We start from the raw sequence: 144,179 nt of genomic DNA, 5'->3' as shown, positions 1-144,179 counted from the left end.
GTTCAAGCGTGTTATCAGACATCTTTAACGTCATTTCTTGGATGCCCAGTAAACATGAGTTTATTCAGATTTAGCAAAAAGGTTTAAAATGTTGGCTGACTGCAAAGTTTGGTCTAGAATTTTTTTTTTAATAAACACCAAAATCCCAAAATAAAGGCCCAGAGAATGAAGAACTTTTTGCCCTATCAAGAGATTGTCAGTGAAGTGTGGGACCCGTTTCACACTCAACCACTCATTTCACAGATAGAAAAGAGCCAGAAAGATAAAATCACTTTCAACAACTTTGAAAAATTACCAAAAAATAAGAAAGAAAGAGGGCCTCCCCTGGTGGCGCAGTGGTTGAGCACTGGGCTGCAAGGCTACCTGCAGCCTCTGCAGCGCCTGTTCATTCCCCACCACTGGTGAGGGTCCCACAAAAAAAATTTAAAAAAGGGCCTCCCCAGTGGCGCAGCGGTTGAGCGCTGGGTTGCGAAGCTGCCCGCGGCCTCTGCAGCGCTGGTTCGATCCCCGGCTGCTCCGGCCACCAGAGGAGGGTCCCACATGGCGCGCAGACCTCTCCTGCCGCCTGCTGCTCCCCTCAGCAGTGTACCTCGGTCCTTCTGCCTGCTCTGTTCCCCGCTCTGGCTCTGGTGAATTCTCTCACCCTCCCGCGCTTCTGACTGTACCCAGTGCTGAAAGAAAGAAAGGAGAAGAAAGGAAGAAAGGAAGAAGGAAGAAAGGAAGAAAGGAAGGAAGAAAGAAGGAAGAAAGGAAGAAGAGGAGAAAGGAAGAAGGAAGAAAGGAAGAAAGGAAGAAGAAAGGAAGAAAGGAAGAAAGGAAGAAAGGAGAAAGGAAGAAAGGAAGAAAGGAAGAAAGAAGAAAGGAAGAAAGAAAGGAAGAAAGGAGAAAGGAAGAAAGGAAGAAAGGAAGAAGAAAGAAAGAAAGAAGAAAGAAAGAAAGAAAGAAAGAAGAAAGAAAGAAAGAAAGAAAGAAAGAAATGTTACACTGGAGCACTGTGTTGGTTTCTCTTCAGAAAGGAATTTCTATCTCAACCCTGCTCAGCAGAAGTAAGTGAGAGTAGCAGGAAGGAGGTAGTGTTATTTCCTCTCTCAAGATTTTGCTGAGTTCCTTGTCTGGTTGGGCTTAATTTAAACCACTTGAAAGTCAATGAGTAGAAATAGAAATGATGCCATTAAGAGGAACTGTAGCTTTACTTTAGAGATGGAGTTTAAAGAGAAAAAGACATGCCTGTAGAATTTCAGACATTACAGAGGACATGTCCTTGCTCAGTGTTGTCTGTGCAGGAACACCAAGAAGCAGAGTTGAAAATGACTGGGGGCTCCCTGGTGGTGCAGGGATTAAAGTCTCAGCGCTATCAAGCTATCACCAGCCACTGCAGCATGAGTTCCATCCCCGGCCAGAGAGCTGACCCACATGGCCTATCAGACCTCTCCTGCCTCACCTGCTGCTCCCCTCAGCAGTGTGTTTCAGTAGATCCACCTGTTCTGCTCCCCACTCTGTTTCTGGTGAATCCCCTACCGCTGGCCCACACCTCTGTTCTTGTATGCATAAAAAAAAAAAAATAAATCTTTTTTTAAAAAGGCTATCTGTGCTTCATGTTCTGAGGCAAGTGTAACTTTTTATTTGAGTCTACAATATATTCATCACATTGCAAACCACAGTCAGTTTTAATGATAAAAAGGTATAGTTTTAACATTCTGCTAGGACAAGGGAAATGGCTAGTCCTGTCTCTTTGTTTATGTTAACAAAGGTTTATTTCAGAAATGCATGGGAACCATTCTAAATTAAACCTTTCTTTCAAATACCCAGTAGTTGGCTGATAATTGTATAGTCACTGCTGGCACAAGTCTAGACATACAGTTCTCGTCTAACACTAGTAATGTCTCACTGTTTGTATATCCCAGAGGATAGATGTGGGAGACAATTGTTCACAGAACATTTGTTCACTTCTATGAGTATAATACAACTGAAAATTAGGAAGGTGTAGCCAGGAACCCAGGACCCACAAGGCCTGGGCCCAGAAGAGGGCAGTTTGCTTCTGAAGTGAACTTATGCCTTGCTCTCAATTCCATAATCAGATCAAGGTAGTGACTAATTGCAACTGGTTCAGGCTGTTTTATTAAGCCAATAAGGAAGCATGTGGCCATTTGTGGTCTGCCCTTAGGCAAATCACTCATCCTGTAGGTTTTATTTTCCTCATTTCTCAAACAAGGAAGCTGGATTAGGGCATCAGCATTTCCTTCTATTTATTATATTTTACCATTTAACAATAGCTATAATATTACATTAATTATTTTTAAAAAAAAATGTTCTTTTCTTGACAATCACATTTCTTTTTTCTACCTGGAGTCAGGAAAGTTAATTGAGACCTAACTAGTGAATCTGGACTTTCTCTGGATGTTTCCATGTGTTCCCTGGGACTGTGGCGATCAGAGCAGGGTGTCAAGACTAACCCCTGGCTTTGCATGGCCAACCTTTACTCTGCTGTCAATTTGTTCCCTTCTTTGATCTGGAGGTTAGTTTGTGCATTGCTTATCTTACAGGGTTACTAAGAAGATAAAGCAAGAAAAATGAAAGTTCTTATCTTTGATTAAGCTTTTTTTTTTTTTTCCTGTTGCAAGAAGTGTCCCACTTCTTGACTTCATGACACTTCATGACTCCGATGTCTTCAGTAAAATCAGAGCTGTACATACTGCTAGGCATGTTTGAACTCCAGTATCCTAACCACACCTACAACAAGTAGTAGAGTCCCACTCTTGCAACTTTTCTGTTGCTAAATCTGTAATCACCCCTTTCAATGAAAACCAATAAAATGACATTGACAACCTAAATAAGGTGACAGTGGTGAAGAGGGGAGGACACAGAAGTAAGGGTGAAAAAAGGGTTATATTGGATGGTGGCGCATTTTTTGTTTTGCTTTGTTTTTTAGAAGATAAAGAAAAGAAAGAAAATGAGAAAGATTTCTCATTTAAAAAAAAACCTGAAGGAAAAAAAAAGACATTTTTAAAAAGCACTTTAAAACACTTCCTGCTGAAACTGCTTTTTTCCTTTGTCTTCCTGGGAATGCACCAATTACAAAAGCCCTTTTTTTTTTTTCTTCAAACTTCAGTTTCACTTTCAGGATTGCAGCCAATTTATCCCCACTTCCCTGACAAAAACGTTTGGATTTGGACGAATGAAAAAGAGACCAGTAAGCCATTGTCGGAGTAAGTGAAGATACATGTTTTAAATCCTTTTTGGAATAGAATCTCCCATGTTGAATGAAGCTAGAGTGCACACTGATTTTTAGCATTCGTTGGCCTTTCCTTCATTTGGAGTTTGAAATCCAGTCAGAATCAAAAACCGTGGAAGAAAAACTCAGGTTTGGGAGAAATGTAGCCTAAGTCGGTATGAGCAGCAGCAATAATTTTGAATAACAGGTAAAACATTTTATGCAGTAATTAGTGTTTTGTTTTTGTTTTGTTTTGTTTTGTTTTTCTTGTGTAGAGTGATATGCCTGGGAAAACACTTTAGGACAGCTAGCTATGGGAATAATTTTGCAACACAGTTTTTAAAAAGTCATATCTTCACCTTAAAGACACAAAGTTACATGAGCTTAAAAGAGGCTTATTTCTTTTTCTGAGTTTTGCTGACCAGAAAAGGGAAGAGGGTTGGCATTTTATGATTTTATAATAAGGTACTTGAAAATGAGAAGATACTTAGAGGGTTTCTGTTAGCACATAATTAGCTTTCTCAGGGCTAATAAGGGAAAATGGAGCTAAATAAGACATGGACAGATGTCCAGATGTATGGAAAATGATGGGCAATAGTAGGTTACTCAGCTAAGAACAGTGCCTGCCTTGGGTAGCACTAGTTTCAGAAAGTTGCCTCCCAACTTTACAACACAATTACATTTTGGGGTGTGTCTGTATATAGGTGTATCTGTATAAGTTTAGGGGGAAAATGAAATGTATAAATCAAATTATACATCCCAATTGTAAATAGTGGTTCAGTTGATCCTGTGTTCTCATTGTAATGCAGTGTTGCTTCTACCTTGAAGAAAGGTTATCCTACATACCCTAAAAAGGCTCTCCAAAATCACAAGGCTCTGCGAATTTATTTTTTATTTGTTTTCTTTTCTTCTAGGTCTGTTGCTTTGGTACTGTTAGGTCTCATTAATTGACTTTTTTTTTTTTTATAACTACTATTCCTCTCTCCACTTGTCACTTATCCTTCCTCTTCCCCCAGCCTCATAGCCCTTAAGTGTGTACTGATGTCTACTAGTTCTTGAAAATATTTTATCAAAAATGTCTGCTATGTAAATATCCAGTTTTTTTTTTTAATGTTCTGACTGCTTTACTACATGTAATTAATTCTCTTAGGCTCCTTCCATTTTGCTGAATGACTGCTTTTCATCTTTCCTTATGGCTGAACAGTATTCCATGTATGGATAGACCACAGCTTCTTGAGCCAGTTGTCTGTCAGTGGGGATTTAGGCTGCTTCCATGTCCTAGCTATAGTAAATAATGCTGGTATGAACATTGTAGGGCACACACATACATGCACACACACACATATTTGCATTACTTTCATGTTGTTGGGGTAGATGCCCAAGAGTTGGATTGCTGGGTTGTACAGTATTTCCATTTTTTAGCTTTTTTAAGGTAAATCCATATTGCTTTTCATAGTGGTTGCACCAACTTACACTTCTACCAACAGTGTAATAGGTTCCTCTTTCTCAGCATCCTCTATAGGCCTTGTTAGTGAACTTTTTAATATGTTCCATATTCAAGGGTTTGAGATGGTATCTCATTGTGGTTTTAACCTAAATCTCTTCTGTTGGAATCAATGACAAACTTTCTTTCATACACCTATTGGCCTTTTGGATATCCATTTTTGGTGAATTATCTGTTCACATATGCTGCCCATTTATTAATTACATTATTTGTTTTTTATTGTTGAATTGCATGAGCTTTTTATATACCTTAGATATTTATCCCTTATGAGTTATATATGATGTGAACATTTTCTCCCATTTAATAGGGTTCTATTTAATCATTTTGTATTTTTATCCCACTGTGCAAAAGCTTTTTAACTTGAAGTAATCTCAGTTGTTTATATTTGTTTTCATTTGTCTCTCCTTAGGGGTCAAGTCTCCATAAACATCCTTATTTTTGATGTGATGGACATATCACCAATAATTTCATCTATGTATTTTATTGTTGTATATCTAATACCTAAATCTTAAACCTATTTGAGTCTATTTTTGTATATAGAGTTAGAGACTGATCCATCATTCTTTTGTGTGTGACTTCCCAGTTTTCCCAGCACCATTTATTAAAGAAATTTTTCTTAATACCAAAATACAAACTGTGAAATAAACCAATATTATCTCAATAAAATAAATAAAGGGCCTCCCTGGTGGCGAGCAGTTGAGCGCTGGGTTGCCAAGCTGCCCGCAGCCTCTGCAGTGCCAGTTCAATCCCTGGCCTCTGGCGAAGGTCCCACATGGTGCGCAGACCTCTCCTGCCACACCCACTGCTCCCCTCAGCAGTGTACTTCGTCAGTCTGCCTATTCTGCTCCCTGCTCTGGCTCTGGTGAATTCTCTCGCCTTTCTGCGCCTCTGACTGTACCCAGTGCTTGTATAAATAAATAAATAAGTAAATCTTTTCTAAAAAATTTAAAAAAAATAATGCATACTTATGTATCATAAAAGTCAAGAATAAAATGATCATCTACAGTCACATCTTGGCTCTATACAAGAAATATACCAATGCATAGGAAATCATGTGTTCTTAACATTGTCCATTACTTTTTATGTTTTTTTTATAGGGCAGAATCATGAGACTGAGTTTGCCTTATCACATCTATTCCTTTTGGGGACTGTTGCCCTTTTGGCTACTCTATGTATCCTCTACCAACAAATGTGTTATAAGAGATGAGGTAGCTGACTGTAGTCATCTGAAGTTGACTCAAGTACCTGATGACCTCCCAGCAAATATAACAGTATTGAATCTTACCCATAATCAACTCAGAAGATTACCACCTGCCAATTTTACAAGATACAGGCAACTCACCATATTAGATGGAGGATTTAACTCTATCTCAAAACTAGACCCAGAACTGTGCCAACAACTCCACTTGTTGAAAGTTTTGAGCCTCCAGCACAATGAGCTATCTCATCTTTCTGATAAAACGTTTATTTTCTGCTTGAATTTACTTGAACTCCATCTAATGTCCAACCCAATCCAGAAAATTCAAAATAATCCCTTCGTAAACCTGAAGGTAAGATGGAAAGGTTTGTTTTCATATAAGAAATGAAAAATGTTATCTAATGTTGTTTTCAAGTCACTTAACCATCTTTTAGACTTCATATCTAAATATCAAAGTCATGACTAAGAAATCTGATCTACTCGCACACAAATATTGCCATTATGATTGAAATTGTTTTCAAAAGAGTAAACATAGTCTTAAATTACTTTATTATTGATTTTACAGATCTCTGCCTCACTTGCTGCCTCCTTTGGAAATAGAACTTAGACACAAAATATGGAGGTCATGATCACAGCAGAATAAGAATATTTCATGGGCAACATAGCAGATGAACTCTCAGTGCTTTTGATTTAGAACTTGTAATGAAAGTTAACAGACTAATGCATGATAAAGCAAAGTGTTCAATTAAAACTTACCTACTGACTTAAGAAGTCTCCTCTTAATGTCTTAACGTTGCTTCTCCAGTGGTTACTATCTTATTCTTTTCGGTACTTTGATTGAATTTTAAATCTGTAAAAAATGCATATTATTAGTGCCATTCTTAACCCCCACGTCATTTACAAATCTCTTTTTATTTTATGAATTTATAAAAAACTGAGTATTCCTTGACTTTAGATGCCAGGAATAATGTAAAAATTTAAATATGCTTAGATTTGAACATCTTGTTTGTGCTTTCTTAGATTATGATGTGGATGGAATATTTTTGGACCTTAAAACCTGGTGACAGTAATGACTGGCAAATGTTATTTTGCCCTAAGAGAAATCAGATCTTCCTTACCTTTTACCTGAGTTGGAAGTTTACATGTTCAAAAGCAGCATAGAGTGATAAATACCCCAAGACACTTACAAAACAAACAAAAAAATTCTCTATACTAGTCATGATACAAAATTTTACTCTTTCTAAATACAGAAGTCTTTTTCTGATTTCATGGACAGCAAACTTCTACCCATGCTTTTAAGGGAAACATTTCTTCTTCTTTTTTCTGTTGTTTAGTTTCAGAGTTGATGTATGACACTGCATGTTTGATTGGCCTTGCATTATAAATAAATGCCTTTAAAAAAACATTAATTTGACTAATGTAGAGCTCTAGTTGATTTTATTAAACAATTCATGAATTTCCTCCAGCAAGGAGAATGGCCTTGCAAGGGATTGCACAAGTATGGGGTGGTTTACTGAAGAAAAGAGGTTGGATGAGCTTATTAGCAAAAGAAAGAAAGAATATTTGAGACAAAATAACCTTCCCTTAGCAAGGAGATGTGTTGTGTAGTTAACCTCACCAGCTTTGACCTGGAAACTCCAGATTGTTTGGTTTAGAAGTCTACTCTCAGGAGAGGTTGAAACTGTAATTAGGTCAGGTATTAGTCTTGGTGGGGGTCTGACAAGAAGGACTCCATATTGGGCCTGTTGATTCCTTTTACTTATCATCAATAAACAAATATTTACATGAACGTTCCTTATATCACAAATAAACAAGCTAATTCATTTTATTTTGGTAAAGGAAATAGTTTCTTTCTTCAAGAAACTAAATCTTTGCAATATTGGTATTTTTAATCACAATGAAGATTATTACTGTTAGCTTTTTGTTGAATAGAAGTGGTGTTTTATGTGGAGATATTCCTAAAATTCATGGGCATTTAGAATAATTGTTTTTGATGACGGGACTCTAACTTATGTGTTGGTTTTTTTTTTCTCCTCAGAATTTAATCAAGTTAGATCTATCTCGTACTGGTTTATCATCTACTAAATTAGGAACTCAGCTCCAACTGGAAAATCTCCAAGTGCTTCTATTATCAAATAATAAAATTCACACACTAAGAGGTGAAGAATTTGATTTCCTTGGCAACTCCTCCATAAAAATATTAGACTTGTCATCAAATCCAATTAATGAGGTAAGAAGTAAGGTAAAGTGATTTGGTGTTCAGCATTTAAGTGTGGGCGGTCCCTGTATCACATCAATAAGAATTCAGAGACTTTTGCCATGTCATTCAGGAATTTTTCACACTTACTGCTTCCTGCAATCTCTGCTTTCACCACAAACCTCTTTGCTGCAAACCTTTCCCTTGCAAAACTAGTTGTGTGTAAGGCAATTTTGCCATAAGAGGGAAAAGAATTAACTGGCTGGCAGTTTGGATTCATTTCTCCTTTGAAGATTAAAAAAATAATTCCTTGCAAGCAGATATGTCTGTATTTTCTAGTATAGTAGTTTGCAATGTGGCAGTACACTCTGGTTTTTCACTTGCTGTTAAGTTTAATCACCAAAAAATACAAAATAAATGAATGACAGACTTGCAAGAGGGCTTATATGCAGCCCCACAGTTTCTTGTGCAGTATAGACATGAATCTACACACATTTTAAAATCCAGAGGCCATTGTTAGCATTTGGGTATGTTAATTTCAAGTTTTTGTCCAAGTAATAAGAAGAAAAAGTTATGGCAGCTGAAAGTAAATAGAATACTTAACTGTGTGCCAGGTACTATGGCAATTTCTTTTTTAATTTTTTGTATATTGTCCTGTAACCAACTTATTCTTATCATCACTTTACCCAAAAGTAAGTTCATTTAAACAGAAAATAAGGAGAAACTCCAAGATCTCACAGCAGATGACATAGCCAGCTTTCTGGCAATGTTAGACCAGGGCCTGCATGTTTATGAGCTGTGCTCTATTGTCTTGTGAAGCATGACAGTGTATCTTGCCATTTGAAATTAATAGCAAAAATAAAACAAAGTATACATAAAAATCAAAAAAAAAAAGTAACATCTCAGAACATCCTCCAAGTCACTAAGTATTATTCAAAAACTTATTTTAAAGGGGACTGCAAAAAATCTTATCACGTAAATTTATCATAATTTAATAATTTCTTATTTTGTATTTTAACTCACTTTACTCACAATATTGCACGTTTTCTTCCACCTTTCTGTCATATTTTTCATTAGCCCTAACATTTCACAAGGGACACTGTAGAAATCAGAGCCTCTTTGCTCTTCTGGCTACTGTCCTCTCTGGATTCCTTCTGCCCTTCCTTCTGTCTCTTGTTCTAAAGCTGAATCCCAGGGCAGTGCAGCTTCTGGTGAGCAAATGGGGACAGAGTAAAGGGAATGAGAAACTTTGTAATAAAATCAAGTCCGGAGCAAACAGTGACGAATGGCAGAGGATGGCTGGAATTCAGAGCTGCAGAAGAGAAAGTATTTATCACTGTTTTATAATAAAATCTGCTCATTCATTCCATGATGTTCACGGAGAACAGAACTCATCAAGACAGAAAGTGGATCTCTCCCAACGGTGACTTTACAAATAGCTTCTCAGTTATAATTAAGATCAATGTGATGAAGTAAAAGTAGCAGAAGACTTAGTCTGAGCTGGAAGGTCAGGGAAGGTGTCTGAAAGAAGGGACATCTAAATCAAAACAGAAGTTAGCCAGGTAAGGGCAGGTGAGGGGCTGGAGGAGAAGGTAGTTATCAGCAGCACAGAGAAGTTACTGTGCATGGGAGGAAAGCAGAGAAAAATCCAAATATGGTGGTGAAAGGGGGGGGGGGTCACCGAGGTTTTACAATTTTACTATGTTTTGGTTATTAACCTCTTTTTCCTCCCACCTTTAGTTCTCTCCAGGGTGTTTTCATGCAATTGGAAAATTATTTGGCCTCTCACTGAACAATGTCCAATTGGGCCCCACTCTCACTGCGAAACTCTGTTTGGAATTATCAAACACAAGCATACAGCATCTGTTTCTGAGCAATGTCCAGCTGAACAGAATAAGCAATGTGACTTTCTTTGGGCTAAAGCAGACAAATCTCACCAGGCTCGATCTTTCCCGCAACGGTTTAAATGTAATTGATAACAGTTCCTTTGCTTGGCTACCCCATCTAGAATATTTCTCCCTGGAGTATAATAATATAGGTCATTTATCTTCTTACTCCTTTTATGGGCTTTCCAATGTGAGATACCTGAATTTGAGACGATCTTTTACTAAACAAAGTAATGCCCTTGCTGCACTTCCCAAGATTGATGATTTTGCCTTTCAGTGGCTAAAAGGTTTGGAGTATCTTGACATGGACGATAACAACTTCCCAAACATAGGACGCAATATGTTCACAGGATTGATAAAGCTGAAATACTTACATTTATCCAACTCTTTTGCAAGTTTGCAGACTTTAACAAATGAAACATTCTTATCACTTACTCATTCTCCTTTACTATTACTCAACCTAACCAAAAACAGAATCTCCAAAATACAGAGTGGTGCTTTTTTTTGGTTGGGCCACTTAGAGTTACTTGACCTCGGCCTGAATGAAATTGGACAGGAACTCACAGGCCAGGAATGGAAAGGTCTAGAAAACATTGTTGAAATCTACCTTTCCTACAACAAATACCTACAACTGAGCAGCAAATCATTTGCGTTGGTTCCAAGCCTTCAACGACTGATGCTCCGAAGGGTAGATATTAAAAATCTGGTTAGCTCTCCTTCACCTTTTTACCTACTTCGTAACTTGACCATTCTGGATTTAAGCAACAACAACATGGCAAACATAGACGATGAACTATTGGAAGGTCTTGAGAAACTAGAAATTCTGGATTTGCAGCATAACAATTTAGCACGGCTCTGGAAACATGCAAACCCTGGTGGTCCCGTTCAGTTTTTAAAGGGCCTTTCTCACCTCCACATCCTCAACTTAGAGTCCAATGGTTTTGATGAGATCCCAACAGAGGTCTTCAAGGACTTAGTTGAATTAAAGACCCTCAATTTAGGACTGAATAATATAAACATACTTCCACCCTCCGTCTTTGATAATCAAAGGTCTCTAAAGTCATTGAACCTTCAGAAGAATCTCATAACATCAGTTGAGAAGAATGTTTTTGAGTCAGCATTCAAGAACCTGAGTAATTTAGATATGAGCTTTAATCCATTTGATTGTACATGTGAAAGTATTGCCTGGTTTGTTAATTGGATGAATGGTACCCACACCAATATCTCCGAGCTATCAAGTCAGTATCTCTGCAATACTCCACCTCAATATCATGGTTTCCCAGTGATGCATTTTGATACATCACCCTGCAAGGACAGTGCTCCCTTTGAACTCCTTTTCATGATATGTACCAGCACCCTGATGATTTTTATCATTATAGTTCTGCTTGTCCATTTTGAAGGCTGGAGGATATCTTTTTATTGGAATGTCTCAGTGCATCGAATTCTTGGTTTCCAAGAAATAGACAAACAACCAGAGCAGTTCAAATATGCAGCATATATAATTCACGCCCGTAAAGACAGGGATTGGGTCTGGGAAAACTTCTCCCCAATGGAAGAAAGAGATCAAACTCTCAGATTTTGTCTGGAAGAAAGGGACTTTGAGGCAGGCGTACTTGAACTTCAAGCAATTGTTAATAGCATCAAAAGGAGCAAAAAAATTATTTTTGTCATAACACAACATCTGTTAAAAGATCCACTATGCAAAAGGTAGGTAAATATTGTGAGATTTTAAGTGTGTATCAGTTTTCAGTTGAGCTTTTAATAATCACTAATATTACACCTCAAATAATTTTAAAAATAAAATTAAGAAAAGACATAACCACATAACCAGAATTTTGGTAAAGATCAAATTCTAAGGGGAATTTTAGATTTTAGAGCTTTTGGCTGTCAAAACCTGTATATTAATATCCACTTAATTTGACACCTTTTTTTTTTTTACTTAGATTCAAGGTGCACCATGCAGTTCAGCAGGCTATTGAACAAAATCTGGATTCTATTATATTGATCTTTCTTGAGGAGATTCCAGATTACAAACTGAACCATGCTCTATGTTTGAGAAGAGGAATGTTTAAATCTCACTGCATCTTGAACTGGCCAGTTCAGAAAGAACGGATAAATGCCTTTCATCACAAATTACAAGTAGCTCTTGGATCCAGAAATTCAGCACCTTAAATTTATATAAAGACTACATGAACAAAGGTGTAACTTTGTCAATTTTAAAAAGTTCAATGGTAAATTTAAGTTTTATTTGAAAATGATGGTAAATCTGTCTATTCATATTTATATGTGAGAGTTTGATGTCACAAATATCAATCTTCTATGGTTATAGATCTCATTTTGGCCTTTACCAATTGAGTTGCCTTGACCCAAAATAAACATGTAAGAATTATCTTTTGCTAATGAATATACAGTTAATTACTGAGTCTTATGAACATTTAAGAAAGTTTAAAAATATTTCTCATAAAAATATTATAGTTAGGTAGGGGTTTGTGATAATTATATTTGGTTTATTTTTTTGGATGCATTCATAACAGAATGAGAAGATAATTATTTTCATGGGTACAGTGCTATTTCAAGTATGGAAGAGTAAAATACATGCTTTAATTTTGCAGTGTGATAATAATATTTTTTAATTATATGGCTTTGTACTTTGTATTTTAATTGTGTGTGTGGGGGGGGATTGAAGGGCAAGGCTGGAGCCAAAGGCTATTACAAGTGGTGCCACCTGGCTGGGGCACAAGTAAGGATAAATAGCCCCAGGTGGAATATGCCTGGCAAGAAATAATCAGTAGGGGTGGGGAATCTGATAGGGAATATAAAGGACTGCAGAAGCAGCCCCCAGGGTCAGCCATTCCAGCCCCACCAGGCAAATCTTCCAGACTGCCATTGGCCTCTGAAGGACACGGAGAGGCCTACACTGCTGAAGATTGCTGTTGACCTCCAAAGGACGTGATAAAGCTTCTAGCAGCTGACCATGGAGAAGAAAAGTTGAGAAGTTTTGTGGGTAGCGAGGCAGCTAAAACTGTTCCCAGTTTTGCTGCTGTTACAGCCTGAAGGGGAAGGCAAGGGCCGGGAGCGGCGTGCCTCACTCACTGAGCTGTGTGAATGTGGCCCATTTGTCCAGTCATTCTGCAGTTTCTACAGTCGTTCTGCTGTTTCTACTGTTGTTTGATACTGTGCTATTGCCTCAGGCTTATCTTGGTGGCTCAGGTGAATGTTTACTGATGTCCTCAAGAGTTGGATCCCTGCCTATTGCCTCTGGCGACACGAGCTCCAAGCAATCAGGGACAGGAAGATGCCATCTTGGACACCATTTTGTTTAGGAGTTCTGAACACTGGACGCTATTAGGGGTGAAATAATTGGCCACTTGTGGCCTTATGGACTCTTAGTTTCCCTGTTTGTTAAATAAATCCCATTATTGTTGTTTCTTGAATGTGAATGGTCTTACAATTGCGCGTGCAGGTAAACTGTTTGGGCACAGTTTTAGTGCCCTTCTTTGCCCAGTAGCAGTTGTACCAATTCCAGCGTTGATTTTATTAAATGTTAAATACTATTTTAATATACATACTTAAGGGCAGGAAACACTTGCAGCTAATTTTGATCAATTAATAAAATAAATACTTTAATACTTTCCTGATATTAATAACTAATGTTTTGTATAAATTGGTCCTAATTTAGAAATTCTTGCTTTACAATAAAAAGTGTAATTTTTGGAAAATGACATGATCTTAAACCTTTACAGTTCTTGTATTCAAATATAAGAAGGGGGCCTCCCTGGTGGTGCAAGGGGTTAAGCACCGCACTATGAAGCAATCCGCAGCCTCTGCAGCACGAGTTCGATCCCTGGCCAGCCAGGGAGCAACCCACATGGCACAGCAGCCCTCTGCCTGCTGCTCCCCTCAATGGTGTATTTCATTCAGTCCTCCTGTTCTGTTACAGTGTATTTCATTCAATCCGCCTGTTTTCTGTTCTGTTCTCTACTTTGTCTCTGGTAAATCCTCTCATGCCCGCCTACCCTCCCCCTCACCCCCCTGCACCTCTGGCCTATACCCCAGCTCTTGTATGCATAAATAAATAAATCTTAAAAAAAAATTCTCAAATATAAGAAGGTATTGAAATTATAATGCTGAGAATTTCTGTGCTTGAAGCTTTAATTTTCTGCTGAACTTAGGAAACATTTGTGATGTCAGATTTTAGAATCTTTATATAGTATTCTCAGGCTTAAGTTCACACAATCCTGGAAAAATTAATGTCCTTTCTACTGCTGGTTCTGGAAGAGAGCCTCCAGTGTCCCAACAATGTGAATGTGCGGTGAGGCCGCTTTTGCTTTCATATTATACATCATTCTTACACATGAGACATTTGGTTTACAGAGTTTTCATCAAAATTTGTTTTCTAATTGTAATATAATCCCATTTTATTTTGGTATCATAAAATAAAATCACAACTACTTTTACTAGATGTACTTTGTATCCTATCTACCAATATTTATTAAAATATTTCTAAACCAATTATGAATTAATCAATATATCATTAATTTGCGAAAAGCAGAGCACACAGTGATTTTGCTTTCATTTTCTATTTGCATATGACTTAGTTGATGCAATGAAGACAATTTAAATTGAGTTCAAGTCTAATTTTTTAAAGCTGTTAAATATTTACATAAGATATGCAAGAGATGATCTGTTTAACTGAATTTAAGTAAAATGAATAAAGGGTGTAAGCGCTCATTTGTGTTTGACCTACACAGAAAGCAACATCCTGAGCTCCTGAAGCCAGTCCTTTATAATTGTTCTCAGGAGGGATCCTGCTCCCTTGGGCTGTAGACAAAGGGACTGCAGAGAAGGATGTTTGTCTGACCTATTTAATTTCCACAAGTGAATTGACTTGCTTGAATGTTCTCAAGGTGCCATCATGGAATTTGTTCACTCCAATTCTTTCCTGTTTTTCACTTTCAAATCAAATCCCAGCTGAATTAACAACATTGAGTTTTAAATAAATTTTAAATAAATCTTGGTATTTAGATTTTACTTAAAAATGAGTGATATTTTTAGAATCCTTTTAGATTATAATACAAAGTAGAGGCAACTAATTTAATAACAAAGAGGTATTTTTTTAATTCCATTTATTTAATAATGTTTACTTATTCAAATGACTACATTATGACTACATTAGACTACTTGCAAAAGGAATTCAATAGCGACAGTGAACATTTGAAGATGGAAAGATGCTACAAATCGAGAGTTGACAAAATATATCTTGTAAGCTACAGAGAGTTCTTTGTGGGATGATGAAATGTTCTGAGATTGACTTGTGACAAGGATTGCACAAGTATGCAAGTGGAGGGGAACAAAGATATGCCACCCCCAAATATGTCTTTTTGGCTAGAGGTTATTTCTTGGAAGGAGCTCTCAAGACCAGGTGAAGGTTGTTTTTGTTGTATTGTCTCTGTAAGGTCTCTCCTGGAAAGACCCAATCTCCTAGGTTTTTGTTTTTTTTTTTCCCAGGGGAGAAGGCAGAATGTAATCTGTATACCTTTATTTACTGTACCTTCCTTGATAAACTTCCTAATGAATCTTAGGAGTATGTCTGCAGTTGAACAAGTTGGGGTTATTATTTATTTCAATGAGGGATGACATACACCACATAGGACATGGGGTATCTCAGGTTAGAAGGTGCTTGAAAGAAACTGTTAGTTAGATTTGGGTTTTCCTAAGGCTGATTTGGGGGAGAGTCTAAGGAAGAGGAGGTTGTTTTAAGATACAGAAAAAGGACGCTTTCTGATTCAGTTTCTCAATAAATCTTATCTATAGGGAGAGGAGACTAGAACAAGAATAAAGATGTAATTGCTAAGAAATAGTGGTCACTTACCTAAGAGAGGAATGTTTATATTTTGGTATTTCCTCTCCGTATTGGTCCCTTGGCTTATACTGTTGGAAACTCAGGTGCCCAGGATCACTCAAGCTCCCAATTCATATCAACAAGAGACTGTCCTTTCCTAATCTCAAATTTCAAAACCTCAGGGAAGGCCTCTGGTTGACCTCACTGGGGCAGATATCCATTCTGGTGGTCATGGGGTGAGGTCCTGTGATTGGAAGCATCCACTCTCACCATGTGGATTCCACACTGCTTCCCAAAGAGGAGAGCTGATCAAGCCAAGCAGCTCTTAACTATCATATGAAATACGTGCCACTGGTATATAGATCAAGCTGAACTCAAGTAGGTACAAATAGAAACCTGTGTTAAGTCTCCTTCCCCGCAGAAAATGAAGATGCATAAAGATGTCCCAGCGGAAAGCCAGGTTTTAGGAAGAGTGAGATAGGATGAGTTAGTCAGGTCTTTACTCTGTTGCAAACACTCAATCTTTTCAGCAGTGTGAATGCCTGGAGAGCATCTAGAGGGTGTAATTCTAAGATCCACTGTTGCAGGTACAAGAATCTGCCCTAACCATGGCAGGAGACTTGACCATGTGACTTTGGAGGGGCTCTCAGGTCAGAGTCTTTGATCCACTCCACTAGTTAGACAACCTTCAGTGCAAAGGGGTTTCAAGAGTTATTCAGCTCAGGTTGTTTTGCTGTGAAGCAATCGTGACTGTGATAAACACTGGGTCAAGGGAGCGTATACTTCCTCAGAGAAACCTTGTTACCTAAGCAGTGGTAAGAAACAGAGGGTCCCTCAAGACTTACCTGATAACAGTTCCAACTTCCCGGCCTGGCAGCTGTGTGGCTCTGCAGCTTTCCTGTCTGTGGCATCCTCAGGCCTCAGAGGGGGTGAATTCCTAGCTGGGAAGAGAGTGAAGCAAACAACTCCCACCTTCTCCAGAGCCACACCCATAGTCAGTAAGGAGCACCTGGTAAATTCTCTACAAACAGCAGAGTCTGTGAAGGGGAGAGGCATTGGTAAAAAGGAAACCAGGCCCAAAATGTGTCCTCCTCCGCCACCCCCACAAGATGTAACGCCTATTCTGATTGCACTTTTTAAACATATCAATCTGGAGTTTCCCAGTCAGCATTTTCGAGGTCATCTGCATGGTAACACCCCTTCCCTGCTCCTGAGGGAAGGTTGCAGAGTTCACAGGCCCCCTAGTTGCTAGGCAGCTGTGGGGACAGCGCAGGAGGAGATCTCTGTATTATATAGCCCTTCTCCTATGAGGTCTGGTTCACTCCTGTGGGGTCAGTCAACAGGCCAGGCTGACAGGGGCCCTGTTCATTAGGAGATAGACAAATGGGTCTAAAACTTTAGCAAGCTGAACACTCACCTGGATAGCTTGCTAAAAATGCAACTCCTGATCATCACCATCAGAAACACTAAGTCATGAATTCTGGCTCAGAGATCTGCACTTTTGACATTCATTCCAAGTGACTCTGTCAAAGTACAATGTAGATGACACTTCAAGAAATGTTATCCTAGACATAGTCAATTGACCTTTGCATCGATAGTTTTCTGTTTTCTTATAATTACTATTCGCCAATGTGCATCCACTTACTTTGACAAACCCACTGATAAACTTTTTTCTAAAAAGATTTATTTATTTATTTGTTTGTTTATTTATACAAGCACTGGGTACAGTCAGAAGTGCAGGAGGGTGAGAGAATTCACCAGAGCCAGAGCGGGGAGCAGAGCAGGCAGAAGGACCAAAGTACACTGCTGAGGGGAGCAGCGGGCAGCAGGAGAGGTCCGCGCGCCATGTGGGACCCTCCTCCGGTGGCCGGGGAGCAGCCGGGGATCGAACTGGAGTTGAAGAGGCGGTGGGCAGCTTCGCAACCCAGCGCTCAACCGCTGCGCCACCGGGGAGGCCCTGATAAACTTTTTGAACATTATTCTTCCTATATATCTTGAGCATTAGATTATTTACTATTTTTTTTAAAGATTTATTTATTTATTTATTTATTTATTTGTTTATTTATTTATTTATTTATTTATTTATACAAGCACTGGGTACAGTCAGAAGTGCGGGAGGGTGGGAGAAATCACCAGAGCCAGAGCAGGGAACAGAATAGGCAGACTGACGAAGACACTGCTGAGGGGAGCAGCGGGCGCGGCAGGAGAGGTCTGAGTGCCATGTGGGACCCTCACTGGTGGCCAGGGATCCAAGCAGCGCTGCTGAGGCTGTGGGCAGCTTTGCAGCCCAGCGCTCAACCGCTGCGCCACCAGGGAGGCCCAGATTATTTACTATTCATCATAATTTAGTGAGGGAAGGCTACTGCAGATAGGAGAACTGAAGCCCACAGGAGCCAAGTGACTTGTCGTAAACCAAATAGCGAGAATGTGCAAAATTCACATCCATTTTGGTCTGGCTACAAAGTCACTGATCTTTCGGCTGTGACAGAGTCCTAGCGCTCTACTTGGAACGATACAGTGTTAGGCAAATTATGCTTACTAAACAAAGACTGAAAAGGCAGAGAGGTGAGTCTTGAAGAACATTTGCCAAATTCTCAGTCATAGTTGTTAATATTATTATTACTATCACTTAATGGCACATTTACTATGTATCAGACACTCTTTTAACACCTTTTTATACATCCTTTCAATCCTCACAAGCCCTTAAGGTACCATTATTACCTTCATCTACAATGAGGAAACTGAAGCAAGGGGGCGCTACTATTCCCCAATGTCGCCTCTGCCACTTAGCAGGGTCCTGATTTGAGCTCCAATCTAAAATTAAAAACTATGAAAATACTCCATGACATCGACTATGTGGAACATCATCTAGAAATAGGAAGAAGTGAGTTTAAGTAGGTTTATGTCTACCTCCGTAAGGATAGCATTTAAAATGGTGAAAACTTGATCAAGCCACGTATTAGGGCCAAAGAGCATATTGAGAGCTGTAGATTGGTAGCTGCCATTTTAATTTGGTAATACCAGATACTCAAACTACTCACCATATACCTAGGGGACTAGTTACTATAGCAGACATTGCCAGTTACCTTCCCAGCCAACACTCCATCTCTCCTTCTGTCTTTTTTTTTTTTTAAATAGAGGCATGTTTTATTTATTTATTTGTTTTATTTATACATGCACTGGGTACAGTCAGAAGCGCGGGAGGGTGAGAGAATTCACCAGAGCCAGAGCGGGGAGCAGAGCAGGCAGAAGGACCAAAGTACACTGCTGAGGGGAGCAGCGGGTGGCAGGAGAGGTCTGGTCTGAGCGCCATGTGGGACCCTCCCCTGGTGGCCGGGGAGCAGCCGGGGATCAAACCGGTGCTGCAGAGGCCGCGGGCAGCTTCGCAACCCAGCGCTCAACCGCAGCGCCACCAGGGAGGCCCTCTCCTGTCTTGATTCCTGATTTTGTTCATGTGGCAACGTGTTTGGGAGTAGTGGACCCTTTCTTAACCAGACTCTACACACCAAACTCTTATCGTGGTGCCTAGTAAATACCTGTTGAACCAACAAATGTCTTTCATTGTTCAGAAGTTTTCAATTTTTTTACAATAGAATTTGATAATACTTCTGTTTGTAAGTTCTGGGCTCAGGGTCAAGCTGAAGTAAGGCAATTAAAATTCTTCAACAGATTAATTACTCAGGTTATTTGTTTTAACTTTCAGGTTTCCAAAACATAATATTTCTTCATAGCAACATGGTCATAATAACTTCTTAATCCTCTCTCAATGATGTAGGTAAGCTTTCTTGTACACATCAGAAAAGCAATACCTCCACGTGCTAATTAAACAATAGAAAGAGAATTTTATTAAAACACTGCTCGAACATCTCTAATAAAGTTGATCTACTGTAAAATCAAAGTGTCCCAGTTAGAAACAATGTTTTACCAAGCTGCTTTCATTTCCTTACACTGTATGAACCTGACTGCAACAGCCATCGCCTGGGGCACTTGTGAAGGGAGTGGCCTGTTACTGGTAATTAACGGAGAAGCTGGTAGCCGCTGACATCTGTCTGAAAGACTGTTGATAGGTGAACAATGGGCATAAATGATCCAGCATCTTGCTCAGAATTATTTATCATGTTTGCCATTATATGTCCTTTCAAAGGACCTTTCAACAAAAGCATCGATTATATGCCTTCCTCGTAGGCTGGCTGATCTCAATGTTACTTGTACTTCCTTAAACAACACTAATATTTCCACCCCCACCCTTTTTAATGTCTCCTGCCATTTCCCTGTAGATTTGAGATAATTATAATTATCATTTTAATTTGTTACCAGTTTTTTAGAGCTATTATCTCCACTGAAGACTTTTACAGAAATAATGGAAAGATACTATGACCATCAAGTACTTACTAATTAATTTATATCCCAATAGAGAATTCATTTCCTAGGACTGTCATAACAAAGTGACCCGAATTGGGTGGTTTAAAGTAAACAAATTTATTCTTTTGTAGTTCTAGAAGCTAAAAGTCTGCTGTGAGCAGCTGGCAGGGCTATGCTTCCTCTGAAACCTGGAGGGAGACCTCCTTGCCTCATCCCAGCTCCTGGCAGTGCCTGTTGATTCTCCACATTGCTTGACCTGCAGCTGCATCACCTCATCTCTGCGTCACCCCATCTCTGCCGCTATGATCACATGGTGGCCTCCCTGTGGGTTCTGTGCTCTAATTTCTCTCTTCTTAAGAGTATAACAGGCAGATTGGACTAGGGCACACACTCATGTTTTTATCTCCACTTAATTACATCTATAAAGATTATATTTCTAAATAAGGTCTCATCCCCATGAACTGAGGGTAAGGACTTCAACACATCTTTTGGGGGGGACACAATTCAATTTGTAACAAATAGAATACATGCAAATGTACCGTAGACACAGAATACTTTTAAGGCTGGAATCTGGAAGAGTAGGTAGGTTTTCTGTAGTCTAATTAAAAATATCCTATACTTAAAGAAAAGTGCATTCCCAGAAGGAAAGTTGCAAAAGATGCATAAAAATATCTAGAGGGTCAAAGATAGGTAGGTGAATGAGGCATTGTGTATGTGTATTCCAAGAAGGAGCAGGATGATCAGATTTTATGACTAGTACCTCCTATCTATGAACCCTATACTCCCTTACTATGAATCTATGCTCCCCTAACAATCCTTCTATTTGATTTGGTCTTAAAAGGAATTCCTTTCTTAGGGAATGAGAGGACAACTCTGCAGCTGTGTAATTATTAGTTAACACACTTAAGTTGGGGGGATTTGTACATTAGAATTTTATGAGTTAGGGTACTGGGGCTCTAACCAAAGATGTTGGTAATCTGGGATCAGATTTCTAAGCCTGAAAAATCAGAAAACCTGAGGGGCAACAGCTCTCAAGGAATTGGGTGAATTGAATCAGGTATCACTCACCAATGACCCTCCATCATTGCTTCTCCCTTCAATTTATTTTACATGTGTACAGAATCAGATGATTAGCAGCTTAAATACTGAGAGCATGTACGCTAGATATGATCTTTGCTTGTATTGAGAGTGACCTAATCTACTGAAGATTTAATTGTTCTATAACTCAGAATCAAGGTCCTTATAAAATAAACAAAAAAATCTTTAGGAAACAGCTTTGAAATCCTGAATGAGTGCTGGTATGAAAATAGCCTAATGTTGTGATGGGTTTCACATGCCTCTGAAGCTACCTACTGAACTGCTATCAAAAAGGAAAAATATGAGTATGAGAAATGTCCATGGTGCAAATGCAGCCTGCTTCTGGGCTCCTTGCCTGATGATGGAGTTGACCTACCTCTGTCCCTAGTTTCCCCTGGGATTTTCAGAGATGTCTGTTAATCATTCCCTGTTTTTTTCCTTCAATTTGACTCTTCACTGTGTACTGGTATTTTGTCTTGACAATTGCATGCTCTTTCCACCCCCCAAATCCAAGTCTTCTATAATCTGACCTTTCCCCTCCTTGTCTCTTCTCTTTAAGTATAAAAATGTTCTTTCCCTGAGCAAATGATGACTGTGATGGTTGCCGCCAGCTGTACTTGTTTTCTGGGACACTCCCCTGACTGAGTGTGTGATGTGAGGCTGATTAATCCATGCTGGGGGAGGAGAGCACCTTCTTTTTTTCCATCTCAGTGTTAACACAATCACGAAGTAGTAACAACCTCAGTCCATGTTTGCTTAAGGTTGTTTTTATGTAGAAAAGGGGTAGTGGTGGTTTGTGAATATCATGAGTAGAAAATTGACAAGCTGACTACAAGAAGATGCAAAGCATGGCATGACCATGGAAATTTGCTGTGATTCAGAATCCAGTTTGATAATTTGTAAAACACTAATTATATAATCATAAATACCATTTAATTTATTCACTAACAGACTTATCATCCTCTTTTCCTGACCTAAATCAGAAAATATATCTCTTGAGATCAAAACAGAAAACTCAGCCTCCCTAGTGGTGCAAGGGGTTAAGCACTGCACTATGAAGCAATCCTCAGCCTCTGCAGCACAAGTTCGATACCCAGCCAGCCAGGGAGAAACCACATGGCGCAGCAGACCTCTCCTGTCTTGCCCGCTGCTCCCCTCAGCAGTGTATTTCAGTCAGTCTTCCTGTTCTGTTCCCCACTCTGTCTGTGGTGAATCCTCTCACCCTCCACATCTCTGGCCTGTACCCAGCTCTTGTACATACATAAATAAATCTTTAAAAGAAAAAAAACACCAAAAAACTCTCCCCTGAACATTAATACATAAACCCTGTCGACATTTTTTTAAAAGATTTTTTTATTTATACAAGAACTGGGGTACAGGCCAGAGGCGCGGGAGGGTGAGAGAATTCACCAGAGAGAGAGTGGGGAGCAGAACAGGCAGATTGTGAGATATACTGCTGAGGGGAGCAGCGGGGGAGACAGGAGAGGTCTGCTGTGCCATGTGGATAGCTTCTTGGCTGGGGATCGAACTTGTGCTGCAGAGGCTGCAGACAGCTTCATAGGTTGCGTCTTAACCCCTTGTGCCACCAGGAAGGCCCCCATCTTACATTTTAATCTTGCTCCCTCACTCCTGAAGATATTCACTTCATAAATTCAATTTTTCACATATATTTCTTCACATTAATCAAAGCAGTTTAAAAAAGTGGGTTATTTTCCCCCAGGGTTAGGTTCAAATTCCACCTTAAAAAAAAACAACTTATTTTTGTAGCTCACTTTGAGTTCGTATCCAATCCATCGATTATGGTTTGACTTCTCAAACATTTTAGTTCATAGTCTCTTGGTTCATTCCAATAGGGATTTAAACCCTTACATTGCTGGTAGATTTAACTAGTTTAGCTATTAGGGCCCAACTGTGTTTCCAAGTTCTTTGGTGAATTATTTCACTGTTGTTCCCCTCTGTCCAATGTAGTGATACCCTTGGGCCATGGCTCTGCGGTGGGAGGAGTAGGCACTGCTGTTTCGTGTCTACTCACCTAAATGCATGTTTTTATCAACCTTCCCTGTGTCATGGAACTGGCCATCACCCCCATCCTGGCACATTTGGCCTCGTAAGAGATGAATTGCAGATCTTTTGGAACCGGGGTTATTTTCCCCCAGGGTTAGGTTCAAATTCCTCGTCTTCAGTCCAGAGCTGGGCAAATCCAGTGAAGCTCTAAAGGGTGATGGAGAAATTGGAGACTGCTCCTTTAAGGCCTGGCTCAAGGAGGGGAGCCAGGGTATCTATTGAGGACACAGCCCCAAGTTGCATTCTGGGGCCCAATTAGCATTGAGCTAAGCAGGGTTTTTGTTTAGCTTAGCAACCGCCTGCGCAGCCCCGGGGGCCCATCGGGGTATCTCCAGCAGGCGGAGGCCCTGATCTCCACCCACAGCCCGCCGTGGCTCTGGCAGCTGCAGCCAAGTCGCTTTCCTGGGCTTCAGGACCCTTGGTCCTTGGGGGTCTCACACCATTAGGACAGAGAAAGAGCTGCTCTCTAGAAGGTGCCCTTCATCCCGCGGCTGCCCAGAGTCGCCTCTGCAATCTGCAGGTGGGCCAGGGCGGCCGGGAAGGTGGGTCCGTAGTGCCAGAGAGGTTCCTCCGGCTGCAGAGCGCACTGCGGGCCTCCGGGGAAGCCCAAGAGCCGCGCCCCGCGGGGCCCCCTCGTCCCGACTCCCGCGGGCGGCGGTGGATGGAGCCCCGCAGCCCGGCGCCCGGGGGTCTGGAAGTCCGAGCAGCAGCGGGTACCGCGTTTCCAAAGCCCGGACATGAAGGTCGCGGTGTTGGACCTTGGGTCTCTCTTTGCCAAAATCTTCAAGACCTCGACGGCGCCCCCCGTGGTCCCCTCGCCGGTCGCCTCCAGCCACTCGGGAGGAGCTGCCCCCCCAGGACCCGCGGGTTCCGGCTCCGGCCCCTCGCTCACGGCCGCCCCGACTTTGACCCTCTTTCCGGCCCTGGCATCGGACTCGCCGTCTGCCCCTCGGAGGGCGCACGCCCCGCTGCAGCCCGCGCCCGGCGCGCCCCACCCTCTGCTCACCGCCTCCTACCCCAGGGTGTCGGGCGCGAGCCGCGGGTCAGAAGCTGGAGGGACCCCTCTTTCGCTGCCTAATAGCCCGAGGTCGGCCAAATTCCAGCCCCTGCCCGTGCCCCTGCCCCCAGGCAGTGGGAGCTGTAGCGCCGCCGGCTCCCCAGCCCACCTAGCGTTGGTGGCGCGGGCGCCCCTGGGTCCCGGTGGGATCTGGGCGGCGCTGCCTTCCATTGGGGGCGCCGCAGGCTGCAGCACTTCAGCCGGGAGCCCGCGGGTTCCTCGCCAGCCTGGCCCCGCAGAGCGAGAGCCCAGCACATGGGTGCCCCCAGGGCCCGGCCCCAAGACCCTGTTCTTCACCCTGCCGGACATCGGTGAGGAGTGGGCCTCCGACAGCGACCCGGAGAGCGACTTGCGTGGCGGAGAAGTGTGAGTAGCGGCGGGGTTCGGGCTCTGTGGGACCCCTAGCCCTCAAGCTCAAGCGCCTTGCCAGGTGCTCTTTAGAAAATTTGTAATGTGCAGCTTCCATTCACTCCCCTGGCCCCCTCCCCCTCTTTCCATATTCCATGTTCCTTGGGTTTCTGTTCTTTTCACCCACATACTGTGACATGCATTTGCTCAACTTTTTTGCGGGGGGCGTGGGGGGATAATCCTTCGTTATTTACCAGAGGAGAGGGCAAGGAGGTGAAGCAGGGCTTGAAGGAAAGGTGGGCAGAAATGTGTTTCTCTCCTAGCTGAGCTCAGCGCACTTAAGTCCTCTGATAATCTGGTTTTCCCAGGTCTTTGAAAGGAGGAACCTTCAAGTCCCCCTCTCTGAAGCAGATGAAGGCAAATGTGCAGGCGAGCTGAGTAACTGGGAGTGTGGTTTTAAGAAACTGTGAGACACTGCACCTCCCTTCAAGGATCTGACTCAATTCTGATCCCTTGTGGGATAGATTTCCTTTGTGCAACATCATGTGAATTTACATATGTATAGCATCATCTGACACAAAAGGAATATGTAATGCTGTGGATACGTGATCGTATACCCTGGAGCTTCTGGGTTCTTACAATAGTCCTCAGGTACTCCAGGAACTAGACTGACTTCTCCGGAATGATTTCATCAGGAAGTGCAGGACAACCCTCGGGCACCCCATCTTTTCATCACCAAGAGCAGTGATGAAAATAATCCTTTTGTAAAATATTTATTTTAAAACTAAGGTGGATTTTTTTTTTAATTCAGCCTTCTGAATACTACAAAAGAATAATGAAATAATCAAAGGCAGACCATTAGGTCTCAGTCACCAATGGAGACTTCTGCATTGAAATCTAGTGAAGGAAGAAAAAAATCAGACCTACTAGCACAAAAGTCCCCTCTTCTCCCCCCCTCAAAAAATCTTGAATTGGGGCCTCCCCGGTGGCGCAGCGGTTGAGCGCTGGGTTGCGAAGCTGCCCGCGGCCTATGCGGCGCCGGTTCGATCCCCAGCTGCTCCCCGGCCACCTGAGGAGGGTCCCACATGGCGCGCAGACCTCTCCTGCCGCCCGCTGCCCTCCTCAACAGTGTATTTCGGTCCTTCTGCCTGCTCTGCTCCCTGCTCTGGCTCTGGTGAATTCTCTCACCCTCCCGCACTTCTGACTGTACCCAGTGCATGTATAAACAAAACAAACAAACAAATAAATAAATAAATAAAAAACATGCCTCTATTAAAAAAAAAAATTAAAAAAAAATCTTGAATTGGAAAACTTTTAGATTAAGACTAGTCTTCTAACCCATTCACAGTTTAAATAATAACATTTCCCACAAAATTATGGCATTCATCTCAGTGCTAAAATAAACAGTAAATAATATTAAGTTGTTTCTTTTCATTTAAAACATCATATCATGGAATATATTAACAGATTTGTTATGCAATTTTCCCCCCTGTGGAAAATCAATTGCATTTGGATAAGTGTTGAGAATATATAGGCCTAAGGAAAAGATCTTTGTCAGTGACTACCAGTCGTAAACATTTATGCAATTAATGGTTTATGAGCAAACAGATTTACAAGGTGACTATGAACTGCAGTTTTAGTGCTTTTTACAGTTTGACTAAAATATTCAAATATAGCTAGTGAAAGAGCTGGGCTGAGTTTCCATTCTTGAGCATGGTGTTCCATGTTGGTTATGGCCCAAAATATTTTCTTATGCTTTTTGAATAGCACTGTATTTGGCATTACTTAAAGTAGTGACTGTTCTGCACAAGTAAATATATTCATTTTACTGAAAGTGTAGATATTTAATTTTAGATAATTGCCATGAGAAATAATTGGACAGATATATTCGTTCAAGGACCTTTCTATAATATATGTCTACAAGCTCTGGGGGACATCAGACAGCTGCAAGGTGCACCATTTTTCTTTTTTATATACACAAATGCTTCTAGTCCTCATTTCTGGCATACCTCATTTCTGTTTTTTTTAAAACATGAGTTTCAAATGGACAAGAGGAAAGGAAGAAAGTATTAAGGTGATTCTTCCCCTTCCATACCACAGACTTTTTCTACTTTGAACTATTTTTTTTCCTTCTGGATTTCGGGGGCTAATGATTTATAACGCTGAATTAACAAAAGTCATTAAACAAAAAATTTTAATTATACAAGTACTACCCTGCCTGTCAGTTTGCAGATAGCTGCTGCTAATTATTAATCTGCTTGATTAATATTAAAACATTTAGTTTTCTAAAGCTGAGGGACATGGGAGGAGAAGGTGGCTAAAGCAGGAGTCAGAGGAAAACAAGGGTAGGTAGAAAGGATGTGAATCCATGTAAAACAAATGTAAACAAGTCTTGAGAAACAGTAATCTAATTTTAAAACTTGCACTCAGCTACAAAAGAAACTCCTATTTCACATCTTATATATTTTTGAAGGGATTATTACATCATATCTGAGCTGGTTCTATACTTGTTCTTTGTAAACTAAGAATAGTGAATTAATTTGAGTGGAAAAATATGCAAACTATCTTTTAGTTCAGAGCCTCCCCACACACACACAAAATATTGTACAGCAGAGTAAGTTTTGATCTCTGACCCACACATTAGAAAAATGCACAGCCCTTGGGAGAGGGTTTACTCTTTTCATTTCGCAAGACACTGGCTGCTGTATCTGACCCAAAGGCAGAGGGGGCTCTCTCTTCCTACCTCACTAACAAGCCCAGAGATGGGATACAGCATTCTTCACCTTCACCCTCACTTCCCTGTGCTGCTTGTTTATACCCTGCACCTCACCCACACTGCTTGCTTAGTCGTGACCATCCCTCTTCACCACCTGCTTCGCACTTCTCATTTTCACCACACACTTAATCACCCTGTAAAAGATCTTCATCTCCAAGAATTTCTATCAGTAGACAAGGCAGAGAAGAAGACAGCTTGGTGTCTACAGTAAGTCCTCACACTGTCTTTGACAGGTTCTTGGCAATTAAAACTCCAAGCAAAATAATTTATAACAAACCAATTTTACCATCGGCTGATTGATAGAAACATGAGTTTTATAACTCTTGCCCATTTTGACCTTGTATTCCTGTTTTTTTATATTCAGATTTTATACCATTTTTGGACTCCAAACCTTTTATCCAGTGACACTTAAGGCCAACAGAGGGCTTTTGTTATGTATCTATAAAATGAATGAGTATTTTCTTTCTTATACAAATTCACTTTCTTGGACCCCTAATCTCATAAAACTCTAGAGGCAATTTAAATGTCCTTTTTGAAGAATCATTGTTGTCTTGGGCTTTTTGTTTTGTTGTCTTGGAGTTCTCCAAAGTTAGTAATGTTTTCTGCTGGGACTTTGCATTTCCACAGGGATGAGAGGTAGCCTCCATAGATAGTTGGCATGTGACTACTACTTTCTATTACAGTCATAGGACTATTACTTTTCTTAAAAATAGTAATGAAATGGGCCTCCCCTGGTGGTGCAGGGGTTGAGCGCTGGGTTGTGAGGCTGCCCGCAGCCTCTGCTGCGCTAGTTCGATCCCTGGCCACTGGCGAGGGTCCCACAAAAAAAAAAAAAAAAAGTAACGAACTTAACTTCACTGCCCATGTCTAGCATTACCTTAAACTCAAAACATTTTTTCTTACTGTCATATGTAATAGATTTTTAAGCTTTTAATTATCTTCTTTCCTTTGTTGACATTTTAAACCTCAAAAATTGTATTTGAACTAATAATTATATGTTCTGTGTTTTTAAGAACAAATTTTGAAATTTTTGTAAGGTAATAATGTGTAGAACACTTGATATGCGCCAGGTTCATAAAATCTTATGATATGGGATTTGAAATCTTTATAGTTCTAAATTGCAATATCTAATAAATTACTGTAGTTTGCAGATAGGTTGAAAGTCAAATTGACTTTGAATCAAATCCCATTTTATATTTTTTCTGAGAAAACACTGAGAATAGAGTACCTATTACATATTTACCTTGAGTATCTTATTAATCTCTTTTAGCCTCACCTTCTCAATCATAAAATGAGAATTAATAAACTTATTCAAAGAGATACTGCAAGCATTTAAAAGTACATAAACCTGTCTCTGGCAGCTGGGGCATAACACTCAATAAGTAGCTATTACTATTAGTTCATAATCCTCATTACTCTAAATACATTTTTATTTATCACTCATCATCAACACCCTTTGTATAAAGTTATACAAAAAGTAAAGGTATATTGCTATGATCTATAGTAAAGATGAAACATTAGATTTCTAACATTATTTATCAACCTGTGTTATAAAATATTCATTCTATCTCAGGGCCATATGGAGTTAGACTCAGAGCAACAATTGGAAATGGATCTTGTCATCAAAAAGGCAGGAAAAACAAGAGGGGTGATTGAGGAGACATTCAGACAAATTGTTCTGCGCACATAGTCAAGAAAACATGTCTGTAATCGATGATGAGGAGGGGATGTTGGGGTTTGAGTTCAAAAAGAATGTATAAAATTGGGACTCATCAAGACTTGGGGTTTGGGAGGACTTTCCAGGTAACTAAAACTGGGAGCAAAGCGTGGAGATACAAAGCTACGTAAGAAGCTGAATTCGTTTGGAGCATCGTGTTTGTAAAAAGGCATTAAGGAAAATCTGGGGAGAATCTTGGATACCAGCTTCTGTTTGATACACCTGGAAAAACCATTAAATGTTTTTAAGCAGAGAAGTGGCATGAACAGGGCTGAGCTTTAGAAAGATTAAACAAATGCAGAGAGAGTAAAAACTTAGTGTTGGTAAGAATTCTCTGGCAATGAACCAGAGGTATAGAGGCTTAGGAGTGAAGATGATAAAAATAAAGACATGGGATGATCTATCTCACAGGACTTAGCAATGCATGGGTGAGGCTGAAGAGGTAGACATGAAGGTCATTTTATGTGGCTGTGAGAAGAATGTCATTAATACAGTTGGGGACACAGAAGTGAGTTTGTTAGATAGAGGAGCAATTCAGCTTGGGATAGACATTGAATTAAAGTCTTAGGAAAACATCTGAAGAAGACTGTCAGGCAGAGAGGACATTCATGAGTGGAATTTAGGAGAAGGGTAAGAACTGGAAATATCAACTTAGTAGCTTTCTACTTATGGTTGATGATAAATACAGCAATTACAAATCATGTAATATATTACATTACTTGCATTGCAAGATACACATATTATTTATTATTGTTGCTGGGTGTCTGTAAGATCTCTTAAAATTGCGTTGTCTGTCTCTGCTAGACCAGTGCATCTCAACTTAACCTCCATTAGTTACTGGGTAGAAGTTTCCAGCTAATTCCTATTACCCAAGCATCAGGAAAGAAGTACAGAAGGTGAAAATAAGCATTTTTAAAACTTTATAGCAACTGACAGAGTAACTCTGACTGATAATAAAACCTAGAACCTTTGGATTTGTATTTTGTGCATCTTTTTGTCCATTTTATTTTGTAGTCAGTTAATTTTAATATATCCAAAAACATATCCACAATGAATTGGCCATTTTTTATAATGGTATCAGATACTACACAATAGTTTGAGAAGCCCTGAGGCAGACATGTATGTGTTGCTCAAATATATATTATTCTACTAAGGTTCCTGGCATTTGAAATAACTGCTGGTATATCCATGCACATCCAGTACCAAGTATTGCACACATATTTTGTGGACATTATCATGAATCCCCAACACAAACATGAGATAATAATTATAGATCCATGAAAGAATTATGTTCAGAAACATAAGAAATTATCTAATTCTATATGACTAATATTTGGAAAACGTAAAATTCATATCTAGGAAGTCAACCTACATCACCCACAGATGGGTTACCAGGTGTTTTTAATGAATTGTTCAAGATAGTAATGAACATTAAAATCCACTTCTCAAGTTATTAGTGGTATTTTTCCTGGAACAACTGACTCTAAGAAATTATACTTTTTCTGATGAAACTAAAATTGAAAAAAAAATCATGTTAGTAAGTAATCTAAAGGTATCTTCCTCAGAAAAATATCACTATTAATACTTACCAGAAGATACGTTTTAAAGTTTAGTTTTGTCCATTTTGAAGTACAGGCAACTAATGACTTTATCATAAAGTCACAACTTTTTAAAAATAAAGCATTAGTTTTGCTAACTCTTTTCTAGTTTAGTATCTGTTATAAATAATTCTGTGTTGGTTTAGTAGCAAAGAAAATATTTTATTCATACTAGTAAGGCAGGGAATAAGCAAGCATTGTCTCACATGAAAAAAAATTGAGAAGAAGCAATTAGATATGGTGCTTTCTAGGTAAGGATATACCTGTGCATTAGCATCTTCTTAATTAGATGTTTCACTAAAGACTTTAGAAGAAGCCTTATAATTAAATATTGACAACTGTAATCCTTGCCAATCACTTATATTCATGTTTAGCTAATGAATCTATTCTTTCACATAATATTGGATCTTTCTTGTTGTTAATGTCTAACATAAATGATATAATTTTGATGATCTAAAAATCTAAGTGTCATTAAGGTGATAAATTCTAAACTAATCATTTACTTAAATTCCTTACAATGAAATTTCTTTTGACAGAGCACATCAAAATTATATTGAAAGGAATCATGGAACTCAATTTAAATATAAAAGCCACATTGATGACAATTCCTGAATTCCAGTGTAAGCCGGCATACATTGCAGCTGTCCTAACACACTGCCTCGCATATACACACCACCCAATTTGGGGTTAAAAATTAAAATGAACCTTGTCTGTCGTCCCATACCTGGCAGTTGTCTTTGTCTCCTTTACTTCTCTGACTCCACTGAAGTTCTACTTCTAACCCTTTTTTGTCTGACTGATGGTAGCATTTAACCTTGACTTGCTACATAAATATGTCTCTTACTTTAACTCTAAAAACTCCAGACTACCTGACTTAAGCACCCTTAAAATTCTCTTCCTGGATTCTCTGCTAACTGTGCTAATCAACCTACCTTGGCCCTAACCTGACCAACACATGACTTCTTGGCTAACACCAGGTCTACGCTGGTCCTGCTGTGATTTCCAGATCATTTTATAACAACTGTCTTCTGAAAAACACTTGTTTTCTTTGCACTAAATTCTCATTCATCACTATTATGTTTTTGTTTCAGGTGAGAACATTTCTGATAAAATATCTATAAACCAAAATGATGCCATAAAGTAACTTAAAAATATGATTGGTAAGGAAATAACAAGACATTCTGAACATAATCTATTCTACAAGATAACTGACCTACTCTCATTCAAATAGTCGGTTTCACTGGGACTCAGAGGAAGGGCCCAAGAACCATTTTCTTTCTAGATCAAAATAGACTGGAGAGATGTAAAGAGATTTTAAAATATGAAACCCTGATGAAAGCTAGATTAAAAATGTCATTCTAAGAACCATTTGAGACAACTGGAGTGAATATTGGAATGAGTGCTAAATAGTTTCAGGGAATTATTACTGATTTCCTTCGACATGGTCACAGCATTAGGGGGATATAAGAGAATGTCCTTTTAGAAAACACACATTGAGGTACAGTCATTTGCCTCAACAATGGGGAAACATTCTGAGAACATCTTATGTGACATCTGACTTTACCTTATGCAGACACTATGAAGTGTACTTATACAAATCTAGTGCACACTTTGGCTACAGATAGGATCACCTTTTGTACCCAGTCATTATGAGCACGTGTCAATATCTATGTGATGACATACAAAATAGAGATCAAACTTGAAAATTCCCAGAGCAGATAAAACTTTTTAAGCCAAGAAAGCAAGATTAAACCTTTATTTTATGAACTCAATTGAAATGTAAGTTACTGAATCACTAAAGTCATAGATGGTTGTTGGTAGGTGGTCAAGTAATTTAAATTAAGGTGTGTATATTTTTTTAGACACTGCTATTGCACACAATGTAATACACTATAGTGTAAGCATAATTACATGAACTGGGCAACAAAAAATATTGATATGACTTATTTTATTGCGATATTAGCTTTACTGTAGTTATCTTGAACCCAACTTGCAATATCTCTGAGATGTGTCTTAATTACTATAAAGGATATACAATTTATTACAGAGCTACAGTAAATAAGATAGTGTTACTGATGCAACAATAACCAGGTCAGGGAAGCCACAAACACATCTATATGGGTATTGTTTTTGATTGTTGTAAAATTGGCATTGCAAGTATTGGTGAAAAGGTGATCTTCTCAGTAATGGTGCAGAATCAATTGTATATCCTTAAGGAAATAAAAGAAACTTGATCACCGATGTCACATTACTCACACACAAAAACAATTTCAAGTGTGTGGTAGATCTAAATATTGACATAAGGAAAAAAAGCAAAGAAGCTTCTAGAGAAACATAGGAGCCAAAGATCTCAAAAATAGGACCAAAAATGCTAGCCAGAAAGAAAAAATAGCTATGTTTATTATGCTAAAATTAAGAACTTTGGTTAATTAGAAAGTCCATTTATGGGTTTTTAATTACCCCAAGACTGCTTTGTAAGGTCAGCTAATCCTGTATTGTAATTAATTACTACATAGGAGGCCCTTTGGAATTTGCTTTTGAGCTGAATTTAGCTTTTGTTCTTGCTTTGTTAGCTCTATGAAGGTTGGAAGACAAAAACTTAAGTTGTTTCAGTGAAAGACGGATTATTTCCATAACAAGGACCTAGTAATATTAACCATTTGACAAATTACCCTAGTACAATATCATTTTCCAGTTCATGCTGCTTTTTTAAATTTCCCTTCTTTAATATGTGGCAGATTTTTATAGACCTATTATCCATTAAACAATTAAGACATTAATGTTGAAGAGACTATACTTCAAATTCAGGAGTTATTAAATTTCATTGAATCTAAAATGCTATTTATTGTAAGCCATGATTATTTTACATATCACTAAAAAAAAGCTGCCAGTTAAAATATGATTTATACATACTTAAGTACTTTGTTTTGAATAATATACTAACTATAGTTTTCTATACTTTTTTGAAGACTGTTGGCCTCAAAGATTACTCAGAACTTTCTAGTTTTTTATACACTTCATACTAAAAGTCTAAGTATTTTTTCCTCCTGCTATCTCTTTTTAGATATAGCATTCCTCTAAATTTTAAAACTTTTACATTGTTTGCTAAGAGTGAGCTTTAGCATTTCTATGTCACTTTTAGAGAGCTTTCTGGTGGTATATGCTGCATAGATAGATTGAACCATGGTGCTAAATGAACTTTGTTACCAACAGCCTAAGTTAGAGTGTTGACTTGATGTGCAGTTAACTTTTTTGTGTCTCAGTTACTAATCTGAAGCATGTGTTTCCTCCTTTGAAGAACTACTGTGAGACTTAAATGCACCAACATATATCAAGTGCTTATAACAGGGCTTGGGATGTTTCAAGTAGTTAAGAAATATCACTAAATATTGGTATAGAACATTTTTTTAAAAGATTTATTTATTTATGCAAGCACTGGGTACAGTCAGAAGCGCGGGAGGGTGAGAGAATTCACCAGAGCCAGAGCGGGGAGCAGAGCAGGTAGAAGAACCGAAGCACATTGCTGAGGGGAGCAGCGGGCGGCAGGAGAGGTCTGCGCCCCATGTGGATGTGGTACCCTCCTCAGGTGGCCCGGGGAGCAGCCGGGCATCGAACTAGCGCCGCAGAGTCTGCGGGCAACTTCGCAACCCAGCGCTCAACTGCTGCGCCACCGGGGAGGCCCGGTATAGAACATATTTGATCTGTCTATAATAGATGTCCCTAGATCATCTTTATGAAAAAGAGCTTTAACAGACATCTGCAAATTAGATCTGAGATGAATTTTAAAAGGTAAAAGATCTGGATAAACATGTTTACTCAGCAGTTTACTTAATGTTGCTGACCTTTCATTTTCCTTCTTGTTCAAAAAAAAATCTCACTTTTCAAGGTTGTTGTGAGATTTGGAAGTAAGGTATGTAAGTTTCTGACCTTATTTGCCTGCCAAAGTGAAAGCACTCCATCCATGGAGGATGTTGGTAGCTTGACATTTTCCATTGACTTTGCATACTAGATATTGTTAATGCAATAATTATTTCTCATCTAAAAGGATCCTACATCTGTACTGGAGTAAAAATTCACTAAACCCCAAACCTTGGGGGAAAATACATGTATGGTATTAAAAACCTTTTAGGTATAGTTCTTAAATTAGTAAAAGACAGGAAAGATTGACATCTAGTGGCTTTCTGACAGCACTGCATGAAAATATTTCAATCCACTGCCCCTCTTGGAAGTAGAGTATAAACTGTGGCTATCCTTAGTCTCTCCATTGTTCATAGGGGATGTGAGAGGCTGCTGGCTTGTGCCTTTAGTTTACAGGTAGGTATTCAGGTTCAGAAAAAATGCTGCTACTGAGGAACCTCCTCACCCTCAGAGGACATGATTGATACCATGAAATTTAGGGGCCCTATTGCACAGATGGATGAGTGTAAATAACATGTGGGGGGGGGTGGGAATTATGGCAGAGTAAAGGTGCCTTCAATGTCTTTGACATCGTCCTATTGAGAGGTGGGCTCTATCTTCCAATGATTCTGCGACTGCTTTGAAAATGGAGTACAGTGGAAAGGACACTGTGTCCGTTCCAGACCAGCTTCTAATAGAGTTGACAGCTTCTGCCTCAGTTTCTTGGGACCCAAAGTTGCCACATATGAGTTCTGACTACCCTGCTGGAAAGACTGCTTGCAGAGGTCATGAGACAACTTGGGAGAGGAGCCCAGCTGCACCCAACTTTCCAGTGATTACCTATCCCAAAGTGCTAGATAATGTGGTCAAGTGCTAGAGCTTTCTAGGACACTGCAGACCAGGCCTGTCACTAGCTGAATATCACTGAATAAATCCTGTCAATATTTTCACTGGGAGCAGAAGAATCAGTCAGGTCTTGCCAGAATTCCTGAATTTGGTGGATTGAGCATAACAAAATGATTATTTTATTTCCCCAAATTTGAGGTGGTTCTTTACGTAGTAGTAAATACCTGGGACGCACATATCATACCACTAGTTCAATGACCTTGAACATGCTACTTAAGTTCTCTGCATTCAGTCATTTCATCAGTAAAACTGGATAATAGCACATTCCTAGCACGTGTGTTAAAAAACAGAATAATGTGTGTGTAAATCAACTAGCATATGTTTGGATCAGATGTTCTTTTTACTTTCTTTTGTTTCCCTATCGTATCTATACCTCCTTTTACATAAAAGTAGCACTAGCAGATATGCAGATATTTTTCAAATACCATCATATGGTATATTTGTAAAATAATTTAAAATCTCATTAATTTTAGGATATAGTCACCACTTTAAGTGGTAAGGATTCTAGTATCCTGAATTCAAGAAATGAGTTATTGTTTTGTTGTTCATAGCGGTGTCTTATCATCAGTTTAGGGTTGTCCATGAGAAGCTGAATGCAAACTAACCAGCTGAATTTTTCACTGATAAATGGAAAGGACATGGTTTTTCTGTACAAGTGCAACATTCTGAGCAGAAGAAATGAGCCAGCCTCTTCGTTCCTGTTCAGGCTTAGATGCCTGAGATCTCAAAAGAGAATGCTCACAGCAATTTGAAAATGCATTTTACTTCAGCTAACCGCTGTTTCTTTTAGTTTATGAAACTGTGGTTTGGTCATTTTGCTTCTTCACAACGGAGCGTCCCATGGCACTGGTATTAATATAATTGTATGGTTGCAAAATTGAAACTAGCACATATTAAGAAGTCAAAAATACAGGTATATCCTCTGGATTGTAGAAAATGTACTCGACTGAATGAAACAAAAGCATCTACTGGAAGATGGAGAGACAGGACTGAAAGGAGCTCAATCTCTGGTGCAAAATGAGACCTGGAGTACCTGTTAATTGGACCTGCATGCTGCCTAGCGCAGGTCTGAGACTGTAATCTTTTTTTTAACTTGGCTTCTTCTACAACTGCACCCCCTCCCCAGCCATTGCTCACCGGGAATACTCTGATGGGAGCTGAATTGTAACTCTGGGCCTTCCCCCTGTTGGTTAAAATTCTTTTAGAAGAATCGAGGGCAGCGGATCCCCGCACACTGAAGCCCCCGGGGGGCGGAGAGGCGGTGCCAGCGTGGAGTGGCCGGCAGCAAAGCTCAGGTCACTGGGTTAGGGACCCCGGCCTCCGCCAGCGGGGAGGGGAGCCACGTGCTTTTCCGTGGCTCTGGGCCCGCGCGTCAGCGGGCGGGAGTGGGGAGCGCACCCGGCCTTGGAGGCGGGGAGCCCGGGGCCCGCCGTCTGGCGCCGCCCGACGTGGCGAGGGGTGCAGCGGCCGAGGGAAGCAGAGGGATGGGCGTGAGCTGGGACGGGAGGCGTCGCCCCGCCGCGCCGGAATCTGGCCCTGGCGGGGCCCCAGGAGCCGAGGGGGGAAGCGGAGCCGGACGCCCGGTGGCGAGCAGCCGCGCCCCTGGGCCGTGCAGACCCGGCCCGGAGCGCCCCTGGACGCGCCGCTCGGGGCTCGCGCTTCCCGGGCGCGCCTGGGCTGCGGGGCAGGGCTAGCGGGGCGGGGGGCGCAGGGCTGGGCGGGCGGGGAGCCCCGGCGCGGGGGCGCGCGGCCACCCGCCGCCCGCGGTGGACCCGCGCCGGATGCCAGCGCCCGGCGGCGCCCAGGCCCGGGGCTCGGGGCCGGGCCTTGAGGAGGAGAGCCCAGGCCTGGGGCTGATTGTGATTGGGTGAGTCTTGTCCGGGAAGGGGCGGGGAGGGGGGTTTTGGGGGGTGAACCTTCTATTCTGTAATATTTTTGTGCCAAGGGCGTGATCTTGCCCTGCCTGCAGAGCCAAATGCGCCTGGTCGGCTTCCCTCCTGCATTCATGAATCTCACGTGCTGACATCATCAGGCTTTCCCAGGAGAAGTAAAGCTATTGCTAGAGATGAATGGCTTTGAGATGAATCCTCCATCAGTCCCCAAAACGGAGGCTATCCTAGGGACCCATCTGTGAGAAGTCAGGCAGCCTGTGTTATGGGAAATGCAACAGTGTAGGGAACAGTCTGCCCAGCCAACAAGCCTGCACTCCACCCGTTCAGAATGCAGCGCCCATGTCAGACCATCATTTCAAAGAAACACAAAATAGTGAAGGCTGTGAGCACTGATTAATACTTGAATCTCTATAGGATGAAGTGGCAGAAGTTTCTGGACTGTCAGGAGGCAAATTTTAAACATTAAAATTGGTGATGCAGTCATTTCTTTGACAATTGGAATGGGTCGTGCAGCTTGGGGCTCAGTCATAACTGTAACACAGCATGGAACTTGGGTAATATAGCTCAGTGGTTGCACTTCAGTCTATCCTAAAACCTGCATCCTGTCCCTAAATGATGAGCCTTATATGTAAATTTTAAGCAACATAGATAGGAATTAATGTTAAACTGTTAGACATTTTATCATATTCAAGTTTTAAGAGTATAGGCTATCACTTTCTTAAGACTGCACAGATTATATGGCTGTTGATAGTTAATATTTCATGTTTATGATGAAATAACAGTATGGTGCATGGCTAGAAGACAGAGAAAGACTCAAAATAAGACATAAAAAGAAAAGGCACATTTTTAGATTTGTTTCATAATGTCAGTAACTTGTGGTTCCTGGAGACATGCAGGTCAGGCGGCCTGGGCCCTGGGACCAGCTTTCTATCTTCTTGGTGACTTTGCGCCACGATTAAGGTAATGGCTTCAAATTTGACTTCAGAGTCCTGAATTCTGTGGTCCCAGGTATATGTTATTAATATTGAGCTCTGAAGTTTCCCAGAAATCTAGACTCTTTAAAGGAGTTGAGATAGGGAAGAGGAGAGGAGGAAAAGGTTGGAGAAATGGTGTGGAAGTCAAAGGTGCTATAAGGCCTTCCTTTCAGAGTAAGTCCCCAACACCTCCACATCTCCAGACCCCTGTGCTCAGCCTCCCTTTGAGGTGAGCAAGAATGCAAATCTTAGATAGGATTTCTTTAGCACTGATTATCTAGACACTTCACCTACTTTCTCGAATTTAAGTATCACAACAACTGTACAAAAATTTTGACAATATTGTCTCTGTTTTACAGATGTGGATATTGAGTCTAGGAGAATTAACTTGCTTAAAGCTCATAGCCTGTCAGTAGCAGAGCAAGATTCGGATCCGCGTTTATTACTATATGGATATTATGAAGGAATAATATAATATATAAACAGATATTTAGACTTTGCCCCCCTGAGATTTAAAATCAGTTCTTAATAACAAACAAATTAACTTATATTGCTTAATGTTCAAGGCAGATATATTTGATATAAGTTTTTAGCTGATTGCCTATTTTTGTGTCATATATTATTTATCTAAAAAGCTGTTGAGTCACATGTAAATGATAAATAATTGGTGGTTTTAATACAGCAGAAGAGGGCGAAAGATAAAGCAGATCATTGACATAAAAGCTTGTCCTATATTCTTTTCTATGGTACTTTTTTGGTAACACCTTTTCCCTCAGAATTACTTGGTTGTACTTACAACATGAGCAATAAGAGAAGGGAATTATATAATTCTATTTTTCTTACTTATACAAGATATATGTAAGAAAAGTTGAGGTTCTTGTTAACCTCTGTTTATAGTATTTAATTTTTTTAAAATCCCATGTTGTAAAGTACTATAGGCACATAGTTAAGCAGAATTTATTCTTTAATGGTGATGTATTTTTTTTAACTCATTTACATTCAGAAATACAACTATAAAAATTAGGTACAACATTAATTGTACCTAGGCAAAATTAACATATTTAAGTAATGCTAGAAATGTTGAAAGTTGACTTTTCTCTCCAAATCACCACTATATATCTTCAGTTAATGTAATGTGTGTTATTTATATTGAAAACATGATTTCTAAAAGAATAGAAGTTAACTTCTGTTTAACATTAGGAAGTTATTTTGACTAGAGGGAAGTAAATATTTTAAGAGGTTCACTGAAAGGACATTTTAATGATTAACGTTAACTGTGCTACACTAGTGAAGTTTAATCTTATTTAAAATTTAGAACTTCTCTTTAGTTTTCCATTACTTTTAATATTTTAAAGCTCTCTACAAATCATACATATCAAACACGAACACCAAACTAAAGTGAATCGCTTATGTGTTTCAGTCATTTCTTTTCTTTCTTTGTGTTTACTGATTCAAAGAAGTCAGTCTGGAATTAACCATCTCTTCTGGAAGTCTGGGTGACTTTTGCAAGTAAACAATGTCTGGTTAAAGGACAAATGGGACCTGAAATCCAGTCCATGTTTCACTTGCTGAGTCTTATGCTTTGTAGTCAGGTTCTGCCCACCTAGCATTTGGGGAACTTTTATCCGACTGAGTCACAAGAGTTGTCTATTTTTCCCAGTTTACATAAAAGGTATAGGTAGGTTAAGGTTATCATCTTCACAAAGAGATGGTGATGTCCTAGACCTCAGTTTCTTCAATATATGTGATGTGTGTATGCGTGATGTGTATGTATGTGTGTGTGTGTGTGTGTGTGCATTGAGGGAGACATGGCATGAGGAGTGAAGCAACTTTGTTCAAAAGGAAATTTTAAAAATTTTAATGAATATAATTATAATAATATATTAGAGATGTTATTCATGTTTTATTATATATTTCTTTCCAGAAAAGGACTGTCAGAGGGATCTGGAAAGCATAGCTCTACTGTGAAAAGCAAAGATCCTTTACCTACAGATTTTACAAGAAATGTGCAAAAAGCCATTGATAAATATACCTGGTAAGAATTAACTTGCTAATTGTTCTCATTGAAAAATTAAGACATGCCCATAACAAAGGGAGCAAGCAAAATTAGTGATTGGATATGAATTTCTAAAATTGTAAGAGGCAGTTTTGTTTTCAGCTGAATGAAATGTTAACACTGCAAAAATAATTTTAGCATCAGTTTGCTATGCAATTAAACATCTTTAAATTCTTATATGGTTAAATCAGACCTGAAGGAGGGAGGAGACTCAGAGCCCCTTCCCAGTAAGTGGTACTGATATCCCTTTCCTTTGTTCCTGCAGCACATCCGTGTCATCTCTTTCATCCAGTGGCAGCTCCACACCCACAGAAGCCCACAACTCTTGGTCTGGGACCCAGAGTTCAACCACTGGCTTATCTACAGAGAGGAGCTCAGTTTACTCTTGGAGAGATGATGTAGGTCTCAGAATATTTTTGGATAATTCTAGGATTATACACATTTTACACATTAGAATGGAGAATCAAAAAAAATCTTTTTACCCACATAAAAAGCATTACCAGTTGCACACATGCATATACAAGCATTTCTATGTTACACATAGCAATTTAAAAATATAGAAAATGTAGGAAAGTTCAAAATCACTCATGATCTCATAACCCAGAGTCTTAGCTGTTGATAATTTTGTTCTTTCCACCTTCTAACCCTCCATCTCAGTATGAAATATATGATTTTGCATGATAGTATGGCTGGAAATTCAGAACAGACTCTGACAATTAGGATTAAATGAAAGAAAAAATTAGGAAAAATAAAAATTGTAAACAATCATTGTAATTAGGAAATTTCCCTTTAGTATCCTAAGTTGAATATTTTAGTTTTACCTCCTAAGCACATGCCCAAAGACTCAGAGGTTTTCTCACTACAGCTCACTACAGTCACAATCCAAGAACTTAAGGTCAAGCAACAAAAATGAATACTCTGGCCTCACATCACTACATCTCCTGGGATAACTAAAGATTTTTCTTTATTGATTAAAAAAGGCAAATGGCTCTTTCTAAGAAATTTCCTTTTCAGTATATTAGCATAAGACAAAAAAATAGTTTATATATTATAGTTTCTTAGGTGGGTCAGTCCCAAATAATGAGAGACATTTGTCCACGTACATATATGAGCATATGTGTGTGGGCATAAATGTATAGGTATATGTATATGGATGTCTGTGTCAATATGTATTCATACATATGCCTATATCTCTATGTATAAAAATATTAAATAAATTTTATAACTCGTGGTAGAAATTATCACTATTTAACAGTTAAAGAAACCGAGACTGAGGTTGGAATGTAATTTCTCAGCAGAGTAAAAATTGGAGAATTGGTGTATCTGATTGCAAAGTCCACAATCTTTTTATCATGCCATACTTTTCTTGAACAGGCTACATTGATAATCAAGCCTATATATTTACAATGTTTAGACAATGTTTATACTAAAGTTTAGACTTAATGTTATCGCTAAATGTGTTTTTCTGTTTTAGGACTTTGATAACGCCAGTGCACAGAAAGTACAGCAATTATTCTGGGAAGTGGAGGAAATGCTATTTGAAGGGAAAGTAAGCCCTCAGACTCAGAATCTACAAGCTGAATGCAGTGAGTGGGCGAGAAGATCCCTCCACCTGAGGTAGGAAAGTTATTCATTATACTTCCCTAGAATGGGTGTTGGAACCACCCACTCCAGTTCATTTTGATGAAAACACTTGCCCATCAAAATATGTATCCTTATCACTTCAGACATGCTCCTTCAAAAATTTTATTATTCTACTTTCAAAATTTTAAAATGCTTTCCTTTTTTTAATGCAAATATTAGTAGCTTACTTTTTTCCTCTCTTTCAGAATCTTAGGAAAACAGCTGATCCTGCCGAGTGATGAAGGGTTCCAGCACTTCCAGGGCAGTGAGCCTCGGGCTGCAGCCCACAAATCCTTTCTTAATACCTGCGAGCGAAACAGCAACATCCGAGAGTAAGCTCCTTTAAGTTATTTTGGAAAAGTGTTTTTTTTTTTTTTTTTTTTTTTTAAGATTTATTTATTTATTTATACAAGCACTGGGTACAGTCAGAAGCATGGGAGGGTGAGAGAATTCACCAGAGCCAGAGCGGGGAGCAGAGCAGGTAGAAGGACCGAAGTACACTGCTGAGGGGAGCAGCGGGCGGCAGGAGAGGTCTGCGCGCCATGTGGGACCCTCCTCCAGTGGCCGGGGAGCAGCCGGGGATCGAACCGACGCTGCAGAGGCTGCGGGCAGCTTCGCAACCCAGCGCTCAACCGCTGCGCCACCGGGGAGGCCCTGGAAAAGTATTTTTAATTTCATTTTAGTTATACTATTTCTTGCCTATCTCAGTCTTGGTCCCACCAATTTGGAAGTTTAGATTTCAGTGAAGAGCTACTACAGAAAATTTTTTTCACATGATGCTTCTGATTTTAAATTGGTGATGATAATCATGGTGCATGTGTGCAAAATGTAAATATCAAGGGTGTTAACTTTAAATTGTTTCAAAGCCTCTGTGAAAGGTAGGCAGAATCAAAAGCTGCTTTCACTGTGATGGACCCTAAGCCCCAAGGAGTGGTAGAAGAATAGAACCTCTAGCCCACTGTCATTTGTTCATTAGCAGGTTTTGATAAATCCCTCTATGCCAGTCACACATTTTGGGGGTGGTGCATTGACATCCCTTCGTTCTGCAAAAGAGTATCCAAAATTTAGGGTTTGAGAAGCCCTGAAAACACTTTAGTGATGACTACATTAAAATGTTGCTTTTAAGGATATGAGTTTTGCCAGATGTAATTTTTAATGAATTTTTATTCCAGAGCTATAGTTTATGGGGCATTTAAAGAGCTACCATGCTTGCGCAAACATTATTTTCTTGACACTGTGCACACACCATATCACATCTGCTTCTCCCATAGGTTATGCATCTCCGGCTCCCACATGGTCCCAGCCCTGCCAAACTTGGGGTGCCCGGGGGCAGCTGACCTGATGACAGGTTCATCCCTAGAAGAAGAGGTCTATGATGTGGATGGAAATACTGAAGAGTACTTCGCTTTTGACAGAAAAGAAGAGTAAATGAAACTTCATTTGACATTAATAATATGATATTTATTTGACTTTTATTTTGATTTTGTGCTCATTTCATTTTGTGTGTGAGAACGTATTTTTCACCTCTCCAAAAGATGAACAATGTGCTCCCGAAAGTTCTTAGGTTCCTGGCAGGAAGTGTGTACACTAGAGCAGAACCTCCCTTCATATCTGACCACAGGGCATAGGTAAGACATGAGAATGGTGGTCAGATGCTGGTGAAAGTGGACAAGGCTGCTAGTGGCCGGGGGCCTAGTGGCGTCTGAGATGCTCTATTTGCCTGCATTGAAGGGCAAGGTAAAGTTTTAGTCTCTGTACTAAATACATATTTGATTCTCAAAAGCTACAAATATTGTATAATAAAAATGTGCCTCGTGTTTATAAATTGTTTAAAAATAGAGATGAGCTGCATTAAAAGACTGCTAGCTTTATGTGCATATGTACAAAGACATATCTGTGCATGATAACGGCATTCCTTTGACGCTGACCTCCAATGCTTTTTGTCCTTAGTGACAATGACTGTCTTGAACAAAAACCAGCTCAGCGCCATAGGAGGTGGCATAAGCATGGACTTCCTCCAGTTTCCCCTCACGACTGTATCAAAGATGCGATAGTGGCAGAAGTGTTTGACAACATCTGGACAAATATGGTAGAAATACTGGAAGAGCTGGTTAGAAAAAACTGGGACATGGCACTCACAGGTACCTGTTTGTAGCATTCGACCAACTGAAAAGAAAAAGCACCCTGTTCCACAGCTCTGTGTCCCCCACCCCTCCCCTCTAGCTCCTCCTACCCCCTACCCTCTCTAGTCTCTCCCTCCCCCCACTTCCAACCCTATCCCCACTGTAGCCAAACCTAGAACATGATAGAGGTGAGTAGGGAAGTGACTTTTTTGCCTCTATTAACAAATGATTTTTAAATCAATTTAAAAGGACATTATTGTCTCCTGATTATAAAAATGATACATATACACTTTGTGAAAACCACAGAAATATACAAAAAAGAAGCTTGAAGTCACTTTTTTATATTGTGGTAAAAACTTACTTAATATCTAACAATGGGATATTGACTTTATATTTATATTATTTGTGAAGTAAAATATAAATATACTTAATTTAGTAATCACTTGTCTTCATTTCTATTTATGAAATGTCTTTAAACTACTTAACAATGAGCAGAAGCAAATAAAATGTGTCAGTGGTGGAGATTAATGACTATTGTTATATAATCATTTTATGTAATAGTGCAATCATTCTTTTTCCAGTCTAAAAGATTAGTTGGGAGTTTGTACAATATCAAGAATTTTTCTGATCTAAATTTATAAGTGCTGTTCCTCTACCTATCAGTGAATACTAGGCATTTTATTATGTGAGAAAAAGCATCTTATCAACCAATTGCAACAAAGGGTCTTTGCTCTCTAGAGTGGACTCAGACTCCTGGTGATTCAAAAGCAAATATTTTCTTTGAACATTGACACTTAAGTTTGTATATTAGATAATATGATGTTTCTTAATAATATTGATTTTTTTTGTTGACACAGAAGGAAAGAAACAAAAATTAAAAGAAGCTGGGAATAAATCTCCCCATGTACTCAATTCCTGCACTAATGCTGATATATCAAGTGTTCCACCTTCCAGAAGTTCTGAAACTCGAAGCATCTCCCTGATTTCTCATCTTAATCCTCCTCAGGTACATGCTTGTACACTAGTCTCTCTCTTTCCTTCAATCTGTATTTCTGGCCTGTTTCTTAAGATTGCTATTCTACTAAATGCCATTGGCAAGATATTTTGGTCTGTTTGTTAAGATTAACTAATTATTTCATGGAGTTTAATAGATGCACCATATTCTTTAACAGAATTAGGGGCACTCTGAACTTGGGACTTTGTCTACTTAGAACTATAAGATTGTTTCCTAATTTCTGAAGAGGAAAAATGCTCTTGTCCAATATTTCTAGCCAATTTGAAGTTTGCAAATGTTCTCTTCTCCCTTTCCATTAGACTGATAAAAGAATCAATCAGTAAATATACAGTGGGTTTCTATAACATTTAATGTGCTTATAGTGTATTAATATATTGAATGTTTTGGGGAGTTATATGAACAAAGCAAAGACCTAGACATAGTAGAATGAAAGGTATAATAAATCAGAAAATATATTCTTCTTTGAGCCATGTGCAAAGATGAGAACTGTTAAGAGGATAAGATAGAATGATTTATCTCAATAGAGCTTGAGATTGGAAGTGAAATTTGAACAGAAACATGAAGAAATAAATGAGTAGAGAGAGCCTCATGGGTAGAAAGTCTACAAGGGTCACTTCAGGACAAGTTGGCATAGAATAATCAAAGTTGGGGCATGTTTTGGCATAGTGATTGGACTTAGGGTTAGAGGACAGGACCTTGGGACCAGCAGAGACACTGTGGCAAGACAAGGGCATTTAAAATCAAGAGACCTATGAGGAAAATTATTTTGGATGTTATTAAAATTTTCTAAACTGTAGTTTCTTTATCTATAGAGTGAGGATAATATGTTGTCCAAGGGATTGTCGTGAGGATAGAATCATATAAACCAATGACAGCAGGTTACACAGAACCCGGTATACACCAGGCATAAAGAAAATTTTTCTTAAATTGCACCTTTATTTGAAGGTCTAGCAGAAGCAAGGCTAAAGGACACACTTGTTCATTGGGGATCAGCAGTGCTAAGGAGATTGTTCTTTGTGTTCTGCCCAGCCCATTCTTGTGAAAAGGAAAAATGGTAAAACAGGATTCCTGGTGTTGATGTACATGCAGTTTAGTTGGAGGAAGTCAACTCATGCTGAACAAATTACAAATGCATGCACAGACATGCGCACAAAGGGTAGGGGAGCTGGGATCAGTAGGGTGGACTAGAATTTGAGCTTTGGATGAGGATGAAAGGTAGACTCATAATTTATTAGCTGTGTGATCTTAAAGTAGTCCTTTTGTCTAAGTTGTCACTTGTTTGCTGGATCATAAGCTAGGTCAGGTGAGAATCAAGGAAGATTCAGTATATATGTGGCTCAGCTTAGGCACTCAGTAATTGTCTGATTTTATTATCACAATCAGATGCTCAGAGGCATTATTATAATTATCTAATTATAATACAGTATATTATATTATCTGACATTATGTTTCATACTATGATTAGCTGTCCCATAGTCCAGAAATGCTGTGGGATTTAGAAAAAAAGGAACTCAAGCTTAAATGACAGGCAAAACTTAAGAGAAAAAGGAAAGGGAGAATATTCAAAAATATGAACCTAGCACAGGTGCAAATAAACAGAATATCATTGTGTGACTGAAAGAGCACGGGTCTGCATAGGCTGTGCAGGTCAGGAGCAGTGGGAGAGAGAGAAATATCCAAAGGAACATTTCATTCTTTAGTTAAAAGGCTTTTTAAAGCCATAATCATCAAAACTGCATGGTATTGGAACAAGAACAGACATACAGAACAATGGAATCAAATAGAAAATCCAGAAATAAACCCACAGATTTATGGTCAACTAATCTTTGACAAAGGAGCAAAGACTATGCATTGGAGCAAAGAAAGTTTGTTCAATAAATGGTGCTGGGAAAACTGGGTCGCTACATGCAAAAGAATGAAGCTTGACCACTACCTCACACCATACACAAAAATCAACTCAAAATGGATTAAAGAACTAGACATAAGACCTGAAACCATAAAATATATAGAAGGAAATATAGGCAAAACACTATGTGATTTGCATATCAAAGACATCTTTACAGACACATCACCCAAAGCAGTGATAGTGAAGGCAAAGATAAACAGCTGGGACTACATCAAATTAAAGAGCTTCTGCACAGCAAAAGAGACAATAACAAAAACAAAGAGAAACCCCACTGACTGGGAGAACATTTTTGCACCCCACACTAATGATAAAGGCCTGATCACAAAAATCTACAAAGAGCTGATGAGACTCAACAACAACAAAGAAAATAACCCAGTCAAAAAATGGGCAGAAGAGCTAAAAAGAAACTTCTCTGAAGAGGAAATACAAATGGCCAACAGGCATATGAAAAAATGTTCAACATCACTTGTAATCAGGGAAATGCAAATCAAAACTACCATGAGATACCATCTTACACCAGTGAGAATGGCACATAATAAAAAAACTAGCAACAACAAATGTTGGCGAGGGTGTGGAGAAAAAGGAACTCTTCTGCACTGTTGGTGGGAGTGCAAACTGGTCCAACCACTATGGAGAACTGTGTGGAGATTTCTTGACCTACTAAACATAGAGCTTCCATAGGATCCAGCAATTCCACTCCTAGGTATTTACCCAAAGGACACAGAAACATCAATTCCAAAGAGCACCTGTACCCCTATGTTTATAGCAGCACTGTTTACAATAGCTAAGCTTTGGAAACAGCCCAAAGGCCCAAAAATAGATGACTGGATCAAGAAGATGTGGTACATATATACCATGGAATATTACTCAGCATTCAAAAAAGATAAACACATGCAATTTGCAGCAACATGGATGGCACTGGAAGGGATCATGCTCAGTGAAATAAGCCAAAAAGAAAAAGAAAAATACCGGATGGTCTCACTCATAGCAGGAATCTAGAAAACTTAAATAAGGGACCAGGAAAATGAATAACTATAAGAAAGTGAAAATCAAAATCAACAAAAACTATGAACCAGAGACACTTTTTGGGGGGTGGGGGGCGGGAGGAGAGGGATTGGGGTCAGAATGGGGGGGTTGCAATTGTATGGGGAATATAAAAATAAAATTTATTATAAAAAAAAGAAAAGAAAAAAAAGGCTTTTTAATACACCTTTGCTTCTGCTGTTCAAAAGCGACTTCTGAATTTGCTACTGGCTTATTGTTTTGTTGTTGTTGTTGCTTTGGTCTCTTCAAACTGCACTAATAGGTCCCACAGTTTTGCAATTTGCACATTGACATGTGCAGTATGAATCATAAAGAACATCATGATAACATAGAAAAGATAACATAGAAAAGATGTTTAAATATCAAGAAAAATAAACCTGAAATATAGGGAAATCTTAAAAGCTAAGGAGTTGTTTATAGCATTGCTTTGTGGCTTTTGCCATTATTTCATTTGAAAAATATTAAGAGAAAATATATGGAGAACAGGGCCTTCCTGGTGGCACAAGGGGTTAAGCACCGCACTATGAAGCAATCCGCAGCCTCTGCAGCATGAGTTTGATCCCCCGGCTGGCAGGGAGCAACCCACATGGCAAGGCAGACCTCTCCTGACTTGCCTGGTACTCCCCTCAGCAGTGTACTTTGGTCCTTCTGCCTGTTCTATTCCCCACTCTGTCTCTGGTGGATCCTCTCACCCCCCGCATCTCTGGCCTGTACCCCAGCTCTTGTATGCGTAAATAAATAAATCTTTAAAAAAAAAAGAAAATATATGGAGAACAAAGTTAAATCAAAAATAAAATTCTAATAAGAATCCATTTTGAAATGGTCAAAACATTCTAGTGGTAATATCCACAGGTCTGACTTTACTCTCATAACATTTCTCTTTAGGCATATTCAGCTTGAGAAAAATGTGACTGTGATTCCTACTTCTATCTCGAACTAGAGTAGAATTCTAGATTCAGAAATCCTATTTACCCAAATCTAAAATACCATTTTACATCATAGCTGGTGATACTGTGAGATTAAAGTGGAAGTTAATAATTTTTAGCCCTCACTTCATACTTTCACCAATGTTATCTAATTTCTCAAAATAACACTATGTAGTAGGTATCATTACCTACTTAAACATTAGGGAATTAAAATTCCAAGAACAAAGAAATCTTTCCATGATCACCAATCAGGAAGCAGTTAGAACCAGGAATCCAGTTTAAGCCTTTGAGATCTGGTGACTTTCCCAAACTATTCTGCTGTTCCTGGGAAGCTCAGCAGGCCAGCTGGGAAGGCTGGGGATGGGAGAAGAGTCCAGAAAAACATCTGTTAGGAGCTGTGATCCTTTTTCTTTTGCTTCTCCAGATCCTTCTCTACCCTGCTAACCCTGGTGTGCCCTGGAGGCTGATGCTCATTGGCTGTCTCTACCACCTAGTGCTCTGCCCCCTCTTACCCTGCTACCTGGGAGGTCAGGGAGGCTTGGGGTATTTGTTTTGTTTGTTTGTTGATCCCTCTGCCAGGGGACAGTGGGATGGTGGCCCTTCTTCATGCAGCTGTGCTTTCCAGAAACCAGAAACTGCTCCCTCATTTCAGTGGGTAATATGTCCCACGGATACAAGTCCAGGAAAATATGAAGTATTTATTTGCTTTTCTTCCCACATCTTTAGTCTTGGCCAGCTTAAGTGTGACATTTCTTTCCTGCTAGTTCCTGATGGGCATCAGTAACTGGAATGACACTACAGGCGTTTAATATTTATTCTCTTTACTTTTCTCAGATTCACCGCTTCTCAAATAATTTTTGTAATGATCTGAAAGGTGTGATGACGATTCAAGCAAAACCACTTCAGCAGAGACCTACGTATTGCACAGACAGGACCCAGTATGTATAAAACTCCCTACCTCTTTCGTCTGTGGGCACAGTGGATCACTGAAGTCAGCAGAGGGCATGAGAGAGCCAGAATCACATTAACCTCAGGCTCCTGGTGTCTGAGCACATTGCAGGGAGGAGGAGATACAGTCAATGTAAGAATAAAACCACTGTTCTAATGTGAGCAATTACTGTTAGGTTGGAGCAAACGAGAAAAGGTAAAAATCACTAGGAAGTCTTAATCTTGTGCCGTTGACTGTTAGATTTCAGACAATAATATCCTTGGAATTTTTTTTGTCCTGTGGCCGATTGTTCCTTGACATTGAATGGTCAAATGAAAATAAATTGGGAATTGGATAGTCTGTCCACTCAGTTAACAAATAATCACCTCCAGTGCTCCCAACAGTCCTCTAGACAGGGCATCGAAACGGGCAATTATCCCCATGCCCTGTTCTCAGAGTGCTTGCTTCTGAGTCTCTCTCCTCACTTCCCTCACTCAGGAATGAGCTGGAGGACCGATCCCTGAGCGCAGGGGCCAGTGCTCTTTCCCTGCCCAGGCACCGCCTGGGACGCCTCTCAGATCCTCGCGGTCCACAGACATCTGCAAAGAAAACACCCACACACAGGAGGCTGCCTTCTCTTACTTCAGACTCACAGAGGATGAGAACCCCCAACGTGTACAGTGATGAAGTCCTTAGGGGGACAAAACTGTAAGTCTGTATCTCGCGCGGTAAACCACAGCTTGCAGTACCCGGAAACGCTTGCAGCGGGGCTTGTGGGTTACCCCAGACGGAGCAGCCTCCATCAGATCCACATGGGCTCTGTTCTGAGGGTCTCTGAATAGTAAGGACTTTGTTCTAGTCATATACTGAGCAGTGCCCTAGAAAATAATGTGGGCCGTGACCCCATAGCATAGGCAGGAGAGGAAATGAAACTCATGGTGAAGGGACCATGGATGGGGCTCAGCTGGGGTCAGTGGTTTCAGCTGCAAGGCCAGTAATTGACCAATGATCCAGATGCCTCCCTGTCCCTTCTGTTCTGTTCTGGCCCCTCCCTGTCCTGGGCCTGTGTCTTCAACCTTTTTTTTCATTATTGCGATGCTCAGGGTTTCCTTGGAAGTATCTTTCCTAATTTTCCCCACCCCTTGAATTTTAATATAAATATACTGTACTGGCTATGCAGTTTTTCTATTGTGCTTTATACATAACAAGAGGAAGGTTTCTTGACCCGCTGAGAACCTGCATATGCCCCCTTTTGGCAGCACCCCCTCTTCTGATGTGTGTCTGTCTCTGTTCCTTCTCATCACCTACCCGAGGCTGTCGGCCTTATCTTCTCTCACCACAAACAAAGCAGCTGTTCCTGTGCTTGCTTCTGCGAGTTTGTTCATGCTTTCCTTTTTAATGAAATGGCAGTTTTTCTATTTCTCAATGCACTACAAGTTCACTGTGGAACATCAGGACAATACTAAAACTATAGATAGAAATCTAATCTATATTGGCCCTCATAGCATTAAATCCATTAAAAATATTTAAAAAAAGTGGTATTTTCCTAATAGTAGCAGGTCTCCCATCAAAGAACACATTTTGCCTCTTCTCTAGTGATGTATCTCCTTTTTGTAATTTTACATGAAGCTTTGTAGTTTCCTCATCTAGGTCCGACCCATTTATGATTGATTTTTCAAATCATCATTCCATTCCTGAAATACTCTACAGCAAGGTGTTCTGAACCTTATCCCTGGCACTTCATTATATGCTGCTTTGCACTGTTGCCTAAATAATTCGTATGTTCTCATCCAGTTTTCAATAACTTGTAAGCGCGTTAAGGGTGGGGAGTAGGTACTGGATCAACTGCGTGTTCCCCAGTTGCTGGCACAGCTCAGCATTGGTAAGTACAGGTGGACAGTCACTGCTGAACAAGGAAAGCATGACTGGTGTTGGTTTCCCCATGTTTGTCTTTCTGAAGCTCAGCTCATTATATTTGAACGAGTTTTTTTGGGAGGCAACTTGTGATCTATGGCTCATCTGGGAAGTTCGTGGTTAGGTCTCTCCTCTGTCTGCAACAGGGTACTCAGCCACATGTTGTTGTTTTCACAGGCAAACTGGCACAGACCTCCTGTCCTCCACGCCAGTTCAGAGCTCACGGAACAGGTTACCCCCAATAGGCGCAGACACTGGGGAACAGAATGTGGCAGTTTCTGGATCTCGCCCTGTTTCTGTAAGACAGATTTCATGATACTTAAATGTACCATATAGTCAGGTGGAGAACATACGAAGATAATGTAATTGATATTTTAGGTGAAAACTAGCCATATAATATATCTCCATAATTTGCTTTCCGAAAGTAAATGGCTTGTAAGAATTTAAGGGAGTGGAAGAGTTAATTCACTATATAGTAGGGGGGAATAAAAAAAGACTTGAACTAACTGAGACAATCCAGGCATCAAGGCAACATCTGTTAGCCAGCCTGGGGGAATGAAAAAATAACAGAGGTTATGTCAGGAGACAGGCAGCTCCATGTCTGAACCCTGCTACCCAAACTCACTCTATGATTTGGTACAAATTAATCTCCCTTAATTTTCTAGTATTCAAGGGCAATAATGATTCCTACTTTAAAGAATTGTTATAAAGAATTACATGAATTTATGGATATTTAATAATGCCTAGCAACATTAAGAGCTCAGTAAAATGCCCATCATGTTTATCAGCTCTCATTTTTCCACCTGACTTGATCCATATTCCTTGCATTGTGGACCCAGAATCTATTTGAGCCAAGCTCATTCAGCCATGCAGTGGCTAGAGGTCTAGGGAAGGTTCTCCACTGGTACTAAGTATAGCCAGATTCTCTCTGGGTTTACAATGATTTCTTTTTTTACTCTGCTGCAAGTGACCTGTGTCTGTTTTACAAAACACAAGGACCCGGAGTGTGGGGACTTAGAGAGAGGAAGTGACTGTGGCAATGTTTTCTCTTGAGTTTCTCTGCCTCCTTGACCACAGCAAAGCACCCATTCCCAACAGCAAGAGTTGCAAGGCTTTCAATGTTTATGTGTGTGATAGCTTGTCTTACCCCCAGTGATTAATCTAATGATTAAAGAAGACAAAAATCTCACAAAGAAGTCTGATACATCACAAATGCAAAGTTATTTCTATGACAATTTAATATTATTATGAAGTTTATGTGGTTAAAGTTGTTATCCATGTCCTTTTATAACACTATCATTATTTCAGGTTAAAAATACAATTATCTCATTTAAATATTCAAATTATACTTAGTAAACTTTCTACTTAGCAATATTTAAATAAAATTTTCAAATAAGCAAGTGATTAGTAAGTGCATGACAGAAGCATATCTAGATTTTGCTGTTTTTAAAGATTATATGTATTTTTTAAAAGATTTATTTATTTATGCATACAAAAACTGGAGTACAGGTCAGAGGTGGGGGTGAGAGGATTTACCAGAGACAGAGTGGGGAGCAGAACAGGCAGATCTACTGAAATACACTGCTGAGGGGAGCAGCGGGTGAGTCAGGAGAGGTCTGCTGCACCATGTGGGTAGCTCCCTGGCCAGGAATTTAACTCTTGCCACAGTGGCTGCAGATAGTTTCATAGGTTGTGTCTTAACCCCTTGTGCCACCAGGGAGGCTTGATTATATGCATTTTAAAGAGAACATCTTATCCTTCATTTAGTACAGAGGAAGGCACCCACAAAACCGTGTGTTAAGTGCCATACCTGATAGTATAGAACGGTCACCTCTTCGAGAAAGAACTCTTCCCATGGAACAGTTTTCAAGGCCTAACACAACCCATACATTTCGGGTAAGTTCTTTGTTCGCTACAATTTTGATTTTTATAATTCTTTGAAACAATCAAACTCATCCCTCATTTTTTTCCCCTAATAGTCAGATACCCCTCGAAAAGGCTCACTGACCCAGATGGAGTTTGCTGGTCACACATGGACAGGGCAAAGTTTTGTAACAGGTCAGTGCTCTCATAAAAAATTAAAATATAGTGATTTGTGACATTTTAAGTTTTGGAAAGAGAGATTGAAGATTGTTCAAGATTGTTACCTTGATAGAACTGTTTTACCATGTAAGAGGAAATACCAACTATTTATGGCTCACAGCAAAACTGCAAAAACTGGCTATTACCTGTTGTTGTTGTTAAAGAGGAAAATACCCAAAGCTCCTATTCAACGTAGGGTCTCACTCATGAAAATAGGGAAATGATTTCCTATGAATCTCATGAGAAATCACTGTCTGTCTCTCTGCTATAGGCTATTCATGCTTTCCTTCTAAATGAACTCTAATCTTAGAGTCACTTTGAAGATTTAATTATAATGATGCTGCATAAAGTTAATAGATACCCTAATAATTTTATAATGAAAAAGTCTGCAGATCAGTACATTAAAAAAAATTTTAATGAGTCATCATCAGTTTACTATTTCTTCCTGATTCAATCTTAGAAAGTTGTATCCTTCTAAGAATTTGGACATTTCTTCCAGACTTTAGAGTTTGTTGACGTCAAGATGTTCATAAATGTCTCTTATGATCCCCTGTATTTCTGAGGTATCTGTTGTAAATTCTCCATTTCATTTCCCATTCTATTTATTACAGTTTTCTCCCTGTTTTCTTTGTGCACCTAGCTAAAGATTTGTCTTTTTGTTATTTAAAAAAAAAAAAACAAAAACAAAAAAAAAAACAGCTTTTGGTTTCATTGATTCTTTTGAACAGTTTTTTGAACTTCCATTTCATTTATTTCTGAGATAGAAAAGATTTGCTATTCTACTGACTTTAAAAAGCTGCCAAAGTGTGTGTGTGTGTGTGTGTGTGTGTGTGTGTGTGTGTCTGTCTGTCTGTCTGTCTGCCTGTATTAAAGAAGATATTTTGGCCTAAATGAGATTTAGATTTTAGTAAATAATGCTTATGTTAAGAATAGTACTTTTTAAATGCATTAGGTAAAAATTAGGGCAGTGTTTCCATAATAACCTACTTTGATAAATGAGTCTTATGTTAGAATCCTCTACTGAAAAAGCCCAATGGAATGAGTCCTGTGTAGACAGACAACCCTTCCTGCCACTACCTCAGCTACTATTGCAGCTGCCATTCACACAGCCTCCCACTCTCCCAGGCTGTGCCCAAGAAGCAGTGCCAGAAACAGACCAGGCAGCACTGGCACAGCAACCCCAGTGATTCTCAGAGAACCTTGCTTCCCCTGAAAGAAGGGATTTTAACACACTTAGTTTTAGAGATGTTACAGCAGCATGCTAAGTGCAAAGTTCTGATAGGTTGTTCAGCAACTGGAGGAAAGGTCAGGACCAAGAACTAGGCTCTGACTTTGTTTTAAAACTATACTCTTAATTTTCCTTAAATATTAGGCCAGTGTATAAATGGACTGTTATTATTACTGATGGGTCTATAGATGTGACCCAGGGTGCCGGATATGTTCCAACATTTCCTCACTTTTTTTAAATTGAGGTAACATTGAGTTACAACATTGTATATGATTGAGAGGTACAGGATCATCCCCTTCAGATGTATGGTACCATACCACACCTACCACCAAGGCACCCACCATCCTCCACCATAGTCCTTTGTGCCCCACCCATTTTCCCTTTGGTAGCCTCAATTCTACAGTCAAATTTCTTGGGTTTGTTTTTGGTTTGATTTTATCTGATGTTTTGTTTCTCTACCGTCCACATATAAGAGACACCATCAGTATTTGTCTTTCTCCTTCTAACTTACTCACTTAGCAAAATCAATGCAATTTGTTGCAAATCACAAAAACTCTTGGCTTTCCAGTAAGATGGCGCCAGGAAGTATGAACTCATCACTCTTTATTCTGTGGCAGGAAGGAAAAGAAAGGGGAGGCTTATCACCCACAGGGGAAGGATCTTTTAGGCAAGTGGCTTTGTTTCTGTCCCTGAGAAGTTACAGGGCTACAGAGCTCCCCACTCAACCCGTGGGTGTTAGGGATCCACCTCTAGTAAAAGGTTCCCTGGCAGACAAATGGGCTTGCTGGTGGATAACAGAGTGGGGGAAATTGTTGGGGGGAAGGGACACCCTTCCTTCTTCCCAGGTTCAAATGACAGTTTTGCATATGACTGTCTCCTGCTTTAGATAAAAGTGATATTTATTAAAATAACTTTTGTTCAAAAGTGTCATCCGCACTAATGTACAAAACCTTCCCTTGAGAGTTGGAATTTTTAACATTTTGATGAGCGTGACTTTTTTGGTTGGTGTTTCAGGTTCACAGTATCAGCTCAAATCTTTTCAGAGGACAACTGTGACTTCCAGAAAGAGATTCCAAGTGGCATCCTGACAGTCTTGCCAGAAAGACAGCACCTGCTGCGATCTTCAAAGCCTCGACATGACACACTGTCACTTTAAAATCACAAGTATTATACTCTGTATGGGTTTGTCTGACAGTCTGAGATGTTAGACTATCTGAGAGAAACAAACAAATAAACAACTTAATTTTGAATACTTTGCATGCTGAAGAGACTACAAGTGGACCTCACCAACCCTTTTTTGGAAGATTCCCCCACATTCTTTAGGCTTGGCTCAGGAGACCCTAACATGTGTTGATATTTCATCATTTCAGCAATTACACACACACGCGCACACGCACACACACACATACACAACTAGTGAATGTATTCATCCTACTTAATGTGTCAGAGTACATTATCTAGGAATATGCCATTTTGTAATTTTGCATCTTAAACAATTTTTTTGTGTCTCTATTATTAATTTCATATTAATTTCATTATTAATTGCATAAATTCCTCTACTAATAGATGATAATCTATTAGTAGACTAGAAACTAGTCATCTTCACTACAGTATGTCAGTTTCATTAAGATTCAGGTCACTCTAGTCACTGCAGAGTTTCCTATACATATTTTAAAAAGTGCTTTAGCTATGAACGTCTTTGAGGAATGTCAGTGGCTAAGTCTACCGATGCAATTTTGTTTTACTCGTTTTCATGTTCAAATCCAGGCAATTATTTAAAAGTATTCCACACTGATTTTTAGAACTCAATATAAAATGAGATAAAACATATGGCATGTGGTTTCTTTCTGTTTGCAATGGAAGTGCCCATTCACTGGGGACGGCTTCCAGTAGCATCTTCCTGATTCATCACAATCTGCTGGAATACCACCTCAGCATAAAGCCTTCCCTTATCCCTGTGTCTAAAGCAGCAGCTCCCTCCTGTGTCCTCTGACTCTGCTTCACTTTTCTTGAGCACATATATCCCTACTGGGCATGTATGGAGCAAATGGTGCAGACCGTGCAAGGGAGCAGACAGTACAAGGGAGCCATTAGCAACTGAGGGCAGGCTCTAGGTTCATTTTTCATTTGTACCCAGCCCCTAATGATTCAAGTCCTTAGACTCATCTACATTCTCACATCCCAAATCACCATAATTTCTTCTTTTCTGTCAGATAATTACATTTTATCAATTGAATTTTTATCATATAAGTATATTTTTTTAGACATTTCCAGCTGTAAGAGTTTTGATTTTGTTCTTTTACCTATTTATAAGTATATTTTTTTAGACATTTCCAGCTGTAAGAGTTTTGATTTTGTTCTTTTACCTATTTATAAATGTCTAGAAATTACAAGGTATGTTTGGGCCTGAATTAGTGTGGTCTTCTGTCACACAGCAGCAAAACAAAAACAAGCATAGAGCCTGGCCTCCCACTGAGCATTTCTCAGTCACCTTCTCTACTACATTTTCTATAGATTGTGACCTGGGCGGGGGTGTAGAAGTGGGAATGATCATTGTAAGCTCATTTCATTTGGAAGGCCCAGCTCCACGACTCTAGGTAACATTCCTAATGCTTAGTCACCCACCCAAAGTAAACCAAGCATGTTGAGAATTTTCTAAATGATCCCTATACTTTACAGAAATTTTCAACAGAAAATATCAGTGATCCCATATTGAAATAGGAAGAATTTCTAGATGTGAGCATTTTGGATCCCTGTTCCTAAGGAGTCTATTTGGGTGCATTCTGGTCCATAATTACAGCTAATGTGCAATTTTCCACCTCTCTGCTCCTTCGGCCCCATTCAGGCTGCTTTATATCACTGTCCAGAAACCACCCACTCCTTCCCTAATCAGTCCTGACTTCTTAGGAAGGAAAATGACCAACAGCATCCTAAACTAACATCAAGGTAGAATATCCAAGATAAATTATTGTTTATAGAGAATAATTGAACACTGTCAGCTTCACTTTATTTGGCTTCCAGTTTTTGCAAATAAGAATGTTATTTATGTGTGTTGATAAGAATGCTTTAAAAAATATAAACAATTATCAACATTTTCTAAACATTTTTGATTGAAGATAAATTATCATTTTATTTTATTATTGAAGTAACATTGGCTTACAGCACTGTAAGTGATTCAGGGGAATAGGTTAACACCGCCTCAGATGTGTTCCACCACCACACCACACCCACCACCAGGGCACCTCTATTCCTTTATCCTGTATCATTGAGCCCACTCCTCTCTTTGTTCCAAATATTTCTAGTTTTTTTTTTTTTTTTTTTGGTGTAGTTTTGCCAGTTCCTTTATTTTGTTTCTCTGTATTCCACAAATGAGTGACATCATCTGGTGTCTGTCTTACTCCCTCCTGCTTATTTCATTTAGCATATGCCCCTCTAGTTCCATCTGTTATCCCAAAGAGCAAGTGTGCATCCTTTTTTTTATAGCTGATAGTATTCCATCCTGTGTGTCTATCACATGTCCTTTACTAATCTTTGATTGTTTCCATGGCTTGGCTATTGTGAAGAATGCTACAATGAACACGGGAGTGCATATATCCCTTCTAATTAGTAATTCTGCATTCTTTGGGTACTTATCAAGGGTAGAATTGCTGGATCATACGCTAGTTCGATTTTTAGTATTTTTAGAAACTTGAATATTGTTTTCATAGGGGCAGGGTCACTCTACATTCCCATTAACAGTGTATGAGACGTCCTTTTCCTCTACACCCTTGCCAACATTTGTTTCTGGTCTTTGTCTTTTTGATATGGGCCATTCTCACTGGGGTGAGGTGGTGTCTCATTGTGGTTTGATTTGCATTTCCTTGATGATAAATGATTTGGAACATTTTTTCATATGCCTGTTGGTCATTTATGTCTCCTTTGGAGGAGTGCCCATATTTAATTGGGATTTTTTTTTTTTATTAAGTTGTATCAGTTCTTTGTAGATTATGTGCATACCCCTTGTCAAATGTATGATGTGCAAATTTTCTTTCATTGATGAGGGTATCTTTTCATTTTTATGGTAGTTTCTTTCATGGTGCAGAAGCTTTTTAGTTTACTATAATCTCATTTGTTTATTTTTGCTTTCATTTTTTGTTTCTTTTAGCGTCAAGTCCCCAAAGACACCACTGAAGCTAATGTCTAACTGTTCTGCCTATGTTTTCTTCTATGTATTTTATTTTCTGGTTTAACATCCAAGTCTTTAGTCCATTTTGAGTTAATTTTTGTGTACGTTTTGAGGGTCTCATTTTATTTTTCTGAATGTGGCTGACCAGTTCTCCCAACTCTATTTAAATAGACTTTCCTTTCTCTATTGTATGTTCTTGGCACCTCTGTCGTACATAAACTATCCATATAAATGTGGGTTTACTTCTTGGATCTCAATTCGATTCCATCAATCTGTGTGTCTTTTATTCCAACACCACAGTTAAGACTTCTAATTTTCGGTTTCACTGATCTTTTGAACACTTTTGACCTCGATTTCATATATTTCTGAGATAACATATAGATCAGGCTTTTTTACTGACTTTAAAAAGTTGTCAGGGTATATATTTTTAAGCCTTTAATAAAGACAATATTTCATTTTAATGTAAATGATATTTAAAGGTTAGTAAATAATCTTACACTAAGGATGGTGCTTTTTAAATGGAGTAGATAAAAATCAGGACAATGGTTTCATAATAATAACCTACTTTGATAAATGAGTCTTATTTTAGAGTTCTCTATTGGAAAAGGAAAATTGAAGTTCTCTTAAATCAATTTTCAACTAAGTCTAGAGCTACATTAATATAAATGTCTCTCAGTTTATCAAAAACCGAGAAGTAATTTAAAAATAATATAAAAACATAAGATAACAAGTGAAGGGCTAGGTTTTATAAACTTAATATGAAAAGAAATCTTGCTATTGATTTTATTATGAATTAGAATTCAATTTCTATACTAATTAAGAGGTACATTTTTATAATGATGTGGGTTTTATATTTTTATTGTCATTGTTTTCTTATGATACATATCCTTGTTTATAATTTTAATTTCTAATAAAAGTGTTGAGTTTCCAAAACTTCATGAATTCATAAAACTTCCTTAGACCTCAATCATAATCAAATTTCAATCAGGGAAGTGTGTGTGTATAATGTGTGTGTGTGTTATTCTAAAATGTGCACATACAGACAATGAGAAAAAAAACAGCAAGATAGTCTTTAAAAATTAGAAAAACAAGTTGGACATATTACACAAAAATACCAAGACAGACCAAATTATAGTAATTACAATACACTTATTGGCACAATGATTGTCAAAGCAGAAGAACAAATAGACCTATGTATGCAGGCAGCCACCTGGTTTCTGATAATGTGCTGTTGCAACACACAGAGAGAAAGATCACCTCTTTTAAAGTGTGTTAATTGGGTATTCATATTTAAAAAACCTATGTTTAACCCAACCTCACAACTACTACACAGACACACAAATCTTATGGATGGTTTTTAGATTGAACGTTCCTAGAAAATAACATGAAAGATTACTTTCACCTTATGGTACTAAATATGAAACAGAAGTTATTAATAATTTTTTCATTAAAATGTAAACAAATTCCTTTATCCAAAGATGGATGAAAGAGGATAATATAAAGAGGATAATATAAACTCTAATATCTAATAAAACTCTAACATCTAATATTTCATATTGATATTTGCACACTTGACAAAAACTTGTACTCCTACTTCTAAAGAGACCCAAACTCTTCTAATATTAAACACTAAAATGCATATGATACACATACACACACAGTTAAGAAAGATTAATTTAAAAAATCATTTACCAATTTTGGTTGAATCAGTGAGTGACGGTTGTCTTGGTGGTGGTGGGCAGCATGTCCCCATCCCTGGTGACAGTCCCATGAGGCTGGGCCCTGGTCCTGACCATGGAAGCCAGAAGGACATCTGGGTCACAGCCACCTCAGAAGGCGAGGGTAGGGTGTCCCCAGGGCCTGGCGTCACCTCAGGTTTAGCCAAATGACCCCTGGTGTTGCTGGTGCTGCAGCTGCTCCAACTTCTTGATTAACTGGAGTTTTAAAAACCATGTCCACAGAAGATGTAGTACATATACACAATGGAATATTACTCAGCAATCAAAAAAGATAAACTCATGCAATTTGCAGCAACATGGATGGCGCTGGAAGGGATCATGCTCAGCAAAATAAGCCAGAAAGAAAAAGAAAAATACCAGATGGTCTCACTCATAACAGGAATTTAGAAAAACTAAATAAGGGACCAGGAAAAAGACTAATTATAATAAAGTAAAAATCAAAATCAACAAACAACTATAAACCAGAGACACACTATGGGGCTGGGGTGGCGTGGGGAGGAGGGATTAGGGTCAAAATAAGGGGGGTGGGAATATAGTATGGGGACTATAACCAAGATGAAAATGCATACATTGTGCAAAAATGAAAAATGATGTAAAAATATATAAAATAATAATTAAAAAAACAATAACAACAGCAACCAAAAAAAAAAAAAATACCCAAAAAAACAACCGATGTCCACGGCTTGTTCTTAATTCTGGCCGTATAGTTCTCTGCAGCAGTTGCATCCCTCATTATCCTGCTTGCTGCTGAGCTTCGTTCTCTGTCCATCTGTTTTGGTGGAAATGGCCGCAGCTCTACCTTCTGGAAAGCCTCAGACACATGGATTCCTGGAGGCGCTGCACCCTCACTTTCAACAGCTCCCTCCTCTTCAAGCACGTTCCTGTTCCACCTCCATGAGATCCCCACTAGCTCATCGGCCTCCACGGGATTCCAGGCACTGAACGGCCTCTTCTCCATCTCTTTCACTGAATTCGACCTGGGGAGGGCGCCCAGCAAACCCCTGAGAGCGCTTGATGGCGGCCGCTGCCACCCCGGAAGTGCGCGATGCATTCTGGGTAAATTTCCATTGGCAACAAGTGTGGCGCTTTCTTGTCGGGCCTTGCCTCAGGTTTTCAGGAGCGTTCAGTATGCTGGCCACACCAAATTTGCCTTACAGTGGGTTTATCTTCACCACTTAAGAACTTAATCATTTGCTTCTGCCCTAAGTAGCAGGCTTTTAGTGTTGCTCTGACACCCCTATCCCCTGGTTGAATCACACTGGTTATGTCTGAGGCACAAAGTTGACTTGAACAACACCTGTGATGTCATCCAGGTTAGCTGTGTGACCGGGAGCATCGTCCAGAAGGAGCAAACTTTTATTTTGAGGTTCTTGGTCCCATAATATTCTTTGGTGTCTGGGCAGAAATAGGAAGTGAATTATAATAAAACCCTGTTCTCTTGATCTGCCCCAAGTCCCTGCTCTGTTGTTTTTTGTTTGTTTGTTTTTTTCCAGGTATATATTTTTGTCAATTTTGTTCTTTCTCTCAGCAATACATATATACAGATATCCTAGTGCATTGTCCGGTTTACTCCCATTTAATACATATTTTTTAAAGATTTATTTATTAATTCATACAAGAGCTGGGGTACAGGCCAGATATGGTGGGGGGGTGAGAGGATTCACCAGAGACAGAGCGGGAACAGAACAGGCAGACTGACTGAAATACACTGCTGAGGGGAACAGCGGGAGAGTCCGGAGAGGTCTGCTGCGCCATGTGGGTTGCTCCCTGGCTGGACGGGGATCGAACTTGTGCTGCAGAGGCTACAGATTGTTTCATAGTGAGGTGCTTAACTCCTTGGGTCACCAGGGAGACCCCCATTTAATATTTTTAAATGTTATGTAACTAGAGTTTAAAAATGTCTGTGTCCTATTGCTTATGCTATCTACTGTTGGTATATACAATTGCCTTGTGCATATTAACATTGTATCTTGATATCTGGAATAATTCACTAGCTGGACTTTCTAGTTTTAGTAGTTTTGTGGATGATTTTTGGTGATCACATTGGATTTTTGACACGGACAATTATATCATCTTCAAATAAAGTTTTCCTTCCTCAGCTTTTATTTGATTTTCAACCAACAGAAAGGTGAGACAGAGTAACCCTTCATAACTCTTGGTTTCTCATGATAACCATCCAGTGGTGTGGACTTAAAATCTCCTGAAGCATTACCACCAAGAAGGAAAGTCAGGTGATCTTGAATTGTGGTGCTGGTTTTTCTTCTTTAGAAATATAAGTTCATTCAGACATTCATTCCCCAAAAAGACCTGTCTCGTATACACTGAACATTTCCTGCACAGTGTATCTCCCTTCTAGAATAACATTTTTTTATTTTTTTTTTTTGTGGGACCCTCGCCAGTGGCGGGGGATTGAACTGGCGCTGCAGAGGCTGCGGGCAGCCTCGCAACACAGCGCTCAACTGCTGTGCCACCAGGGGAGGCCCTAGAATAACATTTTTTTAGTAAAGCTGGCTTCCTTGTCAGCTATGGCTTCCTTTGTCAGCACTTGGCAGACATACCTGTTACTTGCACATCATCTGCAGTTCTGACCATTTCCACAAATGCTTAAGGCAACCATACCTTGCCACGAAGTGCTCATTTTCAGCACTAGAATCCTGTCTTTCCTTTAGGTCTTTAGTCAACTGAGAGCTTTCATTTATATGGGCCATTATCAAGCATGGAGGGCTCCCTGATGTGTGTGCTGCTTCCAGACACATGTCTGTCTGTATTTCCCATTGTCCTACTTCTATTCCAAGTTAGTTTTGTGGCAGCTAAAGGTATTACCCTTCAAGCATAAGCACAAGCTTTAATCTTTTCAGCATTACTGTGAAGTGTTCTTAAAGTTGTTGGTAGATTGAGAACTTTTCCAATAGCTATACCTTGCTGTTCATAACCAAACCTCTTCAAAACTTTGAGTTTTCTCTCCAATGTCACACTTTTCTGTTTGTGGTCACAGATATCCTGGGGCACTGTGATCCTGTCATACTCACTGCAACAGGATTAAGTTAGGAAACAAATGTTTCAAAACCAAAATTGTAAGGAATGTCTTTCCCCCCTTAGAGGTGAAAAACAAGCACTCACAAGTAGGACAGAGTTGCTGAGTGTTTTTATATCATTGTTTATTGCAGTGCATTTGTACGACTATCGGACTATTGTGCACTTTAATTTTTATTTTAAAATAATTTTAATCACTTGCTCATTTTTCTATTTACTCATTCCAGTGTAGGGTCCCAGGTGAACAGAGCTTATCCTAGCAATTCAAGGCCCAAGAGAGGACCCAATGCTGGACAGAATGCCCTTTCTTCACAAGTTCCTGTCTGTCTGTCTGTCTCTCTCTTTCATCCACATGCAGACAAACACCCTCATTCCACTGGGATAACTGAGCCACAGTAATGAATCTCCTGTGTGTATTCTGGTGATGTGGGAAGAATCCAGAACACTGAGCTTAAACCCACACAGACCGGGAAGAACACGTAAACTCCCTGCAGAGAGTGGCCCGAGTTGGGAATCTTTTTTCTCCCCTTCATCAATAAAATAGCAAAATGACACTGAATGAAGTGGTGTTATTGGAGGACTCTTATTGTTTTGTCTGCAGAGATTAGTAGAAAGTGCAATACACATAATCCTATTTTATAACTGAAATTGTTCAACCTCAATCCTTTGGAGAGGTGAAAACTAAAGCCTGTGGGATATGCTTTAGCATATGAAGTGAACACATTTAGTTCTCAAGTCCCAAAGAGATTAAGCAATATAGAGATGAAGACAATATAAAGTGTAACTTCTCCATCCCACTCCATCGAGCTGATCAGCATTTTCTTTCTAGATATTAGTCCTGCTGCAGTGAAGGGAGGATTTTCTCCCTAAATGGCAATTACATTTTGTTTTATTTTTTCATTTAATATTTCATGAATCTCTTTCCAGGTCCTTGCATATAGAGATATTAAAAAAAAAAAACAACTCAGTTGGAGGAGAGCCTTAGGCATGTTTTTCTCCACATCAAAGAGGCCCTGCAGGTGCCTGTGGAGAGCCCCACATGGTTAGCTGCAAATAAAAGGAAACTAATTAAGCAAAGTAGGGATGCAGGACATCTCTCATCTTCCTGACACTGTCCCTATAGCTTAGGGAGCACCTGCTATCAGAGGGACACTCCTAGCCTTGCCCTTTTGTAAGAAGGATCCAATGTAGACAAGGGACCCAGGGTCAGGATTGGGGTACATCTGCCTGGAGAAAAGAGAGAAGCTGGGAGACCGTGAACAAAGCCTTGAGCAGAATTGGGGCATCTTTCTCCTGTCCTCCCCTTCTCCTTCGGCAGGCCCAGGGGTTTGTCTTTGTTCCTTCTAGAATCCTCCAGAAGGACTGTCTCCTCAAACCCTCTTTCCAGCATCTCTTTCCTCTACTGCATTTACAGACCTTAACCTTCATCCTCATCAACCTGTCAACAATCTTGTTCTCTTAGGTATTGGCTCTTCTTGGGCCAGAGAATATTTTGGAAAATATTTGGAGCACGACCATCTAAGTCAGTCCTCAGAATCTCAGTTACCTGAGTCAAACTGATAAAGGGTGCCCCTAAGTTTGTGCCCAAAGTCTTCTTTAGATCCAACAGGCAGCTGCTCTGATTGACTCTAATCCAGAAGCCAGGATGCACCTCCCACCCAGGCAAGCAGCCAGTCCCAGCTGAGGACAAAAACACTGAAGTTGCTCAAAGAAGATTGTGGTTAGGTCCCCACACCGGAACAGGAAGTTCCAAACACTGAATTTCAAGCCACATGCCTCTTTATTTCATTTTAAGCACAGCGCACTCCAGTGCACCCAGACAGTGCCTCTCCTGGGGGAGGAAGTGGAAGTAGCCTGAGGTCTTCTCTTCCCATCTCCTTAGCCACTCACTTCGCTGGATCTTGAAACGTCTGGGGCAGTGCAGTGTAACTTCAGAGGCTGGACCCAGGGCTGCTGCCTCCATTAGGACTCTGCTCCTTCGGTCCCCACAGCTAAGTCCTGAGCACAATGGCCGCCGGAGCAGTGACAGAGATGTGGCTGGTGCCCATGGGGCAGAAGATGCTGCTCTGGGGCGTCCTGAGCGCTGTCTCCCTGGCCGGAGGCGCCCTGGTGTTGAACCTCCTGCAGATGCTGGCGAGCTACGCGCAGAAATGGCTGCAGCTGTGGACCGTCCCGACAATACGTGGCGCCCTTCCCTTTGTAGGACACGCGCTGTGGTTGAAACCTGATGCAAGAGGTAAGGAGCTCTGCCCTGGCCCTGGCCTGGTGGGCTCCTTGGTGTGACCCCGCCTAGCAGGGCGTCTGTGAGAAGCAGGAGCTCCTCCCAGAGCCTGAACCAGAGTCCTCATCTCACTCCAGCCCTCGGGTCTTCGTGGATCTCCATTGCTTGAGGTGTTGGCTGCCAGCAGGGAGAAAGTGTCACCTGCTAAAGAATGGACTCCCACTTCTCTCCAGCTGCCCTGGCACTTGCCTAACCCGCTCTGCCCTCCATGCATAAGAACTTTCTCTCCAGCTATAACTGGATGCAGTATTTCCAAACTCCTGTCCTTCTGCTTATTCTCTTTCACTTTCCACCTTGTAGCTGTCCTGTCTCAAAACACTGCTTGTCTTTCTGTCCGTTCTATCAAACTTTAAGGGCAGGAATTTCCCAGGAACCCAGCCAACGAATATCTTAGATGTCTCCCCTCTTTCCTAGGCTCAGTTGAGGCCCTGCACCCCTCACCCCAAACACACATCACACGATCTTAGGACAACTTTATTCCTTCTTGACCTTCATATTTTAGGAGGTTACATAATAGCAGCAAGCTGTGATGACAGCATCTTCTGGAAATCTAATCAACAAATTCCATTAGCCTTATTTATTGGAGTGTGGTGGTGTTGGTGTTTGTTATCATTTTAGAGAATTTGATTTTTATTATTTTTTGCTAATGGGAAAGTGACTTTCATCTTGAAAGCTCCCCAATAACACCAGGTATTTGTAATTCCCTTTTAGGAAAGCAAATTAGATTATAGCACTTCATTTCCTGAGTGTTTAGGCTGAGATACCCAGTGCTGAAAAGATTGGCCTGTAAAATGACTACTGTAAAAAAGCCCAGGACCAGATCCCAATTTCCCTTCAGATTCATTGTTAATAGTAACTTTACTGCGCATTGACTGTAATGCTTCAGTGATTGTTTCTTTTACATTCTGTTCCCACAAATAAATAGAATGCTGTAGTTTTATCTTCATGGTTATATGATGAGACCTCATGGGAAAGTGTTACCAAAATCTTGAAAATGTTTTTTGGCAGAAGAAATTCAAGTAAATCTTTAACCATCAGTGTGATTAATTTTGCCAGTGATCCCACAAGACATTTAGAGATGTGAATATCACCTTTAAAATCATCTTGGTTCATAGTAAAAACAGAGCTTCCACCCTAAGGCTTTAAGTACAGAAATATAGCTCCCCAACAGGAAGCCACATACTTAAGAAATCTCATCAAATTCTTTCAGGGAAATTTTCTATGATTTGAGACCCCAGTGAATAAGACCCATTTCAAAACAAACTGTCTTGATGGGAGTAATTAAAGTAATTCTTTTTGCTAAATTGAATGACAAATACTGTCTTTTACAAAGGAATTTTTAATATATATTTTTCATTTATTAATATATATGTAATTGAGGTAACATTGGTTTATAATACTGTATATGATTTAGGGGAATAGGTCACATTTCCTCAGATGTATGTCACCACACCATGCCCACCACCAAAACATTTGTAGTCTTACAAGGGACTTTTTAAACAATCAACAAGTGTTGGTAATTAGGATGCCTTGGCATCACAGAAAACATTACTCAATTTCTAGGTTTGCAACCAAGTGCTGGACTTTGAGACATTGTTTAAAACTCTGTAAATGAGAGTTATTTTCCCCTAAATTATAAATGAAACTGTAGTGCAGAGTTATTTTAGGTTAAAATGAATGCATGCGGTTTCCAAATCACTGTAGAGAATTTGATTAGAATAAGTTCCATAATAGTCAATCAACATTTATTGAGGCCTTGTCCAGTATCCAGCATTGAACTCATCAAAGTCGTGACTATCAGAATATTCTGAATATTTTCTCTGTTCTCAGTCACCTAATCTCATACGACAGGCTGTGTTTCACTTTGTGATGATGGTCCAAATTCTGGCCTCAGTAAACCTAACTGGAATATTGCAATTGGCTTCCCATTGCCCTCTCGAATTCTAATTTCTTGCCTTTCTGGTATATTATGTCAACACCTGCCTTTCCCAATGAAAGAATGAAACAACCACAGACACACAACAGCATTCGAACTGAAGGGTTTATTTAAAGAAAGAGACCAGCGGGCCTCCCCGGTGGCGCAGCGGTTGAGCGCTGGGTTGGGAAGCTGCCGGCAGTCTCTGCAACGCCGGTTCAATCCCCGGCTGCTCCCCGGCCTCGGGAGGAGGGTCCCGCATGGCGCGCAGACCTCCTGCCGCCCGCTGCTCCCCTCAGCAGTGTACTTCAGTCCTTCTGCCTGCTCTGCTCCCCGCTCTGGCTCTGGTGAATTCTCTCTCCCTCCTGCGCTTCTAACTGTACCCAGTGCTTGTATGTATCGATCAATCAATCAATAAATAAATCTTAAAAAAAAAAAAAAAAAAAAAAAAGACCAGCTCCTGCCCTCAGCAAGGCAAGCAGGCCCGAGGAGATTTATGCAGGGACAGATAAAGAAACTGAGCAGCTACCACAAAGGAGGGGTCTGGAAAATGGTTGTTGCTGGGTAAATTAGTGCCATGTGCTCATGTTTTCGGTGTAGGGCTACAGCAGCGGTGGTCTTGCAATTTCTTGATTGCTTCTTTGGGATTTATGTGTTCACATAGGCAAACTGGTGTCTTTTCAACACAGGGTTTTGAATTTCTTCCCTGTAATTGATTTGCTCTCTCCTGTTATGTCTCCCAGGGTCCCAGACCCTATCTGTCTGTCAAGGTCTAACTCTCAGGTTCAAAGCCAGTTTCTACTACTCACTAGCTCTGTGAATGAACAAATTAATTAACTGTGTAGAATTTCCTCAATTATGTAATGACAATAATAATAATGCTTCTCATCTAACTGTGGTGAGTCATAAAAGATATAATGCATATAATACACTTGGTACTAGATCTGGCCTATAATAACCTGAAACAGTAAATAAATAGAATGAGTGTAGATTTAGATTTTTAAAAATTAGATTTTTAGGACAATTATAGTAGATTTTGATGCAAAATGTACAAACACTTTGTTCAAAATCACTGCTCTTTAGTAGTATTTGCAGTGAACATCCCTGAGCCTCAGGCCCTTTCTCACTGGACTTTAAACAGCTTGTGGTGAAGAACAGGGGAGGGTTGAAGTTTTGGGATGGATGAGTAGCAGGGATAGGCTGAGCATGTACACATTTATGGAAATGAAAAAGATTAACTGGTTTGTTTTTTTATGCCATGCACTTTTGTCCCTGGTGCCCAAATTCCCATTTGCAGCCTCTCTGTTGAAATCTTAGTGCGTATCAGTAGATTCGTAGTGGGGTTGGGTAAGTCCAGATGTGTCATTTGGTCATTGCCTTTGCTCAGTAAAAGTCCTGGTACCCACATGCCTACCAGCTAGCCTGCCCCCCCCCACCCCTCCCTACCTGGCCTTTTCTAGCTGTGTAGTGAGGCCTCAGTTCCTCATGCGTAATCAGCTCCCAACTAGGACTCAATCCTTTTCCTCACCTTGTTGCATGAGGGTCACGACCACTGTCTAACCTTTGCCAGCTCTCTTCTGAGGCCTGGGCCCTGACTCCTCATCCTTTAGTAAACGGGTACGGCCATGTGTTTCTACCGGGTGGCGTTCACCAGTGTGCTGTTCCTTGATGGACACTTTTGTCACTGAATGACTTCTCCCAGTGCCATGCTGCATTTCCCGGGCTGGGGCCTCCTGGGTGTTAGTACAGAGAGTGGTGGTGCCCCAGTTTCTCACAGCTCTTCATTGCTGTCATTGGGAAGATGGTCACCATTTTGCCACACCTAATACCAGAGCAGTCATGAAGCAGGATCAGCATGCCTAACCCAGGTGCATGAGAGCTCACCCTTTTTTATACCCTGTGGTCCAACATTATTCTCTGACCTCACACACATTAATTTTACTGTCCTAAGATAAAGTCTAGTATGTTAGTCCATATCAGATACTTTCTGTTATTCCCAGAGCCTATAAGAGAAAAAAAATCAAATTTCCATGTCTCCAACACTAGTCTCATCTCCCAGTGTTATCATGCTGATCTTATAGTTTGGCTGGACAGACAGAGAATTTTCTATGTCTCTGATGTACTGTTTCAGCTGCTTAATTTATATTCTCTCTCCCACCTCTACTTCCTTTTTTCTACCTATAAAAATTCAGATCATTCTTTAGCACTCAAAAGCCATCTACTTCATGGTATTTCCTATCTTCTCCGTGACTTTCAGTAATTCCTCAGACTTAACCTTCTGTTCTAGCAACCTCTTCATTGCCTCTGGTACCGTGATTTGTTGCGGAAGTGACCTTTATCCGTTCCTGAGGCTAGGGGTTAGTTGTTTGGAGGCACACATTCGATGCTCGAGGGCTGCATGTGTGAGCCACGCAGGTACTTCCAGCTTCTTAATTCTCGTTTTGGATTTGTAATCAAAAATTGACTTCATTAACTATAAAATTTGCCCATCTAATCATTATGCTGTCCACAAAGCCTCTCAATAAAATTCGTAAGGTCAATGATTTTTTTCTTTTATTCACTATGAGAACTTTTCCTTATTTTTTCACATTTCCAAACCAATTCCACCATTTGAATTAAGTAAAACCTTTTGTCCTATATGAGCGGAGATACAGACATTAGTCAATTACAATAAATTTGTATGTAAGTGTTCTCCAAGTCAACGAAATATCTTTTTAATCCTCCTCCAGCTTACTTCTTACTCTCCACCTTCAGAAAAATATACTTCCTTTTTCATTTCAAAATTTTATGTATTTTGAAATAGTTTTAGACCCACAGAAAAGTCACAAAACAGTAGAAAATTCACATATGCCTTTTACCCAGCTCCTCTACTGGTGAATTATTATATGATTAATACAATTATGAAAACTAAACAATTAACATTTGTATAACGCCATTTATTAACAAAACTACAGCCCACCCAGTGGAAGGATGAATAGGTTTCCCTCCCTATAAAGGGGCTGCAAGACACTAGAGAAATTGAATAACCTCCAGGCACTTAGGAAATCCATGTAATGTGGTTCTTATGTAGACAAAATTGTTCTTTCTTGTTGATTTGAAGTTTGGCACATCACAATTAACCTGGTTGTTTAATATATGTTGTATAGTCATAATTAAATTAAATTACCCTCATAATTCAATCATCAGTTTCTAGGGATGATGTACTTTACCTTTAAGAATGAGACCTTTGGAGACAGTGACTTCCCCAAAGTTAAAAAAAATACCCAAATAGACATTCTAAGGGACCTATTACAAAATTGTCATCTTGACTGAGTTAGTTACTTTTAATTAAAAATATTTATTTTTTGGACCTCCCTGGTGGCGCAGGTGGTTGAGCGCAGCACTGTGAAACTGTCCGTAGCCTCTGCAGTGCCAGATCTACCCCTGCTGTCTGGGGAGATGCCCACATGGTGAGACAGATCTCTCCTGTCTCACCATGTGGACATCTCCGCAGACAGACCTCTCCTGTCTCACCCGCTGCTCCCCTCAGCTGTGTATTTCAGTCTGCCTGTTCTGTTTCCCGCTCTGTCTCTGGTGAATCCTCTCACCCTGTTGCGCACCTGGCCTGTACTCCAGTTCTTGTATAAATAAATATATCTTTAAAAAAACAATTTATTCTTTTTGGGCCTCCCTGGTGATGCAAGGCGTTAAGCACTGCACTATGAAGCAATCCACAGCCTCTGCAGCATGAGTTCGATTCCCGGCCAGGGAGAAACCCACTTGGCACAGCAGACCTCTCCTGCCTCACCTGCTGCTCCCCTCAGCAGTGTATTTCAGTCAGTCTGCCTGTTCTGTTCCCCACTCTATCTCTGGTGGATCCTCTCACCCCCCACATCTCTGGCCTGTGCCCCAGCTCTTGTATGCATAAATAAATAAATCTTTTAAAAAATTATTTTTTTACAGAATTTTTCCAGCAGTTAATTGAATATACTGAAGAATTCCGACACCTGCCACTGGTCAAACTCTGGCTTGGGCCAATGCCAGTGGTGACCCTTTATAACGCAGAAAGTGTGGAGGTGAGTACAGGGTAGACATGATCACTATTCCACTCTGTATTTAATGGTGTGAGATCAGAATCAGTATAGTGACTATTTCCATATATTTAATTATGTTAAGCACATGAGCAAGTGTTGACAACTTTATTACAGCTGGATAGGAGCATTCATTGCTTTGCAGCGGACTCTGAGTCCTCGGAGAGCAGCAGCCACCAGATATCAGGGAACATTGGGTGTCAGGTGCCCATTTGTTTGTTTCCCTTTCTGGAAAGTCTGCAGAAGCAGACATTTTATAGAACCATTTCAGATTCCACAAGGGTCGCATATGGCATCTGCCAGGCACTGTTTGGAGATAAAAAATATATATACTAGTTAATACGAGGGTTTCCCTGAATGGGCTCACAGTCTCATCCTATATTCATTATAAAAGTACTATTCCAGGGCCTCCCCGGTGTCACAGCGTTTGAGCGCTGGGTTGCGAAGCTGCCCACAGCCTCTGTAGCGCCGGTTCGATCCCCGGCCACTGGGTAAGGGTCCCACATGGCGCGCAGACCTCTCCTGCTGCCCACTGCTCAGCAGTGTACTTCGTCAGTCTGCCTGCTCTGCTGTCCGCTCTGACTCTGGTGAATTCTCTCACCCTCCTGAGCTTCTGACTGTACCCAGTGCTTGTGTAAATAAATAAATAAATCTTTAAAAAAAAAAAAGTACTATTCCAAATTAACTTTCCTAAAAGACAATGCTAATCTGATATTAATAGGACAGATGTAGATACTCTGTGTGATTGAAATTAATCCTCCAAAGAATGTATACTTGTTACTTATTATGGGACACTGGTGAAATAAATTATCTTGTGGTTTGATGAGAAAAGGATTTGGGTGAGAATAAAAATGAAGTAAATAGAGTTTCTCTTTTTGGAACAAAGTTAAAAATGGAAATTTCTAGGGAATAGTGCTGGAAGAGTCTTTCTTAGTTACTATGGTGAAAATGTTGGCGTTTCTCTTGTACCACAACTGGAACCCTAGTTCAGAGTGGATCGTGAGGGCACTAGAGAGACCCATGACCTAGAGTACATAGATTAGGAATAGGTGGCAGAGTGTTGTTAGAGTAAAGGAGCCAATGTTGATCCACTAAATGTTCTACTTCACTTTGCGAATAGGCAACCTAGTCACACCCCTGGCTTCCAGTGTTAGGTGTCTGCTGGAGACACTCAGATGTGTACCTCTGGCTCCAGCTTTTAGCCTGAGCTTCACATCTGCTTATAGACGAGGCAAAATTCAAATCTGAAAAGTGATTCTCATCTCCCTAGATGTAGTCCATCTCTGGATTCACCTGCCCATGCTCCCCACCCAGCGCACTTGCTTAATACATAACTAGATCCTAGGTTATGATAGGAAACAAGAAATCATCTTAGACCATTTTCCTTTCTCTCAACTCCTTTTAGTCACCAAGTTTTCTGACAGTTAAAGATTCAGATCTCTAATTGAATTTCTTCCAGGCAGAGAAATGAAAATGAATCACAGAGAAATAATGGCGATGCAATGTTGCTTCAAGTAGGTGTGTTCTAGGCAGATATCCTTATCACTGAGATTGTTTGATGTCTATATATGTCTCAAATATTCTTTTTTTCTTTCTAAGGTAATTGTGACTAGTTCAAGGCAAATTGACAAGTCCTATCTGTACAATTTTTTAGAACCATGGCTTGGCCTAGGACTTCTTACAAGGTATGTCAATATCAATTTGTAAAGCTGTTAGTAGAAATAGTTGTTTCAATGCATAACTTGATATATTAAAAATTGACACACGGTTGTTCTGTAGTTAGGTTGTGCTGTCAGGATGTAAGGGAGAAGCTATAAAGATAGGTCTGGCTAACTATGGGTCTTAAACAAATAGGAGGCGCATGGTGATGGTGATCTCCAGGCACCATCTTCAGTAATGATCACCTATTTTCTTTCTTTTTTTTTAAAAGATTTATTTATTTTTTTATCTATCTATCTATCTATCTATCTATCTATTTATTTATTTATTAATACATACAAGCACTGGGTACAGTCAGAACGCGGGAGGGTGAGAGAATTCACCAGAGCCAGAGCGGGGAGCAGAGCAGGCAGAAGGACCGAAGTACACTTCTGACGGGAGCAGCAGGTGGCAGGAGAGGTCTGCGTGCCATGTGGGACCCTCCTCCAGTGGCTGGGAGCAACCGGGTATCGAACCGGCGCTGCAGAGGCTGAGGGCAGCTTTGCAACCCAGCACTCAACCGCTGCACCACCGGGGAGGCCCAATGATCACCTGTTTTCAAAAGAGAATCAGGAGGTCCTCATGTCCCAACAGAGTGAAGGAAATGAGAGTTTGGCACAGGGAATCTTGAAAAGCAAATGAAAAAGACAGCCAGTCTCAGAGAAGAATATGGAGGGCAGTAACCCCAATTCTTGAGCTTGCATCCAGGTTAGGAACCCATGCTCTGGGAGAGGGCCTACCTAGCAAGAGAAAGGAGACCATCATGCGGACTTTGGAAAACTCATGATGGAGATAAAGCAGCATCAGGAGCAGGTGCATCATCAGAGAATTAAGGAATTAAATCTAAGTTTTAGCATCTCAGAATTTAGAAATTAAAATACGTAAACATTAATAATATAGAATAATATGTAAAATATATAGTCTATACATATAGATGAATCACTGTATTTTTGACTAAAGCATTTGAGAATCTGTAGATTCAGCTATTTCATGCGGTTTTTGCTGACATGACTGTATTTGTACTTTATTTATTTCTCTTTTGTCACGGTGCATTGTTTTTCTAGTACTGGAAACAAATGGCATGCTCGCAGAAAAATGTTAACACCCACTTTCCATTTTACAATTCTGGAGAACTTCTTAGATGTCATGAACAAACAAGCAAATATATTGATTAATAAGCTTGAGAGACATGTTAACCAAGAAGAATTTAACTGCTTTTCTTACATCACACTGTGTGCCCTAGATATCATCTGTGGTGAGTCTCACCCATTAGTGTAAAGACAATGTGACCCAAATGGAAAAGAGCTATTGTTCATGGAAAGGTATGGGAGGGGGTTGGAAAGGATGCTGGATTCTCCAGGGTGGGCCTACTGTGGAGCCCACTGCCTGAGAACAGCGCAGGGCTGAGAGCAGAACAGCCAGAGTCCACCTGCCAGGAAGGAGAAAGGAGAGAGAGAGAAGGGGCATGGAGCAGGGGAGCAGAAATTGCAGGAGAAGAGGGGATGGGGGGACTTTAAAATATACAAGAACCAAACAGGATTTGTCTTTTTTTGGTCAAGTGTCTGCCCCTGGAAAAGAAACACAAGAAATGTGCATGAATTGAATGTTTGTTCCTCACCATATTTTATAGAAACTGCTATGGGGAAGAATATTAATGCTCAAAGTCATGAAGATTCTGAGTATGTACGTGCTGTTTATAGGTAAATGGAGGCCTTTTTATTGTTTTTTAAATTGTTCATAATTAAGGCTTTAAAGTAGTCATTGTTTATGATTTTTGCTTGTGTTTTCCATTGTTCCTTAATGGACGTTATACTACAAATTAAACTAATATTTAAGCATGTATTTCAACAATAGAGGAATGGTATATAATTTATGGCACATATTTTTCCAACTTTAATGATTTGACAATCATTTATACAATGTATATTCAGCCGTAATTTTAAATGACAATTATGCATGAGATTGAATCATTACATTATGATACTAATTGATAGCAGGAGATAAGCATGTCTTATAGTCTGCTAGCCACTAGATAAAAAAGTTATTCATAGAAAGAAAAAAATTAGATGATACTATATGGTCTTTTGTTGTTTCTCTTTCTTATTGTGTATTATGTTTGTTTTTATTCACCTGTCCCATATTTTTCTACACTGTATTAGCTTTTAGTTGACATAATTTATTTTACTTTTAAAATTGCTTATGATATTATTCAGTTATTAAAAGTAGGTCTAGGATATCATTTGACATGTTCTGTCATTAAACTTCACTGCTCATTTCATTTTAAATTATAATAATTATTGAGCACCCATGACCTCCCATTTATTGCACAAGGTACGGACTAGTTTTATTGTGGCACACAACAGACAGAATGGCCTGGGAGATAGCTTTTGAAACAAATATAAATTTATAAATTATAATACATGGTTAAAAGGAAAGATCAATTTGCTGTTAGAGAAGAAAATAGAAATACCCATTGAGTGGCCAAGGAAGGCTACCCTGAAGAATGGGCATCTCATTCTGTCATGAAGTAAAAGACATGAGTCTTCCTGCTCCATCACTGCAAATGATAAGAGCTGTGTTTGGGGCAGCGGTGGGCAGATTGGCACTTACCATGCACCAAGCACTTTTCTGTAGAATAGGGCAGCCAGTTGTTTTCTGTCATTCCAGAGGAGTGATCAAGCCAATGAGTGGATTTTAAAAAAAGGCAGATCATCTCTTTAACAGGTGAAGCAAGAGCCACAGGCAGCCTTGGGAGCCAGCACTCTCTGGAGAAACAGAAGCAGTGATCAGATGGTTAACTAGTAAAGCTGTTTGTAAGATTCCTTAATCATCTAAAAACTCATCAAAAAGTTAAACTTCATTGGGTGTGTAACATTCCATGCCTTCACTGATGAGCTTAAATCATGAGGCTCTTAATCACCTCTCAGAAAAATCATTTTCGCCACCCTATCTTACCCTCATTGAGACTAGGCACCAAATAGATGCTCAAGAAATACAGAGCAGATACACCTGCTGATATATTTCTATACTATTTATAGAATGAGTGATATCTTACTTCGAAGAATCAAGATGCCCTGGCTCTGGCCTGATCGAATATTCCTTATGTTTAAAGACGGAAAGGAACACAAGAGGAGCCTAATGATTCTACATAATTTTACCAAAAATGTAAGTTCCCATTGTGGCAAAATGTTCATAATATGAGTGACCTTTATTCCTCTTTTAAATAGGCACTTTGATGGTATAAAGCACATCCTCAATATTATGCAACCATTAACATTGTCCACCTCCAGTATTTTTATAAGTTCATGATTTTTATTATTTGTTAACATGCCCAGTGTAGGACTGTGGAACTGGTTTCTTCCAAGATAAAAGTTCAATAATAATGGAAAGAAATAGGCAGCACAATTTTACCTATATATTCAGCAAATATTAATTTAGCCCTTGCTAGATATCAAACAGTGAAGCAAGTGTATGCTAAAGGTTAGTCTAGTAGGAGAGGTTATATGTAAACAAAAAGTGAGATGAGTTATGAACTTTTATTAAGAGTTTGTTACAAGAATAAAAGACAAGGATCTATGTTTGCAGACTCTTCTTGAGAATGTTTGGATTAGGCAAGAATTTTCAAAGGCAAAGGGAAATGTATAGCAGTATCTTTACTTGTAAAAGATGAAAAGTAACTAGAAATTGTTGTTTTATATCCAATTCAAATACAATCAGGTGATAGTGGTGTTGTGAATATAGGATGTCAATTATATTAAAGATGTGTGTATGAAAAAAGCAAAATTTTATTGAAAAGTATATCAAATTTTGATTTAAAAATACTATCTCAATTGTTTAAATTTTTTCTCTCCTTGCTATAATTTTTTTTAATGTGTTGGATTTGGTTCCTTACAATGAGGTTCATCCCATCACCAGCAGAGCAAGTGTTACTAAGTCAGCAGATGCTAGATAAATGAGACATTTGTTAAGCTGGCCACCTTTAAGGTATATAATCACCTCATGGTAGGAGAATGGCAAACAGTTCATGTTTTATGGGTATAATTACATTTTGCCTCAAATTTCACACATTAGTATCAGTATATATAAACAAATAATTCTAAGTTAGATATAAAATAGCACTCAATCAATAAATATTGACAATTCCACACAGACCTCTAGGCTCTGGGACCTCCATCAAATGCAAAAGAAGTTAGTGTTTTGCCCTCAAAAACACCTAGTACAGATTTAGTATTTCCTGATAGGAGAAGAAAGTGACATATATAGCCAAATTAAGTTTATGGACTTTTATTTTTCTCATTCAAAACATATCAAATGAGCATTCCTTAAAATGCCAAGCAGTGTTGAAAAGGTTGGAAATATATCAACAAATGAAGACAAATTAGCTGTTCTATGGATGAGTTCTTCAAGTTGGGGAAGATGCTAAAGAAGAAGTACATTATAATGTCAAGTGTTCAGTGTAATGGGAAAACATAGTGTAAGGAAGACAGTGAGTGCTAGGAACCAGCCTTGCAGCCATCAGAGAAGGCCTTTCTGATGTGAAGATGAGCAGAGGCCTGGAGGAAGAGAGGTCACCACCATGCTGGTGTCTTAGTAAACAGCATTGTAGACAGAAGGCACAGCAGGCACTTAGGGTAAACTGATGAATCAACTTCCCACTTTATTTTCTCTAAATACAATATGTAATTAGAGGGATCTACAATTAGTCTATCGGATGATGATTGCATTCCTTCTGCCACCTAAACTGGTTATCATTAACTCCATCCAAACTGTAAGTCCCTATCAAGTAGACAGTTATTCTATTTTTGTTTAGGAAAAACCACAAATTGCACTTGAAGAGTATGAATTTGTCTGACATTAAATTTATTTTCAAGAGCCTTATTGAATAATGTTCTAAAGTATCAACAGGATGTGTTATATTCACAAGAACCCAAGTTATTGTTGAGATAGAAATGATAGAAGAGTTGAAGCAAAGAACCAAATATGTTTTGTTGAGAAAATGTGTTAACATAAATTCCAAACAAAGTATGTGATGCTTGTATCACACAGGTCATAGCTGAACGGGCCAATGAAATGAAGAGGGAGGAAGAAAATCCAACTGACCACCAGGGCACCGCCTCCTCCAAAAATAAACGCAGGGCTTTTCTTGACTTGCTTTTAAATGTAACTGATGATCAAGGGAACAAGCTAAGTCATGATGATATTCGAGAAGAAGTTGATACCTTCATGTTTGAGGTATTGCCTATTATGTTATTTCCGGCATCACTGCCATAATACAATGTCACTTTCATAAAAATATAGTATAGGAAAAAAAGAAAGCAAATAAGACAAATGATTTGAAGGTTTCTACCCAGAGACTAAAATATTACTATGATCATTTGTTGGCTAGGAAAATGGAAAAATAAGATCATCCATAGAGGGGAATGTATGTTTTCTCTAAAACCTTATACAACTATTTTCATTTCCTCAAATACATAACATTTTATTCAGAAGAACCCACCATTTTTGTATTGGAAATGTCCTGTTGAGGATGGGGGCTTCCCTGGTGGCACAAGGGTTAAGCACCACACTTTGAAGCTTTCCACATCCCCTGCAGCATGAGTTCAATCCCCGGCTGGCTAGGGAGAAATCCACATGGCGGAGCAGACCTCTCCTGACTCGCCCGCTGCTCCCCTCAGCAGTGTACTTTGGTCAATCTGCCTGTTCTGTTCCCCACTCTGTCTCTGGTGACTCCTCTCACCCCCCTGCATCTCTGGCCTGTACCCCAGCTCTTGTATGCATAAATAAATAAATCTTAAAAAAAAAAAAAAAGATGAGGATGGAACATATGAAACAAAGGCCTACAACAATGAGCAGAAAACAAAGTTGTCTAAACATCCTTATCCCAGACCACTGGCAGAGGGGAATAGCGTGGACCCTGAGGGTTCTATTTCTACCTTTTCTTCCTACTAAGGCATCTGGCTCTGGGGAAGTTATTTAACATTTTTTTTCATTGGTTTAATCTCTAAAATCTGACTAGCAGCATCAAACATTTCATGCAAGTTTTTTTGAAGTAAAAGGAGTTCATTTGTGCAAAGTACTTCATATTTTTCCTAAAACTCAGCAAGTATTAAATGTGGCTACCTACCAACATGTCATGAGGAGAACATGACACAGACCCACACATAATCGCCGGTGTCCAGCTCTGACAGGTAGAACCTACCTTACAAATGGGAAGGTAGAGAAGTATAGATATAGCAGTTTGACTCAGGAAAGTCAGAATTTATTCCCTTTAAAAATAGCCTCACATAGGGCCTCCCTGGTGGCACAGCGGTTGAGCACGGGCTGCGAGACTGCCCGCAGCCTCTGCAGCGCCGGTTTGTTCCCTGGCACTGGCGAGGGTTCCACAAAAAACAAACAAACAAAAAGTCTCACACATTAGTTCCTTTGGAAGTCCCCTTATTAAAACTTCTGGCAACTCTGTGTAGCACGAAAAATCTAAGTGTGAATCTCCAGCATTTCTGTGTCTCACTGCAGTGACTTGCTGTGCAGAGTTAATTTGCTGTGCTCTGCAGCCACATTGCCTCTGTGAATTCAAAGTGGAATTATTGCTGTTCTTCTCACTATTGCTCGGCTTTTAAATTATTTTTTCCTTCCATTTGTAGGGCCATGATACAACTGCAGCTGCAATGAACTGGGCTTTATACCTGCTGGGTTCTTACCCAGAAGTCCAGAGAGAAGTGCACAAGGAGCTGGAGGGAGTGTTTGGTACGGTGCGCCCTTCAGTCGTTATACTTGGGTCCCGAGTCCTCTAAGTCAGTGGTGTTCTCTCTCATCAGGATGTGCAGGACCTGCTCTAAAGACACTACAATGGTGCTCGCTTCGGCTGCACATATACTAAAATTGGAACGATACAGAGAAGATTAGCATGCCCCTGCGCAAGGATGACACGCAAATTCGTGAAGCATTCCATATTTTTGCTGGAAGGGATCATGCTCAGCAAAATAAGCCAGAAAGAAAAAGAAAAATACCGGATGGTCTCACTCATAGAGGAATTTAGAAAACTTAAATAAGGGACCAGGAAAATGAATAACTATAAGAAAGTGAAAATCAAAATTAGCAAAAAGCTATGAACCAGAGACATTCTATGGGGGGTGGGGGGGCGGGGAGGGAGGGATTGGGGTCAAAATAAGGGGGTTGCAATTGTGTGGGGATTATAAAAATAAAATTTATTTAAAAAAAAAGACATTACAATGGCAGAAGACCCCCATGGGGATACCCCCAGGGGGATCCCCTCCCTAGCCTATGTCCTCTGCCTTCTGCATTCACTTAAAGGCATTTGCTAATTGCCTGGCTTGTGACTGCACTGGGCTAGATGTTGGGGATGCAAACAGATGTCACTGTCCTCAAGAGTCTCCCTGCTTAACAGATGAAATAGACATTTGTATATAAAGCATAAAGGTTTTCTAGTAGTCATAGTCTTCTCTCCGGAAAGGCAGCCTTCTTCACGGGTCTCTCTGCTCCACTTCTCTCCTCTCCCGTGTCTCCTTCAAACCTTCTAAAGCTTCACCTGGTTGCTCAGCTCTTCTCATTAGGTGCAGCAGGGAAACTGGAACCTCCCCTTTTTATGGAGATTCCTGTGTTACAGTGTCACTTCAACTCTAGTCTAAGAACAGAGCAACTCCTCATCTTCTCCAAGCAGTGTAGACTTATGTCTGGTGGACAAATGTTACCCTGCAATTTGAGACTTTGGTGGTGAATTTAAATTTCTTCTGATGAAATGTAATTGGCTTTTCTTTTATTTCTTTTCTGCTTGTAAAATCTCCACATTTGGGTTCTGCATGAAGTCTATTTCATTTTGTATTTTATCAATATGTTCAGTTGCTTCTCGCTATTGTTTTTCTCCCTCCACCAAACCAGGGAAGTGGATGTGTCTAAGGCCTAGAGTTGTCTTGGTTTCTTTGTCTGAGGTGGGGGAAGGGATGTGGGGGCATACTGTGGTGCAAATCCAAGAATCTGACCCAAAAAAGCACTTCTGGAAGGAAATTCTGAGACTTCAAATTAAGCATTTAAAAATATGCAGCTCAGTACACTCACAGTGTTGTACAATGTTACCTCTACCTCATTCCAAAACATTTCTGCACCCCAAAAAGGAAACCCTGTGCCGTTAATCAGCCACTTTCCAGTTCTGTCTCCCCAGTCTCTGATTACTTTCTTTGAGTATACCTATTCTGAGTATTTACTATAAGTGGAATCATGCATTTGTGATATTTTTGGGTCTGGTTTCTTTTATTGAGCATATTGTCTCATTTTATTCTGATTATATGTAGTAGCAGAAGTTCTACTTCATCGGAAGCTATCTAACACCCACATCCCGGACCACCCATGTCCCAGCCCAACATTTCTTTCATTGACATTTCGTGTATTTCCTTTAATCAGGAAGGTCTGATCGTCCTGCTACCTTAGAGGACCTGAAGAAACTTAAATATCTGGAATGTGTTGTTAAGGAGACCCTTCGCCTTTTTCCTTCAGTGCCTTTATTTTCCAGACACCTTAATGACGACTGCAAAATTGGTATGTATTATACAATAGAATAGTAGGAAAATGGATGCTTGTATGTCTGTCTTGCTTCATTCTTATGGAATGGCAACTTTCTTTTTGACAGCGGGTCACAGAATCGTGAAAGGCTCTGAAGTAATCGTCATTACCTATGCACTGCACAGAGACCCCAGGTTCTTCCCAGACCCCGAGGATTTCAAGCCAGAAAGGTTCTTTCCAGAAAACTCACAAGGACGCCATCCATATGCGTATGTGCCCTTCTCTGCTGGACCAAGAAACTGTATAGGTTTGTATCCATCTGAGTTGGTTTGACCTTTTAGGTCACACGACAGAGGGTTTCTCACATTCTTTGCAATGTGGTGGTCCATTGCAGCTCTTAAAAAATTGCTTTCCTTTTTTCTACATCTTACCATGCATTATTTTTAAGATGTTACCATCATTCACTGTACTAGTTTACAAAGTACTACACTGGTGGCTTAAGCAGAAATTTATTTTCTCGTAGTTCTAGGGGCTAGAGTCCAGGATCTTGGTGGTTTCTTCTGTGGACTGTGTCTGGCTTGTAGATGTTCATCTTCTGTATCAACACATGATCTTTCTTCTGTGTGTGTCTGTTTCCTAATCTCTTCTTTCTCTAAGGACATCAGTCACATTGGATTACAGTCCATGTATACAAGCTCATTTTAATTTCATTTCCTTTTAAAAGTTATATCCCCAAACACAGTCACATTCTAAAGTACGGGATGTTAGGACTCAACATATGAATTTAGGGGGATAGGGAACACACAATTCAGCCCTTAACATAAAAAATAATCACTTTCATGGTAAAACTGACACATGTTGTATATTTTGTGTTAAAATAGAATATACCTTTTACATTTAAAATTTAATAATTATTTAACTTACTTTTTGTGGGGTTTTCTATGAATGGTATTCTACAAATATAAAACAATGAAAATTTACAACATGCCCAGCTGAACTACTTTAAAAAAAATAATGTACATCATCATCATTATAAACAACTTTGGCTCTAGCATCTCTCGCATTTTATTATTTATGTAAAAGCAGGTATAGTGACATGACGTCAGATTTAAGGGGATGAATCTGAATCATATTTGGAGATTGTCGTAAGTTACACTAAAGGCTATGTAAGAAGGTGATTTAAAGTAGGGATTTTCATGATTTAAGGAGCCCAGGATTCATCTGGAGTATTGCTAAAATACAGATTTCCTGGTCCACCCCAGCAGTCAGATACAATGGGTATGAACAGAGAAGGGAACTCAAGATTCATTTTTAAATAGCTTCCCAGCTGGTCCTGGTTATCCCAAGACCTGCTCTGAATACAAAACAGCTTGTTTCCTCCAAATCAGTGTTATTTTCCCATTTGAAATATACCTATAACTAAATTCATGGTGTTTACACTAATTTAAAGGTCAAAAGTTTGCCATGATGGAAGAAAAGACCATTCTTTCCTGCATCCTGAGACATTTTTGGGTAGAATGCAACCAGAAAAGAGAAGAACTTGGCCTGGCAGGAGATCTGATTCTTCGTCCAACTAATGGCATCTGGATCAAGTTGAAGACACACAATGAGACACACCAATGAATCCTAACTTATTATTTAACTATGCCTTTATCATGCAAAATTTCTTCCATTAAGATAAATTTGCATTTATAATTTCTAGATCATGAGCTCAACACTCAAGACTTTTTTTTCTTGTTAAGTCAATGAGTGGGTTTTTATGTTTTCATCGATATTACTCCCATTCTTGATTCCAAAAATTAGACCCAAATAAACACATTACAAGTTTCTCAATGGAGGCATTCATAGGCACACCCAATTTCCATTGCCAGACCAAAGAATATAATTTAATTGAAGTCTTTAGTTTTTAAAGAAATAAGTTTACTAGAAGTTAGAAATGAGATCCATGAGAAAGTATATTTCTGCCAAAGTCACAAAAATAATGGGTGATTGATCTGGAAATACAGGACTATCTTAAATCTCTTTTGTCTGATATGACAGACTTTCAACTACAATATGCTATTGCCTTATTGCTCTTTCATCTATAACTAGATGTTTCATTAAAACACATCTTCTACCTCTGATTTTGTCATATTTCTCCTACAATTATCTCATCTTAAAGGAAAAGAAAAGACTTTCATCTAATATTAATAACACAGTAATATCTCATTTAGCTTAGTACTTCTGGTAAATTCAATCAGCCAGAAGGTACTTACCAAGATGACAGCTGACATATTCCCTGCATTTAATTCCAGACACTTTATCTCAATAATCTCACTTAGTGGTTTTTAAAAAAGCTTCTTCAATACATAATTTTAACAAGATGGTTTCTCCAGTGTCCCCAAGATAGCAACAGATAAAAGAAGCAAATTAAGAAGATGGAATGTATATTCAAGTGAAAAATCAAGGAAAGAGGTACAAGAACAAAGCCATTTTGCAAATATTGCAAGAGGTAGTTTAGGGAGGATCAGCAAGTGCATTCACTTTACTCTCCCAAAGGGCCCCCAAATAGACAATCCAGTCCCTAAGATGATGAGAATCAGTCAAGCAAATAGATGACACCACTGTAAAAGATTCCCATCTCTATTTGCCTGTTTTAAAAAGTGAATATTTGTAAAAAATGTTGTTCCCAGATGACTTTGGATAATTGTAGTTGTATTCATAGAAGTCAGTCATTTATCCATGTATGCACTTACATTAACTTTGCTTTTTCAAGAATTTAATAGTTCACCTTGTATGCAAAATTAAATTTAAAATTAAATACTGTTTAATGTTATTTTTAGCCTAAAATCTTCATTCATCCCTGAATAGTTTATTTTAATTGGAATTCATTTAAACACTTTCAGAGTTGAAATTGAGAAATCACAATGTAGTCTATAGTACTGCAATACAGATGCTGATTTTTAAAAAAATATGTAATTATCATATATGTGTATCCATATTACCTGTTTTCTTCCTGCTTAGAAATGTCATATTAAGAAAAATAAATTATATTTTGTGTGACCAACTAAACTATCTTATGATTAAGGACATGATGATCACAAAAATTTTATCAATTGTCACTGTCCTTGTGTGCAGGAAGGACAGCACAAAATGAAGGCAGGACTCAATTTCCTTTTCTAAAGAAATCTCAAAAAAAAAAAAAAAAGGAATAGAAACTATGAGTTGTCAACCTTATGGATACATCTAAAGAAACTTCTCTCTCTCTCTCTCTTTTTAATCATAGGATAGAGTAAAAACTAAAGAGAGTCTTATATCTAGAAAAGGGTTATTTTCTCTATTTTATGTAGCTACCAGCATCCCCTTTTTGCTAGACAAAAATATATTTAGATCTTCTAGATACATCCCAGACATGTCCTTTCAGCAACAAGGACTACGACAATTGGTCTGTTAACGTTTTTATTTTAAAATCATTCTGTTAATATGTACTTGATTTATTTGGATGTCTAGTTTAGTTGTATGATATATCTGCATACATGAATTATTGTATTATATAAATGAGGCTACAGTTCTCACTGAGGTATGAAGAACACAGCCCATTATATAGCCACTCTTAGGAGATACATAACAGAATTTATAGAGACCCAAGAGAAGAAATGTTTAAGTGCAAAGACCTTCTCAGTGAACGAGATTCTTTCCTCATGGCCAGCAAAATGTCACTATGCTCATCTGTTTCTTTTCTGGAACACACCTGTGATCACATAGGAGAGCCACCAGAAAATCGAGAACCCCCTTTAAAAAAAAAAATCACAGGTTCTCTTGAAGCTTCCATAGCAGGCAGGTCACCACCCCACAATAGCCTATCCCCTGCACCCAGAGATCCAGGTTTCATGAGGAACTCTGCATTCCCTCACCCCAGATTTGTCCAGTTCCCAGTGTTTCTCCAGGGCCTGTCACTTCAGATAAATTAGTGTTCTTTTACAATTCAACAGATCACTCCAACTAGTTTAGATCAACATTGATTTATTATTTCAAAATTCCGTACATAAGTGAGTAGGCTTAGCTGTGTTTTCTGTTTTGTGTCTCAAGCCCAGCATCAAGGTGTGGAGGTTCTGGGGAAGAAAACTCTTCTAAGTACTTTCAATTTCTTGGAAGTATTCAAATCCTGGAGGTTATAAGCTGACTCTTGTCCAGAGACCAATTCAGTCCTAGAAATTATTCTTAGCTTCTTGCTCTGACTCCATTCACTGCCAGGAATGGAAACCTTCCCTCTGGTTAAGTTTCTCTCACAAGCTGAATCTCTCTGACTTATGTTTATCATAGAAGAAACTCTGTTGTTAAAGGACTATGATGAGATTAAACCCACCCTGATCCTCTCCATTTTGATTAACTCAAAGGCAGCTCGCTAATAACCTTAATTATTCCTGCAAAATTGCTTTGGCCACATAATATAAGCACAGGTAGAGACTCTCATCCTATTCAGCCCCCTGGATTAGAGTGGGAAATCTAGGAGAACTATTAGAATATTGCCCAACATGGCTGCTTTCACTTCATTCTGATTTGTTCCTTCAGAATTCCTCAGAGAAATTTTCAGTTTTATGTACCCAGTTAAATGAGATCAATGCTGCAGGACCCTTGCACATAGGAACAGAAGGCATTTCAACAGTACACTTGGAGGCCTTTTAACGCAGCCTAATCACAAAAAAAGTACAGAAACGTGAAAAACCTGGCACCACATAGATCAGGACAAGGACACTCATTTATAGTATGAATGTGCAACAGAAATCAAAGCAGGTTGTAGGCCAACCAGGTGTAGGACAGGGTGGAGGGGAGAGTTGGGGGCGGGTGGATGGTATTGGGGGGATGGAGAGGGGTGGAGGACAGGAGGCTGGCAGCAAACAAGCCCTCCAGACCCCAGTGGATCTTTGCACTTTCTCTGGGCTCTCTGGTGTTCTCTTGTGGTCTTGCCTCTTCTGTACTCACTCATAGTAGCTGTCTTCCCGTAGCTGTCCTCCCGTACATGTCCCCCGTAGCCTTTGTCTTTGAGTGACGCCACCTTTATATCCCTGACCTCTAGGATCAGGTGTGCACACTTGCACATGCGCACACACCCATGCTCCACAATCAGGCACACGTGCCTCGCACCCACACTCCCAAGTGCCTTCTGCATTAACACCATCGAGGCCACAGGTGATGACCACAGAGGCCAGTGGTGCAAAAAGCCTGATTAATTCATTTACCCTACAAAGCACTTCTGCTCCTTCCACATAGCTGAGAGACTGAGGTCCAGGAAGCTCAGAGCCTTTGCTGCTCTGCATATGTCTGTGAATAAACCTGAGAGCTACACTAGTAGCAATTTTTTTTTTTTAAAGATTTATTTATTTATTTATACAAGTACTGAGTATAGTCAAAAGCATGGGAGGGTGAGAGAATTCACCAGAGCCAGAGCGGGGAACAGAACAGGCAGACCTATGAAATACACTGCTGAGGGGAGCAGCGGGCGTGGCAGGAGAGGTCTGCACACCATGTGGGACCCTCGCCTGGCGGCCGGGGATCGAACCGCCGCTGCGAGGCCCAGGCAGCTTCGCAGCCCAGCGCTCAACCACTGCGCCACCGGGGAGGCCCAGAAATAGTGTTTTAACTGGTACATAACTTAACATTTTTAATCTAGTGCTTATATTAAAGAAAAACAAGAATACAACCTTCATCTCCAAGAAGAATGACTTTTCACTACAGTTTTAGTGTCAATACTTAATTTCTAATGAATAAAGATAATACAGACTTTACCAGTTTGAACACTGTGACCAAGCATTTCCCCTTCATTCTTACCCCAGTATTTTCCCTAGAAAATCAGACAGAAGGCAGAAGCATTTGCTTCTGGTCCCAGCTCTGCCAATGGTTGACACAAATTACATTCATTAATGAGTGACATGAACTTTTCTGAATATCAATCAAAACCAAAAAAGATGGAGCTAAATAATCTTTAGGTTTCATTTGGCTTTACATATTTATAACATCTTTAATGTCAAGAGCAATTTCTCATGCTTATGCTTCCTTTTGGAACCTGAAGCTTATTTTTAGTGTTTGCACTAAATATGCTTTTCAAAAAAGCTATTGGATTGAGGACAAAAATGCCCAGGTACCTAAAAGAAATTACAAGTTAAATGCATGAGTCACCAAAAGTCAGTGGGACAGTCAGACCTGTCTGTACACCAGTAGCAATTTTGGGTCATACATAAATTTTAGCAAGTAGATGAATTTACAGATATGGAGCCCATGAATAATGAGACTTTAATTTTCAATTACATGCAATGAAACAGAAACTTATAATACTGATGTAGCAATTATTACAAAGTTTCCCTTTTCTGCTTTACTAACTAAAAGAATAAGTTGTCAAATCTTCAAAACATTGTTTCAGAAAATTTGTCTGTATTGATAACAGTTTAAGAAATGAAGCTTTTCAGAGACTGTATGTAAGTAGATGTTACCACTTTAAAGACTTGATGAATTCTTTTTTTTTTTTTTTTTTTTTTTGCATGTAGCGACCCAGTTTTCCCAGCACCATTTATTGAACAAACTTTCTTTGCTCCAATGCATAGTCTTTGCTCCTTTGTCAAAGATTAGTTGACCATAAATCTGTGGATTTATTTCTGGATTTTCTATTCGATTCCATTGGTCTGTATGTCTGTTCTTGTTCCAATACCATGCAGTTTTGATGATTATGGCTTTGTAGTATAGTTTGAAGTCTGGGAGTGTAATGCCTCCATTCCCTTCTTTTTTTTTCAGGAGAGCTTTGGCTATTCAGGGTTTTTTGTGATTCCATATGAATTTCATCAATAATTGTTCTATTTCTTTGAAGAATGACATTGAAATTTTGATTGGAATAGCATTGAATCTGTATATTGCTTTTGGAAGGATGGCCATTTTAATAATGTTTATTCTTCCAATCCACGAGCAGGGGATGTCTCTCCATTTCTTTGTGTCTTCTTCTATTTCTTTTAACAGTGTTTTATAGTTTTCTTTGTATAGGTCCTTTATCTCTTTTGTTAGATTTATTCCCAAATATTTGATTTTTTTTGTTTCAATAACAAAAGGGATGGTTTTTTTTATTTCTTCTTCTTCAGATTTATTGTTTGTGTATAGGAAGGCTACTGACTTTTGCATGTTGATTTTGTATCCTGCCACTTTACTGAACTGATTGATGAGTGCAACACCCATTCATGATAAAATCCCTTGAAATTCTTGGGATACAAGGAACATACCTCAACATCATAAAGGCCATCTATGACAAGCCAACAGCCAGCATCATTCTCAATGGTGAAAAGCTGAAAGCAATTCCATTAAGATCTGGAACAAGACAAGGATGTCCACTCTCACCACTGCTTTTCAATATAATACTGGAAGTCCTAGCCAGGGCAATAAGACAAGAGAAAGACATCCAAGGAATCCAAATAGGAAAAGAAGAAGTCAAACTATCACTATTTGCAGACGATATGATATTATACATAGAGAACCCCCAAAACTCCACAGAAAAGCTAATTCAACTCATCAATCAGTTCAGTAAAGACTTGATGAATTCTTTATAAAAATATTTATAAAATGTTTTTGGAATTCTTTGTTTTTCTTTAAAGATTTACTTTTATTTATTTATGCATGCAAGAACTGGAGTGTAGGCCAGAAGTACAGGGAGTGAGAGGATTTAATGGAGACAGAGTGGGTAGCAGAACAGCAGACTGACTGAAATACACTGCTGGGGATAGTAGGGGGAGGACAGGAGAGGTCTGCTGCACCGTGTGGGATCCCCTGGCTGGGGATCAAACTTGTGTTGCAGTTGCTGGTGATAGCTTGATAGCGCTGAGACTTTGACCCCTGTGGCACCAGGGAGGCCCCTGTTTGTTTGTTTTTCCTTTCATCTTCTAGAGATAAAGATATCCTGAGGTCAATGCAAATAAGAAGGAAAAAATATTGGATATTAAAGAATATTATTGGATGCACTTATCAAATGTATTAGAATGAAATATAAAATGTCCCGTTTTCCAGTTGAAGATGTTACACTATTGGCAATTTAAATGGGATTCTACATCTCTAGGAGAATGAAAGTTCACTGAATCCTAACTAAAACACGGTGACATTAAAATCCATCTAGCTTTAAGTGTTAATAAATTAGGGACGCGTGACATCTAGTGGTACTCCAGCAGCACTGCATGAAAACATCTTAATCCACTGCCCTTCTTTTGAAACCAGAGTATAAATTGATGTGATCCTGTGTCTGTCTCATCATCGTTTGTTGACCATGTGGGGGACTGCTGGCTTACACCTTTAGTTCACAGATGTTCAGGTCCAGAGGTAATGCCTCCCCTCCCCTGAGGAACTTCCTCCTCCTGGCAGGACATGAAAGATGAAATTTTAGAGGGCCCCAGAGAAACCTGGGAATATTGTGCATGTATAAATAAGGAGTATAAATAAGATGCGGCAAAAGGTGGATTATGGCAGAGTAAAGTGTCTGCACAGCCTGTGACATCTTCCTATTGAGAGGTGGGCTCTATTTTTGCAATGCCTTGATTCTGTGACTGCTTTAATATGCAGTAGGTGGGAAGATTCTAATAGAGTTCACCGCTTCTGCCTCAGTTTCCTGGAGCCCCCGAGTACCACATAGGAATTCTGATTCCCTGCTAGAGAAAGATGTCCAGGCAACCTGGGCATGTGGCTGGGACTGACTGTGATTGTCTGAATAGTCTTGTCTGGGAAATGAAGTGAATATTCTGTCTTGTCATATTTTTGTGCCAAGTGCGTGATTTTGTCTTGCCTGCAAAACTAAATCCATCTGGTCCCTTCTCCATTATGGAATCTCATGTGCTGACATCATCAGGCCTTCCCTGGTGATGTTGCTCAGTTGTTCTCACTTGCTTTCTTGGTGCCTGAAATGAAGTCGCTCTCCATCAGTCCCAACAGCTGAGGATGCCTTAGGACATATTTGTGAGAAGTCATGCAGCCTGTGTTATGGGAAAAGCAACATTTAGGGAGCAGTCCACCCGGCAAACAAGCCTGCACTCCACCCTTCAGAAAGTAGCAATCATTTCAGACCATCATTTCAACAGATACATAAAATTGTGCAGGCTGTGATCACTGTTTAATACTTGAATTTCTACAGGGATGAAGTAGCAGAAGGTGCTGGGCTACCAGGAGGTGATTTTATTTGAAATTTAAAAAAATAAATTATGCAGTCATTGATTTGACCTGGAATGGGTCATGCAATTTGGGAGTCAGCCTTAACTTTAACACAGCAACAAACTAGTGTAATATAGTTCAATGGTTGCATTTGAGTCTATCCTAAAACCTGCATGCTGTCCCCAAATGAGCAGGCTTATATGTAATGACAGTATTTTATCATCTCTAAAACTTAACCAATATAGATAAGAACTAGAGTTTAAATATGTCATCTATATTAGGTGATATGAACTTAATACACATTTCATCACATCAAATTTCAAAATACTTATGGGACATATTCTGAAATTCTGTCACTTTCTTAGACTGCATAGATAACACAAGAATTAATAGTTATAGGGAATTAGAGATGTTCAATATTGTGCATGCAGTAACAGTACAACACATGGTTAGAAGACAGAAGAACCAAAGCTCAAAACAAGACAGAAAAGAAAAAAAAGGTCTAATTATAGAGTATCTGTTTAGTCCCAAGTATCATTCATTAACTCATGGTTCCTGCAGACATGCAGGTCAAGTGGCCTGGGGCCTGGGTCCAGCTTTCTATCTTTTTGGTGACCTTGTGCCACCATCAAGGTAATGGCCCCAAATTCCTCTTCTCAATTCTTCTGAATCCATGGTCAGAAGAATATGTTTTAATGCTGAAGTCTGAAGTCCAGAGGTTTCACAGAAATAGGAAGAATGTGAGGCAAATAAGAGCAGAGGAGAAAAAAAGTCAAAATGTTGTGGAAATAGAATGTATTATAAGGCCTTCCTCTTACAATGACCCCTCAGTACCCCCACATCTCCAGATCCCCCTGTTCTCAGCCTCCCTTTGAGGTTGGCAGGGATGTAGATCTTGGAAAGGAAATCTGCTGTGTACAGACAGGAATTATTTCTTCCATTTTGTAAATAATTTTCTTTCTTGTTTATAAAGACTCTCCTCTCCCCCATCAGATAAAAAGGATGAATGTCTGGAGGAAAAAAAACTATTGCTCCTTAAAAACAAAAGAGACAAATTTGCATATTACTGCTTAGTGAATTTAGTGTTCATGTTGCACAAAAGACAGTGGGGGAGTTTAAGGCAAGAAAAGAAGGAGAGGGTCCATAGGAAGGAGATATGAGCTCATCTGAGAGCCATGAACTTTTTTTTTTAATAAAAGCTAAGCAACTCTAGAGAAATATCCTGAATTTAGAGACTATTCTCATGTTATATATCTAAGGACTTGTATTCACATACACAAGTCTTTTATTGATTATATATTTATTTTTTAGTGATTTGTAGGACTTGTATATACCTCTCCAACATAGGTATATACAAATCCTATAAATACAGACAATATTAACATTAAAAAATATCAACATTAAATATGGGCATTGTCAAAATAGCCAATAGTCATATGAAAATGTGCTATCAAATGTCATTAGGAAAATGCACATTAAAAACTCAATGTGATAATACTACATAATCTAGCCAAATGAATTTTTATTTTATTTATTTTTATTTATTTTTTTATTTTTCTATTCCCCATACAATTGCACCCTCCTTATTTTGACCCCAACCTCTCCTTTCCTGGCACCCCCATAGTGTGTCTCTGGTTTATAGTTGTTTGTTGATTTTAATTTTTTCTTTCTTATAGTTATTCTTTTTCCTGGTCCCTTATTTAGGTTTTCTAGATTCCTGCTATGAGTGAGACCATCCGGTGTTTTTCTTTTTCTTCTGGCTTATTTTGCTGAGCATGATCTCTTCCAGCTCCATCCATGTTGCTGCAAATTGTATGAGTTTATCTTTTTTGAATGCTGAGTAATATTCCATGGTGTATATGTACCACAGCTTCTTGATCCAGTCATCTATTTTTGGGCATTTGGGTTGTTTCCAAAGCTTACCTATTGTAAAGAGTGCTGCTATAAACATAGGGATGCAGGTGCTCTTTGGAATTAATGTTTCTGTATCCTTTGCCAAATGACATTTTAAAGAAAAGGCAGTATGTGAAGCACACTATCATAAATTCCTGATGGATGCATAAATCAGTACCATATCTTTAAAAAAGTAGCAGTAATTATTACAAAGGCAAAGTACATGCATATCTTACGACTTAGCAATTATACTCTCATGTCTATACTCAATAAAAAAATACTTTTCGATGCTACAGAGAGATCAGCATTCTCTTTCCAGACATTAGTCCAACTAGAGACAGTTTCTCCGCAAATGGCATTACATTACATATTCTGTCCTGAAAACTGTTTCACTTTTTCACTTATTATTTTAAAATGTCTTTTCTTTTTTTTTTTTAATTTATATAGGTTTTATTTATTTATTTTTTTATTTATTTATTTTTTAAATAATAAATTTTATTTTTATATTCCCCCATACAATTGCAAACGCCCCATTCTGACCCCAATCCTTCCCCTCCCGCCCCCCACCCCCCAAAAAGTGTCTCTGGTTCATAGTTTTTTGTTGATTTTGATTTTCACTTTCTTATATTCATTTTCCTGGTCCCTTATTTAAGTTTTCTAGATTCCTGCTATGAGTGAGACCATCCGGTATTTTTCTTTTTCTTTTTGGCTTATTTCGCTGAGCATGATCCCTTCCAGCGCCATCCATGTTGCTGCAAATTGCATGTGTTTATCTTTTTTGAATGCTGAGTAATCATGCCAGTACATATAGATGATCTTAACAAATTCAGTTGGAGCAAAACTTTAGATGTTTTTCTCTACATCAAAGAGGCCCTGCAGGTGGCTGTGGCAAACCTGCACATTAGCTACAAGTAAAAAAAAAAAAAACTAATTAAGCAAAGTAGGAATCCAGGACACCTCTCACTATGTCATCTTCCTGACACTGCTCCCATAGCTCAGGCATCTGCTACTGTCAAAGGGACACGCCTCACCCACCCACTTTGTAAGAAGACTCCATGTAGACAATTTGGGGTATGTCTGCCTGGAGTAGAAGAGAGTGAACACGGCCTTGGTCAGAAATGGGGCAGCCTTCTCCCTGTCCTCCCTTCTCCTTGGGCACGCCCAGGGTTTGTCTTTGCTCCTTCTAGAATCCTCCAGAAGTACTGTCTCCTCAAACCCTCTTTCCAGTATCTCTTTCCTCCACTGCATTTACAGACCTTAACCTTCATCCTCATCAACCTGTCAACAATCTTGTTCTCTTAGGTATTGGCTCTTCTTGGGCCAGAGAATATTTTGGAAAATATTTGGAGCACGACCATCTAAGTCAGTCCTCAGAATCTCAGTTACCTGAGTCAAACTGACAAAGGGTGCCCCTAAGTTTGTGCCCAAAGTCTTCTTTAGATCCAACAGGCCGCTGCTCTGATTGACCCTAATCCAGAAGCCAGGATGCACCTCCCACCCAGGCAAGCAGCCAGTCCCAGCTGAGGACAAAAACACTGCAAGTTGCGCAAAGAAGCTTGTGGTTAGGTGCCCAGCCCAGAACAGTTAGTTCCAAACACGGAATTTCAAGCCACATGCCTCTTTATCTCATTTTAAACACAGCGCACTCCAGTGCACCCAGACACGTGCCTCTCTTGGGGGAGGAGGTGGAAGTAGCCTGAGGTCGTCTCTTCCCACCTCCTGGGCCTCTCACTTCGCTGGATCTTGAAACGTCTGGGGCAGTGCAGTGTAATTCCAGAGGCTGGACCCAGGGCTGCTGCCTCCATTAGGACTCTGCTCCTTCGGTCCCCACAGCTAAGTCCTGAGCACAATGGCCGTTGGAGTGGTGACAGAGATGTGGCTGGTGCCCATGGGGCAGAAGATGCTGCTCTGGGGCGTCCTGAGCGCTGTCTCCCTGGCCGGAGCTGCCCTGGTGTTGAACCTCCTGCAGATGCTGGCGAGCTACGCGCAGAAGTGGCTGCAGCTGTGGACCGTCCCGACAGTGCGTGGCGCCCTTCCCTTTGTAGGACACGCGCTGTGGTTGAAACCCGATGCAAGAGGTAAGGAGCTCTGCCCTGGCCCTGGCCTGGTGGGCTCCTTGGTGTGACCCCACCTAGCAGGGCGTCTGTGAGAAGCAGGAGCTCCCCCCACAGCCTGAACCAGAGTCCTCATCTCCCTCCAGCCCTCGGGTCTTCGTGGATCTCCTGGTGTTGGCTGCCAGCAGGGAGAGTGTCACCTGCTAAAGAATGGACTCTTCACTTCTCTCCAGCTGCCCTGGCACTTGCCTAGCCCGCTCTGCCCTCCATCCATAAGAACTTTCTCTTCAGCTATAACTGGATGCAGTATTTCCAAACTCCTGTCCTTCTGCTTATTCTCTTCCCCTTTCCACCTTCTAGCTGGCCTGTCTCAAAACTCTGCTTGTCTTTCTGTCTGTTCTATCAAACTTTAAGGGCAGGAATTTCCCAGGAACCCAGCCAACGAATACCTTAGATGTCTCCCCTCTCTCCTAGGCTCAGTTTAGGCCCTGCACCCCTCACCCCAAACACACATCACACGATCTTAGGACAACTTTATTCCTTCTTGACCTTCATATTTTAGCCATTTTAAGGAGGTTACATAATAGCAGCAAGCTGTGATGACAGCATCTTCTGGAAATCTGATCAACAAATTCCATTAGCCTTATTTATTGGAGTGTGGTGGCATTGGCATTTGTTTGTTATCATTTTAGAGAATTTGATTTTTATTATTTTTTGCTAGTAGGAAAAGTGACTTTCATCTAGAAAGCTCCCCAATAACACCAGGTATTTGTAATTCCCTTTTAGGAAAGCAAATTAGATTTTTAGCACTTCATTTCCTGAGTGTTTAGGCTGAGATACCCAGTGCTGAAAAGATTGGCCTGTAAAATGACTACTGTAAAAAAGCCCAGGACCAGATCCCAATTTGCCTTCAGATTCATTGTTAATAGTAACTTTACTGCTCATTGACTGTAATGCTTCAGTGATTGTTTCTTTTACATTCTGTTCCCTCAAATAAATAGAATGCTGTAATTTTATCTTCATGGTTATATGATGAGCCCTCATGGGAAAGTGTTACCAAAATCTTGAAAATGTTTTTTGGCAGAAGAAATTCAAGTAAATCTTTAAACATCAGTGTGATTAATTTTGCCAGTGATCCCACAAGACATTTAGAGATGTGAATATCACCTTTAAAATCATCTTGGTTCATAGTAAAAACAGAGCTTCCACCCTAAGGCTTTAAGTACAGAAATATAGCTCCCCAACAGGAAGCCACATACTTAAGAAATCTCATCAAATTCTTTTGGGGAAATTTTCTACGATTTGAGTCTCCAGTGAATAAGACCCCTTTCAAAACAAACTGTCTTGATGGGAGTAATTAAAGTAATTCTTTTGCTGAATTGAATGACAATACACTGTCTTTTACAAAGGAATTTTTAATATATTTTTTCATTTATTAAAATATACATAATTGAGGTAACATTGGTTTATAATAATACTGCATATGATTTAGGGGAATAGGTCACACCTCCTCAGATGTATGTCACCCACCATGCCCACCATCAATACACTTGTAGTCTTACAAAGGGACTTTTTAAGCCATCAACAACAAGTGTTGGTAATTAGGATGCCTTGGCATCACAGAAAACATTACTCAATTTCTAGGTTTGCAACCAAGTGCTGGACTTTGAGACATTGTTTAAAACTCTGTAAATGAGAGTTATTTTCCCTTTAATTATAAATGAAACTATTGCAGAGTTATTTTAGGTTAAAATGAATGCATGCAGTTTCCAAATCACTGATGAGAATTGATTAGAATAAGTTCCATAATAGTCAATCAACATTTATTGAGGCCTTGTCCAGTATCCAGCATTGAACTCATCAAAGTCGTAACTATCAGAATATTCTGAATATTTTCTCTGTTCTCAGTCACCTAATCTCATACGACAGGCTGTGTTTCATTTTGTGATGATGGTCCAAATTCTGGCCTCAGTAAACCTAACTGGAATATTGCAATTGGCTTCCCATTGCCCTCTTGAATTCTAATTTCTTGCCTTTCTGGTATATTATGTCAACACCTGCCTTTCCCAGCTGCTCCCTGCTGTTGGACCTGACACCAACAGAAACCCATCTCCTTTGTCAGACCAGACCAAGGAGACATTACATTAGCAGGAAGCCATATTTTGACATGGGTCGTTTGACAAGCTTTTCTCACGGCAATTTTGACCACGATTTTGACTGGAAGACAATTTGAAGCAGTATGGTCTAATAGTTAAAATGGATCATTCTAGAGTCAGGCTCCCTTGGCTTTGTAATGCAGCGTGACAAGCTGAAACTGAAACTGGTGATCAAAGAATGAAACCACCACAGACACACAACAGCAATTGAGCTGAAGAGTTTATTTAAAGAAACAGACCAACTCCTTCCCTCAGCAAGGCAAGCAGGCCCGAGAAGATTTATGCAGGGACAGATAAAGAAACTGAGCAGCTACCACAAAGGAGGAGTCTGGAAAATGGTTGTTGCTGGGTAAATTAGTGCCATGTGCTCATGTTTTCGGTGTAGGGGTACAGCAGCGGTGGTCTTGCAATTTCCTGATTGCTTCTTTGGGATATATGTGTTCACATAGGCAAACTGGTGGCTTTTAAACAAAGGGTTTTGATTTTCTTCCCTGTAATTGATTTGCTCCCTCCTGTTATGTCTCCCAGGGTCCCAGACCCTATCTGTCTGTCAAGGTCTAACTCTCAGGTTCAAAGCCAGTTTCTACTACTCACTAGCTCTGTGAATGAACAAATTAATTAACTGTGTAGAATTTCCTCAGTTATGTAATGACAATAATAATAATGCTTCTCATCTAACTGTGGTGAGGCATAAAAGATATAATGCATATAATACACTTGGTACTAGATCTGGCCTATAATAATCTGAAACAATAAATAAATAGAATGAGTGTTAGATTTTTAGAACAATTATAGTAGATTTTGATGCAGAATGCACAAACACTTTGTTCAAAATCACTGCTCTTTAGTAGTATTTGCAGTGGACATCCCTGAGCCTCAGGCCCTTTCTCACTGGACTTTGAGCAGCTTGTCCTGAAGACCAGGGGTGGGTTGAAGCTTCGGGATGGATGAGTAGCAGGGATAGACTGAGCATGTACACATTTATTGGCAATGAAAAAGGTTAACTGGTTTGTTTTTTTATGCCATGCACTTTTGTCCCTGGTGCCCAAATTCCCATTTGCAGCCTCTCTGTTGAAATTTTGAGTGCGTATCAGTAGCCTCGTGGTGGGGTTGGGTAAGTCCAGATGTGTCATTTGGGCATTGCCTTTGCTCAGTAAAAGTCCTGGCACCCACATACCTACCCGCTGGCCTGCCCCCCCACCCCTCCCTACTTGGCCTTTTCTAGCTGTGTAGTGAGGCCTCAGTTCCTCATGTGTAATCAGCTCCCAACTAGAACTCAATCCTTTTCCTCACCTTGCTGGATGAGGGTCACGACAACTGTCTAACCTTTGCCAGCTCTCTTCTGAGGCCTGGGCCCTGACTCCTCATCCTTTAGTCACCGGGTACGGCCATGTGTTTCTACCGGGTGGCGTTCACCAGTGTGCTGTTCCTTGATGGACACTTTTGTCACTGAATGACTTCTCCCAGTGCCATGCTGCATTTCCCGGGCTGGGGCCTCCTGGGTGTTAGCACAGAGAGTGGTGGCGCCCCAGTTTCTCACAGCTCTTCATTGCTGTCATTGGGAAGATGGTCACCATTTTGCCACACCTAATACCAGAGCAGTCATGAAGCAGGATCAGCATGCCTAACCCAGGTGCATGAGAGCTCACCCTTTTTTATACCCTGTGGTCCAACATTATTCTCTGACCTCACACACATTAGTTTTAGTGTCCTAAAATAAAGTCTAGTATGTTAGTCCATATCAGATACTTTCTGTTACTCCCAGAGCCTATAAGAAAAAAATCAAATTTCCATGTCTCCAACACTAGTCTCATCTCCCAGTGTTATCATGCTGATCTTATAGTTTGGCTGGACAGACAGAGAATTTTCTATGTCTCTGATGTACTGTTTCAGCTGCTTAATTTATATTCTCTCTCCCACCTTCACTTCCCTTTTTCTACCTATAAAAATTCAGATCATTCTTTAGCACTCAAAAGCCATCTACTTCATGGTATTTCCTATCTTCTCCGTGACTTTCAGTAATTCCTTAGACTTAACCTTCTGTTCTAGCAACCTCTTCATTGCCTCTGGTACTGTGATTTGTTGCGGAAGTGACCTTTATCCCTTCCTGAGGCTAGAGGTTAGTTGTTTGGAGGCACACATTCGATGCTCGAGGGCTGCATGTGTGAGCCACGAAGGTGGCTTCCAGCTTCTTAATTCTCATTTTGGATTTGTAATCAAAAATTGACTTCATTAACTATAAAATTTGCCCATCTAATCATTATGCTGTCCACAAAGCCTCTCAATAAAATTCGTTAGGTCAATGATTTTTTTTCTTTTATTCACTGTGAGAACTCTTCCTTATTTTTTCACATTTCCAAACCAATTCCACTGTTTGAATCAAGTAAAACCTTTTGTCCTATATGAGAGGAGATACAGACATTAGTCAATTACAATAAATTTGTATGTAAGTGTTCTCCAAGTCAACGAAATATCTTTTAATCCTCCTCCAGCTTACTTCTTACTCTCCACCTTCAGAAAAATATACTTCCTTTTTCATTTCAAAATTTTATGTATTTTGAAATAGTTTTAGACCCACAGAAAAGTCACAAAATAGTAGAAAATTCACATATGCCTTTTACCCAGCTCCTCTACTGGTGAATTATTATATGATTAATACAATTATCAAAACTAAACAATTAACATTTATTTGTATAACGCCATTTAATAACAAAACTACAGCCAACCCAGTGGAAGGATGAATAGGTTTCCCTCCCTATAAAAGGGCTGCAAGAGACTAGAGAAATTGAATAACCTCCAGGCACTTAGGAAATCCATGTAATGTGGTTCTTGTGTAGACAAAACTTGTTCTTTCTTGTTGATTTGAAGTTTGGCACATCACAATTAACCTAGTTGTTTAATATATATTGTATCAGTCATAATTAAATTAAATTACCCTCATAATTCAATCATCAGTTTCTAGGGATGATATACTTTACCTTTAAGAATGAGACATTTTGGATAAACACATGCAATTTGCAGCAACATGGATGGCGCTGGAAGGGATCATGCTCAGCGAAATAAGCCAGAAAGAAAAAGAAAAATACCAGATGGTCTCACTCATAGCAGGAATCTAGAAAACTTAAATAAGAGACCAGGAAAAAGAATAACTATAAAAAAGAAAATATCAAAATCAACAAACTATGAACCAGAGACACTCTATGGGTGTTGGGTGCGGGGAAGAGGGCTTGGGGTCAAAATAAGGGGGTTGTAATTGTAAGGGGTCTATAAAAATAAAATTTAAATTAAAAAAAATACCTAAATAGACACTTTAAGGGACCTATTACAAAATTGTCATCTTGGCTGAGTTACTTTTGATTTAAAATATTTATTTTTTGGGCCTCCCTGGTGGAGCAGGTGGTTGAGCGCAGCGCTGTGAAACTGTCCGCAGCCTCTTCAGTGCCAGTTCAATCCCTGCCGGCTGTGGAGAAGCCCACATGGCGAGGCAGACCTCTCCTGTCTCACCCGCTGCTCCCCTCAGCAGTGTATTTCAGTCAGTCTGTCTGTTCTGTTCCCCGCTCTGTCTCTGGTGAATCCTCTCACCCTGTCGCGCATCTGGCCTGTACCCCAGTTCTTGTATAAATAAATAAATCTTTTTAAAAAATTATTCTTTTTGGACCTCCCTGGCGGCGCAAGGGGTTAAGCACTGCACTATGAAGCAATCCACAGCCTCTGCAGCATGAGTTCGATTCCTGGCCAGGGAGAAACCCACATGGCACAGCAGACCTCTCCTGCCTCACCCGCTGCTCCCCTCAGCAGTGTATTTCAGTCAGTCTGCCTGTTCTGTTCCCAACTCTGTCTTGGTGGATCCTCTCACCCCCCATATCTCTGGCCTGTACCCCAGCTCTTGTATGCAAAAATAAATAAATCTTTTAAAATATATATTTTTTCCCAGAATTTTTTCAGCAGTTAATTGAGTATGCTGAAGAATTCCGACACCTGCCACTGGTCAAACTCTGGCTTGGGCCAATGCCAATGGTGGCCCTTTATAATGCAGAAAGTGTGGAGGTGAGTACAGGGTAGATATGATCACTATTCCACTCTGCATTTAATGGTGTGAGATCAGAATCAGTATAGTGACTATTTCCACATATTTAATTATGTTAAGCGCATGAGCAAGTGTTGACAACTTTATTATAGCTGGATAGGAGCATTCATTGCTTTGCAGTGGACTCTGAGTCCTGGGAGAGCAGCAGCCTCCAGATATCAGGGAACATTGGGTGTCAGGTGCCAATTTGTTTGTTTTCCTTTCTGGAAAGTCTGCAGAAGCAGACATTTTATAGACCCATTTCAGATTCCACAAGGGTCGCATATGGCATCTGCCAGGCACTGTTTGGAGATAAAATATATATATATATACTAATTAATATGAGGGTTTCCCTGAATGGGCTCACATTCTCATCCTATATTCATTATAAAAGTACTATTCCAAATTAACTTTCCTAAAAGAGAATGCTAATCTGATATTAATAGGACAGATATAGATACTCTGTGTGATTGAAATTAATTCTCAAAAGGATATATACTTGTTACTTATTATGGGACACTGGTGAAATAAATTATCTTGTGGTTTGATGAGAAAAGGATTTGGGTGAGAGTAAAAATGAAGTAAATAGTGTTTCTCTTTATGGAACAAAGTTAAAAATGGAAATTTCTAGGGAATAGTTCTGGGATAGTCTTTCTTAGTTACTATGGTGAAAATGTTGGCATTTCTCTCGTACCACAACTGGAACCCTGGTTCAGAGTGGATCCTGAGGGCACGAGAGAGACTATGACCATAGATAGGTACATAGATTAGGAATAGGTGGCAGAGTTTTGTTAGAGTAAAGGAGCCAATGTTGATCCACTAAATGTTTTACTTCACTTTGCGAATAGGCAACCTAGTCACACCCCTGGCTTCCAATGTTACGTGTCTGCTGGAGACACTCAGATGTGTACCTCTAGCTCAAGCTTTTAGCCTGAGCTTCACATCTGCTTATAGACGAGGCTAAATTCAATATCTGAAAATGACCTGGTGATTCTCGTCTCCCTAGATGTAGTCCATCCTAGACAGGATTCACCTGTCCACACTCCCCACCCAGCGCACTTGCTTAATACATAACTCTTCTAGATCCTAGGTCATAACAGGAAACAAGAAATCATCTTGGACCATTTTCCTTTCTCTCGACTCCTTTTAGTCACCAAGTTTTTTGACAGTTTAAGATTCAGATCTCTAATTGAATTTCTTTCAGGCAGAGAAATCAAAATGAATCACAGAGAAATAATGGCGATGCAATGTTGCTTTAAGTAGGTGTGTTCCAGGCAGATATCCTTATCACTGAGATTGTTTTGATGTCTATATATGTCTCAAATATTTTTTTTTCTCTTTCTAAGGTAATTGTGACTAGTTCAAGGCAAATTGACAAGTCCTATCTGTACAATTTTTTAGAACCCTGGCTTGGCCTAGGACTTCTTACAAGGTATGTCAATATCAATTTGTAAAGCTGTTTGTAGAAACAGTTGTTTCAAAGCATAACTTGATATATTAAAAATTGACACACGATTGTTCTGTAGCAAGGTTGTGCTGTCAGGATGTAAGGGAGAAGCTATAAATATAGGTCTGGCTAATTATGGGTCTTTAACAAATAGGAGGTGTATGGTGTTCTCCAGGCACCATCTTCAGTAATGATCACCAGTTTGCAAAAGAGAATCAGGAGGTCCTCATGTCCCAACAGAGTGAAGGAAATGAGAGTTTGGCACAGGGAATCTTGAAAAGCAAATGAAAAAGATAGCCAGTCTCAGAGAAGAATATGGAGGGCAGTAACCCCAAATCTTGAACTTGCATCCAGGTTAGGACCCCATGCTCTGGGAGAGGGCCTACCTAGCAAGACAAAGGAGACCATTGTGGGGACTTTGGAAAACTCATGATGGAGATAAAGCAGCATCAGGAGCAGGTGCATCATCAGAGAATTAAGGAATTAATTCTAACTTTTAGCATCTCAGAATTTAGAAATTAAAATACTTAAACATTAATAATATAGAATAATATGTAAAATATATATTTTATACATATAGATGAATCTCTGTATTTTTGACTAAAGCATTTGAGAATCTGTAGATTCAGCTACTTCAAGGGATTTTTGCTGACATGACTGTATTTATACTTTACTTATTTCTCTTTTGTCGTGGTGCATTGTTTTTCTAGTACTGGAAACAAATGGCATGCTCGCAGAAAAATGTTAACACCCACTTTCCATTTTACAATTCTGGAGAACTTCTTAGATGTTATGAACAAACAAGCAAATATACTGGTTAATAAGCTTGACAGACATGTTAACCAAGAAGCATTTAACTGTTTTTCTTACATCACACTGTGTGCCCTAGATATCATCTGTGGTGAGTCTCACTCATTAGTGTAAAGACAATGTGACCCAAATGGAAAAGAGCTATTGTTCACGGAAAGGTATGGGAGGGGGTTGGAAAGGATGCTGGATTCTCCAGGGTGGGCCTACTGCAGAGCTGAGCCTGAGAACAGCACAGGACTGAGAGCAGAACAGCCAGAGTCTACCTGCCAGTAAGGAGAAAGGAGCGAGCAGGGGCAGGGAGCAGGGGAGCAGAAGATGCAGGAGAAGAGGGGATGAGGGGACTTTAAAGTACATACGAACCAAACAGGATTTGTCTTTTTTTTGGTCAAGTGCCTGCCCCTGGAAAAGAAACACAAAATATGTGCATGAATTGAATGTTTGTTCCTCACCATATTTTATAGAAACTGCTATGGGGAAGAATATTAATGCTCAAAGTCATGAAGATTCTGAGTATGTACGTGCTGTTTATAGGTAAATGGAGGCCTTTTTATTGTTTTTTAAATTGTTCATAATTAAGGCTTTAAAGTAGTCATTGTTTATGATTTCTGTTTGTGTTTTCCATTGTTCCTTAATGGACATAATACTACAAATTAACTTAATATTTAACCATGAATTTCAACAATAGAGGAATGGTATGTAATTTATGGCATACCCAGATTATTCAGTATTTTTCCAACTTTAGTGATTTGACAATCATTTACACAATGTACATTCAGCAGTAATTTTATTTTTTTATTTTATTTTTATATTCCCCATACAATTGCAACCCCCTTATTTTGACCCCAATCCTTCCTTTCCCCACCCTCTACCCCCATAGTGTGTCTCTGGTTCATAGTTGTTTGTTGATTTTGATTTTTTCTTTCTTATAGTTATTCTTTTTCCTGGTCCCTTATTTAGGTTTTCTAGATTTCTTATTCAGCAGTAATTTTAAATGATAATTTTGCATGAGATTGAATCATTACATTATGATACTAATTGATAGCAGGAGATAAGCATGTCTTACAGTCCGCTAGCCACTAGATAAAAAATTTATTCATAGAAAGAAAAAAATTAGACGATACTATATGGTCTTTTGTTGTTTCTTTTTCTTATTGTGTATTATGTTTGTTTTTATTCACCTGTCCCATATTTTTCTACACTGTATTAGTTTTTAGTTGACATAATTTATTTTACTTTTAAAATTGCTTATGATATTATTCAGTTATTAAAAGGTAGGTCTAGGATATGATTTGACATGTTCTGTCATTAAACTTCACTGCTCATTTCATTTTAAATTATGATAATTATTGAGCACCCATGATCTCCTATTTATTGCACAAGGCACGGACTAGTTTTATTGTGGCACAAAACAGACAGAATGGCCTGGGAGATAGCTTTTGAAACAAATATAAATTTATAAATTATAATACATGGTTAAAAGGAAAGATCAATTTGCTGTTAGAGAAGAAAATAGAAATACCCATTGAGTGGCCTAGGAAGGCTACCCTGAAGAATGGGCATCTCATTCTGTCATGAAGGAAAAGACATGAGTCTTCCTGCTCCATCACTGCAAATGATAAGAGCTGTGTTTGGGGCAGTGGTGGGGCAGATTGGCGCTTACCATGCACCAAGCACTTTTCTGTAGAATAGGGCAGCCAGTTGTTTTCTGTCATTCCAGAGGAGTGATCAAGCCAATGAGTGGATTTTAAAAAGAGACAGATCACCTCTTTAAGAGCAAGAGCCACAGGCAGACTTGGGAGCCAGCACTCTATGGAGAAACAGAAGCAGTGATCAGATGGTTAACTAGTAAGGCTGTTTGTAAGATTCCTTAATCATCTAAAAACTCATCAAAAATTAAACTTCTTTGGGTGTGTAACATTCCATGCCTTCACTGATGAGCTTAAATCATGGGGCTCTTAATCACTTCTCAGAAAAAATCATCATCACCACCCTATCTTGCCCTCATTGAGACTAGGCACCAAATAGATGCTCAAGAAATACAGAGTAGATTATCAGCTGATATATTTCTGTCCTATTTATAGAATGAGTGACATCTTACTTCGAAGAATCAAGATGCCCTGGCTCTGGCCTGATCGAATATTCCTTATGTTTAAAGACGGAAAGGAACACAAGAGGAGCCTAATGATTCTACATAATTTTACCAAAAATGTAAGTTCCCATTGTGGCAAAATGTTCATAATATGAGTGACCTTTATTCCTCTTTTAAATAGGCACTTTGATGGTATAAAGCACATCCTCAATATTATGCAACCATTAACATTGTCCACCTCCAGTATTTTTATAAGTTCATGATTTTTATTATTTGTTAACATGCCCAGTGTAGGACTGTGGAACTGGTTTCTTCCAAGATAAAAGTTCAATAATAATGGAAAGAAATAGGCAGCACATGGGCCTCCCCTGGTGGCGCAGCGGTTGAGCACTGGGCTGCAAGCTGCCCACAGTCTCTGCAGCGCCGGTTCGATCCCTGGCCGCTGGTGAGGGTCCCACATGGCACAACAGACCTCTCCTGCCGTGCCCACTGCTCCCCTCAGCAGTGTATTTCATCAGTCTGCCTGTTCTGTTCCCCTCTCTGGCTCTGGTGAATTCTCTCATCCTCCCACACTTCTGAGTGTACCCAGTGCTTGTATAAATAAATAAATAAATCTTTAAAAAAAAAAAGAAATAGGCAGCACAATTTCAACTATACATTCAGTAAATATTAATTTATCACTTGCTAGATATCACATAGTGAAGCAAGTGTATGCTAAAGGTTAGTCTAGTAGGAGAGGTTATATGTAAACAAAAAGTGAGATGGGTTATGAACTTTTATTATGAGTTTGTTAAAAGAATAAAAGACAAGGATTTATGTTTGCAGACTCTTCTTGAGAATGTTTGGATTAGGCAAGAATTTTCAAAGGCAAAGAGAAATGTATAGCAGTATCTTTACTTGTAAAAGATGAAAAGTAGGGCCTCCCCTGGTGGTGCCGTGGTTGAGTGCTGGGCTGCGAGACCGCCCGCATCCTCTGCAGCGCCAGTTCGTTCCCGAGCTGCCGCCAAGGGTCCCGCAAAAAAAAAAAAAAAAAAAGAAAAGAAAAGAAAAGTAACTAGAAATTATTCTTTTATTTCCAATTCAAATACAATCAGGTGATAGTGCTGTTGTGATTATAGGATGTCAATTGTATTAATGATGTGTGTATGAAAAAAGCAAAATTTTATTGAAAGTATATCAAATTTTGATTTAAATATACTATCTCAATTGTTTAAGTTTTTCCTCTCCTTGCTATATATTTTTTTAAATGTGTTGGATTTGGTTCCTTACAGTGAGGTTCATCCCATCGCAGCAGAGCAAGTGTTACTAAGTCAACAGATGTTAGATAAATGAGACATTGGGTTGAGCTGGCCACCGTTAAAGTCTATAATCACCTCATGGTAGGAGAATGGCAAACAGTTCATGTTTTATGGGTATAATTACATTTTGCCTCAATTTCCCACATTAGTATCAGTGCATGTAAACAAATAATTCTAAATTAGATATACAATAGCACTCAATCAATAAATATTGACAATTCCATACAGACCTCTAGGTCTCTACCTAGAGGCCCTCCACCAAATGCAAAAGAAGTTACAGTGTTTTGCCCTCAAAACCACCTAGTACAGATTTAGAATTTCCTGATAGAAGAAGAAAGTGACATATATAGCCAAATTAAATTTATGAACTTTTATTTTTCTTATTCAAAACCTATCAAATGAGCATTCCTTAAAATGCCAAGCAGTGTTGAAAAGGTTGGAAATACATCCATGAATGAAGACAAATTAGCTGTTCTATGGATGAGTTCTTCAAGTTGGGGAAGATGCTAAAGAAGAAGTACATTATAATGTCAAGTGTTCAGTGTAATGGGAAAACATAGTGTAAGGAAGACAGTGAGTGCTAGGAACCAGCCTTGCAGCCATCAGAGAAGGCCTTTCTGATGTGAAGATGAGCAGAGGCCTGGAGGAAGAGAGGTCACTACCATGCTGGCATCTCAGTAAACAGCATTGTAGACAGAAGGCATAGCAGGCACTTAGGGTAAACTGATGAATCAACTTCCCACTTTATTTTCTCTAAATACAATACGTAATTAGAGGGACCTACAATTAGTCTATCGGATGATGATTGCATTCCCTCTGCCACCTAAACTGGTTATCATTAACTCCATCCAAACTGTAAGTCCCTATCAAGTAGACAGTTATTCTATTTTTGTTTAGGAAAAGCCACAAATTGCACATGAAGATTATGAATTTGTCTGACATTAAATTTATTTTCAAGAGCCTTATTGAATAATGTTCTAAAGTATCAACAGGATGTGTTATATTCACAAGAATCCAAGTTATTGTTGAGATAGAAGTGATAGAAGAGTTTAAGCAAAGAACCAAATATGTTTTGTTGAGAAAATGTGTTAACATAAATTCCAAACAAAGTATGTGATGCTTGTATCACACAGGTCATAGCTGAACGGGCCAATGAAATGAAGAGGGAGGAAGAAAATCCAACTGACCACCAGGGCACCGCCTCCTCCAAAAATAAACGCAGGGCTTTTCTTGACTTGCTTTTAAATGTAACTGATGATCAAGGGAACAAGCTAAGTCATGATGATATTCGAGAAGAAGTTGATACCTTCATGTTTGAGGTATTGCCTATTATGTTATTTTCCGGCATCACTGCCATAATGCAATGTCACTTTCACAAAAATGTAGTATAGGAAAAAAAGAAAGCAAATAAGACAAATGATTTGAAGATTTCTGCCCAGAGACTGAAATATTACTATGATCATTTTTTGGTTAGGAAAATGGAAAAATAAGATCATTCATAGAGGGGAAATGTTTGTTTTTCCTAAAAGCCTTATACAACTATCATTTTCATCATTTCTTCAAATACATAAGTTTTTATTCAGAAGAACCCACCATTTTTGTATTGGAAATGTCCTGTTGAGGATGGGGACCTCCCTGGTAGCACAAGGGGTTAAGTACCGCACTATGAAGCTGTCCACCTCCCCTGCAGCACAAGTTCGATCACCGGCTGGCCAGGGGGAAATCCACATGGTGCAGCAGACTTCTCCTGACTCACCTGCTGCTCCCCTCAGCAATTTATTTCAGTCATTTTGCCTGTTCTGATCCCCACTCTGTCTCTGGTGAATCCTCTCACCCCCCTGCATCTCTGGCCTGTACCCCAGCTCTTGTATGCATAAATAAATAAATCTTAAAAAAAAAGAGATGAGGATGGAACATAAGAAACAAAGGCCTATAACAATGAGCAGAAAACAAAGTTGTCTAAACATCCTTATCCCAGACCACTGGCAGAACGGACTAGTATGGACCCTGAGGGTTCTATTTCTACCTCTTCTTCCTACTAAAGCATCTGGCTCTGAGGAAGTTATTTAACATTTTTTCCATTGGTTTAATCTCTAAAATCTGACTAGCAGTATCAAACATTTCATGGAAGTTTTTTTGAAGTAAAATGAGTTCATTTCTGCAAAGTACTTCATATTTTTCCTAAAACTCAGCAAGTATTAAATGCGGCTACTTACCAACATGTCATGCGAGAACATGACTCAGACCCACACATAATTGCCAGTGTCCAGCACCGACAGGTAGAACCTACCTTACCAATGGGAAGGTAGAAAGTATAGATATAGCAGTTTGACTCATGAAAGTCAGAATTTATTCCCCTTAAAAATAGTCTCACACATTAGTTCCTTTAGAAGTCCCCTTATTAAAACTTCTGGCAACTCCGTGTAGCATGAAAAATCTAAGTGTGAATCTCCAGCATTTCTGTGTCTCACTGCAGTGACTTGCTATACAGAGTTAATTTGCTGTGCTCTGCAGCCACATTGCCTCTGTGAATTCAAAGTGTAGTTATTGCTGTTCTTCTCACTATTGCTCGGCTTTTAAATTATTTTTTTCCTTCCATTTGTAGGGCCATGATACAACTGCAGCTGCAATGAACTGGGCTTTATACCTCCTGGGTTCTTACCCAGAAGTCCAGAGAGAAGTGCACAAGGAGCTGGAGGAAGTGTTTGGTACGGTGCGCCCTTCAGTCTTAATACTTGGGTCCCGAGTCCTGATTCAGTGGTGTTCTCTCTTATCAGGATGTGCAGGACCTGCTCTAAAGATGCTGCAATGGCAGGAGGCCCCCATGGGGATACCCCCAGGGGGATTCCCCTCCCTTGCCTATGTCCTCTGCTTCCTGCATTCACTTAAAAGCATTTGCTAATTGCCTGGCTTGTGACTGCATTGGGCTAGATGTTGGGGATGCAAACAGATGTTACTGTCCTCAAGAGTCTCCCTGCTTAACAGATGAAATAGACATTTGTATATAAAGCATAAATGTTTTCTAGTAGTCATAGTCTTCTCTCCGGAAAGGCAGCCTTCTTCACGGGTCTCTCTGCTCCACTTCTCTCCTCTCCCGTGTCTCCTTCAAACCTTCTAAAACTTCACCTGGTTGCTCAGCTCTGCTCCTCATTAGGTGCAGCAGGGAAACTGGAACCTCCCCTTTTTATGGAGATTCCTTTGTTACAGTGTCACTTCAACTCTAGTCTAAGAACAGAGCAATTCCTCATCTTCTCCAAGCGGTGTAGACTTATGTCTGGTGGACAAATGTTACCCTGCAATTTGAGACTTTGGTGGTGAATTTAAATTTCTTCTGATGAAAGAAAGCTTTTGTTAACCAAAAGCTTTTTTGTTAACCAAAAGCTTTTCTGCTTGTAAAATCTCCACATTTGGCTTCTGCATGAAGTCTATTTCATTTTGTATTTTATCAATATGTTCAGTTGCTTCTCGCTATTGTTTTTCTCCCTCCACCAAACCAGAGAAGTGGATGTCTCTAAGGCCTAGAGTTGTCTTGGTTTCTTTGCCTGAGGTGGGGGAAGGGCTTTGAGGGTATACTGTAATGCAAGTCCAAGAATCTGACCCAAAGAAGCACTTCTGGAAGGAAATTCTGAGACTTTAAATTAAGCATTTAAAAATGTGCAGCTCAGTACACTCACAGTGTTGTACAATGTTACCTCTACCTCATTCCAAAACATTTCAGCACCCCAAAAAGGAAACCCTGTGCCATTAATCAGCCACTTCCCAGTTCTGTCTCCCCAGTCTCTGATTACTTTCTTTGAGTATACCTATTCTGAGTATTTACTATAAGTGGAATCATGCATTTGTGACATTTTTGTGTCTGGTTTCTTTTATTGAGCATATTGTCTCATTTCATTCTGATTATATGTAGTAGCAGAAGTTCTACTTCTTTGGAAGCTATTTAGCACCCATCCCTGACCACCCATCTCCCAGCCCAACATTTCTGTCATTGTCATCTCGTGTATTTCCTTTAATCAGGAAGGTCTGATCGTCCTGCTACCTTAGAGGACCTGAAGAAACTTAAATATCTGGAATGTGTTGTTAAGGAGACCCTTCGCCTTTTTCCTTCAGTGCCTTTATTTTCCAGACACCTTAATGACGACTGCGAAATTGGTATGTATTATACAATAGAAGAGTAGGAAAATGGATGCTTGTATGTCTGTCTTGCTTCATTCTTATGGAATGGCAACTTTCTTTTTGACAGCGGGTCACAGAATCGTGAAAGGCTCTGAAGTAATCATCTTTACCTATGCACTGCACAGAGACCCCAGGTTCTTCCCAGACCCCGAGGAATTCAAGCCAGAAAGATTCTTTCCAGAAAATTCACAAGGACGCCATCCATATGCGTATGTGCCCTTCTCTGCCGGACCAAGAAACTGTATAGGTTTGTATCCATCCGAGTTGGTTTGACCTTTTAGGTCACACGACAAAGGGTTTCTCACATTCTTTGCAATATGGTGGTCCATTGCAGCTCTTAAAAAATTGCTTTCCTTTTTTCTACATCTTACCATGCATTATTTTTAATGTTACCATCATTCACTGTACTAGTTTACAAAGTACTACACTGGTGGCTTAAGCAGAAATTTATTTTCTCATAGTTCTATGGACTAGAGTCCAGGATCATGGTGGTTTCTTCTATGGACTCTCTGGCTTGTAGATGGACATCTTCTTCTGTATCACCACATGATCTTTCTTCTGTGTGTGTCTGTTTCCTAATCTCTTCTTTCTCTAAGGACATCAGTCACATTGGATTACAGTCCATGTACACAAGCTCATTTTAATTTCATTTCATTTTAAAAGTTTTATCCCCAAACATAGTCACATTGTAAAGTACAGGATGTTAGAACTCAACATATGAATTTAGGGGGATAGGGAACACACAATTCAGCCCTTAACATAAAAAATAATCACTTTCATGGTAGAATTGACACATGTTGTATATTTTGTGTTAAAATATACCTTTTATGTTTAAAATTTAATAATTATTTAACTTACTTTTTGTGGGGTTTTCTATGAATGGTATTCTACAAATATAAAACAATGAAAATTTACAACATGCCCAGCTGAACTACTTTAAAAAAAAAGAATGTACATCATCATTATAAACAATTTTGGCTCTAGCATCTCTAGCATTTTATTATTTATGTAAAAGCAGGTATAGTGACATGACGTCAGATTTAAGGGGATGAATCTGAATCATATTTGGAGATTGTCATAAGTTACACTAAAGGCTATGTAAGAAGGTGATTTACAGTAGGGATTTTCATGATTTAAGGAGCTCAGGATTCATCTGGGGGTATTGCTAAAATATAGATTTCCTGGTCCACCCCAGCAGTCAGATACAATGGGTATGAACAGAGAAGGGAACTCAAGATTCATTTTTTTTTTTTTTTTTTTATAAATTTTATTGTTATATTCCCCATACAATTGCCGCCCCCCATTCTGACCCCAATCCCTCCCCTCCCGCCCCCGCCCCCCTAAAAGTGTCTCTGGTTCATAGTTTTTTGTTGATTTTGATTTTCACTTTCTTATAGTTTTTCATTTTCCTGGTCCCTTATTTAAGTTTTCTAGATTCCTGCTATGAGTGAGACCATCCGGTATTTTTCTTTTTCTTTTTGGCTTATTTCGCTGAGCATGATCCCTTCCAGCGCCATCCATGTTGCAGCAAATTGCATGTGTTTATCTTTTTTGAATGCTGAGTAATATTCCATGGTATATATGTACCACATCTTCTTGATCCAGTCATCTATTTTTGGGCATTTGGGTTGTTTCCAAAGCTTAGCTATTGTAAACAGTGCTGCTATAAACATAGGGGTGCAGGTGTTCTTTGGAATTGATGTTTCTGTGTCCTTTGGGTAAATACCTAGGAGTGGAATTGCTGGGTCATATGGAAGCTCTATGTTTAGTAGGTCCAGAAATCTCCACACAGCTTTCCACAGTGGTTGGACCAGTTTGCACTCCCACCAACAGTGCAGAAGAGTTCCTTTTTCTCCACACCCTCGCCAACATTTGTTGTTGCTAGTTTTTTTAATATGTGCCATTCTCACTGGTGTAAGATGGTATCTCATGGTAGTTTTGATTTGCATTTCCCTGATGACAAGTGATGTTGAACATTTTTTCATATGCCTGTTGGCCATTTGCATTTCCTCTTCAGAGAAGTTTCTTTTAAGCTCTTCTGCCCATTTTTTGACTGGATTATTTTCTTTGTTGTTGTTGAGTCTCATCAGCTCTTTGCAGATTTTTGTGATCAGTCCTTTATCATTAGTGTTGGGTGCAAAAATGTTCTCCCAGTTGGTGGGGTTTCTCTTTGTTTTTGTTATTGTCTCTTTTGCTGTGCAAAAGCTCTTTAATTTGATATAGTCCCAGCTGTTTATCTTTGCCTTCACTATCACTGCTTTGGGTGATGTGTCTGTAAAGATGTCTTTGATGTGCAAATCACGTAGTGTTTCGCCTATATTAGCTTCCCAGCTGGTCCTGGTTATCCCAAGACCTGCTCTGAATACAAAACAGCTTGTTTCCTCCAAATCAGTGTTATTTTCCCATTTGAAATACACCTATAACTAAATTCATGGTGTTTACATTAATTTAAAGGTCAAAAGTTTGCCATGATGGAAGAAAAGACCATTCTTTCCTGCATCCTGAGACATTTTTGGGTAGAATGCAACCAGAAAAGAGAAGAACTTGGCCTGGCAGGAGATCTGATTCTTCGTCCAACTAATGGCATCTGGATCAAGTTGAAGAGGAGACACACCAATGAATCCTAACTTATTATTTAACTATGCCTTTATCATGCAAAATTTCTTCCATTAAGATAAATTTGCATTTATAATTTCTAGATCATGAGCTCAACACTCAAGACTTTTTTTTCTTGTTAAGTCAATGAGTGGGTTTTTATGTTTTCATCGATATTACTCCCATTCTTGATTCCAAAAATTAGACCCAAATAAACACATTACAAGTTTCTCAATGGAGGCATTCACAGGCACTCCCAATTTCCATTGCCTGACCAAAGATATAATTTAATTGAAGTCTTAAATTTTTAAAGAAATAGGTTTACTAGAAGTTAGGGAATGAGATCCATGAGAAAGTATATTTCTACCAAAGTCACAATATAAATGGGTGATTGATCTGGAAATACAGGCCTATCTTAAATCTCTTTTGTCTGATATGACACACTTTCAACTACAGTATGCTATTGCCTTATTGCTCTTTCATCTATAACTAGATGTTTCATTAAAACACATCTGCTACCTCTGATTTTGGCATATTTCTTCTACAATTACCTCATCTTAAAAGGAAAAGAGAAGACTTTCATCTAATATTAATAACACAGTAATATCTCATTTAGCTTAGTACTTCTGGTAAATTCAATCAGCCAGAAGGTACTTACCAAGATGACAGCTGACATACTCCCTGCATTTAATTCCCAACACTTTATCTCAATAATCTCACTTAGCGGTTTTTAAAAAAGCTTCTTCAATACATAATTTTAACAAGATGGTTTCTCCAGTGTTCCCAAGATAGCAACAGATAAAAGAAGCAAATTAAAAAGATGGAATGTATATTCAAGTGAAAAATCAAGGAAAGAGGTACAGGAACAAAGCCATTTTACAAATATTGCAGGAGGTAGTTTAGGGAGGCTCAGCAAGTGCATTCACTTACTCTCCCAAAGGGCCCCCAAATAGACAATCCAGTCCCTAAGATGATGAGAATCAGTCAAGCAAATAGATGACACCACTGTAAAAGATTCCCCTCTCTATTTGCCTCTGTTTTAAAAAGTGAATATTTGTAGGGCCTCCCCGGTGGCGCAGCGGTTGAGCGCTGGGTTGCTAAGCTGCCCGCGGCCTCTGCGGCGCCGGTTCGATCCCCGGCTGCTCCCCGGCTACCAGAGGAGGGTCCCACATGGTGCGCAGACTTCTCCGGCCGCCCGCTGCTCCCCTCAGCAGTGTACTTCGGTCCTTCTGCCTGCTCTGCTCCCCGCTCTGGCTCTGGTGAATTCTCTCACCCTCCCGCGCTTCTGACTGTACCCAGTGCATGTATAAACAAAAAACAAACAAACAAACCAGCAAACAAATAAATAAAGCATGCCTCTATTAAAAAAAAAAAAAAGCGAGTATTTGTAAAAAATGTTGTTCCCAGATGACTTTGGATAATTGTAGTTGTATTCATAGAAGTCAGTCATTTGTCCATATATGCACTTACATTAACTTTGCTTTTTCAAGAATTTAATACTTCACTCTGGATGCAAAATTAAATTTAAAATCAAATACTGGTTAATGTTTTTTGTTTTTTTTTTTTTGTGGGACCCTTGCTGGCTGCCGGGGAACGAACCATCGCTGCAGAGACTGCGGGCAGCCTCACAGCCCAGTGCTCAACTGCTGCGCCACCAGGGGAGGCCCCTGTTTAATGTTATTTTTAGACTAAAATCTTCATTCATCTCTGAATAGTTTATTTTAATTGGAATTCATGTAAACACTTTCAGAGTTGAAATTGAGAAATCACAACGTAGTCTATAGTACTGCAATACACATGTTGATTTTTTTAAAAATATATAATTATCATATATGTGTATCCATATCACCTGTTTTCTTCCTGCTTAGAGGTGTCATATTAAGAAAAATAAATTATATTTTGTGTGACCAACAAAACTATCTTACAATTAAGGACATGATGATCACAAAAATTTTAACAATTGTCACAGTCCTTGTGTGCAGGAAGGACAGCACAAAATGAAGGCAGGACTCAATTTCCATTTCTAAAGAAATCTCAAAAAAAAAAGAAATAGAAACTATGAGTTGTCTACCTTAAGGATACATTTAAAGAAACTTTTCTCTCTCTTTTTTTAATCATAGGATAGAGTAAAAACTAAAGAGAGTCTTATATCTAGAAAAGGGTTATTTTCTCTATTTTATGTAGCTACCAGCATCTCCTTTTTGCTAGACAAAAAATATATTTAGATCTTCTAGATACATCCCAGACATGTCCTTTCAGCAACAAGGACTGTGACAATTGGTCTGTTAACCTTTTTAAAATAATTCTGTTAAAATATGTACTTGATTATTTGAATGTCTAGTTTCGTTGTATTATATATCTGCATATATGAATTATTGTATTATATAAATGAGGCTACAGTTCTCACTGAGGTACGAAGAACATAGCCCATTATATAGCCACTCTTAGGAGACACATAACAGAATTTATAGAGACCCAAGAGAAGAAATGCTTAAGTGTAAAGACCTTCTCAGTGAACGAGATTCTTTGCTCATGGCCAGCAAAAGGTCACCTTGCTCATTAGTTTCTTTCCTGGTGGACAAAACTCTTGGTCACATAGGAGCGCCACCAGAGAATTGAGACCCCTCCTTTAAAAAAAAAAAAATCACAGGTTCTCTTGAATCTTCCATAGCAGGCAGGTCACCACCCCACGTTAGCCTATCCCCTGCACCCAGAGATCCCAGGTTTCATGAGGAACTCTGCATTCCCTCACCCCAGAATTGTCCAGTTCCCAGTGTTTCTCCAGGGCCTGTCACTTCAGATAAATTAGTGTTCTTTTACGATTCAACAGATCACTCCAACTAGTTTAGATCAACACTGATTTATTATTTCAAGATTCTGTACATAAGTGAGTAGGCTTAGCTGTGTTTTCTGTTTTGTGTCTCAAGCCCAGCATCAAGGTGTGGAGGTTCTGGGGAAGAAAACTCTTCTAAGTACTTTCAATTTCTTGGAAGTATTCAGATCCTGGAGGTTATAAGCTGACTCTTGTCCAGAGACCAATTCAGTCCTAGAAATTATTCTTAGCTTCTTGCTCTGACTCCATTCATTGCCAGGAATGGAGACCTTCCCTCTGGTTAAGTTTCTCTCACAAGCTGAATCTCTCTGACTTATGTTTATCATAGAAGAAACTCTGTTGTTAAAGGACTATGATGAGATTAAACCCACCCTGATCCTCTCCATTTTGATTAACTCAAAGGCAGCTCACTAATAACCTTAATTATTCCTGCAAAATTGCTTTTGCCACATAATATCAGCACAGGTAGAGACTCTCATCCTATTCAGCCCCATGGATTAGAGTGGGAAATCTAGGAGAACTATTAGAATATTGCCCAACATGGCTGCTTTCACTTCATTCTGATTTGTTCCTTCAGAATTCCTCAGAGAAATTTTCAGTATTATTGTACCCAGTTAAACAAGATCAATGTTGCAGGACCCTTGCACACAGGAACAGAAGGCATTTCAACAGTACACTGGAGGCCTTTTAACACAGCCTAATCAAAAAAAAAAGTACAGAAATGTGAAAAACCTGGCACCACATAGATCAGGACAAGGACACTCATTTATAGTACAAATGTGAAACAGAAATCAAAGCAGGTTGCAGGCCAACCAGGTGTAGGACAGGGTGGAGGGGAAGGATGGGGGGTAGGCATGGTATTGGGGAGATGGAGTGGGGTGGAGGACAGGAGACTCGCAGCAAACAAGCCCCACAACCCCCAGTGGATCTTTGCACTTTCTCTGGACTCTCTGGTGTTCTCCTGTGGTCTTGCCTCTTCTGTACTCACTCATAGTAGCCATCTTCCCGTAGCTGTCCTCCCGTACATGTCCCCCGTAGCCTTTGTCTTTGAGTGATGCCACCTTTATAGCCCTGACCTCTAGGATCAGGTGTGCACACTTGCACATGCGCACACACCCATGCTCCACAATCAGGCACACGTGCCTCGCACCCACACTCCCAAGTGCCTTCTGCATTAACACCATCGAGGCCACAGGTGATGGCCACAGAGGCCAGTGGCACAAAAAGCCTGATTAATTCATTTACCCTACAAAGCACTTCTGCTCCTTCCACATCAGCTGAGAGGCGGAGGTCCAGGAGGCTCAGAGCCCTTTGCTGCTCTGCATATGTCTGTGAATAAACCTGAGAGCTACACCAGTAGCAAGTTTGGGTCATACATAAATTTTAGCAAATAGATGAATTCACAGATATGGAGCCCATGAATAATGAGACTTTAATTTTCAATTACATGCAATGAAACAGAAACTTATTAATGTAGCAATTATTACAAAGTTTCCCTTTTCTGCTTTACTAACTAAAAGAATAAGTTGTCTAACCTTCAAAACATTGTTTCAGAAAATTTGTCTGTATTGATAACAGTTTAAGAAATGAAGCTTTTCAGAGACTGTATGTAAGTAGATGTTACCACTTTAAAGACTTGATGAATTCTTTATAAAAATATTTATAAAATGTTTTTGGAATTCTTTGTTTTTCTTTAAAAATTTACTTTTATTTATTTATGCATGCAAGAACTGGAGTGTAGACCAGAAGTACAGGGAGTAAGAGGATTTACTGGAGACAGAGTGGGTAGCAGAACAGCAGACTGACTGAAATACACTGCTGGGGGGTATAGGCGGGAAGACAGGAGAGGTCTGCTGCACCACGTGGGTAGCTCCCTGGCTGGGGATCAAACTTGTGTTGCAGTGGCTGGTGATAGCTTGATAGCGCCGAGACTTTGACCCCTGTGCCACCAGGGAGGCCCTGTTTGTTTGTTTGTTTGTTTTTCCTTTCATCTTCTAGAGATAAAGATATCCTGAGGTAAATGCTAAATAAGAAGGAAAAAATATTGGATATTAAAGAATATTATTGGATGCACTTATCAAATGTATTAGAATGAAATATAAAATGTCCCGTTTTCCAGTTGAAGATGTTACACTATTGGCAATTTAAATGGGATTCTACATCTCTAGGAGAATGAAAGTTCACTGAATCCTAACTAAAACACGGTGACATTAAAATCCATCTAGCTTTAAGTGTTAATAAATTAGGGAAGCTTGACATCTAGTGGTACTCCAGCAGCACTGCATGAAAACATCTTAATCCACTGCCCTTCTTTTGAAAGCAGAGTATAAACTGATGTGATCCTGTGTCTGTCTCACCATCGTTTGTTGGACATGTGGGGGACTGCTGGCTTATACCTTTAGTTCACAGATGTTCAGGTCCAGAGGTAATGCCTCCCCTCCCCTGAGGAACTTCCTCCTCCTGGCAGGACATGAAATGATGAAATTTTAGAGGGCCCCAGAGAAACCTGGGAATATTGTGCATGTATAAATAAGGAGTATAAATAAGATGTGGCAAAAGGTGGATTATGGCAGAGTAAAGTGTCTGCACAGCCTGTGACATCTTCCTATTGAGAGGTGGGCTCTATTTTTGCAATGCCTTGATTCTGTGACTGCTGTGATATGCAGTAGGTGGAAAGGTTCTAATAGAGTTCACCGCTTCTGCCTCAGTTTCCTGGAGCCCCCGAGTACCACATAGGACTTCTGATTCCCTGCTGGAGAAAGATGTCCAGGCAACCTGGGCATGTGGCTGGGACTGACTGTGATTGAATAGTCTTGTCTGGGAAGTGAAGTGAATATTCTGCCTTGTCATATTTTTGTGCCATGTGTGTGATTTTGTCTTCCCTGCAAAACTAAATTCATCTGGTCCCTTCTCCATTATGGAATCTCACGTGCTGACATCATCAGGCCTTCCCTGGTGATGTTGCTCAGTTGTTCTCACTTGCTTTTTTGGCTCCTGAGATGAAGCCACTCTCCATTGGTGAGAGTGCTGAGGATGCCTTAGGACATATTTGTGAGAAGTCATGCAGCCTGTGTTATGGGAAAAGCAACATTTAGGGAGCAGTCCACCCAGCAAACAAGCCTGCACTCTACCCGTTCAGAGAGTAGCAATCATTTCAGACCATCATTTCAACAGATACATAAAATTGTGCAGGCTGTGATCACTGTTTAATACTTGAGTTTCTACAGGGATGAAGTAGCAGAAGGTGCTGGGCTACCAGGAGGTGATGTTATTTGAAATTTAAAAAAATAAATTATGCAGTCATTGCTTTGACCTGCAATGGGTCCTGCAATTTGGGACTCAGCCTTAACTTTAACACAGCAACAAACTAGTGTAATATAGTTCAATGGTTGCATTTGAGTCTATCCTAAAACCTGCATGCTGTCCCCAAATGAGCAGGCTTATATGTAATGACAGTATTTTATCATCTCTAAAACTTAACAAATATAGATAAGAACTAGCATTTAAATATGTCATCTATATTAGGTGATATGAACTTAATATACATTTCATCACATCAAATTTTAAAATACTTATGGGACATATTCTGAAATTCTGTCACTTTCTTAGACTGCATAGATAACACAAGAATTAATAGTTTTTGGAATTAAAGATGTTCAATATTATGCATGCAGTGACAGTACAACACATGGTTAGAAGACAGAAGAAGCAAAAATCAAAACAAGACATAAAAAAAAAAAACGGCCTAATTATAGAGTATCTGTTTAGTCCCCAGTATCATTCATTAACTCATGGTTCCTGCAGACATGCAGGTCAAGTGGCCTGGGGCCTGGGTCCAGCTTTCTATCTTCTTGGTGACCTTGTGCCACCATCAAGGTAATGGCCCCAAATTCCTCTTCATAATTCTTCTGAATCCATGGTCAGAAGAATATGTTTTAATGCTGAAGTCTGAAGTCCAGAGGTTTCACAGAAATAGGAAGAATGTGAGGCAGATAAGAGCAGAGGAGAAAAAAAAGTTACAATGGTGTGGAAATAGAAGGTATTATAAGGCCTTCCTCTTACAGTGAGCCCCCAGTACCTCCACATCTCCAGACCCCCCTGTGCTCAGCCTCCCTTTGAGGTGAGCAGGGATGTAGATCTTGGAAAGGAAATGTGCTGTGTGAAGACAGGAATTATTTTTTCCATTTTGTAAATAATTTTCTTTCTTGTTTATAAAGACTCTCCTCTCCCCCATCAGATAAAAAAGGATGAATGTCTGGAGGAAATAACTATTGCTCCTTGAAAACAAAAGGGACAAATTTGCATATTTCTGCTTAGTGAATTTAGTGTTCATGTTGCACAAAAGACAGTGGGGAAGTTTAAGGCAAGAAAAGAAGGAGAGGGTCCATAGGAAGGAGATATGAGCTCATCTAAGAGCCATGAATTTTTTTTTATAAAGGCTAAGCAACTCTTGAGAAATATCCTGAATTCAGAGACTATTCTCATGTTATATATCTAAGGACTTGTATTCATATACACAAGTTGTTTATTGATTATATATTTATTTCTTAGTGATTTGTAGGATTTGTATATACCTCTCCAACATAGGTATATACAAATCCTATAAATACAGACAATATTAACATTAAATAATATCAACATTAAAAATGGGCATTGTCAAAATAGCCAATAGTCATATGAAAAGGTGCTATCAAATGTCATTAGGAAAATGCACATTAAAAACTCAATGTGATAATACTACATAATCTAGCCAAATGACTTTTTAAAGAAAAGATAGTATGTGAAGCACACTATCATAAATTCCTAATGGATGTGTAAATCAGAACCAATTCTTCAAAAAAGTAGCAGTAATTATTACAAAGGCAAAGTACATGCATATATTGTGACCTACCAATTATACTCTCATGTCTATACTCAATAGAAATGTACTTTTCCATGCTACAGAGGTGATCAGCATTCTCTTCCAGATATTAGTCCAGCTAGAGACAGATTTTCTCCCCAAATGGCATTACATTACATATTCTGTCCTGAAAACTGTTTAATTTTTTCACTTACTATTTTAAAATATCTTTTCATGCCAGTACATATAGATGATATTAACAAATTCAGTTGGAGCAAAACTTTAGATGTTTTTCTCTACATCAAAGAGGCCCTGCAGGTGGCTGTGGCAAACCTGCACATTAGCTGCATTTAAAAAAAAAATCTAATTAAGCAAAGTAAGAATCCAGGACACCTCTCACTATGTCATCTTCCTGACACTGCTCCCATAGCTCAGGCATCTGCTACTATCAAAGGGACACGCCTCACCCACCCACTTTGTAAGAAGACTCTGTGTAGACAATTTGGGGTACGTCTGCCTGGAGTGGAAGAGAGTGAACACGGCCTTGGTCAGAAATGGGGCAGCCTTCTCCCTGTCCTCCCTTCTCCTTGGGCAGGCTGGGGTTTGTCTTTGCTCCTTTTGAGAGTTCTCCGTAAGTATGTCTCCTCAATCCCTCCTTTCTCAGTATCACTTTGCTCCCCTGCATTTAGAAATCTTGGCATCCATCCTCTCCTACCTGTCCCTTCCCTGTTCTCTTAGGTTCGGGCTTTTCTTGGTCCAGAAGATAGTATGGAAAATATCTGGAACACAACCATCTAAGTCAGTCCTTCAGTGTTTCGGTCAGGCACTGAGCAATTTGAAAACCCATGTCTGCAAACTCCACACCACAGCAGTAGCTGCTCTGAATGACTCCCCAGCGCTGGGGAGGCTGCCAGTCCTAGCAGACAACAGGAGCTGCGGGTGGTGCAGAGAAGCTAATGGCCAGGTACCCAGCAAGGAACAGTAAGTTCCAAAAGCTGACTTTCAAAGCAGGTGCCTCTTTATTTTGATTGTAAGAAGGAGGGAGCACTCTCTCTCCGCAGGCATTCTCCCTTGCTCAGGAGCAGGGTCCTATAACCCAAAGCTTAGCCCGCCTAATCCCCAAACCCCTCTGCGTCTCCAGGTCCCTTCTCTCTTCTGCGCTGCATTCCAGTTAAGTGTCTCTAGTTACACTCCTCACTCTCTATGCAGCGCCCCAGCTGTTTTCCGGGCTTTCGTTTTCTGCTAGAACCAAACAAAGAGGCCCAAGTGCATTATGCAGGCTTTGCTATGCATGCACAGCAACCGCCTCCAGGGTGTTTTGTCTCGCAGCCTTGGAAGCCCCAACTTAGTCACGAGGGCCAGAGAGGCCCCTGCAGTGAGAAATCCGGGAATCAAGGTCCCCACTTCAGGGTGGCCTGGCCATGGAAGGGCGAAGTGAGCGGGGCCTGGCACCACCTCTTTCCCCTCCCACACGCACCGCACCCCCAGCCCCTGCCCGGGAACTCCTCCCAGGACCAGCGCCTTTGAACTCCAGGGACTGAACCCCGCTCTGGTGCCCCCAGAGACCAGGCCCTGCCATCCCCACAGTTCTGAGCCCTGAGCACAGCGGCTGCTGCAGCGATGATGGGGCTGTGGCTGGTGCCCATCGGGCAGAAGCTGCTGCTCTGGAGCGCCCTGAGCGCTGTCTCCCTGGCGGGCGCCTCCCTGATCTTGAACTTCCTGCAGATGGTGGCGAGCTATGCGCGGAAATGGCTGCAGCTGCGCACGGTCCCCACCATCGCGGGCGCCTACCCCGTGGTGGGCCACGCGCTGATGATGAAGCCGGATGCGAGAGGTAAGGAGCTCTCCAAGGCGGCTCTGCCCTGCCCGAGGTGGGTTCCCTGGCGTGACCCCGCCTAGCAGGGAGCCTGTGACAAGCAGGAGCTCCTCCTGCAGCCTGAGCCGAGGTCCCGGTCTTGAGTGTTGGCCGCTGGCAGAGACAATCTGTTATGTGCTAAGAATGGACTCCAGATTCTCTCCAGCTTCTCTGACACCTGCCAAACTCGCCACTGCCCTCCATTTGGAGGAACTTTTCCCCCATGTGTAGTACAGGTAACAGGGTTTTCAAACTCCTGTCCTCGCTTCTTTTCTCCCCCCTTGTAGCTCTCCTGCCTCAAAACTCTGTTGTGTTTCCTCCTATCATGGCTGTTAAAGCTTTAAGGACAGAAACTTTCCAGGAACCAGGCCAATATCTTAAGATTTAGCACTGTCCCCCACTGTCTGGAGTTTAAGGGACTGGGGTTCATTTGAGCCCAGGAAGGTCCCCTCCCCCCAACACAAACACACACACACGCACAAACACACACACAAATTCACAAGTACCTCACATGAACTTGGCTACAACTCTCATTCCTTCTTGACCTTCAATATTTTAACCCTTTTAGAGAACTACTACAATGGCAGGTCTCCTGGCAAAATTAATCAGAGGATTTCAGTAGACCTATTTACCGTGGGTGTGTTGTTTATTCGACTCATCTTGAAGAATTAGATTTATATTATGCTTTGTTGCTGGAAAAAAATGACTTCCAGCTAAAAAGTTCTCAGTAACACCAAGTATTTGCAGTCACCCATCAGGGAAGGCAAATTAGAGCTTAGCACTTGATTTATTGAGTGTTTAGGTTGAAATACCCAGAGCTGACAGCCCCAAATGACTACTGTAAAAAGAGCCAAGAGCAGATCCCAATTTGTCCTCAGATTAATGAATAATAGTTTTACAGGCTGATCATTAACTTCAAAGCTTGAATGATTATTTCTTCCATTTTCTTTGTCCAAATCAATAGAATGATGTTATTTCATCTTCCCGGTTATATAAGACCTCAAGAGAAAGCGTTACCAAAATATTGAAATTGTCTTCTGGCAGAACAAATTCATATAAACCTTTAACCAACCCAATATCAGCGTGACTGGTGTTGCCAGTGATCCCACAAGACATTTAGAGATGTGACTATTACCTTTAAAATTATCTTTGTTCATAGTAAAAGCAGAGCTAAACTCCTCTTCCACTCTAAGGCTTTAAGTGTAGAAATACAGCTCCACAACAGGAAGCAACATATTTAAATCTCATCATCTTCTCTGAGGGCATTTTTCTAAGAATTGAATCTCTAGTGAATAAGACCTACTTCAAAACAAACTGTGAGTGGGTTTGAGTAAAGTAATTCTCTTTGGAATTACTTTCTGAGTGAAGGAATGAAAAATACTGTCTTATACAAAAATCTATCAACAAGTACTGGATTTTTCCAGGCTTGCAAAAAAGTTTTTGAGAAGGTGCTTACTTATAAACTGTATTATAGAGTTGTTTTAGGATTAAATTGAATGCATGCAGTTTCCAAATCATTGTTGAGAACTTAGTAAGAATAAGTTTCTTAATTGTTAGTCAACATTTATTGAGGCCCTGTGTTGTGTTCAGCATGGAAATTGGCAAAATTATGGTTATCAGAATATTCTAAATATTTCTCAGTTCTTAATCACCTTATCTCATACCAGAGAAGGAACCTTTCACTTTGGGAGGACAGTACAAATTCTGACCTCAGTAATCCCAACTGAAATATTGCAGTTGACTTCTCATTGTCCTCTCGAACTCTGTTCTCTCAACTGTCTGGCCTATTATATCAACACTTGCCTTCCCCAACTGCTCCCTGCTGTTGGACTTGATACCTTCAAACTTCAGGTTCAGATGTCCCATCTTCTCTATCAGACCAGACCAAGACAGACAGTACATGAGCATGACACTATATTTTGACACTGATGATTTGTCCTTACTATTGTCATGGCACTTCTGACATCTGTTTTGACTAGAAGATCTCTTGAAGCAGTATTGCCTAATACTAAGGTGGATCATTCTGGAGTCTGGTGATCTTGGGGTCAAAACCAGTTTCTACCATTTTCTAGCTGTGGGAATGAGCAAATTATTTAATGTGCAGAGATATTGAGTAATGTCAGTAATAATAATGCCTTCCATTTATCTGTCATGAGGCAACTATCATGGGTCTAATATCCTTAGCACTAGATTTGGCCTATAGTAACCTGTGACAGCAAATACATCTGACATAATGAATGCTAGTTTTCTAGGATATCTTATTAGGCATTGGTGTCAAAATGTGCAAATACTTTATCAAAATCTCATTGCCACTTATTTAGTAGCATATACAGTGGACAGCCCTGAATCTTAGCCCCTTTCTCACTGGACTGTGAGTCCATGGGGGTTGAAGTAAGGGATAATGAGGAGCAGGGATAGGCTGTCTATGCACACATTTATTGGCACTGAAGAAGCTCTGGAAATGTTTAACGGTTTGTTTTATTATGCCATGTACTTTTGTCCCTGGTGCCCAAATTCCCATGTGCAGCAGCTCTGTTGAAATCTCGAGTGCATATCAGTAGCCTCGTAGTGGGGTTGGGGTAAGTCCGGATGTGTCATTTGGGCATTGCCTTTGCTCAGTAAAAGTCCTGGTACCCACATACCTACCAGCTGGCCTGCCCCCCACCCATCCCTATCTTGCCTTTTCTGGCTGTGTAGTGAGGCCTCAGTTCTTAACGTGCAATCAGCTCCCAACTAGAACTCAATCCTTTTCCTTAACTTGCTGAATGAGGGTCACGACAACTGTCTAACCTTTGCCAGCTCTCTTCTGAGGCCTGGACCCTGACTCCTCATCCTTTAGTCACCGGGTACGGCCATGGGTTTCTACCGGGTGGCGTTCACCAGTGTGCTGTTCCTTGATGGACACTTTTGTCACTGAATGACTTCTCCCAGTGCCATGCTGCATTTCCCGGGCTGGGGCCTCCTGGGTGTTAGCACAGAGAGTGGTGGTGCCTCAGTTTCTCACAGCCCTTCAATGCTGTCGTTGGGATGATGTACACCGTTTCGCCATACCCAGTAGCAGAGCAGTCATGAAGCAGGATCAGAATGACTAACCCAGGTGCATCAGATCTCACCCTTTTTCACCCCAGAATCTTCCTGTGGTCTATTTACTCCCAGATCTCACACACATAAGTTTTATGTTCCTAAAATAAAATCCAGTGCTGTTTATCCTCATCAGAAATGTTTGGTTACTCCCAGAGCCTATGAGAGAAAATCAAATCCCATGACCCGCCAACACTCCAGTCTCATCACCCTGTGTGATGTCTCTTAATCCTGTGCTGTGGCTGGACACACGGGGAATTTTCAGACCTCCCATTCTCTGCTCTGCTTTGTATACTGTTTGATTTATAATCTCTGTCACCATCTCCCTTTTTCTGACTATAAAAATCCAGCTTATCCTTACTTCATGATACTTCCCATGTTATAGACTGAATCTGTAACTCCTCAGAATTTAAAATTTTAATGACATTTTCCACAGAAATAGACCCAACAATCCTAAAATTTCTACAGAATACAAACAATGCCAAATAGCCAAAGCTATCTTTTATAGATAATAATGAAAATTAATGGTAGTTTATTTGTTGAGCTTATGTAATGTGTCATTAACCATCATGCTAAATATTTTATAAGCTTTAGCTCAATTAATCCTCACAAAAACCTTTTATGGCAGCTACTGTCAATATATACAAGCCCATTTTACATTCAGAAAAATCAGTCTTGGGGATGTTACTTAAGTTGTCACAGAATTAATGTGTTTCAAGCACATTGTGTGACATTGTAGTGTTTTATATTGCTATAGGTTGTTTTTTTATCCCAAGCATTTTATTTTTTTTTAATTTTTATATTCCCCATAAAATTGCGCCCCCCTTATTTTGGCCCCATATTGCTATAAGTTTTGACTCTACTTTGAAATCATATTTTATGTCAATCCTGTCTTCATATATTTTCAGCTTTTTAAGTCATGTTTACTGAGTTAGCATTGGTTTATAACACTACATGTTTTGGTGGTATAGGTTCACATTTCTACAAATGTATGTTATGACACCACACACATGACCCACCAAAGCTTTAGCAACCCTCCACCATAGTGCATTGGGCCTACTATCTGCTTTTCTCCTACTTTCCTCCTCCTCCCCCTCTTACACTCTCAGTTCTGCAGTGAAATTCAAGGGTTTGTTTCATGTGTTCCTTTGCTTTGTTTCTCTATATCCTTCATATGAGTTTAATTACTCAGATTTCCTTTTACCTTCTGACTTATTTTCACGTATCATCATCCCCTCCAGCTCCATCCATGTTGTCCCAGTCAGATTTCATTTTTTTTTAATGTTTGAGTAGTAATCCATTGTGTGTGTATGTATATATATATGACATATTTTTAGAGACTCATCTGTCATTGGGCACTTAGGTTGTTTTCATAACTTGGCTATTGTAAATAGTGTTGCAATGTACATAGCTGTGTATAAATCCCTTTGAATTAGTTTTTTGTATTATTCAGGTAGTTACCTAGGAGAGGATTCCTGGATCAGATAGCAGATCTACTGTTAATGTTTTGAGAAACCTCCATACTATTTTCCAGAAAGACTGCACTAGCTAGCATTTCCACCAACAATGTACAAGGGTTCCTTTTCTTCAACAATCTTACCAATACTCACTGAGAAAGTATTTAATAAGATACAATCTCCATTTATAATAAAAGCTCAATAAAACAGGGCTAGAAGGAACATACCTCAATATAGTAAAGACCATATGTGACTAACCCACAGCTAACATCATACTCAGTGGTGAAAAACTGCAAGCTTTTAAGATCAGGCAATGACAGGATGTCCACTCTACCAATACTGCTCACCATAGTATTTGGAGTCCTTTCTAGAGCAATTAGGCAAGAGAAAAGAATAAAAGTAAGCCAAATGGAAAAAGAAGAGGTAAAACTGCCACTATTTGAAGATTATATTATAATATACATGGAAAAGCCTAGGCTCTACTAGAAAACTATTATAAACAATAAATTAATACAGTTAAGTGCAGGCTACAAAATCAATGCACAAATATCTATTGTGTTCCTACATGCAACAATGAACTAGAAGAGAATGAAATCAAGAAAACAACCTTATTTACAAAAAGAACTAAATTAGGAATTAACTGAACAAAAGAGGTGAATGACCTATACAACAAAAAATATGACAGTGTTAAAAGAAATAAAAGACACAAGGAAATGGAAAAATATTCCATGCCTGGATTTGAAGAACTAATATCATTAAAGTGGCCATTTTACCCAAAGCAATATGCAGATTTAATACAGTCTCTGTGAAAATTCCAATTGTTTTCTTTAAGGAATTAGAGCAATCATTCCTGAAATTTTTATGGAACCATTAAAGACTTCAAATAGCCAAAGCAATATGGCCCCAGATTTAAAATTATGCTACAAAGCAATACTAATCAAAACAGTATTCTATTATTCTAAAATAGACTCACAAATCTATGGAATAGAATTAAGAGCCCTTACATATAACTTTACATGTACAATTAACTACAACAAAGGCTCCAAGAGTATATATTAGATAAAGAAAATTTTTCTTTAACAAATGGTGCTGGGAAAACTGGACACTCACATGCAAAACAATAAAACTGGATCACTGCCTTACATCATAAACAATAATTAACTCAAAGTAGATTAAAGACTTGAATATAAGATCTGAAACCATAAAACTCCTAGAACAAACATGTACTGTTAATTCCTTGATTTTTTTTTTTTTTAGGTGTTATTAACACAAAGCAGTAAGAATAGAGCTCCCCATAAGAAAGGAGATATTTTGAAGACCCTGAAGCTTTTGAGAAGTTGAATCATTAGGACAGGAGAGTTTTTAGAGAATGAAGGAAAGCCTCTGCCAGGGGAGAGGTAGGACAATAAAAGGGCAGGGTGGGCTGGAGAAATTTAACAGTCCAAAGTTCTTAGAAAATGCATGAGATGGGGCCACCACAAGTATATCTGACACTTGACATTTCACAGTTTATCAGTATATTTTATTTGTATTATCTCACTCCTAATTAAACTGTATCACCCTATAATTCTATCATTAAATCATTTAACAGGGACTGTATGGTTTACCTGTGAAATATGAGAGAACTAGGAGATTTAAGTGTCTTTCCCCAATTTTTTTTTAAAAAGCAACAAAAACTCCAAAAGACACAATAAGGAACTTACTACAAAATGTTTGTCTTAATTGAATTTAATGTTAAATATCTTCTCACAGAATTTTTTCAGCAGCTAATTTCTTACACTGAAGAATACCGACACGTACCGCTGCTGAAACTCTGGCTTGGGCCAGTGCCTGTGGTGGCCCTTTATCATGCAGAAAATGTGGAGGTAGGTGGTGAAGATGATCAGTATTCCACTGTTTATTTGATGATGTGAGAACCTCGTTGGAATAATGTTGTAAATGTATTCTAGTGTATTGTGTTAATGTCAGTACCCTGAGTATTCCATTAAGGTATTTCAGGCTCTGTGGTGAATTTAATGCATTCTGGATTCTCTAAATCCTGCAGAGTCGCTTGCTCTAGATATCTGTGCACATTTGGTCCCAATATGTCTATTCTCCAGTTTTGAAAACTTTACAGGATTATTCCAGAAGGTGAGTGCATGCTATCTGCCAGGCACTATTTTTTTATTATTAATATTTTATTTTATATAATTCTTACATCATTTTTCATTTTTGTACAATGTGTGCATTTTCATTTTGGTTATAATCCCCATACAATTGCACCCCCCCTCTTATTTTGACCCTAGTCCTTCCTCTCTCCACCCCTCCTACCCCCCCAGTAGTGTGTCTCTGGTTTATAGTTGCTTGTTGATTTTGATTTTTACTTTGTATTAATTAGTCTTTTTCCTGGTCCCTTATTTAGGTTTTCTAAATTCCTGCTATGAGTGAGACCATCCAGTATTTTTCTTTTTCTTTCTGACTTATTTCGCTGAGCATGATCCTATTCAAAACTATGAGACGAGCAGCCCTTTCTACCCGCTTGTGTCTATGCAAATGTACTTTACTCTCCTCTCCCTTTCTAATAAACCTGAAAATAAATAAAGAAATAAAAATATAAGACCAATAAAATGTGAATGTCTTCCTCAAGGGCCTCAGAGTCTCATACTATATCCATATAAATAAATTATTCCAAATTAACTTTTCTAAATGGGAATGCAGCTATGCTCTGAGAGGACATATACTACTAATCTATAATATTGAAATTACTCCTTAAAAATATTGTATATATTTTACTTATTATGATGACACTGAAGAAATTACCTTGTGGTTGATAAGAAAAGGCAGTGAAAATGGGATAAACTGTTTCTCTTCATGGAACAAAAATAAAAATGGAAATTTCTAGGGAATAGTGCTGGGATAGTCTTTCTTAGTTACTGTGGTGAAAATGTTGGAGTTTCTTTTATACCACAACTGGAACCCTCGTTCAGAGTCAATAGTAAGGGCAACAGACAAAGGATTTCAGTTACTTCCTATGGTACATAGGTTAGGACTAGGGGGGCAGGGTTCTGTCCAGAGTGAAGGAGTTCAGCAAGAACCCTGGGGAGTATTTTGTGCTCAGATGTCAATGCTCATCCACTAAATGCTCTACTTCACTTTGCAAATAGGCAACCTAGTCACACCCCTGTGTCAGAGCAGCCACAGAGACACCTGCCAGGAAGGAGAAAGGAGAGAGAGAGCAGGGGCAGGGAGCAGGGGAGAAGAAGGTCGGGGAGAAGAGGAGGAGGGGGACCTCTAAGTCCAGTGTTACGTGCCTGCTGGAGACACTCAGATGTGTACGTCTAGCTCCAGCTTTTAGCCTGAGTTTCACATCTGCTTATAGACGAGGCTAAGTTCAATACCTGAAAATGACCTGGTGATTCTCGTCTCCCTAAATGTAGTCCATCTCTGGATTCACCTGCCCACGCTCCCCACCCAGCGCACTTGCTTAATACATAACTCTTCTAGATCCTAGGTCATGACAGGAAACAAGAAATCATCTTGGACCGTTTTCCTTTCTCTCAATTCCTTTTAGTCACCAAGTTTTTGATAGTTATAGATTCAAAGCTCTAATTGAATTTCTTCCAGGCAGAGAAATGAAAATGAATCACAGAGTAATAATGGCGATGCAATGTTGCTCTAAGTGTGTTCTAAGCAGATATCCTTATCACTGAGATTGTTTTGATGTCTATATATGTCTCAAAATTTTTTTTTCTCTTTCTAAGGTAATTGTGACTAGTTCAAGGCAAATTGACAAGTCCTATCTGTACAAGTTTTTAGAACCCTGGCTTGGCCAAGGACTTCTTACAAGGTATGTCAATGTCAATTTGTAATGCTGTTTTGTAGAAACAATTGCTTCTATGGTTAATTTGATATATCATAAATTGACACGAGGTTGTTCTGTCAGGAGGTAGGAGGGAAGCTGGAAAACTAGGTCTGGCTAACAATGGGCCTTTGGCAAACAGGTGCCCAGGTATAAGGTGATCTCCAGCCACCATTTTCCGTAATGACAATAACCTGTTTGCAACAAGAATTAGGAGGTCCTGATGGATGACTGAAGTGAAGCAAAGGAAAGTTTGTAGCAGGGAATTTAGAAAAGCTAATAAAAAGGCAGTCAGCCTCAAAAAGGCCTATTGAGTCAGTAACCCCAACCCTAGCACTTACATCTGGATTAGGACCCCATGTTCTGTGAGAGGCCTAGCAAGGGACCCTTGGGGGGACTTTGGAGAACTCAAGATAATGGATAGCAAAACAAAATCAGGGAGCATGGGCATCATCTCAGCACTAAGATGTTGATAGAGAGAACAATCCTCTTATTTTTAGAAACTCAGAACTTAAAGCTTTGCAAAAAATAATTTTCAAAATTTTATGTATGTTCTTTCATGCACTAGTAATATAAAACATAAAATCCACATTATGTAACTATATATGAATCTTTGTCTTTTTGATGAAAACATTTGCAGATATGTAAATTAAGCTCTTTCAAGAGATTTTTGTTGACATGATTGTATTTATACTTTATTTGCTTCAGATGATGCTTCTCTTTGTCACTTCATTGTTTTTCTAGTACTGGAAACAAATGGCGCGCTCGCAGAAAAATGTTAACACCCACTTTCCATTTTACAATTCTGGAGAACTTCTTAGATGTCATGAATGAACAAGCAAATATATTGGTTAATAAGCTTGAGAGACATGTTAACCAAGAAGCATTTAACTGCTTTTCTTACATCACGCTGTGTGCCCTAGATATCATCTGTGGTGAGTCTCACCCATTAGTGTAAAGACAATATGACCCAAATGGAAAAGAGCTATTGTTCATGGAAAGGTATAGGAGGGGGTTGGAAAGGACGCTGAATTCTCCAGGGTGGGCCTACTGTGGAGCTGCTGCCTGAGAACAGCACAGGGCTGAGAGCAGAACAGCCAGAGTCCACCTGCCAGGAAGGAGAAAGGAGAGGGCAGGGGCAGGGAGCAGGGGAACAGAAGGTGCAGGAGAAGAGGGGATGGGGGGACTTTAAAATACATAAGAACCAAACAGGATTTATGTCTTTTTTTGGTCAAGTGCCTGCCCCTGGAAAAGAAACACAAAAAATGTGCACGAACTAAATGTTTGTTCCTCACCATATTTTGTAGAAACTGCTATGGGGAAGAATATTGGTGCTCAAAGTAATGAGGATTCTGAGTACGTACGTGCTGTTTATAGGTAAATGGAGGCCTTTTGTTTGTTTTTAAAATCATATGTGGTTTGGGACTAAAAAATTATTGCTAATTATTTCTATTTGTGTTGTATATCTTCTCAATGTTTCGTAACAAAACATTATATTACAAATTAATTTAATTAGACAGGGATTTCAATAGAGGAATGACTGATATCTTGAGATATCACCTTATGATACTAAGTAATAAAAGATAGATGTAAACAATGTTTTGTAGTATGATTACAGTAGGTAAGAAATAGTCATAGAGAAAACCTAGAAGATACTCTACCAAGATGTTTGCTGTGGTCATTATTGTTTTGTTTATAGCCTTCTCTTTCTTATTCCATTTTTTTCCAGCTCTTCAGTCTCCTTTTCCATATTTTCAGCATTGAATATATGTTATTTTTCAACCTATATAATCGGTTTTATTTTAAACAATTGCTTATTTTTATTTAACTATGAAGAGGCGGGGCAGGATTTCATTAGATGTAGCCTATCTAAGTCCATTGCTCATTTCATATCATTTAGATACATAATTATCGAGTACCTGTTATTATCTCCTTTATTGCATACGGTATTAACTAGTTTTATTGTGCCACACAGCAGACAGGATAACCTGAGAGACAGGGATTGAAACAGATAAATATAAACATCCTTTATAGTAAATGCTTAGAAAGATATATCCATTTTGACCTATCCAGTTTGATATTTATTGGAAAACAATAATATGGCCTACACTTTGGGTGGCCAGGAAAGGCTGTTCTGAGAATTGGCATCTAAACTGAGCATGAAAGACGAGACCATGCAGAGACCTTTCTGCCCCAACCCTGGAAACAAGGAGGGATTTGCTCAGCCCTCGGTGTGACAGATGGCTACTTAAAGAGTAATTTTTTGTAGAAGAGGCCAGTCAGTTTATTCTGTCACTTTTGAGGAGTTATCAATGAGGAGTTATCAATGAGGTATCAATGAGGGAACACTGAAAAGAGGCAGACTACCTCTTGAGGGTGACTCGTATCATAGGCAGCCTCGGGAAGTCAGAACTCTCCTTGGAGAAACAGAAGTGACCATCTAGTAAGGAGGTTTTAAAACAGATCCTTCATTCCTCTAAAGTTGATTTACATTTTAGCTTCACTGAATGTGTAAGAATAGTCCATACCTAGCTTATTGAGCAGGAATCATGGATTCTGAGTACCCTATAAGACAAATCATCATCATTCCCACATTTACCCACACTGAGATCAAGCACCAACTAGGTGCCCAAGATATACACAGGAGATGTTTCAGCTGAGATACTTTTATCCTGTTTGTAGGATGAGTGACACGATACATCGAAGAATGAAGATGCCCTGGCTGTGGCTTGACCTTTTGTTCTTTATGGTTAAAGAAGGAAGGGAGCACAAAAGGAGTCTAAAGATACTACATAATTTTACTAAGAATGTAAGTTCTCAATTTTTTTTTACTGCAGCAAAATATACAAAATTTAACATGATAGCCATTAAAAATGTACAATTTAGTAGCATTAAATGCATTTATCATCTCATGCAGCCATCACTATTATCATTTCCAGAATTCCAAGTCCCTGATTTTTATGTTTTGTTAAAGCACCCAGTGTAGGACAATGGAGCTTGTGTCTCACAGGAGAAAAGTAGAATTGAAAATGGAAAAGTAAATCTCATGATCACATTTATATCAAATATTAAGCCCTTGCTAGATGCAATTAAACACGTGCTAGATGTATGTTTCCTACCCAAAAGGAGATGAGGCTAGAAGTAGTCTAGTGTATAAATACATAATTACAAAAAATGATATAAACAATGTACATTTATTAACAAGCAGATCACTATGTATAAGGGAGAGACTGGATCTATGTTTGAAGAGCCTTTTGGAAAATGTTTGGAATAGGCATTAGTTTTCAATGACAAGGCATTTGATGCTGCATTTTAACTTGGAAAATATCAGAATTGGCTAGTTATCACTATTTTATTTCTTTCTCAAAAATAACCAGCTGTTTTGAATAAGTCAGTATATTAAAGATGTGTTCATCAAAAAAGCAAAATTTAATTGAAGTATGAATCAAATTATAATTTTGTGGCCCCAGGCAGGTGTGCCACTGCTGGGAGGTACCTTCCCAACTGTAGTGCAGGCTCCACTGAGTGTTAATGATGTCTTTGCAACTGAAGAATGGTAACTAATTTATCATTTTTAATCACCGAGTAGTATTCCACTGTGCACATACACCACATCTTCTTGATCAATTCATCTATTTCATGGCATTTGGCTTGTTTCCACATCTTGGCTACTGTAAACAGTGCTGCAGTAAATATGGGAGTGTGAATTTCCTTTCAAATTAGTGTTTTTGTGTCTTTACATAGATTCCTAAGAGTGGAATTTCTGGATCATGTGGTAGATCCACTTTTAGTGTTTTGAGGGACCTCCACACAGCTTTCCATTGGCAGAAACATAGAGCTGGAAGGGATTATGCTAAGCAAATAAGTCAGAAGGAAAAAAGATAAATATCAGATGGCTTCACTTATATGCGGCATTTAGAGAAACCAAACAAAAGATCAGGAAAAAGTTGAAACTAGCAAGCTGACTGTAGATCTGAGGCACACAGCAAGGGAGGGGGGAGGGAAAGAGTCAAAACAGAGGAGGGAAGAGCACAAGGGACTGTGGTGATGGATCACAGGTATCATGGTGGTAGGTGAACATGGGGACTATAGCCAAGGTGAGAAATCAAATACTGTCCAAAAATTAACAATGCTGTAAGAAAATAAATGTAATTTTTTTTTAAAAATGGGGAGATGCTCACAAAGGGAAGGCAATGTTCGGGTCCTGGCTGATCCCCCTGAGGACTTTGGGAAGGAGAGACTTGTTACTAGATGATTCATTGGTGTCTCTCTTTGGGATTTGGTGGCTCTGGAGGGTCTCCATGTTGACAGAGACTGGCATGGGGAAGTACTTGAATGTGGAGCCCAATGCACAGGCCTCACTGACAGCAGGGTCCCCAGTGTCATCTTCCAGCTCTGAGTCCCTGAGCTGGGACATACTCCTGTCACCCACTCTTACACTGCCTGCCTGGCCTGAGCACAGGCCCCCAGTCAGTCTTGGCAGGGGCCACCCATAAGAACCTTGCCAAACTTCTACAATAAACATTCCCAGATCAAAAAAAATAAACAGCAAGTACAATGTGAAGTGTACATGGAAAGGAAAAACATAAAGTAGTCTAGGGAAAAAAGTGAGTACTAGGAACTAGCATAGCAGCAGTCAGGGAAGGTCTTTGTGATGGTGTGAAACTGGGCAGAGACATGAAAGATGTTGGCATCTAAGGACTAACCAACTTCCGCTTTCTTGTCTGCAGTGCACCATGTAATTACAGTGACCTACCATTAGCCGAGCACATTCTCCCCACTATCACCTAAACTTTGTCTCATTAGCTTCATCAAATCTCTTGGGATCTATCTAGTAAACTACTATCCTATCCCCTTGTTGGAAAGACTGCAAAAATAGCACTTGAAAATTTCATTTTTTTGACATTAAATTTGTTATCAAAGCCTTACTGGAAATTGCTCTAAAATATTAACAGAATTGTTTCACATATTTTCACAGGAACCTAAGTTATTGTTGAGAGAGAAATGAAAGGTTTTTAAAAATAAGTTGAAGAAATGAGTGTTTTGATAGGAGGATGTATTAATAGGTTGCATCCATTTCCAAACAAAACTTGTAATTGTTTACATCACACAGGTCATCGCTGAGCGGGCCCGTGAAATGAAGAGGGATGGAGAAAGTCAAAGTAACCACAAGGGCACCGCCTCCTCCAAAAATAAACGCAGGGCTTTTCTCGACTTGCTTTTAAATGTAACTGATGATCAAGGGAACAAGCTAAGTCATGATGATATTCGACAAGAAGTTGACACCTTCATGTTTGAGGTATTGCCTATTATGTTATTTTCCGGCATCATTAATATATTCCAGCTATAGAAACGTCAATGTTATTAAAAAATTAATCAAAATGTAGTAGTATAACAGAGGAACAGGCATTGTATTCTAATTAGAAATTATAAAATTTGAGAACCTGTTTAAAGACCAGATCAACTTCCTTCTTCAGAAAAGGATTTTGACTCTGATGGGGACAACAGTGGACACGTTTTGTTTTCTCAAGAAAACTTAAGATCTGTCAGGCATTCATAAGTAGAAAAGCAGCTAGAAATTGCTGTCAGTTCCCTATACTGCTTCATGTTTCCTTTTAATCGCTGAAACCCATGATTTCCTCATTGCCTCCTGTTTTGAAGTTCTAGCAAATGAGCGCTTAGCTACTGCTATGAGCTGTCTAAGCTCAGAAGGTAGTAAGAGTCCTGCAGAAGAGAATTTCATCAGTTTGTGATTCTAAAGGGATTTCTGGTCTTCAAATTAAAAAAAAATAGTACTTGCAAAGATGATTTTTAACTACATTAAATATTACAAAGAATGAATTTCTCAATAGGTGAATTGGGAAATAAAGATATTAAAAAGCAGCATGTGGTAATAACAAGTATAGATCTGGCAAGCTGACTCAGGAAAGTCAAACTTTTTTCCCTTAAAATTTGAGGACACCTACTTCCGCCCAGTGTCTCCTTATTAGCACAGTAATTCCAGCTACTTCTGCAAAATATGCAACTCCAGGCAGCATTGAAATGTCTAAGTGTGCACTCCAGCTTGCAGGAATTATTTTATTTTTCACTGTGGTGACATACTACATAGAATTAATTTCCTGTATTTAGAAGTCACATTGTTGTTATCAACAGTTCAAAATGGAGTTCAAATTCAGCAACAGTTCAAAATGGAGTTATCTGCTAATCTTTCAGTATAATTCTGCTTTTAAATTATTTTCCTGGGCCTTCCTGGTGGCACAAGGGGTTGAGCAATGCACCGTGAAGCAGTCCGCAGCCTCTGCAGCACGAGTTCGATCCCCAGCCAGCCAGGGAGGAGCCCACATGGCACAGCAGACCTCTCCTGACTCGCCCACTGCTCCCCTCAGCAGTATATTTCGTCAGTCTGCCTGTTCTGTTCCCCCCTCTGTGAATCCTCTCATTCTCCCGCGCATCTGGCCTGTATTTTGTTTCTTGTATAAATAAATAAATAAATCTTTAAAAAATAAATAAATGATTCTCCTTCTGTTTGCAGGGCCATGATACAACTGCAGCTGCCATAAATTGGTCCTTGTATCTGCTGGGTTCTTACCCAGAAGTCCAGAGAGAAGTCCACAAGGAGCTGGAGGAAGTGTTTGGTACGGTGCACCCTTCTGTCATTACACTTGGGTCTCCAGGCCCATGAGTCAGTGCTGCTCTGGCAATCAGGATGTGTAGAAGGACCTTCTTTAGAGATGCTGCAATGGCAGGAGGCCCCCAGGGGCACCCCCTTCCCTGCCTATGTCCTCTGCACCTTACGTTCACTTACAGGCATTGCCTTATGACCACATCACTCAAATCCCTATATCTTCTTATTTGGTATTTTCACAACATTGTGCAACGCTACCCCCACCTCATTCCAAAACATTTCAACATCACAAAAAGGAAACCCTGTGCCTTTAATCAGCCACTTCCTAGTACCCTCTCCCCCAACACATGGAAGCCACTAATTTTCTTTCAGTTTCCATGGAGTTATGTGTTCTGGGTACTTCACAATACATGACCATTTGTGTTTGGTTTCTTTTATTTAGCATATTGTCTCCTTTTATTTTGATTATGTAGAATATTAGAAGTTCTAGTTAATCTGTAGCTATTTAGCATTCAGTGATTTGATTACTGTAGTCTACTCTGAAAGCCCATCTCCCAAGCCTGGACAGGTCTTTCATTGTCATCTCCTGTATTTCCTTTAATCAGGAAGGTCTGATCGTTCTGCTAGCTTAGAGGACCTGAAGAAACTGAAATATCTGGAATGTGTTATTAAGGAGACCCTTCGCCTTTTTCCTTCAGTGCCTTTATTTGCCAGACACCTTAGTGAAGATTGCGAAGTTGGTAAGTGTTACGTAATAGAACAGCAGGGAGAGGGATGCTTGTGTGTCTGTCTTGCTCCCTCACGGCATGTTCATTCCTTCTCGACAGCGGGTTACAGAATCGTGAAAGGCTCTCAAGCCCTCGTCCTTACCTATGCACTGCACAGAGATCCCCGGTTCTTCCCAGACCCCGAGGAATTTAAGCCAGAAAGGTTCTTTCCAGAAAACTCACAAGGACGCCATCCATATGCATATGTGCCCTTCTCTGCTGGACCAAGAAACTGTATAGGTTTGTATCCATCAATTGGTTTGACCTTTTAGGCCACAGGGTAGAGAGTTTCTCTCTGTCATTTCTTTGCAATGAGGTGTTCCATTGCAGCTCTCTTTAAAAACTGCTTTCCTTTTCCCTCCACTTTACTATACATTATTATTATTTTTTAAATATTACAAAGTGCTATACTCTGGGTTTTGAACAATAGAGATGTGTTTTGCTAGTTCTGGGGACTAGAACACTGACATCAGGTGCTGGCATGGTGGCTGCTCCTGAGTACTCTCTCTTTGGCTGTAGATGGTCACCTCACCCGTGTTTCACATGATCTTTTCTCTGTGTGTGTCTGTTTCTTGTTCTCTTTGTTGTATAAGGATATAAGTCAGATTGGTACAGGGCCCATACATGTGAATTCATTTTAACTTAGTTGCCTCTTAAAGGCCCTGTCTCAGATCTCATATCCTGAGATTTGGGGTGGGAGGTTAGGTATCAACATATGATTTGGTGGGGAGGAAGCTCAGGTCATAATATAAAGCATAATCAGTTTCATGGTGAAGCTGAAGGGTAAAGTTGAACATACTCTATATGGTAGAAAACTTTTTAATAATGATTTGGTTTATTTAACCTAACTTTTATGTTTGATGCTTTTAGAATTAAATTTTGCCAACACAAAACAAAGGCTGCTTACAATTTGGCTGGTTGAACTACTTAAATAAAGTGAATGTGCATCACTATGCATTATAAACAATTTTGGCTTTAGTATCTCTAGCATTTTCTAAATGCAGGCATTTATAAAATGAAGCCAGATTTAAATGGGTGGATCAGAACTCTGGTGATCCTGCAATAAGTTACAACAAAGACTCAATAAGAAAGCAAACTAGAGTAGTGATTCTTATGCTTCAGGGAGACCTTGGGTTCATTTGGGGTACTATGAAACACAGATTCCCTGCTCTACTCCAGCTGTTCAGATGGGAACAGCAAAGGGAGCTAAATAATCTTCACTTTAAACAAGTTTCCCAATTGGTTTGATTTTCCCGGGAGCTAATGAGACTATATAAAATATTAATAGCTTAGCTCCTTATTGAAGGAGCTTTGAGTTATATTTATAATTAAATTGATGCTATTATTACATTAATTTGAAGGTCAAAAGTTTGCCATAATGGAAGAAAAGATCATCCTCTCCTGCATCTTGAGGCAGTTTTGGGTAGATTCCAATCAGAAAAGAGAAGAACTTGGCCTGGCAGGAGAGCTGATTCTTCGTCCAACTAATGGCATCTGGATCAAGTTGAAGAGGAGAAACACCAGTGAATCCTAACTTATTATTGGGCTGTGCCCTTATCATGAAAAAGGTTCTTTGTGAAGAGAAACTGCATTTACAATTTCTAGAACATAAGTTCAATATTCTTAATTCTTAGACCTAGGTTTTCCTTGTCATCACTTACCTTGGTATCAAGGTAAGCTTTTATATTTTCATCACTGCTATAGATCTTACCCCTGTTCTTAATTCCAGAAGTAGAGTTGACTAATAATGGGACCCAAATGAATATATCACAAGTTTCTGAAGAGAGGCATCCACAGGCAAACTCAATTTCAATAGACAGACCAAAGGTTATCATTTAATTGAAGTCCAGGAATTTTTAAGTTATTCTTACTCACTAGGGAACCCATGTATGCAGGCATAAATACGTATTTAATTTGAAAGGTGTGTATAATTAAGTACTTATATCTGAGTTAAAATTTTTTTGAATTCTATCAGTTCTCATCGATTATGAGAAGAGTAATTATGATACATTTTAGTTTTAATCACATAGAGTAGGCCATTTATAAATTGACTCATAGATTCTGTTCTTATTTCCCTGGACTGTACATTTATGGCATTCATTTCATTCTTTACAGTACCACAATTACAATAATGTGTCTTAAATTATTGGGAAGGATTCCTCTTGATAATCACCAGTCCCACACAATGCCTTATAAAATTAATCAATGATTTTTGCTGCTGTAAGGACGTTTACGCATGTCTAGCTATACTCCCTTTCCTAGAATTAGGGAATGTGATCATTTGGGGAGGTATATTTCTCCCCAAATTCATGAACACTAGTGGGTGACAGGTTGAAAATAGATAAAAGTTCTTTCCTCTAAATCTCTGCACTTTATCATACTTTTTACTGCAATATGCTATTATTGCGTTGTAGGACTCATGTCTAGATGAACCACTAGAACACAGATCATTTACCTCTGCTTTTGGCATATATCGTCTAGAATTCTTTAAAAGAAACGAGAAGGCATTCTCCTGTTTTTAGTCAGCCAGTGATCTCTCACTCAGTTTAGGTTTGTGTAAATTCACAAATTCAGTAAATTCAGTCCTCTAGGACATACAAGCCGGTAACTATCAACCATTCCCTACATTTTAATTTGAAACAATATCTCTGTTTACTCACTCAGAGCATTAAACACTTCTTTTAATAGATAATTTTAATGAGATTGTATCTTCAGTTTTCCTAAGACAGTAGCAGACAGAAGCAATAAGAGGGTGGAATATGTATTTTTCGTGAAAATCAAAGAGACACAAGACAAAGTCACATGGCAAGTACTGATGGCTGGCATCTAGAAGGGTCAGCAGCTCCTCTCACTTCACTATCTCAATGTCCCAAAGTGCATTGCTGTAGACCACCCCCCTACACCCCTTAATCATTAAAGTTGCTGAGAACAAGTCAAGGAATTATGTGACACAATTGAGTAGGATTCACAGCTTAGCCTTGTTGTAGAACTGGATTATGTAGAAAATCTTATGCCCAGATGACTTTGGATAATTGAAGTTACCTTCATGGCAATTAGTGTTATTTGTCAATATTATGTACTTACATTTAATCTTTGCCACTTTAAAAAAAATTGAGTAAAATACTGCTTAATGTTATCCTTTGGCTTAAGATCTTTGTTTCATCCCCTCCCCAAATTATTTGTTATTTATTTTAATTGGAAATTCGCTTAATCCATGTCAGAATTGAAATTGAGAAGTCATGTAATGGTCTGTAGGATTACAATGTGTATGCTAATATTTTGTAAATAAGACTATAATCAAATATGTTTATATCTGTATTATTTATTTTCCTTTTGCTTGAGGAGGCATCTCAAGAAAAATAAATTACATTTTAAATACGGATGCTGCATTTCATTCTAGGAATTGATGACAATTTGAAATAGAGGTAACTTTAAAAGATAAACTGGTGGGGGGACTTCCCTGGTGGCGCAAGGGGTTGAGCACCACACTATAGGGCAATCTGCAGCCTCTGCAGCACTAGTTCGAACCCCAGTCAGCCAGGAGCAGCCCACTTGGCAAGGCAGACCTCTCCTCTCTTGCCAGCTGGTCCTCTCAGCAGTGTCTTTCGGTCGGTTTGCCTGTTCTGTTCCCCGCTCTGTCTCTGGTGAATCCTCTCATCCCCCTGAATCTCTGGCCTGTACCCCAGTTCTTGTACATAAATAAATCTTTTAAAAAAAAGATAAACTGGTGGGTAACTGGCCTAAAATGAGTAATAACAGAAATCGCTCTCTCGAATTTGTTGTCATCAAAGTCGCTCAAACTTTCTAACAAAATGTTCCTTGTGTCATTATCCTGGATTGATTTTGAGTTTCCCTGACTGAAGAATAAACTAGAGGAGAATTAGAAATACAGAGCATTTTGCTTCTAAACTCAGTAAAGTATGCATGTTTGAAATATGCTGGTTCATCTTAGCAGCATTAGCTTACATTTTTAATAAAAAACAGTTCTCATTGCAGTTACATACGTAAAATATTTAAGAATCAGCTCCCGAAAAATCCAATTCACTTGTCAGAACAATATGTTGTGGTTTTGGAAGAACAGTTAAAAACAAAGGAAATTCAATCCAAAAGATCAATGAAACCAAGAGCTGGTTCTTCGAAAAAATCAATAAAATAGACAAACCCCTAGCCAGGCTCACAAAGGAAAAAAGGGAGAAAGCACAAATAAACAGGATCACAAATGAAAGAGGAGAAATCACAACGGACACAGCAGAAATCAAAAGAATAATCAGTAACTACTATGAACAGTTATATGGAAACAAGTTCAACAATCTAGAGGAGATGGACAAATTCCTACAACTCTACAATCACCCAAAGCTAGATAAAGAAGAAAGAGAACACCTAAACAGA

At 39.5% G+C, this 144,179-nt stretch overlaps 5 protein-coding genes, 1 long non-coding RNA gene and 1 other non-coding gene across 12 annotated transcripts in view; 6 read left to right on the top strand and 1 right to left on the bottom strand.

Annotated features, from left to right (window-relative positions):
- TLR3 (toll like receptor 3) overlaps positions 1–13,627 on the top strand; it is a 16,056-nt gene extending 2,429 nt beyond the window's left edge. The window contains exons 2-6 of one of the 3 annotated variants that reach the window (XM_037526351.2): positions 3,110–3,419; positions 5,813–6,265; positions 7,952–8,143; positions 9,851–11,703; positions 11,940–13,627. In XM_037526351.2, coding sequence (XP_037382248.1) covers positions 5,822–6,265; positions 7,952–8,143; positions 9,851–11,703; positions 11,940–12,168 — 2,718 coding nt within the window. In that variant the 5' untranslated portion in view covers positions 3,110–3,419; positions 5,813–5,821 and the 3' untranslated portion in view covers positions 12,169–13,627. Of the gene's footprint in view, positions 1–3,102; positions 3,420–5,812; positions 6,266–7,951; positions 8,144–9,850; positions 11,704–11,939 lie in introns of those variants that run through there. The other 2 variants (XM_037526352.2, XM_037526350.2) reach the window with 2 other exon arrangements.
- On the bottom strand, positions 6,675–17,280 carry LOC119257933 (uncharacterized). Its single transcript, XR_005128140.2, has 4 exons — positions 17,256–17,280; positions 16,684–16,779; positions 9,143–9,318; positions 6,675–6,763 (listed from the first exon to the last, which is right to left on the bottom strand). It is a non-coding gene; the product is annotated as an uncharacterized LOC119257933 (long non-coding RNA).
- Positions 17,281–24,027: 6,747 nt separating this feature from the next.
- On the top strand, positions 24,028–60,291 carry FAM149A (family with sequence similarity 149 member A). Of its 2 annotated transcripts, XM_037526355.2 has the most exons (15): positions 24,028–24,560; positions 24,606–24,764; positions 40,431–40,541; positions 40,828–40,960; positions 42,037–42,179; positions 42,392–42,517; positions 43,457–43,609; positions 44,136–44,326; positions 45,166–45,314; positions 50,034–50,137; positions 50,626–50,835; positions 52,219–52,339; positions 53,809–53,937; positions 54,021–54,099; positions 56,366–60,291. In XM_037526355.2, the coding sequence occupies exons 1-15, from the start codon at positions 24,079–24,081 to the stop codon at positions 56,437–56,439; spliced, it is 2,364 nt and encodes a 787-aa protein (XP_037382252.1). In that variant the 5' UTR covers positions 24,028–24,078; the 3' UTR covers positions 56,440–60,291. The 2 variants fall into 2 exon arrangements, with proteins under 2 accessions (XP_037382252.1, XP_037382251.1); XM_037526354.2 differs by lacking the exons at positions 24,028–24,560; positions 24,606–24,764 and adding an exon at positions 37,453–37,507 and having other exon boundaries at positions 56,366–60,290.
- Positions 60,292–66,230: 5,939 nt separating this feature from the next.
- LOC119257930 (cytochrome P450 4V2-like) lies at positions 66,231–84,608 on the top strand. The gene is made up of 11 exons (XM_037526349.2): positions 66,231–66,524; positions 72,427–72,539; positions 74,154–74,239; positions 75,317–75,507; positions 75,883–75,952; positions 77,291–77,417; positions 79,299–79,484; positions 80,894–80,996; positions 82,668–82,802; positions 82,894–83,073; positions 84,217–84,608. The coding sequence occupies exons 1-11, from the start codon at positions 66,296–66,298 to the stop codon at positions 84,387–84,389; spliced, it is 1,593 nt and encodes a 530-aa protein (XP_037382246.1). The 5' UTR covers positions 66,231–66,295; the 3' UTR covers positions 84,390–84,608.
- Positions 81,102–81,207, top strand: LOC119258408 (U6 spliceosomal RNA). The gene has a single exon (XR_005128251.1). It is a non-coding gene; the product is annotated as a U6 spliceosomal RNA (small nuclear RNA).
- A 10,889-nt stretch (positions 84,609–95,497) lies between the features above and the next one.
- LOC119257928 (cytochrome P450 4V2-like) lies at positions 95,498–115,577 on the top strand. 2 transcript variants are annotated; one of them, XM_037526345.2, is made up of 11 exons: positions 95,498–95,884; positions 101,951–102,063; positions 103,429–103,514; positions 104,240–104,430; positions 104,801–104,870; positions 106,421–106,547; positions 108,860–109,045; positions 110,332–110,434; positions 111,741–111,875; positions 111,967–112,146; positions 114,354–115,577. In XM_037526345.2, exons 1-11 carry the CDS (start codon positions 95,656–95,658, stop codon positions 114,524–114,526), a joined length of 1,593 nt encoding a protein of 530 aa, XP_037382242.1. In that variant the 5' UTR covers positions 95,498–95,655; the 3' UTR covers positions 114,527–115,577. The 2 variants fall into 2 exon arrangements, with proteins under 2 accessions (XP_037382242.1, XP_037382243.1); XM_037526346.2 differs by lacking the exon at positions 101,951–102,063 and having other exon boundaries at positions 95,852–95,884.
- A 7,922-nt stretch (positions 115,578–123,499) lies between these two features.
- LOC119257929 (cytochrome P450 4V2-like) lies at positions 123,500–143,165 on the top strand. 2 transcript variants are annotated; one of them, XM_037526348.2, is made up of 12 exons: positions 123,969–124,001; positions 129,818–129,957; positions 130,313–130,425; positions 132,301–132,386; positions 133,143–133,333; positions 133,706–133,775; positions 135,081–135,207; positions 137,512–137,697; positions 138,931–139,033; positions 139,629–139,763; positions 139,851–140,030; positions 141,152–143,165. In XM_037526348.2, the coding sequence occupies exons 2-12, from the start codon at positions 129,930–129,932 to the stop codon at positions 141,322–141,324; spliced, it is 1,392 nt and encodes a 463-aa protein (XP_037382245.1). In that variant the 5' UTR covers positions 123,969–124,001; positions 129,818–129,929; the 3' UTR covers positions 141,325–143,165. The 2 variants fall into 2 exon arrangements, with proteins under 2 accessions (XP_037382244.1, XP_037382245.1); XM_037526347.2 differs by lacking the exon at positions 129,818–129,957 and having other exon boundaries at positions 123,500–124,001.
- The last annotated feature ends 1,014 nt before the right edge of the window (positions 143,166–144,179 follow it).

This window comes from Talpa occidentalis, unplaced genomic scaffold (genome assembly GCF_014898055.3).
Source record: "Talpa occidentalis isolate TD23 unplaced genomic scaffold, MPIMG_talOcc4v2.1 talOcc4.4, whole genome shotgun sequence".
In the NCBI taxonomy this organism is placed as follows: Eukaryota; Metazoa; Chordata; class Mammalia; order Eulipotyphla; family Talpidae; genus Talpa; species Talpa occidentalis.
This window is presented reverse-complemented; position numbering and strand designations above follow the sequence as displayed.

Excerpts from the sequence above, each read along its gene's own strand:
- FAM149A (XM_037526355.2), top strand. The coding sequence starts at position 24,079 with ATGAAGGTCGCGGTGTTGGACCTTGGGTCTCTCTTTGCCAAAATCTTC. Across the intron at positions 45,315-50,033 it reads CTCATCTTAATCCTCCTCAG|ATTCACCGCTTCTCAAATAA; the intron begins GTACATGCTTGT and ends TACTTTTCTCAG. Across the intron at positions 52,340-53,808 it reads CTGGATCTCGCCCTGTTTCT|TACAGAGGAAGGCACCCACA; the intron begins GTAAGACAGATT and ends TCCTTCATTTAG.
- LOC119257929 (XM_037526347.2), top strand. The coding sequence starts at position 123,788 with ATGATGGGGCTGTGGCTGGTGCCCATCGGGCAGAAGCTGCTGCTCTGG. Across the intron at positions 135,208-137,511 it reads TACATAATTTTACTAAGAAT|GTCATCGCTGAGCGGGCCCG; the intron begins GTAAGTTCTCAA and ends TACATCACACAG. Across the intron at positions 137,698-138,930 it reads TTGACACCTTCATGTTTGAG|GGCCATGATACAACTGCAGC; the intron begins GTATTGCCTATT and ends TTCTGTTTGCAG.
- LOC119257930 (XM_037526349.2), top strand. The coding sequence starts at position 66,296 with ATGGCCGCCGGAGCAGTGACAGAGATGTGGCTGGTGCCCATGGGGCAG. Across the intron at positions 75,508-75,882 it reads TGCCCTAGATATCATCTGTG|AAACTGCTATGGGGAAGAAT; the intron begins GTGAGTCTCACC and ends CATATTTTATAG. Across the intron at positions 75,953-77,290 it reads TATGTACGTGCTGTTTATAG|AATGAGTGATATCTTACTTC; the intron begins GTAAATGGAGGC and ends TACTATTTATAG.
- LOC119257928 (XM_037526345.2), top strand. The coding sequence starts at position 95,656 with ATGGCCGTTGGAGTGGTGACAGAGATGTGGCTGGTGCCCATGGGGCAG. Across the intron at positions 103,515-104,239 it reads GGCCTAGGACTTCTTACAAG|TACTGGAAACAAATGGCATG; the intron begins GTATGTCAATAT and ends TTGTTTTTCTAG. Across the intron at positions 110,435-111,740 it reads GGAGCTGGAGGAAGTGTTTG|GAAGGTCTGATCGTCCTGCT; the intron begins GTACGGTGCGCC and ends TCCTTTAATCAG.